The sequence below is a fragment of the Phalacrocorax aristotelis genome, chromosome 3, assembly GCF_949628215.1.
Source record: "Phalacrocorax aristotelis chromosome 3, bGulAri2.1, whole genome shotgun sequence".
Classification (NCBI taxonomy): Eukaryota; Metazoa; Chordata; class Aves; order Suliformes; family Phalacrocoracidae; genus Phalacrocorax; species Phalacrocorax aristotelis.
In genome coordinates this window covers 18,726,698-18,870,876 of record NC_134278.1, presented here as the reverse complement: position 1 = coordinate 18,870,876, position 144,179 = coordinate 18,726,698, and the positions used below count along the sequence as shown (strand labels likewise).

General features: G+C 41.9%; 3 protein-coding genes across 9 annotated transcripts; 2 read left to right on the top strand and 1 right to left on the bottom strand.

Annotated features, from left to right (window-relative positions):
* Positions 1 to 22,709: 22,709 nt before the first annotated feature.
* Positions 22,710 to 33,327, bottom strand: CMPK2 (cytidine/uridine monophosphate kinase 2). 2 transcript variants are annotated; one of them, XM_075086880.1, is made up of 7 exons: positions 33,160 to 33,327; positions 31,906 to 32,234; positions 31,030 to 31,299; positions 29,242 to 29,356; positions 28,003 to 28,204; positions 27,012 to 27,245; positions 22,710 to 23,950 (listed from the first exon to the last, which is right to left on the bottom strand). In XM_075086880.1, the coding sequence occupies exons 3-7, from the start codon at positions 31,123 to 31,125 to the stop codon at positions 23,830 to 23,832; spliced, it is 768 nt and encodes a 255-aa protein (XP_074942981.1). In that variant the 5' UTR covers positions 31,126 to 31,299; positions 31,906 to 32,234; positions 33,160 to 33,327; the 3' UTR covers positions 22,710 to 23,829. The 2 variants fall into 2 exon arrangements, with proteins under 2 accessions (XP_074942981.1, XP_074942982.1); XM_075086881.1 differs by lacking the exon at positions 31,906 to 32,234.
* A 5,444-nt stretch (positions 33,328 to 38,771) lies between these two features.
* On the top strand, positions 38,772 to 48,486 carry RSAD2 (radical S-adenosyl methionine domain containing 2). The gene is made up of 6 exons (XM_075086879.1): positions 38,772 to 39,306; positions 39,511 to 39,672; positions 40,083 to 40,312; positions 41,472 to 41,621; positions 44,513 to 44,545; positions 45,105 to 48,486. Exons 1-6 carry the CDS (start codon positions 38,964 to 38,966, stop codon positions 45,267 to 45,269), a joined length of 1,083 nt encoding a protein of 360 aa, XP_074942980.1. The 5' UTR covers positions 38,772 to 38,963; the 3' UTR covers positions 45,270 to 48,486.
* Positions 48,487 to 49,823: 1,337 nt separating this feature from the next.
* Positions 49,824 to 118,059, top strand: RNF144A (ring finger protein 144A). 6 transcript variants are annotated; one of them, XM_075086876.1, is made up of 10 exons: positions 49,824 to 50,018; positions 67,655 to 67,744; positions 90,743 to 90,888; positions 105,777 to 105,881; positions 106,101 to 106,161; positions 107,250 to 107,457; positions 110,165 to 110,312; positions 112,014 to 112,103; positions 115,043 to 115,073; positions 115,185 to 118,059. In XM_075086876.1, exons 3-10 carry the CDS (start codon positions 90,754 to 90,756, stop codon positions 115,283 to 115,285), a joined length of 879 nt encoding a protein of 292 aa, XP_074942977.1. In that variant the 5' UTR covers positions 49,824 to 50,018; positions 67,655 to 67,744; positions 90,743 to 90,753; the 3' UTR covers positions 115,286 to 118,059. The 6 variants fall into 6 exon arrangements, with proteins under 6 accessions (XP_074942977.1, XP_074942976.1, XP_074942978.1 ...); XM_075086875.1 differs by lacking the exon at positions 115,043 to 115,073 and adding an exon at positions 82,890 to 82,981 and having other exon boundaries at positions 49,826 to 50,018; XM_075086872.1 differs by lacking the exon at positions 115,043 to 115,073 and having other exon boundaries at positions 49,827 to 50,018.
* The last annotated feature ends 26,120 nt before the right edge of the window (positions 118,060 to 144,179 follow it).

Sequence of the window (144,179 nt, the reverse complement as noted above, 5' to 3'; positions counted from 1 at the left end):
TTTGTTTCATTTAAATAACGTAAAAATCTTCACTACTATTAAAATAAATTGATTTGGCTTTATTGTGTTCGTGCATTTTCCTCTGACCTAAGGATTAAATATTAATGTTACTCTCTACATAACATATCTACAGTATTTAATATTTTATACTGTGATTTGCTATGGTCTAAATGAAATCCTTTAACATTACTGAACTGAAACTTTCTGACATTTTTAAAATAAAATGCAATAAATTCTCTGATGTTTCCAAACTTAGGAACATAATTAAAAAAAAAAAGTTACAGTATGTCATAAAATTCAAAATTAAATTTTAGTTTGGCATAAGATGATTTTAAAAAAAATTCATGGGAAAACAGTTCTATCGTCTCAAGGCTAGTTGCAAGAGTTTTCCAGATGGGAAATGATGCAGCTTCTCATGGGAATATAATGCTTTCCATATATTTTGTTAAAAAAGTGCATATGATGACTTTGGAAAAGATATATTAATCTCAAGATTTATGCTTTGTTTGCAAGAACAAGATGCTGCCAGGGAAAAATAAAACCTAAAGGACAGCCTAGAAGAGGCCATCCTTGCGAATAAAGAATGTTTTTTATCTTTATGAGAGATACCATCCTTTTCAAGCTTTAATTTTCCTTTTCCTTGAATGGAACCTTTAAAAGAAATTCAACAGTCTCAGAGTCCAAGAACCCTCTCCCTCCTTTTGTCCATGCAGCCTCTCTATTTTACTGCAGGAGAGCACTGGAGATAAGGAATTTTATAAAAGAACATAAGTGATTTAGGCACAATTAGATATGTGCTCTTGAATCTGCCAGGTGCATTTAAAAGTCTCCCTAGACAGGTTATGACCATTTATATCCTCATTTATATGGCCTGCCAGGTCTACTTCTTTAAATTAGCTTGAAGCAGGCCAGATAAACCTAGAAGGAAGTCAGTTGTCTTTTCTTTTGGCATATAGATAGCCATTGCTTCTGCTTTCAAGGCTAACAACAAACAAGATGAGGGTAGAGATAAAGAGGACAGAGACTAAACCATCTTTTCCCTTAAGAGCTCACCATGCAAACAGCAAAATGTCAAGACAAAATAGTAGAGTAAACTCCAATAGGAACAATACATCTTTTGAAAAGAAAGGCTGCCAGATAGCCTGAAAATGTTCTTTGGCTAGATTACGTCTTCTTCAGCAAAGCTCATGAAATCATCACACTAAGCAATCACAGATAAAATGATGGGGTAGTTATGGAGGTTTGAGCCGTAATACTTGAACTTGGCAAAAAAGCAAGATAAAAGCTCTCTGTTCATTAGTGTTATTAGGTTTCAGTTTGTGCTGAAAATCTATGATATTTTAAGGAGCCTGGAAGCATAACCCAGCTTGAAGAGTAATTTCTGCAAGAGCATAAAATGAAAGCAGAGGAGAGTGTGTGTGATAGCATCTCTGCCAGTCTAACTGGAACTGGGTGCTAGGGCAGGGTGACAGGAGGCCAAAGGAGGTATTATAACACTCCTCAAAAGGTAACATTGCTAAGAAAGTTTTGGGAATGTATATTGAGGATCTGGAGGAAGAAGGCAGGATTTGTATGAAGGTGATCTTCAGAAACACATAAGCAGAATATTGTCACTGACCTCTGCCTACAGTAGGAAAAGAAACCCGTATGTTCCGCGGTGGGGGGAGCGGGGTCACAGCCACAGACCCAGGTGCCCCCCATATGACTTTGTATTCTGATTTTAATGAAACTATGTAACACCGATGCTTTTTTTAAACCCACTGTTTTGTTAGGGTTTGGTTTGGTTGTTTTTTTTGTCACAGGGTTTGCTGTTTCTTTGTTTCCTTATGTTTTTGGCAGGGCTTGCACAGGTGCATGTAGCTACAGCTGTCACACAGCCTATGTTCTGGTTTCATATGAAATAAGTTTTCCAGCCTCCAAGTAGAAAGAAGCAGGAGAAGGGTGCCAGTGACTTCATGCAGTAAAGCCTTCAGCCACCCTAAGAACAGTGCACAGAAAATTCATTTTGTGAGACGGGGAGAGAAAAAGCAAGTTCATTCACAGAGATCAAGAGGCTGAAACAGGCAAAAAGTGACCTCAGCTGCAAGAAGTCTTAACAAATATTGGCAGTATATGGACAATACAAATGTGGGCGCATACAGAGTTAAACCCAATGTACAAGGCAATACAATGAATTTAACCTCCCATTCCTAAAGCAAATTTCCTTTGAACATGACTGTCTCTGTTGTTGTTGGAAGGCAGTGCTTTGCAGCCAAACCACCCCTCGCCCAGGCTGCAGGCTGGTGGAGTGGAGATCCTCTAATTCGCTTGGGTTTACAAAACCCAAGGAGACAACTCCACTGGCACTGAGGGGGAAGAGGCGTATCCTCTCCCTAACCTCTCCACACTGCTCAGGACAGTTCAATAAGTCTGTGCTTTGGAAAATAGCAGAGAGGCGGCACAGTGACAGTACTCCTGCCCCGTACTGCAGCAAGTGAAATACTCCAGACCCTCACAATTGAGGCTGTAATTCCATTGAGGGTTTCTGGTGACATTAGCCAACCCCTCAAGTTTTTCTCTTGATGGAATTAGAGACCTGCTATGGTCTGTGGGATAGACATTGATGCTGATGTCATTAGCATCAGTGCTGGTTCTGCCTGAAAAGGCTGAAGCACTGCAAAGCAGCTTCTAAAAGTAAGAGCTATTTGAAATAATGTTTTAATGGGAAGCCAAAGAGCTCACATGGCATAGATCAGATGTAGCTTTCAAGACAAGTGAAAGTTACAAGGCAAGTAGCTGGAAGTCATAATAATATACAGAGAAATAAAATCTGCTGTTTACATTATTTGTTATAACATTGTACCTCCTTGCTTTTCTCCTTGCTTACACCAATATCAACTAAAATAGCATCACTGAAGGCAGTGGGATCACTTTGCATAAACACGTCTGATGTGAAGTCAGGATCAGGCTTTAAATATCACTAATTCTGGGACAGCTACCGGACGATGGTGGAAATCTTCATTACCTAAGGGGCAGTTTTGTGCCTGGAGCTCTGTTCGCACAGGGCTTCGCCTTTCATGGAAGGCTGCCTAACTGGTTTCTGCACTTTGTCATCTTAAGTGGCCTAAAAATATGCTGACAATAAAAGCTTTTTTTGACAGTTGTGTAGAGGCCTCTAGTGGGGAGATAAACAGAGGGTGGAGGTTATTCATTCTTATCCCTCCCCCACCCAGCATAACACTCCACCCAACTCAGCAGAGCCAAAAATGTGTCCACTACAGAAGCTTTCTCTTATTTTTGAAAGTTAATCTCCTCCGGAACTGGATTACCACTGGTTAATTCCTTTAACCACAGGCACATAATGTTGGAAATGGATAACTTGCTTAAAAACGTGCTCAGAGCACATGCATTTGAGACATACATGGCCTTTTGGCTGCTCAGCATCACACCTGTTAGAGCAAACACTGCCCGCTGCTATTTGCTGGCTCCTGCCTTGCCTAAGAGGCCTGTCATACCTTTCCTATATACAATATAGAGGGTTTTTTACTGAGCTGTTGTGCGCTACCCTCCACATTATGCTGGAGCTCTGTTATTCCACCTCCTGCCTTCTCAAAATGTGTTTTATATTTTAGTTGGAGAGCTGTAGTAAAGATTTTAAATGAGCGGTTTCTGCTCATTACACAGGGCTGTCGCCCTATTAAACAGATAGATGTTGTGCTTCTCATTGTGCTGGAGTCTTCTGCAGCAGTTTGTGTACTGTGCCCTACACTACACTGCTTTTTATTTACATTTCAAAACACCTGTCTATGGCTGTGCATGCTGCACAAAAATTAAAATTGCAGCCTAGTGCGGAAATATGCTAAATATTTCTGCCTCGTTGATGCTGCACTGGAATGTGTGAGAGGGGAGAGGGAAGAAAAAGCATTATTATTTAATTCAGAGAATATACGAAGAACCAGAGCTTTTTCATTAGTAGTGTGAAGCACAAAAATGAGTTATGGTACAGGAGTAATAATACATCTTGGTTGATGAGTCAGCACCGAGCAGGGAGGCAGCGACATGGTTTTTTACTCTGAGCATTGCTGGTATTTGTTCCACAATCAGACAGTATCTGGGATATTGATTAAGTACAGATAGAAATACTGGTTATAGTCTAATCATGTAACTGGAAAGCAGCTTCTGAACACATAATGACTTATTCAGAAAGTCACCGATGCTCTGTGCTGAATTATCATATTAAAAGGAATATTATTAATATTCTAGAATGGCGCAGAGGAGAAGGTACTGTTGATACATTATATTATGAGTCTCACATTAAAGACTAATCCAATGATACATTGTCATTCAGAGTATGAATTTAGAGATAGCCAAATGCAGTTCTGCCCACCTCATAACCTTGGATGTTGATACCTGCTTGATGTAAGATGGAAGGGGCATTTTACTCTTTCAGCATAGGTAAACCTCAAATTTACAGATTCTTCTTATAAAGAGGTCATTGCATTTGCCTGCAGGCTTCCTGCAGTACCAGTTTCTAATCAGATATGCATTTTCAGTACATATAATGCCTAGAAAGTCATTCTGAGTTATCTGTGACCAGAAAGTTTAAGCTAGTACAAAGAGAAACTGTCATAATATGAAATCAGGCCCTGTCTACAACTCACTGATAATGGAGAGCAAAGGCATTATTTCTTTTTGTCATTTTAATATTGACCCTCACTGGTGTAATCAGTTAAGAAGAATTGTTAAAAAAATGAAAAAGAATTTGAAAATTCTAAAAGAAAAATTGTTAAGAACAGATTTCTACTATGTTGGAAATGCAGAAGTGACAGCATGCCAGTATGCCATATGTGCATCACTTCTGTCTCCTAGGCATAACAGGGAAACAATTTATCACTATAGTGCACCCAACATGTCCCCATCTATCAGCCAGCCCCTTTATCATATGTTTGTGCCTCCATTTCAACAGCAGGTACCAAATGTCACACTTGTATTTACTACTGCACAGTTCTGCTGAGGCAGCTCCTCAAAAGCCTTTGTATGACAAAACCCAGTCTTTCACCAGAAAAGACTTTAAAAAAATGCACAAAGACTGTGCCAAGGTAGGTGTCTGTGTCGGATCAGCCACTGTCGGCAGAAATCCAATCTCTAGGTAAACTGTTTTGGAAATAGTTTAGGTGTTCAGGCAATATCTAGTCTACAACCTGCATGTGAGCTTCACCTGCTGCCACCAGATTTCCAAGGAGACAGCTGGCAAATGAGGAAGTCCATCAACCCATGGAGGCTCAGAGACGTTGGTGCTGCCCTTCTGCATGCATCAGCCAAAGCAGCCTGAGTTGGCCTTTGTATCCTGGGGGTAACTACCTGCAACGGTAAAGTTGTTTCAGTCCTGTCAAACCGAGGAGTGTTTTCTATATGCTGAAGGTTTGTTGTTTTATTTATGATGCTGTGATGGCTTACTGTAATGAAAAGGTATAATATGGGCTGTAGTCTCACTGGAGCAGAAAGCAGAAATTATCTTCATTTATTAAGATGAAAACTTTAAGTATTGCTAATTCCTTAAAATAATTCTTAAATTAGGTAACTGAACATACACAAGGCTTTTGCTTCCAGTCAGTGGAACAGGGCTGGCTCTCAATGCTGCAGTGACCAGGAAGTGGTCAAATATCTCTGATGACAGAGACTGTATAGATGCTTCAGTTTAATCATGTACAGGTTTTAATTCTAGTCCCCCTCCATTTCCTATAAAATTCAAGGGTGCTTTCATTAATTGAAAGACCTGACAGTAACATGAGATTTATAAATCTGGGTTTTAAATTAGGTAATTTGGATTACTTGGCATAATCCAAATCACATTCTTAGTCTCACTGGCAGAGGCTTTGTGACCCAAAATGCTGAATTCAGATCTTTCTCATGGGCCTCTAGGAAAGACACCTTGGGCAGAGGCTGCTATCCCAGAATAGGCTACAGGTCTCAGCTACATCTGCATGTTCAGCTGAGCACTGGTGCTGGCTCACCTATACTACTAAATAGATAGCACAGTCCTGAGAATGTTTAATGAACTAATACAGATGTGTCTGTTTCCAGGACGAGAGCAGATGACTCAAGAAGCTATAGGGACCCCACCTTTTGGCTGTTATCAGTCACTGTTTACCACTCCAGAAAACAATATTTGATACTCAAGCCACTCTCCATGATATTTAAAAAGTCATGGCAGTCAGGTGAAGCCCCTGGGGACTGGAAAAAGGGAAACATTGCACCCATTTTTAAAAAGGGTAGAAAGGAGAACCTGGGGAACTACTAACCTGTCAGCCTCACCTCTGTGCCTGGGAAGATCATGGAACAGATCCTCCTAGAACCTATGCTAAGGCATATGGAGGACAGGGAGGTGATCTGAGGCAGCCAGCATGGCTTCACCAAAGGCATGTCCTGCCTGACCAACCTAGTGGCCTTCTATGATGGAGTGACTACATCAGTGGACAAGGGAAGAGCTACGGATGTCATCTGCCTGGAATTCTGTAAGGCCTTTGACACAGTCCCCCACAGCATCCTTCTCTCTAAACTGGAGAGACACGGATTTAATGGGTGGACTGTTCTGTGGATAGGGAATTGGTAGGATGGTCACATCCAGAGGGTAGTGGTCAATGGCTCGATGTCCAGATGGAGACGGGTGAGGAGCGGTGTCCTTCAAGGGTCCCTACTGGGACCAGTACTGTTTAATATCTTCATCAATGACATAGACAGTGGGGTCGAGTGCACCCTCAGCAAGTTTGCAGATGACGCCAAGCTGAGTGATGCGGTTGCCATGACAGAAGGATGTGATATCATCCAGGGATACCGAGACAAGCTGGAGAGGTGGGCCAGTGAGAACCTCGTTAGTTTCAAAAAGGCCAAGTGCAAGGTCCTGCACCGGGGTTGGGGCAACCCCCAGTATAAATACAGGCTGGGGGATGAAGGGATTGAGAACAGCCCTGCAGAGAAGGACTTGGGGGTACTAGTGAACAAAAAGCTGGTCATGAGCCAACAAAGTGCACTTGCAGCCTAGAAGGCCAATTGTGTCCTGGGCTATAACAAAAGAATTGTGGCCAGCAGGTCAAGGGAGGTGATTCTGCCCCTCTACTCTGCTCTGGTAAGACCCCCACCTGGAGCCCTGCATCCAGCTCTGGAGCCCTCAACGCAAGGACATGGACCTGTTGGAGCAGGTCCAGAGATGGCCACAGAAATGATCCAAGGGCTGGAGCACCTCTCCTATGAGGACAGGCTGAGAGAGTTGGTGTTGTTCAGCCTGGAGAAGAGAAGGCTGTGGGGAGACCTTATTGCAGCCTTTCAGTACTTAAAGGGGGGTTATAGAAAGGATGGGGGCAATCTCCTTAGCAAGGCATGCTGTGACAGGACAAGGGGGAATGGTTTTAAATTAAAGGAGGTAGATTTAGACTGGATATAAGGAAAAAGATTTTACTATGAGGGTGGTGAAACACTGGAACAGGTTGCCCAGAGAGGTGGTAGATGCCCCATCCCTGGAAACATTCAAGGTGAGGTTGGATGGGGCTCTGAGCAGCCTGCTCTAGTTGAAGATGTCCCTGCTTACTGCAAAGGGTTTGGACTAGGTGACCTCTAAAGGTCCCTTCCAACCCAAACTGTTCTATGATTCGATGATTCTGTATTTTCAACCTGTAACTCAGGGGCTTTGCAAAGGTTCCTAAACTGTGACTGTTTGAAATAGTACAAGCTATAGACAGATCTTTCAACCACCTTGACACCTGGATACAATTTCTGCCTCAGTTCCTCCAACAGTTGTGCATGTTCTCTGTAAGGTGGGCTGAATCACCTGGGGTACCAGAAATCTTGTGCAAAGTTTCTCCTGGAGAAACACTGCTGAATCTCCTGCTTATCAAGGCACAAACAATTTTCCTAGCTTGATTACCAATCTTAGCACTATATTGCCCCTTAAGAGCTATTCAAATGTTGCTAGTTCATGCATCGAACCCAAGCATCATGGCACCTTGCACTTACCTTCATAAGACAGGAAAAAATGAAGCAAGAGATTCACTGCATATGTTTAGTACCAGGAGTTCATCTTTTTAAATTCATTAATTGCAAATAAACAGACCTGTAGTAGGTGAGGAACCGAACACAAGCCCCAGGGAGGTTTTATCTCCATTATATTCTCACCTTAACAAATTAAAATGATTTAAAATTACTTTGGTGGCACAATAAGAACTGGTTGACTGTAGAAGGGAAGATACCACTGCTTAAGAAACAGTATTTGCCTCACAGTAGTAGGTGAAATCTCATTCACTCATTTTGGCCATCAGTTGTTTTTGTGATGGAGCAGTGGAGAATATACAGTTGAGAAAAGACTTTTTTAAAGAAATTATTATTATTATTTAAATCTTCTACTTTGAACATCTGATAATGCAGCCCGAGAACACATGGAGGGGAGCATGCCAGTGAGGCACCTGGATGAGGTCAACCTGGCCAACATTTTTTTTTAAATGAGAAAGGTAAAATGTTGCTATAGAAGTAAGTGCAAGAGCAGAAGGATGACAAGGTGCCCTTTTTCGATCTCATGGCTTCCAGAATACACACACACCAGAGAGTACCAGGCTCTGTGTGATTAGTTGTGTACTGATACATCAAACCATTCGTTTCAGTGAATTTGTAACAAAAGAACAGGCCATTCCAGCAATCTGTTTCTCAAGATATGTAAACTTCCTTAGGGCCAAATTGTAGTGCAACTTCCAGTGCCACACAAGGGAATAACAGGACTTAGACACCCCATAAAAAATCATACTGTAAGTGGCTGCTAGAACAGGGCTCTTGGTGACTCAGCTTGCCTTGCAGTCTGCTGCTGGGGCAATGTAACATTATCCAACCCTTTGCAGGGGTCTCACAGCAAAGCCACAGTTTGGCCTTTAAAGAATGAATCTCCATCATTATACTATGCCTGAATTGTCAGCATTAACATGCCAATGGTTAGTTTTGGCAGTTACATGGTGTTGCTGGTTAATATAATGGCCAAGCACGTGTAAAGTGGGAATTCTGAATATTGCAGCAGGATATTTGTAACTTAACATAGTTTTTCAAGGCAAAATTCAGCGTTACTGTTGGTGGCAGAGTGGTGGCAGAGTCTGTGTTGGGGTTGGGGGGGGAGGAAGTGGAAAAGAGGACAGGAAAGTTGAAGGGGGAAAAAGTTTCAATAAAGGGAGCTTAGGTAGGAGGGTGTTAAAGGAAAAGTGTGGTAGAAAGGAAAAGCAGCAGAGAGTTATAGATGGAAATTCTTTCCTTTCCTGCTACTGCTGGGATGGGAATAGGGGCAGCAATTTTATCTGGGTGGGAGCAGTGAATGCCTTCAAGCAGTTAACATCCCGTATACTCCCATGAGGTGGCTGGAGCTGGGGAGTGCTTAAGGTGGAATACCCTGTCTCAGGGTAGCTGCCTGCTCTGACCCTGCCTTGAGCAATTTTGAGATGTCCTGCCTCAGATTTCAGCTGTCACAAATAGCTGGAGCTCCGCTGACCTTGGAGTGCCAGCAGCAAGAGGGGCAAAGGCACACTGCATGTGTAGCACGGTGCCAATGAGAATGGCCACTGTGAGTTTTTAAATCATACGTTCACTGAAAAATTCACAACTCATTTAGTGGCTGTGTGTACTGTGCTCACAGCATTTGCTGTGCATGTCAGCCTGAGAAGCTGTGCAGCTTTCATGCAGGAGTGTGAAAGGGTTAAGAGTCTGGCTGGAGCATATGCGCAGCTGCAAGTTCAGACGAACCCTCGCAGACATTGTGCTTCACTGTTTGTACAGGGTTCATTTTCTATTGCACTCCAGCACACTCGCGTATCCGCGGTCGCACAGGCACAAGCACACATATATAAACACACGAGTACCCCTCTGAGGAGATTACAGTAACCAGCAGTTATAATTTTACTTAAGCCTTTATGATGTTTTTAATTAAAAAGGCTTTAGTGCTTTTCTAGCATGACATTTGATTGCACTCTAGATAATGCACCCTGGCCAATTCTGGCAGCAGTAAAGCATTTAGGAAATATATGAAATATTTTTATAAGGAATTTTGCCTGATCTGTCTTCAGTGAAAGATACAGTGGTTTGAAATGGTGTGTATTCTTCTGATTAAAACAACAACATATGCCAGAGCCAGATAGCTGAAGAAAATCACCCTGTCCAAACTGCTGTCCATTCTAAACTGTGTTTTCATTCTTGCCACCTAGACTCACATGTATGTTTCGTATCACAATTTACTCAAATTTGTTGCACCGTTTTGAAGTACTGACTGAAATGAAACCTGCTACAAGCTGCTTCTTGCCGTCTGGAAAAACCTGGGTCTGCTGCCCTTGTCGTCCATACCATTTTAATTTATTTGACTTAATCCTGATTTTCATCTCAAGCAGAATCACAGATCCTTATTCCTCAGAAGCTGTCAGAATTATGCTTTATTATTATTTTTTTCACTATTAATATTTATATTCCTTTGATTTATTCGCATGTATTCCTTTATACACTTTGGTCAGCAATAATCACACTTTGCTTAAACATGGTACCTTGTTAATCTCTGACACTGACCTCTAATGCTATGCTCTTTCCTGGATTTATGCAAATATGAAAGCAGGAATTATGTTATTAAAGACCTCACACACTTCAATGCCATGGATGCATTTCCAAGATCAAAGAACAGAATTCTACCACCATTGAAGTCATCTGAAGGTAGCCATTGACAAAAAGAGCTCCTAGATCTTTCTCAAAATAATAGACCTCTTACAGAATTATTTGGTTGTTCATTTTGTTTTGTCTTTTCCAATTAGGCAAACTGTTTCCACCCAAATTGAAGCAAAAACATTTTTTTTAAATTCATATTGTGGAAGAAGTCCTGGGTAAAGCCAAGTTGCTGTTTTTGAACAAATTAAAACTTTTTTTTTCAGTTTGTAGCAAAAACTGTGCATATTTTATGCTGAAAAATAATGAGAAAGTTTTATTTTTATTGTCTTTTTGGAAAATAAAACTTCAGTGGAATATCCCTGCAGAAAGCTTCAGTTGCGGGGAACAAATTAGTCATTTCATGACAAATTTATCTATGGCTCCATCAGGGTAGTACACGAATGCTTCCCAAATGGATTTGTCCTGATAGCATACTTACGACATGAATAGTCCTCACCCTTCTCCTGCTACAGATGAGGAAAAAGGCACAAATATTCCCATCAAAACCTTCTCTTCATTTGTTAAATCCCGATTTGAAATGCCAGGCCCCAGACTTTTCAGCCAATGTTGGTTTACAGCACTTTATTTATTGTGGGGTGCTTTATTTACTCCATGCATAATTCCTGTGACTCTGGTTGTCACCCTGAAAGCTCAGCATTGCTGCAGACGAGACACCAGACATCCCCTGGTAGGCACTACAAGGAGGAACACACACACTTAGCTACCACCTGTGACAAAAAAGTGATTTCTGCTACTTGCCCAGGGATGTAAGGTGACCTGACCCCGCAAGAGCCCTGGGGCTCAGCTGGACCTGCCCCACTTTGGCCCATCTGCCTGTGCAAAGGGAAGGACAAGACGACCAGCAGGGGATGAGCCGTGCGTTGCAGGAAGGAGGTGGCTGCTCAGGGAACAGCTGTGGGGACCGAGCGTTGTCCAGGCAGATTGCTCTGAATTTGATGTCTACTTGAAAAAATTGGCCCCACATTGGATCTGCTGTCAGACTGTTTCTTTGGAGGGGCTGGGCAGAAAATTGTTATCCCCCACCAAGGACTGCATGGGGCTTCACAGTCAGAGGGCAGGATTGGGTGCAACTCTCTAATGACCCATCCAGCCTTCCTCTGGCTGCTTTCCAGCAGCCCTTCGCTGCTTTCCATTTTTATAGGTAGTCTGTGGTCCTTCGCTAAATCCCCATCTTGATCCATTTCCTGATTCTCATCTATCTCTTGTAGTGCGTGAGGCGGGGGAATAGAAGAAAACTTTTTGTCCCACTGAACCTGGTCAGTCCCATCTTGTTCACCAGCATCTTGAGCCTCAAATGACAACAAGCTCTGTCCGCTGGCTCCATATGGACAGTGGTCCTCCGTTGTGCACATTCAAGTATGTAGCTCCTTGCTTTTGGCTCATCCCAATTTTTTTGATCCTTAGGCTAATATTATGCAGCTCTTCTTGCAACTGCCCAGCAGTCCCAGTGGCAAGCTGGGAGAGCCAGCAGAGGCAGCTCTGTGCCATCATGCCCAATGCCTGGTGTTGGATGGGGGTGATGAGGCTGTGGGTAGAGCTCTGCTCAGCCCCATCAGACCATGTTCATCAATGGGAGCATTGGGTTTCTTTAACAAGCCTCCTCTGAGCTGCAGTGAACTGAAAGGCTGCAGAGGCTTATGACTTGGCCAGATGCTGATAGCTTTTTTTTGGTGAACACTACAAGCATGTTTCTGACACTTAGTCAGGAGTGGCCCACAACTCAGGTTTCAGATGCACTGCAAACCATGGAGATGCTATAGTCCTTCAAGAAAATGGTGGCTGAAACTTTCTAAAATGGGCGAAGCAGCTCGTCTTTTCCTGCATGCCATGCTGGGGAAGCAGCGCACCATTTTTACAATGTTTTTCCTGGATGTTTTACTAACAGTTCTCCAAAAGCATTCACCCTGGGGCAAGCACTCTGCAGGGGATATTTCAACTCAGAAAGACTGGCAAAGTTATGAGAAACTAAAAATGGAGTCTTAAAAGGACACGTTTCAGACAGCTTTCACCATAAATACCCCTACTTATAAGGCATGGACTTATACAGTACAAGTAATTTTTGAGGCACCACAACCAATTTTTCAACAATGAATTTTTCCCCTGCTTTAAAATCAAAACTCAATGCAACCTTAGCTCTGGAGCTAACACGTTACCTCCAGAATTAAATTTTGTAATATCTTTAACACCAGTAATTCATATGACTCCTGCCATTATTTATGGCCTGAAAGATATCAGGAGAAGGAGGGGGAGTAATTCCTACTGACTTGAAAGAGGTTTTTAGAACCAGCATATTATGGAGTGCAGTCCCCTTTTTCTTAATGGCCCAATTTGGTTCAAAGAATGCTTCAAGGCATTTAAAAATGCTTTAAAAGCAGCAGGTTCTCAACTACATATGTCAAGTTGCAGCCAAGAGTGAAATTTTATAGCTCATTGAAAAATAAGATTGTATTATGGAAAAATCTGACACACCCTTAATTACTGCAGCCTGAACGAACCCATTACAATAAAGCAAACTGATAAAACTCAGGATACACAAAAGACAGGTCTGCAATAGGAAGCCAGATCAATGCCATGCGTGTGTTGCTGCAGAGCTCTGGGGATCTTGACTTTTTAATCAGAATATCTGGCTTGTATTCTCAGCAGCACCCCTTCTGCATGGCTGCATGGAAAACCAGCCCAGGATGCACTTGAACAAAAAATAGCCTCGTTAAAAAGAATCCAGTTATTTTATGCCAGTCGTAACAATCAAAGCCCCTGAGGCCCAGGTACCTGCAACATGTAATTTTCTTACACTCTTTAGTGTATTGAACATGTTCAGTTTCTCTGTGAGGGGAAGAAGCTATAACACATTCATTTCACATATATAGAGCAAATGGGGCATAGGGGAAATAGGACTACAGTATTATTTACGTACTTCAGTTCTGCAATTTTTGAGTATTAGTTGCCTAATTATTCCTGAGGATCTGGGTTTGGGTTATTTGCTCACAGCCACACAAGAGAGCAGTGACAGAAAAGGCAAACCTTTCTTCAGCAGTGCTGTTGTAAAGATAAAAGTATTGTGCTTAACCGTTGTGCAACTGAGGGTCATATTAATCACATTATTTAATATTTCCCTTTTCCAATTCTCTTAGAGGTGTGGTATAAACGTACTTGTAAAAGCTACTTCTACATGCCATTTGGCCGCTTAGAGAGCTTAGACAGTGTTCTTCATAAAAAGAAATCAAGAATTGAAAAAAACCAATGCCTACCACATGTATCAAAACAGCTTTAAACTATCTTTTGGTTTTCCACCTTTTAATACAACCACATACCTTCTGAGTTAACCCCCCTTTTCTTTCAGCTATGTTTTATGTGTATATATCTCTCTAAAGCTGATTGCTTATCCAGAGTTATAACCCCCTCTTAAATCCCAAACTGCCATATTTAGCACTCTCACTCCCTCTCGTGGCTCTATGTTATCTATACACCAAGTCTAAAGGATGGTTTGCAAAACAATTGCAAAGAAATAACTTCAGAAAAGACAGAGTTAATCTAATGTGCTGCAGATTTCCCTGTATTCACGAGCATGCTGATTACACTGGGTTAACAGGAGGAGTAAAAGAAAATAAAGAAAAGGGAACTGGCATCCTGGATCCAAGAGATCAAGGTATGCAAATGGGGCGAGGTGGGTGGGTCAGAGCCTGCTGTCTGATCCAGAGCGCTTCCCCCTTTGATGGAATTTATGGTACGGTGCATTTTGAAATCAGAGTGCTCACGTTACCCAAACCAGATCCACTCCCTGTGTGGGGAAATCTAGGCAAGTGGCAGGAAAGTCTGCAAGGTTCCCTCAACGAGGCTTCCAGCAGATTGTTTTGTCAGATGTTGTCTACCCTGCACATAAAGCCCCAGGGTCTGTAGATCTCTGAGGGAGCCTGCCAAAAACCAGTCACCTCCCTTGGGGTGCTGGGGCTCTGCTCTCCCTCCCCACCTCCCTGCCTCCCCCAGCCCAGCTCCCCTTGGGCCCCTGTGGTCCTGCAAGGGGAGGATTTCACAATACAGGAGCCTGGCTCAGGCAAAATACACTCCCCAAATTCACACTAAAAGTCCTTTTTCCAGAGGTCAAGAGGATCTTAATGTCAAGAGGCACCACTCCTTTCTGCATGAGTCTCTGCACAGAGACATCAATAGGTCATGCACACCAGCAGACAGCCAGTGATGGAAGAAGCATGCAATCCAAAATCTCTGCTTCTGTCTGGGATGGGCAGAGAGCCCCTACAAAAGAAAACATTTTACAAAAGAAATAAGAGATATTTGTCTGAAAGAAGTGTTGTTCCTGCCATGCCCTTTTATGCTATAGAACAGATTTTGAGGGCAGGGAGGTCTTTTAAAAGTCCTTTAAATATTTCCTATGCAACTCCATTGCTTCAAATATTTGATTCTTCTTATTGAAGCACTTGAAAATGCGTACATCTGGAGGCTGTAAACCTCTTCCACTGCCTGAAACAGGGTGATATTCTTTCTCACTGCTGACCAACATGCAGAACCTGCTATGCTGAGCCTCAACATATGCATGGCTCCTGTTAGAGACCAGGGGCTTAGTGCCCAGGGCTCTCCACATCTGAATATTAGGTTCCAAATCCACCATGTGGATCCTGTTAATTCCGCAGTGAGAAAGAATATCAGAGCTCAGAGTGATAATCCGTAATGGGCCTAACCCAAAATCCCCAGCTGCAGCAACCATGACCTCTGAAGGAGTTCAGACCCAGATCCAGACCTCTGTCACTTACCCCAGCTCCACAGGCTGTGCATGCAACATCAACACAACACGAATCCCAGGAGACAAAAGCAAACCACAGGCTTATTGAAGCCCCAGCTGTGCTTGATTTACTGAAAATGGATTCAGGGCTTTCCCTATCACAACTGGCCATACCACTGGCATGGCTGGAAGCAAAGGAAATTATTTGCTTTTCTCCTGCAGTGTGCTAGTATGTTCCCATGTATTTTCTCCCCAATACTGTGAAACACCGTAAATCAAGGTTTGATATTTACTATAAAGCTGTTTCTCTGTAGGGCAAGAACTAAAACAAGAGCTTGATTACAGAAATCTTTGAACTCCTCCTTCACACTGGTCATCTCTTTGCCACCTCTTATATCAGTGCCTCCAATTCTGCTGCTATTTTCTGCACTCACCTCTACAATTATTCCTGCTGGTTATGAACCAACACCATCTACAATATATTCATTTCACTCTCAGTAAGTACAGCTGCTGAGGAAAAGAACAAAACAAAAACAAACCCTCAAACAGAGAGGTGAAACAATCGTGAGAACAAGCCTCCTGCAAAGCTTTCAGGCCTGCTGTGATTTTATTAATACAGACCCCTCTGAGAGCAGGATTTCTCATCGCTTCAGCATTTGTAGTGCTGGGTGAAGGCAGGGAGAGGGATATGTATGAGAGAAGTTAAGCTTCAGAAGCTTCTTGAGCTGTTTCCTAGTCTGCTAGGTTTGCTTTAAGAGTTTTAATCATATCCAAAACATTCTTCCCATCCCTACTGCTGATGTTTTCCAAAAATTGATCAACATATCACTTTTTTGCTGTCTGCCAAAGATGAAGCCAGAAGTCTGAATGAGGCATTTTACATGGAGAGTGTAGACTTTGATCAAGGAACTCATTACAGCGATTATATGCAGCTTACAGGTCTCAAAAAGTACCAAAGTGGAAAGACTGAGCAGAAGGTCCATATTAAATCCTCCTACCTACTAGATACATCACATTTGCCCATGAGTGCAACCTCACCTTGGCGGTACCCTTCCAGTGAAAAGATTGGCTAGGGCTCACCCACCAACCTTGCCAGCACAGGGACAGGGACAGAAATGCTCTTCCTTTGTACAACAGATTGCAAAATACATTCCAGGAAGACATAATCAGGGGTCAGATCCTTACTCTGCCTTCAGAAGTTCAATCCCATGTCTCTTTTCTCAGGTAAGAGCCAGGCTAAAACTGCTTTGGGAATAAAAGTGTTCTTACCCTTGTAGCCCTGTGGGGAAAGATTAGGAAATCACCACACTTGTCTTTCCTATTTCCAGAGGGCATTTGAAAAATATTTCCTGTCATATAACTAAGTGATGTATTCAGAGACAGATTTAATTCCCTATGCCTTCCCGCAGCACAGATGCGCACACATGCGCGCACACATGCACACATATACATAGGCACAGTTCAGGATGGTGTGCATCCAGTCCAGTATCCTTGCATGCTTGCAATCTTGAATCAGTGTGGTTCTATCACAGATGATCAGGTTTTGAAACAGCAATGCCTCTACTCTTTGCATTTTCTTCAATTTTTCTGTTGCTGATTTTGTACGGAATATTTACTGTACTTTTTGTGGTATGACCTTCCAGGAGGGAAAGGTGTATTCCTCTGAGCCTGCCTTTTGTTTGAATATCCCCCATTTTTCCTGTCTCATTCTTTACTACAGCATGGCTGAGCACAGCTCTCACTCATTCCCCTCTGGCTCAGGTCTCCCTTCTGCCTGGTGGGCTGCAAATGCAAAGCAGCTCCCAGGTTGTCTTGTATGTGTTGGAAGACATTCTTGTTTTCCTTTGCCCTCCCTGTGGGGATCTCTGCAGCCTCCTGCAATTCTGTTTGATCGGGTTTCTGAGCCATGTGCAGCATCCCAGGGCTCTGTGGTTGGGTTGGACATCAGGGACTGTTTTGGCCAGTGGATTTGCATGTACAAGTGGCTGCAGACCATTCTGCTCCCCTTCTCCAGGACAGTACTGCAGCTGCTCTTTTGTTCTGTCCTTAAAAGAACTGCCCAAAGAACTTTTGAAAAGAAGACGAGGGTAGCAAACTCTGTCCCTTCTGAATATTGTGAAATCATCTCAGAAAAGCACCCTGTAGATCCAGTGTCTCTGGCGACTTATACGAGCAACAGGCTTTGTCCCAACAGATTCAGAGTTATAGGAAAACCTTTGTGACATGCCAACCTATTTCTTCCTAAGATCAAACACTTTGAGAAAGAAATTCTATTTTTGGTGGCAATACTACATGTAGGTGCCTCCTTTAAATTGCAGCTGCAGATAAACAAGTTTTAATTTCCTATGCAGAGCCCACATTCAGATCATTTCCTAGCTGTCTGCTCAGTGAAACTCCCACACAGAAAAAGGAGAGTCTTTTTATGGTACCTTGAGAGCAGTTTGTTGCACAGATGATCCATCCTCCAGGGGAGGCAGCTGTAACCATAAGATAGATGAACTCTAGAGCTGAACTCTTTGCTGGGTTACGAGAGTCGTACGGGAATGCTGCTGGTAGCTGAGGAGCTGTGCTGCTGCAGGGAAGGAGAGCCAGACCCAGTTAAAGGCCGCTGATCACAAATACTACCGTTCGACTCAATGACAGTTCAGAAGCTGGGAATTGCTAAATAAAAGCTAACTGCAAGTGCTTTCCCTTCACTAAAATAACCTATATTCCATTTACTAAACAAAGCTCATGTGGAAACTACAAAAGCAGAGCAATACCCATGTTATTTGGGCAATAAACATATGTAGAACACAAAAATAACACATGAACTGCATTATTAAGGGGAATGTCTATATAGCTCTTATGAGGACAGACATACTTACGTAATCAGCTTCAGTAAAATATTGTTTTAGAGACAGCTCAAATAAAAATATTATCACAGAGACATTTTCACCAACCTGACACGGAAGCATTGCATCCCATTTTGGAGTCAAAACTAAAAATAGTCTTAAAATGTTTGAGGATTTATTTTCTGGAGGGGCAAGATGTGTATCAGGGGTGTCTGAAGCTTGTGTTGCCAGCACTTTGGAGTGCAGGAGGAAAAGGGAGGTTTATGGGAGCTGCAGTCATGGACTGGAGCATTCACCCCGAAGGCTTACAGGCTGGAAACGAGGAGTACATGCAGCTGGATACAGAGCAAACGTCGGAGACAGCAGCAGCACAGTATCTTCTGTGTGTCAATACACCAAAATCTGCTTGCATCAGCAGGTGAGACTCGTTAGCCTGGTGCATTGTTACTTACCACTCCAACCTCGTGCAAGCCTGACTGATTCCACTGGAGTCAAGGAAGACTTATTTGGAAATGGCCCTCTACAAGAGTATTCGTATCACCCACGAAAGCCGCAGAGACACTGGCCCAGGAGACTTACAGCTGTGGCAGGTGGACTAGATCCTCTGCAGAAGTTGTGTCTCTGTCCTGTCAAGAAAAGATATGCCTGCTTGATTACAGCATCTTTTGCTAAAGAAAACTGGAAGCCCAAGCAAATATGCAGACTGCACTAACCTTTCACCTGCACAGCTGGCCCCAGGGATGGGGAGAGCAGCAGAAAAAGTAAATTACCCTACTGGAGCTCATTCTGTACCTGCCATGTGCTTAAAATAAGCCATGAGTTTGTGGACATAGCATTATTCGTCATATTTCCCCTGCTTTGGAGTACATGACATGCACTGTCTCTGTGGCTGAATCAAAGGTCATGACTGACCAGCTGGTAACACAGAATGCATTTTTACACTAATGACAGGGTATTCTAGCTTTTCTTTCACATTACAATGACTGCATATTTACATAAACCCTACACCTGTTTAGTTAAATTAAGCCAGAGGGTGATGATCTTTGTCTTTACAGAAGAGCTGATTTAATTTTATTGAACATAGCTTTCCATTTAAAAGATCAAAGTCAGTGCAGCCCCCTGCAGCAACAATTCAGTCTTAGGTGTTTCTTCAAATATTCAAATTAAGAAAATAGGGGAACTGGGACTTAAAAAGCTAATGCATTTTAACAGACAACTAGCAATTATTCATTCCTTAAAAAAAGGAGAAAAAAAGAAAATAAAAATTAAAAATCCTTGGTGTCTTTGTTTATCCTGTTATTGAAGAGAGACATTTCTCCTTTCATCAAAGTCCCATGGAGTGTCCTGACCCTCCTGCCTCTGAAGCTGTCAGGAACTGATAGTGGAGGCAGCATGCACACTTTTAGGCAAACCTCTAGAAGCTAGTAATGCTGTGGGGAGATTGCACAGAATTTGGAACAGTTAAGAAAACCTGGTGGAGAACTGGCTTCTCTAGGTGTCATGTGTTAGTTCCAGGCACCAGCACAGTGAACTCATAATTGATAAAATATCAATTTGTGTATAAATTTGCTTGTTATCTCTACAGAATATAATGCTAAAATCATGACTATGAAACTGTACCTGCAATACAGACAGATATTTCCTGTCTTCTGAAAGAGCCTGCATGTCACCTTCTAGCTTCTGACTTAGGGGAATTAGTCTTTGTCTTGCAGATTATTTTTTTTTTCCCGGGGGGGTGGGGGGGTGGCAGGGTGTGTGGGGAGGTTGGCGAGAAATGGCTGAATACCAGCCTTACATTTCACTGCTGAAGTTTGGTATTTGCTTACAAGTGGTTTCCTCACCTTTCAAGCTGACAGCAGTACTTACTACTCCCAACACTGGATGAGCACCATGGCTATGCCCCATGCTATGGCAGGATGGGGCCAAGCACACAACAAAATTCACTCTTCCCTGCTCCCATCCTGTGGTGACGCCCTGCAGAAAACCTGGCAACATTGACCTAAAGGAGCTGTAGCATGTTCCAGGTGAGCCTCAGTCTGGACACTGAGGAAATCGGACCCAAAGCCTGTTTTGGCTCCAGGGAAACCTTTCCAAGAGATACCTGTTGCTTCCACATTACATCTACATAATACATCCACATTAGCATTTCAGCTTGGATCAGGAACCCACTTTTGAAGTGTTCCTCCTGACCACCCCTCCCCACCACGCTTTGCTTCATGTCGTGGAAAGCCCCGGCGCCTGTGAACTGGACTCCATCCAGACAAAGCTAAACCAAAAGGCCTGGTGTAGAAGCACACTTACTGCACGTCAGAGAGGCCAGCCCATGCAACCAGATTGGAGCTTGGGTGAAATAAATCTCTGAAATAGATGGAGGTCACACACTGTGTCCTCTGCGCTACAGATCTGCCCTACTTGTTCCAGGCCACCTGCTAATGCAGACACAGCCCAAAGAGGCTGCACTGCTTCTTTCTAACCCTCTCACTGCTTAAATGGGTGAATTGTGCCATTTTAGGCACCATATGGTATCCCTGCAGGCCTCCAGCTGCCGCTCTACAGATCAACAGCTCAACCAAATGTCTCGTGTCATATCTGGCAGCCCCACATAGACATCTCAAATACCTTCGGGAGATTAACTGGCTGTGGACATCCATGTTTAGGCAACAGAATACCATTTTATTTAAGTATCTATTCCCTTCTATGCTAAAAAAAAATAGAAGCAAATGAGATTAAAATGAGAAAAATGTGTTCGAAATACTATGGTGAGTTCTATAAAATAAAATAAAATAAAATAAAATAAAATTAATTACCTCATAAAATTCTGTCATATAAAACTCTTGGAGAATTTTTAAAAATAACTAAAAAGTGCAAGAAGTTTTGTTTGCACAAATGAAAGTATTCCTTTGTACTTCAGGAAACACCGAGACTTTACAAATAGTGTTTATTGTCCAGTAAGGGCTGGATTCACTGAATTTAACAGAACTATTGAGAGGTTTAATATTATGTCTCTCTGTGTGTGCTTTACTGGTCTAACACCCCAGATGCTCTGAGGACTGTAGTATCGGGATCTTTGCAGGATCACATCCTAAAGCTAGGTCTGCACTAGCAAATCAGTAAATTATCAAAGCACTAAATTTACTGGGGTAATAATAAAAGAAACACGCTTTGGCCTGTCCTTTGCCCTGAGGATGACTGACAGAAAGAAAACTTTGTGTTAGCAAATGATGGCCTCAAAAATGGGTTGGCCACAGGTAAACAGGGATACTCCAGGGGCTGACTATGCTTGGGACTGTGTGGCGGAGGCCAGTGGCCACAAGCCAGCTCTGTGTTATGGGCTGACCTCACAGTCTTACACAAGGGCCACGCTCCAAAGATGCAGAAAACCAGCTGTATCTACCAAGATATAGCCTAAATTTCTCGATCTACGTGGAATTATTTGGAGCTTCAGGTCTTTTAAGCAGTGAAACCAAAATCCTGACCTCTTGTGGCCATCAGACTACCCAGCAAAACAGTTTGTAATGAATGAAGCAGGTGATGCTCTTGCTGGGCGTGTGACGGCAGGTGTTCATGTATTCTGGCTGCTTGTCTCCCAGACCTGCCTGCATTTCAGCAGCCAGTGACAAACCTCTACATTTTTTATAAATGTAAATCAAACTAATAGTGCAGTCTTCTAAAAAGACACTGTGGGCAGAAATGTTGCAGAAATGCCACAGAAATGAGAAGTATGATTGTGCACATTAACATCCTGCACGTGGCACACAAACACTTGCAGTACTTCAATTCTAACAAAGACATGAGAAAAGGACATGTTGGTTTGGTCTGCCTTGCTTTGCTGTTCTGTTAGTCTGCCTAAGTAGCTTTGGGTTGAAGAAAAACATGGACCATGAATATGTACTGCAGTTATGTAATTAATAATTTCTGATGCTGCTCATTGCATATATATTACCAGCACTCTTTTAAATACAAACCTACACTTTCAAGAACTCGGCATCAAAAACCAGGCAGTCTGGCTTCATGTGCAAGTTTGCATAAGCAGAAAAGGCTTTTAGTGGCATTCCTCAGGCCAAGTGGTCTCTTGACCGGAAAAGCTAAGGTGGCAAAACATTTGTCACTATTTGTATCCTGATCATCCATGTGCAGTGATGCTCCCTATACGCGAATTTCCTTTATCCAGGACTGAATATCTGAATGCTTCGTAATTTCTAAAATAAGTGGAACAACCATATATTTCCAGTCTGCATGTATGGTAAATCCCAAGACTACTGTTATACAAATAATACACCAAATACAATAGTGTCTATTACTAGTATGTATAAATGCATTATATTACTAGCATATACTCACAGAGATTAAGCAGTGCATGAATAAAGCGTATTTTTAGAAGTTTTTCTCTCTATCACCTTGCATACACAGATTGGATACAGAAACTGCAGTACTGAGTACATTTTTATTTACAAGACAGATTAATTGATAATTCCACTTGCTTAACAAAGGAAAGTAAATAAAAAGAGTGTTTTAAATCAAATCTACATTTTAGTTATGTTCTTTCTGGATCTGCAGTTCATTTCTGACCCCACAAAGGCTTATCCACATGTTTAGTTTTACACTTACGCGTAACAATAGCGAAACTGAAGTATATAAAAATAAGACTTTGGAGAGCTGCTGTAGCCTGCTTTCACATTCAACATGTCCAAAAACCCACACGAGAAAGAAATGGTGAAGAGAAAAGGTATAATCATTCACATTGCTCAGATTCTCTGCGGTTTTCCACTTCACATTCTCTCAAAAGAACAGAAATTCACGTTAACTAAGCTATTAATAGGATATAGAAAAGGTCTGTAGAAATAAATTTTAGCAGTCATTTATCAAATGTTTTTAATTTCAGGTTTTCCTCAGGTGTGTGTTTCTAATATGTCAGCATCCTCCTGTTTCCCTCTGAAATGAATTGATATTTCAGTTGCATATGTTGACAGGCTTCGACTTTATTACTTAGAGGCCTAGATGCTTATTGGCCCTCAGTTATGACACTTTTTTTCACAGGATGCACATCACAGCAGCGGCTGCTCATCCTCTAGTCCAGTAAACAACACTGTGCCACTGGATTCTCTGTTCCTCAATGTTATGATCATTTAATTGTTTGCTGCTGGATGACGTTTCAGGCTCTCCTTGGGCACCTAACGCTTCTGCTGCAGTCCAGTAAATTCTGGCACACAACAGATGTGGGAACAGGGTCTCCTGGTGATGAAGATGCAACACGATACCGTCTTGAAATGTCACAGTGTCAGAGAGCACTCTGAGGTACTTTGTACCTGACTGTAGTGTGTCTGTGGCTTCACTAAGAAAGCTGAACAACGCGGGAATGGTATTTTGCCTTATACAGAAAAGTCCCAGTAGGCAATGGCAATGGTAAATCAGATAACCTGCCTGGACTGCTGTTGACAGAAGAAAGAAGATTCTTCTGTGGGATGAAAGACATCACAGTGGATTTTCAGGTAGCAAGAATAGAGGGACAATGAAAAGTATCTTTTAAGTGCTATTACACATAAATTGCTTTCACAAAGCACAGTGTTTTTTAATTAGTTGTAGCACTGTATTGAGAACCTCTTCCTTGGAGGGGCTGGCATCGACTTCTTGGCACGCAGGATTCACCATCCTTCTGTATGACTCTTCAACCCTATTTAAAAACCAAACAAGATAAATGAAAGTACAAATTGCAGGGACATGAAATGCCACTAGTCATGCATCTTGGAAGAAAGTCTTCACATCACAGAATGAAATCTACAGCAAAGAGCAATAAACCGTTAGTAACTATTACAATACGAACCTCAAAGTGAATAGTTTCCTTGACATGATTCCCAGAGCTCTATCTATATTCACATGGCATGGCTTTAAAGTATGTCTTTCTTTACAGCTTAGCACTGGATACTGTGCAGTACAGCAGCACAGTGGACAGCTGCTTCTAACACCTGATTTAATTTACTCAGAGCCTGCTAAGGTGTCTCTGAACTATAAGGCATGGCATTGTGTAGGTGTGCTCACTGACTGATCTCAGCTTTGAGTCACTGGAGAACTAGATTACAAAGTTCACGTGTTGTTTACCCTTTCCTCTGATCCACTTTGCTAACCAAATGAATACTGGAATGAAATACAGGATGAAAACCTCTTTGCTTAGACTATAAGCCTTCTCATAACGCAGAACTCTCCCACATTTAGTCTATGAGGATGTGAATGAGAAAGTGAGTATAATTTTCTGTGTTCCCACAAGAATTAATAATGCCAAACATTCAGGACACAAGTCATAACAGGAATCAAGCAAGATTCTGAATGTTCTCACATCCAGGCTGACATCTTCACTGAACTCCCCAGACAAGTGCAAAACAACCAGAGCATCAGGCCCAGCCAGCATGGCTTCAAGAAAGGCAGGTCCTGCCTGACTAACCTGATCTCCTTCTATGACCAGGTGACCCGCCTAGTGGATGAGGGAAAGGCTGTGGATGTTGTCTACCTGGACTTCAGTAAAGCCTCTGACACTGTCTCCCACAGTATCCTCCTAGAGAAGCTGGCGACTCATGGCTTGGATAGGTGTGCTCTTCACTGGGTAAAAAAATGGCTGGATGTCCAAGACCCAGAGAGTTGAGGTGAATGGAGCTAAATCCAGTTGGCAGACAGTCACGAGCGGGGTTCTCCAGGGCTCAATTTTGGGCCAGTCTTGTTTAATATCTTTATCAATGATCGTGATGAGGGGATCAAGTGACCCTCAGTAAGCCTGCAGACGACATCAAGTTGGGTGGGAGCGTTGATCTGCTCATGGGTATGAAAGATCTGCAGAGGGATCTGAACAGGCTGCACCAATGGGCTGAGGACAATTGTATGAGGTTTAACAAGGCTCAGTGCTGAGTCCTGCACTTTGGTCACAACAACCCCTTGCAACGCTACAGGCCTGGGGAAGAGTGGCTGGAGAGCTGCCTGGAGGAGAAGGACCTGTGGGTGCTGGCTGACAGCCAGCTGAACATGAGCCAGCTGTGTGCCCAGGTGGCCAAGAAGGCCAACAGCATCCAGGCTTGTATCAGGAAGAGTGCGGCCAGCAGGAGCAGGGAGGTGATTGTGCCCCTGTACTCAGCACTGGTGAGGCCACACCTCGAATCCTGTGTTCAGTTTTGGGCCCCTCAGTATAAAAAGGACATTGAGTTGCTGGAGCGTGTCCAGAGAAGGGCAACAAAGCTGGGAAGGGTCTGGAAAGCAGGTCTTATTGGAGAGGTTGAGGGAACTGGGGTTGTTTATTCTGGAGAAGAGGAGGCTGAGGGGAGACCTTATCGCGCTCTACAACTACCTGGAAGGAGGTTGTAGTGAGGTGGGTGTTGGTCTCTTCTCCCAAGTAACAAGTGATAGAACGAGAGCAAATGGCTTCAAGCTGCGTCAGGGGTTGTTTAGACTGGAGATTAGAAAAAATGTCATTACTGAAAGGCTTGTCAGGGATTGGAAGAGGCTGCCCTGAGGAGTGATGGTTTCACCATCCCTGGAGGTATTTAAAAGACATGTAGACGTGCCACTTCAGGGCATGGTTTAGGAGGCATGGTAGTTTTGGGTTGATGGTTGGACTTGATGATCCTAGAGGTCTTTTCCAACCTTATTCTATGATTCTATAATTCGATAATTAACAAGTAGAAAGAACCAAAGGCTTTCTGGCAGGAATAAGAAGCAACAAAATTGAAACATGAAAGATTCTTAAGTGGCAGCATGTTTCCTTGGCTCACTCTCATCCCTCTGCAGGTCCCCCTACATGTACTGCATGTCCACACACAGCTTCTGGCAGAATAAAGCAATGGATATTTTTAAGGTATATCATAATCAGAAATGCTAAAACCCTGGAGGTAGAATTTAGGTTTGCAATTTGTAGATAGGGACACCAAAATTCAGGTCTCTATACTAAGGTAACTACATGAGCACTAGATATTTAATTTTCCACTGTAGACAATGATGATCTAACCAATACATTTGGCGGAGCCTAGACAGCAATTCAGGGCACCCTGAAGGAGGATACTCAGGGTGCAATTCCATTGCCTGAGCAGATGTACCTAGTACTGCTTGAGATGCACTGGAGTATCTCATTTAGCTTCCAGTTGCTGGTCCAGAAAGGGTCTACAGGTTCTGCATCACATCTGCCAGCCTCACGCAGATGTCTCAGATCATATCAAATGGCTCTAGATACTTACACTTAGGTCACTGGGCTCCAAGCGGGTGGTGAGCTGAATAATTTCAAAGGTTCCATTGAGTATATTGACTATATTGGGACCTGAAACACTTAGCACAACTAAAGACATCTACAACAGGAGATCTAAATTTTGTTCTTCTAATCTGGAGCTCAATTCCAGACTTTTCTGGGGAAGAAGTGTTTCAACTTCTTGCTTCCCAGTTCTGGAAATTTTAAGTCTCTCTCCTTCATGACCTCAATAAGAAAGGTGCTACAATACAAGAAGCAAGTAGCAAAATACAAGTATTTTAACTCCAAGGTCCTTTGCAGGACAACAAAGTTCTTCACCTGCAGCTTTCAAACATTTTCAGTCAGAAGAGAGAGAATTTACCCTCCTCAGCCACAAACTCTTTCCAACAAAAACCCCAACCCAAAAGCTTAGACATAGGAAGTCCTTCTCCCAGTAATGTGAGTGGGACATTTTGCTGCTGATCCCATGGGAGCCAAGACTGCCTCCATCCTCTTATTCCTTGTTAGGGTGTACCTTTGGCGAAACAAGCTGTTAGCTTCCAACTCAGCTTCCTCCTTTGTTTTCTCCAGCCCCCGACACCGAAGCCTCTGAACTCGTTCCTCAGGGTCAACAGTCAGGAGGAGAACAAGATCAGGTTTAAGTAGATCCTCAGGCCACTGGTAGACCTCATCATGAACTGGTGGAAGATCCTGGACTTTCCCATTTATTTCAGTGGCAATTGTGTAAGCAGCTGTGCTGTGCCAGTATCTGTCAGGAAAATACAAAAAGGAGAGAGAAATTTTAAAGAGGATACTAACTCTTCAGTAATATAGGAGACAAGTGTCAATATAATGACAAGTGCAATAATGACTAGGTAGGTGACAATGTGGTTTTGAAGGGAACTGTAAAGAACAATTCTCTGCTATCCATTTTTTCTTAACAGTGATAATACTCAATGCAATATTCAGTATTACTGTGAATCATTAATTAAAACATATGGCAGAAGCTACACATTAAGCAAAGAGTGTTCCAGACAACAAAAGAAAGTATTCTCATATAATAAGAGAGGTCAAACGAAGAGTTGCATTATATATCCAAAGACAATACTCAAAGTCTCATTTTTGTGATTCCCATCCTACTTCATGTGATAGATTTGGTAGAGAACACACAAACTTCAGCTACATGTGAATGAAGATGGTCTTTATTAATGGTTATGCATTTCACTTGCATTTAATATACCCACCACTATGAGGCACTGTATTTTCTATATTTGTATTTTCGATATTTCAGTGGTTTTGAGGCTGGTTAAAAATGGCACTCACACATATGCAAACAACTTCTGTGTATGTGTGCTGTAGGGAGAGGTTAGAGTACATCTACTGAAACAAGCTAGGGGTTTCAAAGTACATCTAGACTTTCTTTATTAAGAGTAATACTGAAAGCTGCCTACGCTGTTAGTGAAAACAAGAAACGACAAAAACATACATATACATGACATATAAGAGGACTTCTTAAATATACAAACCTGTCTATGATCACAGGTGCCTGAGTGGATGCTTTTGCTATTTCTGAAGCAAGAATGTAGTTGCCTGCAGCATAAAATGCTCTTTTAATGGGTGCTGGCTCGTCATCAAATATTGTCCTCCACTGGCTGATGCAGGCTGGTGGAGACCTTAGAAGAATGCCATTCAGGGTATCCTTGACAGACTGGGTTACAGTGGTTTTGCCTGCATTTTGTTTACAGTAGGAAACATTTGTTACATTACATATCAGATTCAACTGAGTTTTAAAAACTGAAAAATGCTTCTATATGTTCACCCGGAGCACATGTTCTGACACCTGACTATGTAACCTGAGTATCTTGTGGTAAGGTTTTCAGTGGAAAATGATTATGATTCCTGGCTCCAGGAATTATTACTCCACTTCCTCCTCTCAGGGCCTTCCTCCGCTCCCTCTTCCCAGCTTTCTGTCTTCACTCCTTTAAATACATTAAACACATGGCAATTTCTCTATCCATTTACAGTACTTTCCTATGTCACAATTCATGTGGATATTGCAACACCGTCACCCAATAAATTCTTTTTAGAGGGCCTTTTCAGTTCTCTTTAACCAAAAATACAGAAAAAAAAAAAAAAGTTATTCAGAGGCAACTAATATTTCTCTCTGAGACAAACTGCTGCCAGTTCCCCAGACTATCACTGGTTTAGTTCATTTATGTGAAAACTCTCTGGTAAAAGTATGTTTCTGTTAAAAGGAAGTTCCATGTAAACATGAGAAGAAACTTCTTTCCTGTGAGGGTGACAGAGCAGGGGCACAGGCTGCCCAGAGAGGCTGTGGAGTCTCCTTCCCTGGAGACGTTCAAATCCCGCTTGGACGCGTTCCTGTGCCCCCTGCTCTGGGTGTCCCTGCTCAAGCAGGGGGGTTGGACAAGATGATCTCCAGAGGTCCCTTCCAACCCCTGCCGTTCTCTGATTCTGTGACTCATCATCTGCACAAGAAATTTAATTTCCAGTACTCCACTCTTGGTATTCTTTCATTTATACCAACAAGGAATTCACCCGCTAAATGAAAATCAGCATAGACTGTTTGATCTTTTACAAATAAGAGAAGACAGACTGGGATTTATATTACTAATTCTTTCAAATCTGTGACAGGTTTCCAGGATTTTTTCTGAATTTTTAAGCCTCACGCCTGGCTGAAAGCCATAGCGGTTGCTTTCCAACAATTTCTCATCTGCAGCTCTTCAACCACACATTGCTCTTACCTGTGGCATCCAGCCCCTCAAAAACCACGACGGGAAAACTTCCCTTCTTCTGGTGCTCAGGGCATTTCTCCAGCAGGTCGAGTACGGCCCCAGCCTCCGGGAGCCGCGCTGCGCACTGCAAGGAGAGCTGTCACCCTCTGCTCCCGCCGCCCGCACAGGCTGCCCTCGCATCACCCCGCGCAGCTGGAAGTCCCGAACACCGCGCCCCGCGGTCCCGCAGCCCCGGCGGCCCCGCAGCCCCGGCGGCCCCGCAGCCCCGCAGCCCCGCAGCCCCGGCGGCCCCGCAGCCCCGGCGGTCCCGCAGCCCCGCAGCCCCAGCGGCCCCGCAGCCCCGCAGCCCCGCAGCCCCGGCGGCCCCGCAGCCCCGGCGGTCCCGCAGCCCCGGCGGTCCCGCAGCCCCGCAGCCCCAGCGGCCCCGCAGCCCCGGCGGCCCCGCAGCCCCGGCGGTCCCGCAGCCCCAGCGGCCCCGCAGCCCCGCAGCCCCGCAGCCCCGGCGGCCCCGCAACCCCGCAGCCCCGGCGGCCCCGCAACCCCGCAGCCCCGGCGGCCCCGCAGCCCCGCAGCCCCGGCGGCCCCGCAACCCCGCAGCCTCGGCGGCCCCGCAGCCCCAGCGGCCCCGCAGCCTCGGCGGCCCCGGCGGTCCCGCAGCCCCGCAGCCCCAGCGGCCCCGCAGCCCCGCAGCCCCGCAGCCCCGGCGGCCCCGCAGCCCCGGCGGTCCCGCAGCCCCGGCGGTCCCGCAGCCCCGCAGCCCCAGCGGCCCCGCAGCCCCGGCGGCCCCGCAGCCCCGGCGGTCCCGCAGCCCCAGCGGCCCCGCAGCCCCGCAGCCCCGCAGCCCCGGCGGCCCCGCAACCCCGCAGCCCCGGCGGCCCCGCAACCCCGCAGCCCCGGCGGCCCCGCAGCCCCGCAGCCCCGGCGGCCCCGCAACCCCGCAGCCTCGGCGGCCCCGCAGCCCCAGCGGCCCCGCAGCCTCGGCGGCCCCGGCGGTCCCGCAGCCCCGCAGCCCCAGCGGCCCCGCAGCCCCGCAGCCCCGCAGCCCCGGCGGCCCCGCAGCCCCGGCGGTCCCGCAGCCCCGGCGGTCCCGCAGCCCCGCAGCCCCAGCGGCCCCGCAGCCCCGGCGGCCCCGCAGCCCCGGCGGTCCCGCAGCCCCAGCGGCCCCGCAGCCCCGCAGCCCCGCAGCCCCGGCGGCCCCGCAACCCCGCAGCCCCGGCGGCCCCGCAACCCCGCAGCCTCGGCGGCCCCGCAGCCCCAGCGGCCCCGCAGCCTCGGCGGCCCCGGCGGTCCCGCAGCCCCGCAGCCCCAGCGGCCCCGCAGCCCCGCAGCCCCGCAGCCCCGGCGGCCCCGCAGCCCCGGCGGTCCCGCAGCCCCGGCGGTCCCGCAGCCCCGCAGCCCCAGCGGCCCCGCAGCCCCGGCGGCCCCGCAGCCCCGGCGGTCCCGCAGCCCCAGCGGCCCCGCAGCCCCGCAGCCCCGCAGCCCCGGCGGCCCCGCAACCCCGCAGCCCCGGCGGCCCCGCAACCCCGCAGCCCCGGCGGCCCCGCAGCCCCGGCGGTCCCGCAGCCCCGCAGCCCCAGCGGCCCCGCAGCCCCGCAGCCCCAGCGGCCCCGCAGCCTCGGCGGCCCCGCAGCCCCGCAGCCCCGCAGCCCCGGCGGCCCCGCAGCCCCGGCGGTCCCGCAGCCCCGCAGCCCCGGCGGTCCCGCAGCCCCGCAGCCCCGGCGGCCCCGCAGCCCCGGCGGTCCCGCAGCCCCGCAGCCCCGGCGGCCCCGCAACCCCGCAGCCTCGGCGGCCCCTCACCTCCCTCAGGCGGTCGCGGACGGCGGAGGCGGCGGGCGGGAGGGCGCGGCGGAGGGGCCGGGGGCCCGGCGACCCCGGGGAGCAGCACCGCAGCATCGCCGCCCGGAGCCAGCGGGAAACGAAACTGACCCGCCGGCCGGGAAAGCGCCTGGCTGCGGGTCAAAGCCCGGCAGGGGAGCGCTGCGCCTCGCAGGGGAGGGTTTTCTGCCTCCCCGCCTCCCGCTGTCGCGGCACTGGAGTGGATGGGCTTGGGCCCCGCGGGAAATGGCTCTGTGCATGGATGGAGTGGAAATGAAAGTGAAAACTGTGGGCTTGGCCTCGCGATCTGGTCTGCCCGCTCCCCCCACTCCCCACCCTCCACCCCACCCCAGAAAAAAGGGTCACATTCCCACGGACTCCAGTGGCTGAATCCTGGCGGTCTCCAGAATAAAAAATAACCCAAAGCACAAATACACTCTGCTGCTCGGAGTGGGCCAAATTGATAAGCAAACCATAAAACGAGTTGAACTGGTTTGCTGTGTGGCAGTGCCCAAGCTCTGCAACGAGCTGCCAGGGCATACCTCTTAACTTAATTCTGTTACTCAGTGCCTTGATAACAAGACTAACGGGCTCAAATAATTTGGGAAGCAAAATGGACTTTTACAAGCCTGCAGTGTTTTCATGACTTTCTGATGGTCAATTTCAGCTTCATCAGCTCAGGGGCAGGAAGCAGCAGCCCTGCAAATATTTGTAAGTCAGTTTCATGCCAGCTGCTGTGAGCAATGTTGCCCAAAATGTGGATGTTGAGTTTTCAAAACAAGTAGCTTGAGATGTAAGAGAACCTGCGCCTCTGCAGAATCCTATTTCTCCCTTTCAATACAAGCCAGTACACTCTACCAGAAACTCCTCAGAAACTTGCTGTCTTCCTCTGGTCAGCTCAAACATGCTGTCCAAGTGTCTTCTGCTTAGCATATCTGCAGGGAGAGGGAAGCAGCTGGTAGGCTGTGTCGGTCAGCTAGAGATCAGCTATACTAGCTGGAAACGGCCCATGCTGAGGAAGCTGGTGGAAGGCTGGGCCAGAATGGGAACTGGGAATGCAGCCTTGGAGGCTCTTCAGTAGCCTCAGCAGCAGGTACTGAACTAGCTTTTTCAGGTGCAATCTGTCTTTTTTCATACCTGAGAACTCCTGTGTCATTCCACATCACTCAAACACATGGCTATGGTTCCTGGATATGGATGCCAGAAGATACAGGGCAAAACATGGTTCGTTATATAGTAAGCAAAGAGATGGCAATTTTAAGAACATAATAATATGCACTACTGAGTCAGACTAGTGGCTCTTCACATCCAATTATTTTGTCTCCAGCTCTGGAAGAATGACATGCCGTGCATGGCTTATCCGTGGTCCCTTCCCCTAGCCCTTGTGCTTCTCCAGCATCCACTGTCATTGGATAAGGAATGTTAGACAGCACATCCTCACCTCTTCGTTTCAGCACCTATTTATGGACCCTTGTTCCATAAATCTGTCTAAAACCCTTGTTCACTCTGTGATTGAGTCTACCTCCATGAACTCCTGGGGTATCAAATTCCAGCAATGCAAAACCTGTTGCATATAAACAATTTTATTTTATTTGTTTTAAACTCATATCCTATGTGTTTCAACAGTTGCCCCTTCTAATAATATTGCTGACTTTGGTGAATAACAGTTCAACATTTACCTGAAGGTGATAAATATCACCTTCATGGTTTTGTAAATCTCACTCAGATTTTCCCCTCAGCTTGTTCATGTGAGAAATGAGAGCTTCAATCTCTTGTAAGGCAACTGCTTCACCCCCTTGATCATTTAGGTGCAGGGATAACTTCTTTAACTCCATAAGGTCCTGCTGACATGTAGAGACCTGAACTGTACCACTAGTCAGGATATGGCTATACATACCAATGTTTCACAGAAAAGCAAAATAATGTCACCCCCCTTGTTCTCAGTACCTTTCTGGGTGGTACTGAGCTTTTTGTTGACAATGACAGCCACTGATTTCAGAGGGGTAGCAACAGTGACTCTGAGATCTCTTTCCTGAGATGTATGTGTCACTACTGAGCTCAGTATTAGGTATACAAGGTTTCGATTATTTTTTATGATGTTCATTGCCTTACCTTTATCTACACTGAAGCTTATCTGCTACTTTTCTTTTCATTCATTTTTTTTTGAAGTCCAGTTGGCCTGCAGCCTAGTTTCGTTTCCAAAGTGTTTGAAAAGCTGGCCATGTTTCTCACTGACATGTCTGGCTCCTTGCTCTTCTGTTCTTGTTTTCCTGATGCCACGGTTGCCTTTCTCCTCCCTGCTGACTAAATGGAAAAAGCTTACTTTCGTTTTCCATTTTCCCCTCCCACTGCATTGATATAAACTTTTTTACAAGCATTTCTGAGCCAAGTTGGTGGTGCTTCCTTCTTCATTTGTAATAGGCTTGTAAGGTCATTGGTAATAGGCATATATGCCTGCCCTCCTGGCTAATTACTTAAAAGTATCTTCTTGCAAGATTTTAGGTCTTTCCCATCAGATTATACACAAACAATTCAGGTTAAAATATAGGAAAAGAGAGTTGCCTTTTGTGTACAAAACAGACCTTTGTATTTAAAGTCACTGTAGAGAGTATGAATCTGTTTTGACATTAACTTATAGTAAGTATTTTTCTGTTTCTTCACAAGGACCTTAATCATTTTGTGTTCAGTATATATGAAATTATGTTGAAGAGCAAATGTGCTAAGTATGTGAAAAACACAGTTTTGGAGCCTCTGCACATCTTTGAGGGCCCACTGTAGTTATGAGGAAGAGATACAGACACAACAAGAATCCGTATAACCATTTTAAAACTTTTGGAAGTGGAAAAAGAGGAAAAAACCCTGAAAATTAATCAGCCTGGAACTTTAAAAATATATCTAACTGCACCACCCTGTAATGTAGATAAACAGCTGTCTGAGACACAAGGCAGGAATTACTTAAGTTGAAGGCCCATGAAATGTGTAGCTACATAACATACACACAAATAGAATATAGGGGTTTCATGCAGAATAAAGTTCAAAGGGCACCAGTAAAGGGCCCTCCAATAAAGTTAAAGGTCTGTGGATAAGATCATAAGAACAAAGAAGTTAGTATAGTGTCAGGCCAAGAGATCCTCCTCTTCTCCCCATGACAGTGGCCAGTGCCAGATGTTTGGAGAGTATGGAAAGGACACAGAAGGATCCTTTTCCCAACATCTTGTCCCAGATTCTAGGAGTCATCTGTTCAAATGCTTCCTGCGCTGGAGATCACACACACACCAGTAAGGAACCATAGCAGACTTCTTTCAAATGTGCCTAATCTGTGTCTGTATTTACATTCTGTGTTTTATATGTGTTTCATAACTCGATTGCATGTGGGTTTTAACTTTCTATTTGGTAACTTCAGTGGCACCCCTTGGTTTCATGCATCCTGAGGAGGAATGAGTCACTGCAAGTACAAGGTCCTTCACAGAATCCCATTTATGGTGCTGCAGATGCAATGGGGGAGATAATTTCCAGCTGGGAGTGGAGTAAGGAGTAATACATTTATCAAATGCTAGAAACTACATCTGCCATCGTGTCACTTGCCTGGTTGTCCTTGGGCCATTTCTGGTCCTCACAGTTGACGTAACAGCTCCTCCTTTAACCTTATTTATGTTACTGGTTCATGTTAGTAATTTGCTTTCTATACAAGATACTGTATGACTGGAACTGCAAACTAGCCACGCTGGAGAAAGCAACCTCTTCAGTTACATAAATAAAAATACATTATTTAGATTAATATCTCATTGTTCTAAATTTTTGCTTTTCCAGCAACTAGGAAGCACAACAGCATTATCCATGTTTATCCAGTTGGATTCTTCCATGCTAGTTCTGGACCTATGTACCACCCAGTACACCATTACTACTATTATTCAATAATTTTTGAAAAGTTTATGTTGAAAATGTTTTTTGGTGCAGATTTGCAGAACTGAAAAATTTTGAGTACTGGGACTCCATCATCCCACCGTAGGATGACTTCTATAGGAAAGTAAGGGAAGGAATCAGACATCGTACTGCTTTCAAAGAACATCATGACTTCCTGAGCCTCTTCTAGAAGGCCCCAGGACTGAAAATCTCACTACAGCTCTTGCTTGCAACTTTCCTTGTAGATTCAAAGCTAGTGCATAAATACGCACATTTGTTTTTTCTCTTAGGTCTCACCATAGAGCACGGTCATGTGCATGTCTGTCTTGTGGCTGCTAGGACTTGCACGCCTGTAAGGGGCATGCCCAGTCTGGGCTTACTTTGTGGGGCTTTTCTGTAATGCAAAGAGTGTTATCTGAAAACATACTTAGTTGAGGCAAAAAATAGAGAGCTTTTATAATTGCCATTTTCTAAGAAAGCATAGATAAAATTAGAGAAAACAGGAAGTCTTGCATAAGCTTCAGTGTTAGGTTCTCTGCATATTTTGTTTTTTGAAACACAGCTCTTCCCCTTCAAAGAAAAACAGTTCAATGGTAATGGTAATGTTTGATTTTATTGAGTCATTAAGCAACACGCTTCTCACATGCTTTTGGAGTGTTTGTGTATCAAATATAAGTCTTGTGTTGAGAGAAACTGGTAATCATCGAGGATTTTTTGCCGATTTTGGAAATGAAGTATTTTGAACCTAATTTTCCTATCCAGCTGAGGCACTAGGCAATGAGCTCAGGGCTGAAGGTACATGTGCTGGTTTTGGTTGGGATAGAGTTAATTTTCTTCATAGCAGTTAGTACGGGACTATGGTTTGGATTTGTGCTGGAAACAGTGATGATGATAGATGTTTTCATTACTGCTGAGCAGTGCTTACACAGAGTCAAGGCCTTTTCTGCCTCTCACCCCACCCCACCAGCGAGTGGGCTGGGGGTGCACAAGTAGCTGGGAGGGGGCACAGCTGGGACAGCTGACCCCAACTGACCAAAGGGATGTCTCACACCATATGGCGTCATGCTCAGCAATAGAAAGCTGGGGGAAGAAGAAGGAAGGGGGGACATTCAGGCTGATGGCATTTGTCTTCCCAAATAACCCTTATGCATGACAGAGCCCTGCTTCCCTGGGGATGGCTGAACACCTGCCTGCTCATGGGAAGTAGTGAATTAATTCCTTGTTTTATTTTGCTTGTGCACATGGCTTTTGCTTTACCTATTGAACTCTCTTCATCTCAACCCATGAGTTTTCCCACTTTTACCCTTCCGATTCTCTCCCCCGTTCCATTGTGTGGGGAGTGAGTGAGCCACTGTGTGGTGCTTAGTTGCCAGCTGGGTTTAAACCACGACAGTCCTTTTTGGCACTCAGCATGGTGATTGAAGGGTTTGAATTAAGGACAAGCTTGAGTGGAATGTGCTAGATCAAATTTATAGCTGTCATTACTGTTCAGCTATTAATTGGCAGGCTCCTGTGCTTTCCATGGGGCTTCCTTGCCTTACTATATATTAGAGTCTAGTGCTCCCTAGTAGCTGCCTTTTGCTTTTGCTGCTTGATGTACTGCTTGTCATCTTGCTCTGCTGTGCCTGGGAACATTTGATAACAGCCATGGCGATGCCCTAGGCTGATAGATGGCCAGAGCAGCACTGCTGTTTCCGTGCTGCTGTACTGGACACGCTGGAACTCTGGTGTGAACTCGAGTCGAAGGGACTGTGCTTAGTTGCTGGCTGGGGTTAAACCATGACACTGCAATAGGTCTAGGTCACTGTGCCAGCCTCAGTGGATCTTTTGTGATGCCCAAACATTCAGATCAGGGAAGTTTCTGAGACAAGGTGAGCTAAGTGATAATTTGTCACCTGCAATAAGATCTCTATGCAAAGCTAAATGCAGAGAATGTGAGCTTGGTGGCATACTCAGACACAAAACAGAGTATTTCTTCAGATGCACAATTTGAATTGTTGTGATTGCCTTTAAGATCTTGAGCTTACCACAAGTATTGTCAGTAAAAGTACTCCTTATATCTGCATTGGCTCAACTTGACATGAACAAAAAATAGAAGGTGAGAAAGGAATTTTATTTGGGGCCAGAGAAGAGATAAAATGGGATAGAGTTCCTAACATGAAGCAGAAAGGATGTATGGAGCAAGGGGGAAACAGAGCATACCAAACTTATCCAAATTCATTGAAACACTGAAACAGCCAAGGAGTAACTTCAATGTCAGGTTTCAGTCTAAACTTCATTGTCTTGTCATCCTCCTTTTGCAATTTCATTTTCAAGTTTTGATCAACAAACCCTTTAATAAAAAATCCTGCTTTCAACCTTAAGCTTGTGTCTTACATAAACCTCAAGGAACTGGAAGGGCACATGGATAATTCCTGCTATAGTAACTCACTGAAATAGTGTCTGCTGACAAGCTCAGAGAGACAATTTTGGAAAGCCTCAGGAACTGAGATGTTTCCCATCATGCTGCAGCAGTACCTTTGTGAGGTGGCATTACTGGGGCTAGACACAGCAAGAAGCCTCCCAACCTGCCCTACTGGCATGAATTTGTTCCTGCAAAAAATAGCTGGTAGAGATAACAATAAATACTGACTGAAGGGGAAAACCTAAAGCCCTGTTACTCACTGATCCAGACACTACGGAGCCAGTAGATCACCTCCAGGAAAGTGAAGGAAAGGTGATGGGAACTTAAGAATAGAAATGACAGTACTAATTAATATAAAGGAAACACTTTTTATTCACAAGCAGGTTCTGTTTCCCATTAAAATTTGCAAACAGGATGAAGCCGGTTCTCCTATCCCTTTTTCAATGGAAAAAAAAAAAAGAAGTCAACATGAGGGCAAGACTGTCCTGCTACATTAGCAGTTCTGGCAGGTCAGTGGAAGTGACCGAAGCTCTAATTTCAGCCTGCCATAGAAAACATGCAGTTGGGAGCTGTTGAGATTTAAGTATCGCTCCATACCTTGGCAGCAGTGTCCAAGAATGAGGACAGACTGACTGAAGGCAGTGGAGGCTGAAAAGCTGTGGAGGACATCCTGGTGTGTCTAGACACACTGGAGGACTGCAGAGAGTAACTGGTGCTATGATGGAGGTGCTCTGCTCTGGCAATAGCTGTTGTGCCACTGAGGAATTGAGGAACATGGGAACTGGCAGCTTGGTGCCAGTCTCTCCTGGTGCTGCTATGAGGGGGGCAGCCATCTGCCCCACCAATGTGTCATCTCAAGCAGCTGCCAACTTTTCCTGCTGTTAAGGCTAACCCTATATTCAACGTGGTGCAGGAGTTTTGCTTGAGGTGCTTTAGGTGGTATTGGACACCAAGAATTAAAGAACCTTCAAGTATTTTCATAAATCTGAAGTAATCAGGCTCCCTAACCTGGAGTCCTCTGCAATGCAAACCTGTGTAAACTTCCAGGAGCTCATGGCTGTCTCTGAGAAGGATGGAGCGCAGTTACACAAGCTCAGCTTTTCCTCTGCTTCACGGGTCACATCCTTTTTCACCAGAAGAATTGAAGCCCCCACATATCAAAAGGCGTCCTCAGATGCTCAACGTGCTCTAACGTAGAGGTGCTACCAACCCCGGGCAGCCGGCGGGGCTCGGGGTGGCCCACCAGGGCCCAGAAGTGGGTCTGGAGGGTGGGGGGTGGGGGCGGGGGCTCGGGGGGAGGGCTGGGGTGGGAGAAGCGAAACAGCAAGCTAGAGTAAGCTCGGTGCCAAGTTTCCCTTCTGCGAGAAAGGAAAACGAAACCCAGCGCCGCGGCGGGGAGGGACGGGACGGGATGGGACGGAGGGGGCAGTCGCGCTTTTAAATACCGAGCGCCGGGCGCCTCGCTGCAGCTTGCGAGCCGAGCCGAGCCGAGCCGAGCCGACCTGAATCGAACCGAACCGAGCTGACCTGAGCTGAGTCTAACCGAGCCGAGCCCAGCCCAGCCCAGCTGACCTGCGTCGAACCGAACCGACCCGAGCTGAGCCGAGCCATGACCCTGGGCGTGCTGGGCCGGCTGCCGCTGGCGGTGGCGCGGGCGGTGCTGGCGGCGCTGCGGGGGCGGCTGGGCGCCCTGTGCTGGAGCCTGGCTCCCTTCGCCCTGTCCCTGCCCCTGCCCGGCTGGCGGCGGGTCTCGGCCCCCAGCCCCGCCGCCCCGGCGGGCCCCCGGCGGGAGCAGGAGTGGGACGACGCGTCCCCGACGCCCACCAGCGTCAATTACCACTTCACCCGGCAGTGCAACTACAAGTGCGGCTTCTGCTTCCACACGGCCAAGACCTCCTTCGTGCTGCCCCTGGAGGAGGCCAAGCGGGGGCTGGCAATGCTCAAGGAGGCAGGTGAGTGCGGGGGGAGCCGGGGCCGCGGGGTGCGCGGCGGCCGCGTCCCAGCAAGACCGAGGGGCGTCGGAGAAGGTATCCCTGTAACCACGGCCGGGGTCCCCCTTCCTATCGCTGCAGTCAGTCGGTCACTGACAGCCTGTGGAAGGAGCGGGCAATAGGGCAGGCAGAAGTTCACAGCATCTTTCTTTGGTCCTTTTCTAGGAATGGAGAAAATAAATTTCTCAGGAGGGGAACCGTTTCTTCAGGACAGAGGCGAATTTGTAGGCAAACTGGTCCAGTTTTGCAAGCAGGAGCTGCAGCTACCAAGTGTCAGCATTGTTAGCAACGGCAGCTTGATTAGAGAGCGGTGGTTCAAGAAGTACGGTAAGGAAAACGCAGCGTGCCCAGAGGCGGGGGCGCACAGAGCCGCCGCGGGGCAGCCGCACCGCAAGACGGTTTTCGGTGCGAGTGGGAGGTTGTTTGTTAGTGGTTCGGCTACAGTAAACGCAAACCAAATGTAAATACCAGTGAAATATTTTTAATTATGTGTTGTGAACATAGGCGGCTTGTCCTGTTGTCTCCATATGCTGGACACACACATTCACACACACACAGAGAATATGTGTTTTGATGATGCCACTGCTGTGGCTTTTGTGGTTCATGTGATGACTTCACGGAACTGTATTTATATGGCACTTCGTGACAGACAACAAGGAAGCGAAAGAGGGCAGAGTCCTGGCAGCTTTTAACTGAAGGACTAAATATTAATCAATTTTTTTTAAACTTGTTTTCAGGTGAATATTTAGACATTCTGGCAATTTCATGTGACAGTTTTGATGAGAGTGTCAATGTTTTAATTGGCCGTGGTCAAGGAAAGAAGAACCATGTGGAAAATCTGCATAAACTGAGGCAGTGGTGCCGAGAGTATTCTGTTGCTTTCAAAATAAATTCAGTGATCAACAGATTTAACGTTGAGGAAGATATGACCGAGGAGATCAAGGCACTCAACCCTGTGCGCTGGAAGGTAAGAAAGTTGTGTATACCACAGGTTTCCTCAGGGGAAAGCAGTGGTGAAGTTCTGGAGTTGTCTGAACCTCTAATGACATCAGTTGGATCTCCAGCTCCAGCTCAGACCAGCATTAGCGGACTTCCTGTCAGCACTGTATGATATATGTTTCAGCATGCATAGATCTAGGTTTTTTACGATATTAAAAGTAAGATGGAAAGTCTTTAACTTTTGAAAATGTGTCATGGTGTCGAGAAAATGAGGAAAAGTTAGTGTACGGTGATACATCAGAGTCAATATATCAGCAATATGTAAATGTACATTAATGTTCTATTATAGAGTATTAGTGGTTAGTGTGCATATATTGTATTTTCTACTGGAAGTGTATAAAATACGTTTTGTTATCAGTTTGAAAATGGGTAGAGATAATGTGACTTATAAATATGGGAGAACTTGCGGAATAATTTCTCATTATTTGCTTCATGAAAATTGGTGTACATGCATGACTTCCCATTAAAAAAAATCACTGTGAAATCTTGGTCCTACTAAGGGAGTGTAAGGAAAATATGACATACATTTTAATATTTTATCAGGGTTCCTGGTCTACTTTCTTACTGGGGTTACAGAGCACATTGATGGCAAAGGCACCTTTGTTCCCCTCAAAGTCTGAATGTAATTGAGGACCTGGCCATTAGAAGGAGGCCTGTTAAATAGATAAGCTATTGCATTTTGTTTCTGGGGAGTCTTCTCTATCTTTTCTGTGACCATGTGAAGATAGTTAAACTTACGGTCACAAATCAGGTTAAAATCTTCAAAAATACAGATTGACTCAATAGTCTGCATTGTACATAGTTCTTACTGGCGTTTATAATACAGCCATACTATTTGAGGTTCAAACAAAAGTTAACTTGAGCTTTGACCAGAGCAGCTAAGATTTCTGTGGAAACATGGTCATGAACCACAACTTTATAATTACATTTAAAACTAGGTAATGTTAATTTGCCCATGCCCTTTGTATAGTATTCACTTATCACAATTTGTGTCAGTGTGGCTCCACTGACAGAAAAACTAAAGACATCGCTACTGAGACAACTGAAGGTTTTTGTCATGGTGACAGTCTCTTATACTCAAGGCAAGTGAAAACATCAAATCTTTACCAGGTGCCTTTTGTCTTCAGGTATTCCAGTGCCTGCTCATCGAAGGGGAGAACACTGGTGAGGATGCTTTGAGAGAAGCAGAGAAATTTGTTATCAGCGATGAAGACTTTGAACAGTTCCTGGATCGCCACAAAGATGTCTCCTGTTTGGTACCAGAATCTAATCAGAAGGTAAAGTTGAAACTCACCTTTTGTAACTCTATTTTGAAACCAAGTTGGAAAGATGGAAAAGAACTAGGAGCTTCCATGGCAATTAACACTTTCCCTCTTTGTATTGGTTTAGAAGAGATACAGTACAAATTTGTCAGGAACTGGTTTTGTTATAGTGGAAGCCAAGGTTTTAAATTTTCTTTAAGACATTTTATTGAGCACAACATTATTAACAGAAGAGTAGAAACTCATTGATCCCAGTCCTGTGGAAACCACCAGGAGTCTTCTCACAGCATCAAGTGGACCTGGCTGAATGACAGAGCTCAGAGAGTCATGATCAACAGGGCAGAATCTGGTTGGAGGCCTGTCACTAGTGGTGTTCCCCAGGGGTCTGTGCTGGGTCCAGCCCTGTTCAACATATTCATCAATGACCTGGACGAAGGGATAGAGTGTAACCTCAGAAAGTTCACTGATGATACCAAGCTGGGAGGAGTGGCTGATATGCCACAAGGCTGTGCTGCCATCCAGCAAGGACTGGACAGGCTGGAGAGCTGGGCCGGGGGGAACCTCATGAAATTCAACAGAAGGAAGTGCAAGGTCCTGCATCTGGGGAGGAACAACCCCCTGCACCACTACAATTGGGGGCTGACCTGCTAGAAAGCAGCTTTGCTGAGAAGGACCTGGGAGTGCTGGTGGACAACAAGCTGACCATGAGCCAGCGATGTGCCCTTGTGGCCAAGAAGGCCAACAATATTCTGGGCTGCATTAAAAGGAGTGTGGCCAGCAGATCAAGAGAGGTTATCCTCCCCCTCTACTCTGCCCTAGTGAGGCCACATCTGGAGTGCTGTGTCCAGTTCTGGGCCTCCCAGTTTAAGAAGGACAGGGAACTGCTTGAGCAAGTCCAGAGGAGAGCTACCAAGATGATCAGGGGACTGAAGCATATTCCTTATGAGGAAAGGCTGAGAAACTTGGGTTCGTTCAGCCTGGAGAAGAGAAGACTGAGGGGGGATCTCATCAATACTTATAAATATCTAAAGGGTGGGTGTCAAGAGGATGGGACCAGACTCTTTTCAATAGTGCCCAATGACAGGACAAGGGGCAATGGGCACAAGTTGGAACATGGGAAGTTCCACCTCAAGATGAGAAAAAACTTTTTTCCTGTGAGGGTGACAGAGCAGTGGAACAGGCTGCCCAGGGAGGTTGTGGAGTCTCCTTCCCTGGGGACATTCAAATCCCTCCTGGATGTGTTCCTGTTCCCCCTGCTCTAGGTGTCCCTGCTCAATGAGGGGGGTGGACAAGATAATCTCCAGAGGTCCCTTCCAACCCCTACCACTCTGTGATTCTGTGATCTGTGACCTCTGCTCAGAGAGGTGGATGTATGAAGTACCAGCACGGAAACTGGAGAAATTGAGTTTTAGACAGCTGAGTGGTGACCTCTAAACAATAATTAGGACCTTTGGAATTGAATAGCTCTTCCCCACCAGGGCACAAGATCCTGAAAAAGGTGAATGTTAATGTAAGCACACTTTATACTCTAAGCGTAGTTTCCTAATAGGGATTCACTATGATATGCTATGGCAGTGTCATTGATCTACATGAAGTAAGATATTATCCCAGTCAGCATTATATTGGGTATTGAGCAACAAGTACTAGTATTTTTGCCTGACACATATTACTAGGTACTCCCGTCTGCAATGAAGTCACATTTTTAACATTGTCTATATCTGAACTCCTTTGGACTGCGCTTTCAGGCTCTTTATTCACAACGAGACTCCTTGTGCTACTGCAGAGCTCAGCAGTTAACTTGATGAGCTGCCATCCAGCTTCTGTTAGCTGCAGTAAAGTGCCTATGGGTGGAGCTCAGGATCTTTTTGTAAGATGCCTACAGACCCTATACATGGCATGAGGAGAGTTAGAAGACCCACTGTTAAGCAAGTTTATGAATTGAGTGAGGAGATACCAAGTTGAACCATGTTTACAAATGCCTTAAATCTCCCATCTTGCCTTCCTTTTCCTCTCCACAGATTAATACTCTCCATTCACAGTTTTTTTTTTAATGTGTAGAGAGCTCAAGTAAGCGGACTGGGTTGCCTCTACTATGAAGAAATAGAAGTGCAGTCTATTGGTTAAGGCATTCAGTGGGAGAGAGCACTCATCAGAGATGAGAATCAAAACTGTTTCTACATTTTTTTTCCCATGTAAGAAGTCCTACGAAAAAAAGAGTAGACTTCCCTTAGTAGGTTTGGTTCTAGAAGACTCTTTCTGATTTCTATTGAACCTCTGTGAAAGATGGGCACCAAACTGATCAGATTCTTGTTCTACACAGCAGCAAGCTCCAGCTACCTAGAGAATTTTAGGGAGGGTCATGTAGGGGATGCCCAGTTAGCTGGGCAAACATGTCTTATTTCAGCTGTTGGCCTATTTCCTGGTGCAGACCTGAGAGCTTTTTGAGCTGGGAGAACACCTTTGAGCTGGGAGAACACCTTTGTCTCTTGGAGTGAAACACCCCAGCTTAAATGGTCATGTCATTTGTTTGGAAAATGACATGATCGTTCCAGTATGCAAAACAGTGTAAGTCCTGCTGATGTAGAAGTTAAGAGAAAACTTGGACATTATTTAAAACACCTTTATCCAGTTGGGCATCCACATTTCAGTTTGGCACTTGAGAGGTCGTATTTGAAGAATTACTTTGGTAATTCATGGTTTATTCATGCATTAAGTCATGCTAGTAATACTGTTGTTTATTTCTATAAATTTTATCGAAGCTCACTGAAATAGTGGGAAGACACTACCTGTTTCAAAGATTTGGATCAGGCTTTGAAGGAATAGTTGTTTGTTTTGTCCTTGGTTTTTCACTAGAATGGAATTTTGGTTTGTATATTAATTTAGTTTTTTCTTTTCATCTGTTGCAGATGAGGGATTCATATCTCATTCTGGATGAATACGTAAGTCTTTGTTTGATACTTGGTATTTGTATGCTAATACATGTATATATACAACAGTGATAACCAATTCTACTTACTGTGTATTCTATAAAATAATTTCACCATGTAGTACAAGGAATAGATGTATTTTTTTCCCATTAAACATATTGTGAACTTGAATATATGTATAGCCTAAGGAGGAGTTACCATCAAGTTGCATGCATGGTCGTTGTATCCGGGATCTTGAAGTGTAGTTGTGTATCTTTGCAGGATGTCTTTGCTGTTTTTATCTAATTGAAAGATACAGAAATCCTGAAAGTTAAGTTTCAAAGAGCCTACTTAGGTTACATGTAACTGAAGACCAAATATTTAATTTTCAGGAACTATGGAATGGCTTTGTTCCTGCTGAGATGTGTCAGTGTGTCTAACTGTGAGCTTCTGAGCCTTCTAAGGACTAGAGTGAAACTGTTCATGCGCTTACATAGGCTTTTGTGAGATTGCACTGCAACTTATTTCACTCTGTAGAAAAATTCAGCTTTTACAAATTGACTTTCTAACGTCTTATCTATTGATGTTCCAGATGCGGTTTCTAAACTGTAGAAATGGACGGAAAGAGCCTTCCAAGTCTATCCTAGATGTTGGTGTAGAAGCAGCGATAAAATTCAGCGGATTTGATGAGAAGATGTTCCTGAAAAGAGGAGGGAAGTATGTGTGGAGTAAAGCAGACATGAAACTGGACTGGTAACTCAATATACTGAGTTAGGGCAGGTGCATTATGTAAAAAGAAAAAGGATATGTATATATGGGTATGTATATATGTATGTAAGTACCTAATGTTTTTAACTACACTTGGTGTGTTGCACAGGTTGATGTGCAGTATAATACTATGTGTGAATGTGTTAAAAGCTTTTAGAATGTAGATTATGCTCTTATCTATGGTTTGGTTGAACATTACCAAATACCTACAGAGCCATCATATAAACAGATTTCTGAAATTGGCTTTCCGTTGCGTGAAGGACTTACAGGCGAACTGTTAAAGTAATGTTGCACAGGAAACAGCTTTAAGATAATACATACTGCACATGCCAGAAAATAAGCCAAAACCCACCCCAGTCTCTAATTCATTATAAACAGCTGTAATGGTGGATAAGTGGAAACTCTTCATAGGCAGCACCTTCCACCTCGTTCATACAGAAAGGTAGATAGCAGTTCCTCACTCGATCACAAGAGGGCCATCCGGCAGTCCTTTGGAAGGAGCCCTTGCCTTTTTCAGGGATAACAGTCAAAACCTAGGAATCATTATCTGTAGGAATATATTTAAAAGGAAATCAAGATGAAAAACTTGGCAGCTTTCGTTCTTTAATACTTAACTGTAAAAGCGTCCTTGTTCTCCCTCTCCTCCATATACACACAGTGTTTGCCAAAAAAAGTTGAGGGATGTAATTTTCTCTGAAAATATATTTTAAGTCATGAAAAAATATTATATTTGTCCTAAACCATAAAAGTGCATTTTACCCAATAGCGAGCAACTTCTTATTTCACGTTGGCAATGACCTTAGTCCTAACAAATATTTACAGTAAAAACAATATTTGCATTTTATTAATAACTTCCTCCATTTTCCTTTTATCTGCAAATAGTGACTTAATATTTTAAACATTTTTTCTGTCCCCTACATAGAGTTTTGATAAAGATTTATTCTGAAATTAATTAATACTATACAGCACACCTAACACACATCTTCTGTTGCATACTGTCTGCGTTATTTGCATGCTATTTATTTTGCTAAGCCATGGAATACAAACAACAAAGTTCATATAGCAAGTAGCCTTGTTTTAAATGTTGCTTGGCTCAGTAATTATTCTTACTTGCTGCTTACAAACAGGCAGGTATTAAGTGAAACTAATTGGGTTTTGTCATAGCTGTCTTTGATTTTAAGAGCTGGCAACATCAACATAAGATTGAGAAAAGTCTAAAACCTCTGCAAAAACAGTCGTCTAATATGCTGCCCTTGTTCTTGGTTTTCTGGCAATTTTTATGGCTTTATAATTACAGTTTTCCAAAATTAACTAGTCCCATCCTCCCCAAAGCTCTGCATGAAGGGCACGGGGATAAGCATTGCACAAAGCAGGAGTGAGCTGGCACTACTCATTCTTACTGTCCATTGAACTCAATGCCTGGACTGTCTCACACATTTAAATATTTGCAGCAGTTGGGAGCCAGCGTGCTTTAAATGTACTGTGTAGAGAAAATTACACCTTCTTTCCTTTTTCTGATAATGCTAGTCGATTTTTTTAAGGAGTTTTTCAAGACAAATGTTTTGCATTCATCTCCAAAGTTGAAGGGGAAAGTGCATAAGTAGGAGGTGCTACTTCTGAATAAAGGAAGGGGCATCTCTGAATATCCTGTGAAAATGTTTCCATTTATAATTAATTCAGTTTCTATTATTACTGTCCTATCTGTAATTGTACTGTCTCACTGGTGCTCTTTTGTCTCTTTGTATTTTGCATTTTGCAATCACAACACTTCCTAGACACTTACGTTTCAGTTTTTTTTTTTCTTGTATTAATACTAAGTGACATTTAAAATGTGGCCCACACACATTAACCCCACAGTCTTTTGGCAGCTGTTTCACTGACCTCAGTTGGAGTTCTGCCTGAGTAGCAACTACGGGCAGCGCAAATTTATGTAACTGTGGGGTTTGACTTCCTCTGCATTCCCATTGCTCAAATGTTAAATCGAGCATCTTCAGCATCTACGCTGCATGATAGAAAAGAAGCATTTTCCTTTGCTGCTGGCTCATTCCCAGCATGGGGAAAGATTCAGTGCATCAATGTACCACTAAACCTACCAGCTTGCCGCTTCTGCAGCAAATGCCAGCTGTATCACAGCACGCAGATGTGAAGGGTACAAACTCCCATTCAGATCCAGAAATCCTGCCATTCTTTGCTTTGCATTTTTCTCTGTAAATGGCTATTCTTTCCTTGCAAGAGATCCTCTGTGCCTACAGAGGAAGCTGCAGGATAAACTGGAGCTGAAAATGTGAAAATGAACTGAATAATATAAAGCCATTGAAGATGGATTTTATCAGAAGGTTTTAAGCTGTTATCTTCTTAAAATCTTAAGGATTTTGCATCGCCTCTTGCTACCATACATAATTAAGAAAAAGTTTCTGCTCTGTGTGATACCCTTTTCCAAAGGAAATGCCAGTCGTGTACATCGGAAATGAGGAATTTGACATAACACAGTTTGACAGACAATCATTGAAGTTAAAGAATAACTAGCTGTATTTTTATATGCAAAACTCATTTTTGTGTAAAATCTCGACATTTTTTTTTTTTTGGCCACAGCTTGATTAACCTAGTTTATTTTTTTTAAATCTATACACACAGTTCATGTTGGACTAAAAATGAACTTCAGGCTTTCATTCTGTAGATGGGCCTAACTTTCAGCACGGGACTAGAAAAATACTACTGAATTCAGCAGAACTACTCCCAAGCTTAGAGGTTACACGCACATTGTGAAGTGTGTACATGGTTACATGCGCACTCCTGAAGAGTCAGATTCAGTTTCAAGCCCTGTAAACACAGACATGCTTAATTGTGTTTTCACGTGCAATCTCAGTACGGCAGCTAAGCACTTGCTAGAGATGCTGAGTTGGGAAGGAACTTACGCTGTCGTTTACTAACATTGTGCAGCTGTTCATATTTGTAAAATTTGTAGAGAAGGAGCGTTTGGGAGAATGAGTTACTTCAGTTAAAGTCATCATGTAGTATACCCTGGGTAATGAATAGAACTGTCATTTAAGATGCATTTTAAGATGCCCTCTTTTTCAATGTGAAGGATGCTTGATATATTTGAATGTTACAAACGATTAAGTTTTAAATTATACTATCACATAGTTAGTGCTAAATATTTCACATGAGTATGTTGCACATTTCAATAAATGTTTCTATTTTCTTAAGTTTGCCTGTAATTTCTTTTTTTTTTGTTGTTTTTGTTTTTTTTTTTTTTGTTAAATATAACCCAGAACCATAATTGCAGAACGTGTGACTGCATTCACAAGAGGTCTGTAATTCTGGATGCAGTCTGTGTTTAGCACAGGGGGCTGCTTGCGCAGTGCCAAGGGCAGCACCTAGGCCGAAATGGAGAACAATAGGGGTGATTCTCCTTGTGATGAAAAGCATTTGTTACACCCTTGAGTGGCCTGGGCTGTGTTGGGAGAAGACCGTTAAAATACCTTGTGATGTTCAGGTGACAGCCATTATGAAAGACAGAACTATCCATAAATATCTGAGCAGAAAAAAAGATTATCTTCTGTTATGGTAAACAAGAGACAGAAGCTAGTCAGTTTAGAGGAGGAGGAAAGACAAGCGGCTTCTCAAGCTCGTCTCTCTCCAGGCTGCAGTGTAACTGCTGTACTAGGCAACCCGAAATGGAGCTTTTCACAGTATTTCGTTGCGTGTGGCGGGAGGCTTAGCTTTTTTCCCCGCTTTGCCTTTGCCGGGCTCTTTCCTGCATGTTGTAACGCAGCGAAGGTGCCCAGGAGCAGAGCTGCAGCGAGATGCTTTATGCCTCCTGCCTCCCCCGACCCCCGCGAGGAGCGCCCGGGGCTGCTGCCTTGGGTCACCCCTGAGACGGCTCAGCAAGGGCGTGAGCTGCGTGGTACCAAATCAGCCAGACATCTCCTGTTCTTCTCTCCAGCTCGGTGTGCTGTCTTTCCTGTCTCTGTGCGTTACAGAAGAAAGCCGGTCGTTGCTCCATACATAAACCAACGACAGGAAAGCAGCTGTTCTTGCTAAACGGCGCTTACAAAACAGCCATGACCGTCATGGTTTCCTTACGTTCCCCTTCTTTCCTTCCTTGCAAGCAAGGCAAACCCTTCTGCCCTCCTTTGTAAAACCAGTCCCCTGTTGTTCCTGTCCTGCCGCTGAACGACCTGCTGGGCCGGGGGGCGTCACCCTGGGACAGCCTGAGGTGCGATTCCCTAAAATCACCATAAATTATAAGGCGGGGAAACCGGCGGCACGGCACGGCACGGCACGGCACGGCACGGCACGGCACGGCACGGCACGGCACCGCCGCTGCTGGGACCGGCGCAGCGAGCGCGCCCGGCGCTGCCAAGCGGGAAATCCCGGGATCCCGACGCCCGCCGGGCCGGGAGGCGCCTCTCGCCGCCGCCGCCAGGGGGCGCCGCTGACCCCTGCGCGGGGGAGCGCGGCGGCCGCTTCAAAGCGGGCGGCGGCGGCCGTTAATGGCGCCCGCCTCGCTGCGGCTGCGACCGCCCCCGCCCCACCCTCCGCCTCCTCCGCCCCCGCCGGGGAAAAGCCCGGGAGCGGCGCCCGCCGCGCACGCTCCGGCCTCGCGGCTGACGGCGCCGCGGGGGTGGGGACCATGCCTGGGGCGGCGGCGCCCTGCCGCGGCTCCGCGGGATAGCGCGGGGCGCCGCGCACCTCCCGAGGGTCGCCCCGAGCCGGCAGAGGCTGGAGCGGCGGGGTAAGGCGGGCGGGGGCGTGGGCTGGCTGCGGCGGGCCCCGCGGGTGGGGGTGTCCCCGCTCCCCGCCGCGGCGGTGGGGCAGCGGGAGGCGGCGGGCCGCGCGGGCGCCCGCATCCCCTTACGTGAGGGTGTGCGGCCGGCTGCGGGCCGCCGCCGGGGGAGCGGCGAGGGCAGGGGCAGCGCCGTTTCTGCTGCCGGTGGCTCCGAGCGCCCGGGGCTGCCCCTGGCAGCCAGCGCCGCCCCGCCGGGCGCCCCGTCGTCGGCCCGGTGGGGTTTCGGTGCGAGGCGGGGGTCGCTCGGGCGCGGGGGCGGTACCGCTGCGAGGGGGTCGTGGCGGATGCCAGGCTGCCTCCGCGGCAAGCGGGCGCCGGCGGAGCGGCTTCCAGCCGCACGTAACGAAACCGGTTACTTAGACTCGCGTGTTTTCTCTTCTGTGACTTCCATCAATCAGCTAGAGCTTCTTGAAACAGTCCAGTGCCTCGGAGTGCAGCAGCCGCTCTTCGAGGAGGTAAAATAATAAATAAAGGGGTGTGTGGATCGACATCCATCGCCAGTGATCTCGGACACAAGTGAAGCGTGCGGTTTAGGGAGAAATTGCGTTGTCTGGGTTGCAGGGGTGGAAGAACGAGGAGTAAGGCTCGGTGCTTGTATTTTCATGCTTGTATTTGTTTCTTCTTTCCTTATTGCCCTTAAAAGATGCTACCGTTGACTTTTTTTAGATGTTGGAAGAAACCATATGCACGATAATGAGGGTCCGTGTCGTCGTCTTCCCCAAACACACCCTGGATCCCCAATGTCGTTTTAAATCAAGGGTACCTTATTCCTGAAAAATCAGGCCCTGTACCACTCTGTTTTTATTGCTGCTAAAGAATCAGAACAGGGAGTGTCAACGGGGCAGGCTGGTGGAAGAAGATACAAGCTGTTTGAATTTCCACTGGAAATTCTTGGAAATACTGTAATTTCTGCCCTGGAACATACTATTCTCTGTTCTACAGCAAGCTTGAACGATGATTTATAAATAGATACATTTGTTTATGTTCTAACTGTGTAGACAAACGACCATATACATTGTGAAATGGATTGCTTCGTTTCACATTAGCTTATCGGAGCCGCCCCAGGAGTGGCTACAGCCGAAGTTACCATGTTCTGGGCAGAGTGCTACTGCGGAGATTACATCGGCGGTTTAAACTCCGGGTTGCCGGCCTTCGTGTTCGCTGGTGTGTGCTCCTCTTACAGACGTGAGATGTAGTGAAGGGCTGGGGTGGGGGGGAGCAGGGTGTGCGGCGATGTGGTGTGCTGAGGGGCAGGCTTGTGCCTTTAAAGAGACTGCTCTGTTTATACTTAGATGGGACTTCACAGCGTGGGAGAAGTTGAGTGACTGCCTCCTGGTAATGTTAGGGCATCAGTCAAAGTGACTTGGCTTGAAGTTTATTAAATACGCGACAGAAGCAAGATCAAGTGAGAAAAGACTGGAAAAAAAAACATCTTTGCTTTTGCATAGGCACTAATTGAAAAATACAGGATTTCTTCTATGATGAAGTTTTATTCCTTTACCCCTTCTTTCCCTGGCCATCATGTCTCATTATCCTCTTGTGCAATCTGTGTATTGTTCACGAAGGGGAGAAACCATCTGTGATTGAAATGTGAGTATGATGACAGATGTTTCAATCTGATATAACTACTTTGAATGAGACATCCTTTAGGTGAAACAAAAGGTTGATTTCCGCCCCCTTCCCACTCCAGCCTTCTAAATCACCCTGATTTGTATTCTGGGAGCAGTTAAATAAAATCATGTGTTTATCATCTACAAATGTTTACTGTAGATTTTTGCCCTTGAAGCATAGTCTAGTATTATGAGTTATCTTTGGTAACAGTCTGGATTTTTCATATTCCAGTTTTTTAAGGCAAAAATTAAGGGTGAAAAAGACTATGTATTTACTTAACTGCTTTTGTTTCTAACATTTTTCCAGTACTACATTCCAAGTCTTTGTCACATTTTCTGTGGCTTTCTTTTATAACTTCTGACAACTTTCCTTTCAGTTGAGCCAAAGGACAAGGCTGCTGTCTTAACCATGAGTTTTGGCTGCAGTGCCATACCGGGGGTATGAATGGCTTCAGTGTATCTGCTGTATTTACAAGAATGCTGTCATAGGCTGGCAGAAAACTGTTGTTTGCACTCCCAGTGCCGATTCAGGGAAAAAGAACAACTCAGATCAACCCGCCGCATGATCTGGGCACATAGACCTTTTCTTTCCTAGAGACTTGATGCAGTAGAGGAATCGGAACCTGTTGTATTTCCCACAATGTTTCCTGTGGAGTAGTGTTAATAGTTAACAGTCTATGGTTTATCTAGGAGATTTGCTTTTAACTGTATTCCTTTTCGTATCTTGAGTTACAAAAAGGAAATGGAAAACAATTACAAACCAACCCACCACTCAGTGTGAATGGTTTAGCAATTCTGCTGTATCTAACTTAGGCTGTGGTCAGCTGTTCTTTTTATAAGACAGGATCCTTTTCTATTCTGCTTTGCAGAAGGGAGCTCATGATGATCATCTTTCCCTGACCTTTTGAAGGAGATCAGACAAAAAGATCGTAATGATAATTTCTATTTTCCACTTCTGATGGCTGTGTTGAAAATACACTTGCTCCTCTGGCTGCGTACTGCAAAGTAATGGGAATGATTTTTTCTATTTCATAATCAGATCAGAAATGCTTACAGTCTTCCTGCATATGCAGACAGTGAATACTGGAGCTGGCAGTGCTACTCCCAAATGGGTTTTTGAATAGCTTGATTGTTTGCTGATGGTGCCATTTATGGTGGTGACACCATAAGTGTCCTTTCTCAAAAAGGCTGAAGAAAATGAGGAACAGAGAAAGTGAACCCATGTGGCTGGTAGTTTTACTTACTGTGAGGAAAAAAATTCTCATCAGATGGTTCTAGTCTTGGCAAGACAATGTTATTTCCTTTTTATAGTATCATTTCCATCCTTTCATTCAAAGAATAGCAAGTGAGTGGTAGCTTGTTGTTGCGGTTTAACCCAGCAGGCAGCTAAACACCACACAGCCGTTCACTTGCTTTCTCCTGATGGGATGGGGGAGAGAATTGGAAAAAAAGGTAAAGCTTATGGTTGAGATAAAGACCATTTAATAGGACAGAAAAGGAAGGGAAAATAGTAATAATAATGGTAAAAATAATATACAACACAAGTGATACACAATGCAATTGCTCACCACCCGCTGATTGATGTCCAGCCAGTTCCCGAGCAGCGGCCATGCCCCCCCAGCCAACTCCCCGCAGTTTTCTGTTCAGCATGGCATCCCATGGTATGGAATACCCCTTTGGCCTGTTTGTGTCAGCTGTCCTGGTTGTGTCCCCTCCCGGCTTCTTGTGCACCTCCAGCCTCCTTGCTGGCAGGGCAGTGTGAGAAACTGAAATCCTTGACTTAGTGTAAGCACTGCTCAGCAACAACAAAACCATCACTGTGTTATCAATGTTATTCTCATCCTAAATCCAAACAACAGCACTATAGCAGCTACTAGGAAGAAAATTAACTCTACCTCAGCTGAAACCAGGACACTTCTTGGATTAAAATACTTTCCTGTTAAGATAACAGGTATCACTATGACAGTTTAATACAACTTGTTTTCATTGAATGGAAATGACGTATGATTGAAGAAATGGACTAAAGCTTACTTAATAGAACCTTTTTCTACCATATGATATCCAAATGATAATCTGAAATACTTGGGAGTGAAGGTGAGTCTTGCAGGTTGTCTGGGAAATAGATTCTGACTTAGCATGTTCAGGCATAATTTTTTTTCACTACTTACAAGTGCTCAACTTTGATCACTTTGTGGTGATTTGGAACTAAGTTCCAAATATTTGAAGTCCTTATAGTTACTCGATTTTCCCTTAGAAATTTTACTGACTGTTCTGTTTCTGGAGTATTGGGGTTATTTCCTGTCGTCTTAAAACTCCACAACAAACTACAGTCTGGGAAAGCTATCACTGTGACTCTTGCAGAAAGTTTCAGTGGACCTGCCTTTATCCCAGCTCCAGCCTCCAGTAAATAGGTCATCCTCAGCATAAGAATTGGATAATACCTGACAACTGTTACAAACATCCAGCCCTTGTGGAGGACTCTTATATTTAGCTAGTGAGGAATATGAAAATGAATTTAGGAAAACATATTAAGACAACAAACTGTTGTTAGCCCACCATAATCTATTATGTGATCAGCTTCTTCCTGTGCTTATTATTTCTGCTGTTGCTGTTTACCAGTCTGTTTATTTATCCTTGCAAGCAATAAGACATGAGAGAGGGAACCATGTGCTGATTTCTTCATCTCACAGCTATTAATAATCTCCTTATATACATGCACATATAAAAATGTATATAGTTATATATAATATAACATTATAGAACATAAAATATTATATAAAAATTATTTTTTTACCCTTGAACTTCTCTAAACAATGTCTAGTAGGGGGCGGATCTAGTAGAATTGTCAAAAGTGATTGTATACTGTCCCACCCACACTGGCTTTCCTGAAGCACTTGTTATTACGACTTATGGTGTCTTTCTTGTTCTCATCATATTGCCCTTGAGGTACATCCTCCCCAGACTTGGATATGCTGGTAATGAAGTTTTCATTTTGTTGAACAGTGCAGACTCAGAGAATCCTTCTCCTATTGCAGGTAGTTGGTATGCACAAACCGTGACAGACCCGTGCAGCCGGTTCCTGGTGGGGCAGCGAAGTGGCAAGGAAGCCAGGTTACTGAATCACAGAATGGTTTGGGTGGGAAGGGACCTTCAAATATCATCTAGTCCAAGCCCTCTGCAATGGGCAAGAGTGTCTTTCACTAGATAAGGTTGCTCAAAACCCCATCCAACCTGATCTTGAGCACTTCCAGTGATGAGGAACCTGGGGCTATTTCTCTTTTTCTGGTATTTAAAAGGATCTTTCTGGCAGATCAGTCTTTCTGTTATTACCATAGATGAACCTGCTAGATGACTTCTGAAGCTACACATGCAGTGCAATCCCCAGGGTAACTCAGGGTGGTGGATCTGCTGTTGCCCTGAGCCTGCAGTCCAGCCAGATGTGCTTGCTTGAAGGACTTCAGGGAAATGCCTACCTGTTGCCACGTGCTAAGGAGTATTACATGACATCAGGCTCTCAGGAGGAATTTGCACCCATTTGCAGGTAGGGCTGCGTGCCCATAGCAACCAGGCTGGGTATCTGTGGTGGTGTGGGTCTGCAGAGCCCACTCCTTGCCCAAATGCCTCCTCCCTGGGGCAACAGGAGGGGTCATGCCATATTGCTAAGGCAATTGTATTTTTCTGATGATGTAAACATTGTCTAAAGCCTCTTAGGAGGAAAATGAACGTTATTTAACTCTGGTTTTCCTTCTATTGCTACTTAAGGAAACAGCTTTCCCTTCCTCTCTCTGTACCTGCATTAAAAATATATATCCATCCTGATGGAATGAGAGTGATGCTCTGTGACTTGCGTGGTGAGGCTTATGTCTCCTGTGCAGTGTTGTAACAGCGACTTCAAATTCAAGACCAAACTATTTACAGTTAGTGTATATATATATATATATATTTTAGCCTGGTTTTCTGAGAAAATAGAGATTATGTGCAACTCTCTCTGTGAACCTCTGTCTTCGCTATTGCTCATAACTTCTAAACATTTTGATGAATTCTAATAGCATTTATGAGAGGGGCAGAAGCTTATCTCCAATAAATCTACCAGCTTTCTGGCAGTAAGCAGCCTAGGCAGATGGAAAGATGCCTGCTGAAGGAGACATTGCAGTCTGAACTTTTTCTACAACTTTGACACACATTCCTAGGAAACTGGATTTTACTGGCTAAGTTGCTTATGAATCAACTTATATTGTGTTCCTACTCTTGACCCTGTCTCAAATTAGACTCACTTCCTCTTTTGATATTTTTGTAACAAATTTGAATATGAAGGAAGAGCAAGTGCTTGGTCTTTAGCCCCAAATAGATTTATAATATTGCAGAAAGTGCATGATGAGAAAGAAAAGGCTGCTTTTAAACTTTACATTATAATACTGTTCATCATATATTATAGTAATGTGGTGCTTATGTTAATTCCCTCTTGCTAAGCTAATTATTTTAACTCTTGTCTTTTATTAATTTTGTCTTGTAATAGCAATTCTTTAGACACCCAGAAACTCTTAAGATTCATGTGGTTTTCTTGTATAAAGGTAGTTCCCTGAATGGAGCATGTTACTTGATAGGACAGAAACTGAAATGGTTCAGTCTTGTTCTGTGTTTCTCCTCTCTGTTTTGCATAAACATACCCTGTGTGATCCTTTCAATTAGCTGATCACTTTTGCACAGTGATATCTGTTGAATACATCTTACGGTCTTCTGTTTAATCAAGTTGGCATGAAGGAACAATGCTGTACCATCTTCTTCCTTTATGTATAATATATTTCTTGTCATGCATTTGGAGCCTAGAGGAGAAAACACCTATACCTACTTTAGATTAATTATATGCTACTTTTACCTTTGATGTGTACTGCTCTTTCTTACCTTTGTGGAAAAAGTACTGACCAAATATACATGTTGAGTATATTTGCAGAGAGGCAGTCCATATTTAAATTACAAAAAAAAAAACCCCAAACCAAAACAACAACATAAACCCCACCCCCACCCCCACAAAAAATCCAAACAAACAAAAAACCCACAATATAAATTTAAATCTTTCCAGTTTTGTTTTTCCTGATGCTATTTCTACTTCTGATATTTGTTGACATCTCAGATTCTGAAACGTTTGCAGGTGACTTTGCTCTACTTTAAATTACTAGGTCATGCTTGCATCAGTCATTGTTTCCTAGTATTGTGTGTATAGCTTTCTAGCAAAGATGTAGTGATGGCATCCACTAGCAGTAGCCAGAAAGCTGGGAGAGGTAGGATAACTATGGTCACTGCTGTGGAACGCTTGTGCCAGCTTGGACCAGTGCTCAGGTGATCCTCAGGACCAGACTGGCCAGGTGTGCCAGCAGTAGCATTACAAGTGAGCTGTGGAGGCTGCCTGGGAGGATGCGGGAGGGCTGCTGAAGGATCAAGGTGTCACTGGCAACTTTGCCACATGTGCATGGGGCAAACAGGTCAGGAGCCTACTGGGCTCTGGCTTGCTCTTAAGACCAAGCTGGGGCCGTAGCCCAGGTAAGCTGTACGTAAAAGGGACTAGGCAACTCTTCCTATTAATCACTGAAAGGTGGAATCTGTAAAGGCTGCTAAGCGCAACATCGTGTTGGACTTTGTAGTTGTGACACGTGTTGATACCAACTGCTTCCCAAGGGTGTGGTGTGTATTATCTAAGGCTCTGATGGTAAACAGTTAAAAGTCTATATGTTCATGGCCTTTCATCTGTTTGTAGTGACCTGCAGGGTACAAGTTTCTTTTGGGGCTCCAAGCTAGTTTGTTTTTCTTTATCTTGCAATGTGAGAGTCCCTGGCCTTGGGAAATGTTATGCTAGGGGCATTTGTGCTGTGCAAGGCTTGCATTAAACAGCACTGCTGACCCTGGCACCTGTCTGTGCTGTTGTTGCCTCCGGTATATCTGTTTGGCTGTGTCCTGTACTTTGAATCTGTGTGGCTCTGAGGGAGCAGTTCTCCACAGTGTGAGTTCATCCTTCTCTCTGCTGCAGTTTCTCACCTCTGCTGCTTGCCTAAGCAAATGCTGCCAGAGCTTGGCTTGCATTGAATTGCTGCCATTGATGGGCATCAGCTGTGGTGGTGTCAGAATATGTAACCTTGCATATTTTTCTTCCATAATGTGATGTCCCATTGGAGCAGCAGCGTTGGCTACGTACTTGGCATGGATTTGTGTCTGAAAATCCATTCTCAAATATTTTACCAGTAACTGTTACTGAGAGTAAAACCTATAGTTCTCGCTTGTTTTACTGTCCCCTTTGCAACTGTGAAGAGACATTAATAGGGTGATAACCCACTTCTCATCTTTTGTTCCAGGTTGACATTGCCTTTGAAAAATCTCACTTTAGAGGGAGTAGCAATGTAGTTCTAGCTTCAGTTCACATTAGATATTTAGCTTAAACCAAGTTATGACAAATCCTTAGACGACTCATAAATCCAAAGAATGTGATAGTCTTTTTAGCAAACTGTCAGTTAGCGTTAAATATTTTCACCAGTCACTTCACATTTCTATTAGCTCCTTAAACAGCTGAAGTTCACGGATCTGAATGAAATGTAATGTTTATGGCTGTGTTCACTGCCTTTCAATTTAGACTACTGCTATGAAGCTGTATTATAGTTACAGGTAAATGAGTTCTCAGGGGCTGCTTTTTCTTGGGAAGATCACTGTTTTGTTTTCTCTTGTCTGAAAGGTCTGCATGGATTTTTTGGGGGTTTCTTGGGTTTGGTTTTGTTTTATTCTCTTCCATGACTTTACCCATCTCCAGACCAACACAGGCCTGTATTTAATGAAAGTAACAATGGCAATCATTGCTTTTGGATGGGATGATTTAACATAGCTGCCAATATAAGGAAGAGTCAAATCATCGTGGCCCCTCTTTGTGCTAATAATAGCAATGTACCATTTTTCTGGCAGGCAAAGCTGCTGCCACTGGCAGCTTCAGGAGGAATCACTAGAAGGGCAGCAGGGTGATTCAGGTTCTCTGCTTTTTCCTCTCACCTTGGTATCTTTTCTCATACAGCTTAATTTTTCACCCTTTGAGACTGAACCATTCTTTTCACTGAAATAACTGCCTATTTCTCACTATGGTATCAACTAATTCTGATCTTGAACTGTGGAACAGGGCAAAGATGGCGCTGTTCTTTGGAAGAAGAAGAAAAAAAAAAAACAGGGAAAAATACCCAGCAAAACAGTTTTTGTGCTAACCTGGACAGAGTGTTATTAAAATTACAACTTGGAGAGTGCCAGGGTAAAATATGTAGATGTGCACATCAGGACATCCTATCAGTCACATCGACTGACAAGAAAATCCGCTTGTCCTCTCAATACCAAGGGAGCATTAAGGGGTATATGTGGCAGTATTATGATTCCCTTAATGTGGGTGACACGGGAAAAGTCAAGCCCTACTAGTTATGAAGATTTTGAAAAATTCACAGTATCTGGAGTTTAATATGAAAGAGAAGAATTCCTGTTCTCCAAAAAAAAAAAAACCAACCAACAAACCAAGTGTTTATATTCAAGGAAACTTAAGGGAAATCTGTCAGATTACTGCAAAGTCTGGATCTTTTCTAGTTCAAAGATTTCTGATAAATGTTTTATGGACTTTCATTTTTGTTCAATGTTTGCCAATTATGTTAAAAAGTTGTTAATGGGGGCAGGGTGGGGGGGGGAGGGTCTGAAGCAAACCAAGCAAATAACCTTTAAGTAAAACTTAATTGCTTCAGAAACTGCAGCCCTGTCTTTTCCCTGTGTAACTGCCTGCAATACTGCAAGGCCTGTGTAAAACTGTTACCAAATCAAAATGGTCCATTCCTTCATGTATCAGGCTGCTCACATACCCTTTGGGAAGGGGAAAACCAGCACATACAGAGTAAGGTTGTGGGTGAATGTTTATCTGATGGAAAAGAGCAGCTTAAAGGACATACTGAGAACTACCTGAAGCTAAAAGTGAACTGCCCACCTCTTAAACAGGTACTTGGGGTGGTGATTGGGAAGACAATGGGTACCTGTGCACTTGAAAGTTGCTGGAAGGATGCTCGAGGTTAGTATGCGAGCAAGTAGGTCTTCCAAGGAATGTGTGGGAAGTGTTCTTTATAGAAGCTATAGACCTGAGCTTAGGTGTTTCATGTTAGCCAAAGTCTTTGCCTCCTGTCCAAATGTTAGAGTGCTTGAGTGGGAGAAAATCAGAGGTTCCTCAACAAGATCCGTCCTAGGCATTTATCAGAGTTTTGATTATTTCCATTCGGTGAAGATAGGCAGAACTGTAGTACTTGAAAATGGTAAATGCTGTAACTTGACAGTAAAAAATAATTTAAGAGCTAGGTACCTATCTGATATGGACGTCTTACCTTCAATACAGATATCAGATATATGCTCACCACGTTTTGATGCATTTATAAAAGCTAAAGAGAACTTCATGATAAACATATCTTCCATGACTTCAGCATTATATGCTTACGCAGTCTAAGTGCCTAATTGACTTTCTCTTTAATTGAGGTGACTCCATCCACTTAGAACTAATATATACCTACAGTGACAGGAAGTCTGCATGGATCAGAAAAGATTCTTTGATTTGCCTGAGAAATTTTTTCTAAATATACTATTCTCATATTTCTCTAAAACAACAGTTACTTTTCATAATAATAACATAAAAAGCCTCTTCCAGTTTCATTTTTTTCTTCCTACTCAGCAGCCATTCGGTACACTGAAACAAGGAAATGAGGGTATTTTGAAACAGGGATACTTTGCCTAAATTATTTTCAAAAATACTTGCTGGTTTTGAATGTTGACATTTCCTATGGATGTTAACACTTAATATAATGGAACTGTCAAAGAGAACAAGATATGAGTTCCTCAGAAAAAAATAATGTAAATATAGTGGCTTTCCTCTCAATGCTGTATGCTTTGGCATCTATTTGGTCATCTATTCTGGGGAAGTACCACATATGCAAAGCATGCAAAAGCAAAGAGTGGCTTCAGGGCAATCTGTCTCAAAAGAACAAGAGCAGTGGGTATCTGATGGTACATCTTAAAAGTATGAACTCTTAATGTGTGAAGACTTGGTGCATCTGTGAATAAGTGAGCAGTACTGTATGACAGGGAAGATGTGAGTTATTTCAGAACCGTCCTGGAAGACTGTCTGGTGTTAACCATGGAGGCAGCCAGGCTGAATGGGGTCCTTTGACTACTGCGGTGTTACGAATTACAGCATTGCATGCCATGCTATAAATGAGTAACAGTGCACACAGAGAAGGGGCTGTGTACCCTGAATACAGAGCTGTATTTTCCTTCCTGGCAGTTCTTGTTCAGATCATTTCCATCTTCTTTTACGTTTTCTCCCTGTGTTCCCCTGTGTATGTAAGGGTGTGTAGCTTGCTTGGCTCAGTTTTGAGGCTACATGGGAAACTTGAGGCAGAAAACAGAAGATAAACCACGTATCCAACTCCCTTTTCCATCAAAGGACAATAGTCCTCTCTTAACTGATACAGCATGTTTGATAGATGTGCTGATACAACACAACGTTTGGGGGAAGAGGACTGGCAGTCACTGCACAGCTCTCATCCAACAAGTGTAGGGAGAGTGCCCCCACAAAATTCCAGGGAAATAGGGAGTGTATGCCTACAGTGATAGAGCTATAGTGATAATACTACTCCATCAATTTCTTCTTGCCTCCTTTTTTGCCTCTGTTTTGGCTGTGTAGCTCACTACTAGTCAGCAGTGATCAAACCATTGCCAAGTCTGTCCATTTTGCTGTAGACTCTACAAAATGCAGTTGTACCTCTGTTAACCTCTGCACCTCTGTTGCATGTTTTGTGGACAATTTGTAGTCTGGAAGGAGTAGTCCCCTGTATTTTGCTTCACCCAGTCAATCTCTTGCATGCTCAAGCTTCAAGGGGAACGTTAGGTACTTCAGGACTGTAAGAATGTGAATCTAAGGCACTTAAAATTAAAATTTCCTTCATTAAAAAAAAACCCACAACCCAAAACAAACAAAATAACATCTCCATTTTTTTCCGCCAGATTCTTCTTGTGTTTCAAAGTACCTAAGATGAGCAGCAACTTCTCTGGTGCCTCTGTGACTGACTGTCAAAATGAGGTCAGGTTAAATCTGTGTGGAATTCTAGGTCAGGCTGAACCTCCTTTTGGACTCATGTTTAATTTCTCTTTAGTGCTTTAAGTGAACAATAACTTTAGTAATACTTGTAAATCGGGGAACTAAAAATGTATTTACTTTCTTGTACATGTCTGAGGGATAGATAGAGATTTCCTAAAATTCAGCCCTTTTTATACCATCTAGCTCTTCCTTCCAGACAAATTATTTTAATACTTCTCTTTAAACTAGACTAGCAAGCCACATGGAAAAAGCATTTTTTTCTCTACACAGTATTAAGACTGTTCAAAGTGGTATGATATTCCTACATCTCCCTTTTGATAGGAATCCATACAACATTTCATCAACTTTACTGCATTTGAAGATCATCTGGAAGGATTACAAAATCTTCTCCTGTAAGATAAATATGAATTGCTGTTTTCATTATGTTAACAGTAGGTTTTGATTGTTTGTTCTTCAGTGGAGGGAAAAATAAATATAGGGAAGATATTTTCCTTTCAACTCTTTAATGAGCAGGTGTGTGTGAGGGGGGGAGTTGCCTTCTCATGAAGGATTAATTGTGTGTGCTTTTCTATTGCACACATTACAGTAAACCTGGTAGTTAAATCCAAGTTAAGACCACCTCTTCTTATAAATCTAAAATGACAAGGCTTCTTTTGCAAGTGCATCCAGGAGTTAGTGGAGTAGTACTAGCTGTCAGGTTCAAAGAAAAGCTAGTAATTAAATCTTGTGGCCTATCATGCTAGTAATGTAATATATTTCCCTGTTTTCAGCACACAGTATCTCATGTATCAATATGAATGGATTTATTAAAATACCTTTTATCACTCTCCTTGAAGCTTTTCTGTCTTCATGAAATCATGTAGCTGCTTTCTGCAAAAAGCCCTTAAAGAGCTTCCCACATCTGATCTGATAAAAAGCATCTTATTGTCATGAACCAGCCAGATGAATTACTGTTTAGCTGTGGTAACCTGAATAATGCTTGCCAAGAGAAAATGATGTGGGATATGTAAACCTGAGTGAAAGAGGGGAAGGATTGTGGTGGGTTGGTAGCTTCAGACTCTGCTCCAGGGAGTCCTTGGGAATTTCACCTCCTGGCTTGAACAACAGCAGAGCTAGGCTAACACTGCGAAGCAAGGAGCTTTTCCCAAAGCGCTCGTGTTTTTCTCTTCACTGAACTGCACACTTAAGTTCTGCTTAAATATTTCAATATGTAACTCTATGTAACCTTTCTGGCACAAGGATATTCACAGGCCTTCAGTTTGGTTGCAGCATGTAAATACCTTGCACAGCAGAACTTCCTTTTGACAAGTGCGCTGTGTCCCCAGCTCTTGCGGGAGCTGTCGCTGCTGAGGGATCTCATCTTTCACCCTGCGGTTCTTCCCTCTTTCTGTAGGGGTGACAGTGTGGGGCTGTATGAAATGCAGTCTCCTGGCAAGGCCAAGGAGGCTGGTGCGGGCATCATGTTTTGCATAATCACATGTTGTCACCACCATAAGTAAAGGTGAGAATCCAAAGCTGAAATTGCCTCTTGTGCATGTAACCCGCCAAACTTCATCCTTTTTCCTAGGTGTCCTTAAGCTTTCTTCCTTGGACCCTGTGGCTGGTCGGCCATGAGCTCCATCGTCGGCTCTGACAGGGTGGAGGGAGATGAGTTTCAAGGCCGTTCATGCCTCCCAGCTACTCTTGGCTGACACAAAAAACAGATGAGCCATAGGCTGTCACACAAATATAGAGCAGATTCTACAACCTTTCTTTCTGCATCTGTCACTAGTCCTGTGCTCAGCCTGACACAGGTTTTCTAATTCTGCCTGTCAGCTTGTGGCTCTGTACAATAGAGCTTTCTTGTTGGGAAAACCATTACAGCATGTCAGCAAAAGCACACTGGGTGAATGGAGCAGCAGCTGACTGCAAAATATAAACAAGTAGATGTCTGTGGGAGATAAACTGGAAATCAAGATGCTCCAGAAGGACTAGGCCTCAACCAGACACCATTTAACAGTTTTTGTGAGAAAGAAGCTGTTTACCAGTCTATCATTCCCAGATTTTAATGATAAGTAAGCGGTCACCAAAAAATATTTCTTTCTTTTTGATAGGTAAAGCCAAGGGTAGGTATGTAGGGTGTGGCTGAATGCAGTCAGATTTCTCAGTGAGAGGTTTTTCTGGACATCCGTACCATGAGAGACTGCATCCTGGAAAGCAGCAACTCTGCAAAGGTGTTAGGTATCATATTGGATACAGAACTTAAAGTTACGAGTGCACTGTTGCAAGGAGAGGAAAGAGGACTAATTTAATCCTTGGCTGAATGGGTTTACAAAAGAAACATTTCTTCTCTGCACAGCATTAATGACAGTAATACTCAAATTCTGTACCTGGTCCTAGTTTTCACATCTTTAAAAGGAAATTCCTGGTAGTGATTTAATGTGGAAAGGGTGGGGTGTGAGCAGCTTTATTTATTTTCCTGCATTTGTCTTATTTGTAATTATTGGATCCAGGTACAGATAATTTTAGGACAGACTTCATCTCATCCAAAGACAAATGTCTAAAATAGGTTGGATGGATTGATCCGTCAGGTCCATCTCTGAGATTGCTCTGTTGGTAATGGAGGACAATGTCACCAGCTGACCAGAAATAGGCAGATGGCTCTTAAACACTAGTAAAAAAAAATCAGTAGAAAACAGGCTGAGGAGGCTATTAAATTATGGAGAGGAGTTTGGGTTTTTAATATAAATTAAATAGCAAAAAAGGGTTAAAATGGTGAGGTGACCATTGCTTATGTCCCTTCAGAAATACTTCGCAAAGTCAAATTTTCTTGGTTGAAGCCCAAGAAAATGAGGAAGATATTGAGTGCCTGGATGATTATTTTTGTTGTCTGACAGCATTTTGTGTATTATGCATGTTATTTCTACAGGATTTAGACATACAGGTTCTTGGTGAATATCATGATCAGCCTGCAGGCTGGGGGACTGGCAGGATGCTGGTTAATCAAGGAAGAGCCTCTTGGGAAAGCCTTGTGTGGGAGGGGAGATAAGAGGCTTGTCTGGCTCTGTGTAGAGCTTAACCTAGTAGCTGGATATCTCCAAGGAAATGTCAGAAAGGAGGATTGAAATTCCCAGTTTGGATAAGGAGAGGGAGGCTTGGAATAGGAGGTAGATCTGTGAGGTCCCTCTGTAGAGAGCATAACTGAACTTTTGTGGGTGGAAGAGATTGCCCAGAAGCAAACAGGAGGAGAGACGAACACCACTGATAAAGAGGGTATTGTTTTCTCAGGATCCCTCATGCCTTTGAAAGATAGAAGTGGGAGAGAGGGCCCCAGGAAGGCAGTGCTGGTGGAGCAGTAAATGAAGTGCTGAGTGAGGTGCTGGCAAGGGCAAGATTTTAAGAGGAAGAAAGAGGTCAGGAGATGCCTGAGTCAGATGAAGCCAACGCGATGACTGAGAGTACTGGCCAGGACAAGTTTTGTGCTAAGGAAGAAGGGCTGGCAGAAGAGCTGGAAAACATCTGTAGAAGAGCTGTAGGAAAGGAGTTTGCAGGCAGCTTGAAAATTAACCATACCTTGACAGTATGAGAAGAGACCGAGCATCTTAGCTGCTGTCGTGGCTTAGCCGGCAGCTCAGCCTCACACAGCCGCTCGCTCACTCCCCCACCGGTGGACGGGGGAGAGAATCAGTAGGGGTAACGCTCGTGGGTTGGGATAAGAACAGTTTAATAATTAAAATTAAAAGAAACAACAACAGAAACGCGATGTAAAGGAGAACAACGAGAGGCGCAAAGCCCCGGGGGGAGGGGAACGAACCGCCGGAAGAAACCGCACGCGCCGCAGCCGCCCGCCGACCCGCTGCCGCGCTGCTCCTGAGCCGCGACCTGCCCCCCCTCAATATACTGGTCACGGTGTCACGTGGTATGGAATGAACCTGCCATTGGCCAGTCGGGGTCAGCCGCCCCCGCCATGGCCCCGCCCCTCCCAGCCCCCCCCCCCGCCACGCGGCAGAGCGCGGGAAGCTGGAAAGGTAGCCGACCCCCCGCGGTGAGGAGAATTAACCCCTTCTCAGCCAAAACCAGCACAGCTGCATTGAAAGGAAAGTATCTTGTACTAAATTTCTTTTACTTTCCTTTTTTTTATTTTTTCTCCTTCCATTTAAAGAGCAAGAGGCATAACTAGTACCACTGGCTGAAGTTCTAAATGGAAAGAAGGTGAATGGCTGCAGCTTTTCAAACCAGTAAATTGCACTTCCCACCATTAGAGAAAGCGGTAGATCTCTTGAGGTGCCTAGTCCAAGGCATGTTATGTGCCCAGGCAATATTTGTTAGCCATGTGCAAGTTACTTGTCTTGCTTTCAGGGTACTTGGGAAATGGGTAGTGTGTGGTGTTCAGGTTAACAAGCTAATGTATCCAGTGGTCCTGACCCTAAGCTTGAGGAAGCTGTTTTCTTACTTCACAAGCAGATATACTGTAAAGAAAATAGAATTTTTTGTCACTTTTTTCCTCCCAAAATGTCAAGAGAACGTGGGAAGAGGGCAATAACACAATTTTGTCAGATTTCCTAATTTTCAAGCAGGATTTGTGGCAAAGAAGCAAGAAGGAGGGGAAGGTTAAAGAGAGGAGGATGTGCAAGGAGGGAGGAGGGAATGTCTTTTTCGTGACATAAGTGTTGGTTGAATAACTGATGAGTAGCCTAAAATATTACAGTGCATATATATCTGAGCTTGTTCAAGTAAAGGTTGCCTGAGTTGTCAGGCCATTCCTTTATCTACTAGTTTGGTTTGCCTTTTTTTTTTTTCTAAAAGTATAGCAGATATTTTTTCCATATCACATCTCTCTAAATGGAAATCAAAGGCTGAAGGATGAGAATGTTGCAGAAATTAAATGCTCATATTTAGAAGTTCCAAAGGTTAATGCACACCTCAACAATCTCAAGTATTATTTTAAATAGCATGTTTTTTAAAACTTAAGATAAATAAGGAAGACCAGAATCTTGCATGGTTGACTATAAGCTAATTCCAAAGCTGTCTTTTTAAGATTTGAATAAAGGGCAGGTTTTATGCTAAAAATCTACATACTTATATCCTAAATCTAAGTTTTCTGAGTATTCACTGGAAAGGAGCTGAGCTCAGAAATTCTGTCTCAGAAATAATACTGTTGGATAAATCCGAAAATGGGAAATAGCTTGAAGTAAAAGTAGGACTCCTGCCAACTGCTGTGTTCTGAATTCCTCCTCTTCCCTGGCATCTCATCACATTTATTAAAATGCTCTGCCTACAGACGGATTTTGCTCAAACTGTTGGGCTTTTCATGTGGGTTCATAGGTATGTTCTCCTGGTACAGTTTCTAGAAATGCTTTGCGAAGTGTGTGGAAAGTTGTTGTTGGTTTTGTACAAAAGAAGTCCCTGAAACCAGTGCTGGATTTGTGATCCTTCAGAGTATGTTCTTCTGAAGTTCTGGATCATGGGGGCTGCAGCTATGTAAAACAAGAATAAAATGTGGGGTGTGAGGTGTTTTGTGTGTTTTTGTGTTTGTTCGCCCCCCTTCCCCCCGGCTTGGAAATCCATTGAATCATTGCATAAAAAATAAAATAAAAAATAATAACAATTAAAAAAACCAAAACCAACCAAACTCCTGTGTGATGGGATTAATCTTCCCAAGCTGATAAGTACAAACTGAGCCAGTAAGTGCAGAGAGCACTTACTCTTAACCTGGTGATTTTTGTCTTTGTGCACTAAGACCACTTGTCTCACCACACAATTTTGAAAGTTCATTTACAGAATGGAGCTGTTAGTTCCGCTTTTATACAGTCAATCTAAATAACTTCTGACCCTTATTTTTTGTTTTTCAGGCTTGTCTAACACTACCTTGAGCCAAATTCCTAGACTGGTTGGTGCTTTCTCATGGGATCCCTGTGACCGACAAAGGAGAGATTGTTGTGGTAGGCGTTTGCATTGACTGTCTTGACAACACTTGGCCGGGGCACAGACAGATGCAGTTTCCAATGCAGCCACTATTTCATAGGGCTTTCATGCCAAGAGGAGCTGGGGTGGAAAAGTGCCTGAGATGGGTTTTATAATCTTTGGAATTGCTGTTGTTTTCTCACATAAAAATCAAAACCACATAGCCCAAACTACTACAGAGAAGGGAATTTGTCAACGATTGCTTTAATTATGAAGTTCTAGAATGAAAAGAGCTGGTTCATTTACCAATTAAATGTAGGAAAACAACAAAATCTGCATTCTAGTTAACTTCCTAGCAAAGTCCACTGTGCAGAGAGAAAGACTTGTTTTGGTGCAGTTCGATAACTGTCTTCAAAGCACAGTTTTATGATACTACCTAAAATGGGTTCACTGTGCTTTTATTTTTATATCTTTATATAACATATATATGTATCTTTATATTTCTGTAAAGCCTATTTTGCTTTCATATATGGTCCTTGATTTAATAGTGTACTACAATACTACATTTTCAATTTTAAACAGCAGTAAATCCACACTCTAAAGAAAGTGAGATAACAAAAAAGTGATTTCCTCTTTGAGATGGCTATAGCTCTATATGTACTTCATAGCAAATTTTTGACGTATTTGATAAATGCATTTCCAGTAAATAAAAAAACAACATAGCACACTTACCTTCTTGTCTTCTGGAAGGCAGTAAAAATTCTGTTTAAATAATTTAAAATATGTCAATTTTCCCTGTTTGCAGTTTGGAAAAGATCATCCTGTAAATATCACTAGAGCTGACAGTGCTGCGTTATGCTTATTCTAATACATGGCTATATGCAAAAAATAATGACTTTTTTTAGATTGTTCATTTGCTTGAGCTCGTGACTTGCTGTTGGTAGCTTTCCATTTTTCCCAAGCAATGCCACTTTTGCATGCATGCATCTTCTGGAAATAGTATTGAAAAGTCATATACTTACAGACTGGCAGATTTTATATTTTTTTCTCCTTTTCCATTGAAACTCATGTTCTTAGCTTAAAGTGTAATGATGTTCTTGCTTCACTACTTCTGATCACAGGAAAAACCTCTTGTGAAGAAAACTGAATCATACTTTCATTGGCTTGAATTTAAATATTGAGGTTTTAATGTAACAAGCTGTATGCTCAGCTTGAGTAACACATCTTAGTGTAAAGAAGTACTGTTTAATTATAAAGCTTGATTACATATTTTTCATCTGGGATTTTTTCTACTAATTTTTTTTATACTCAGTGAAACAGTCTTTTTTTTGTCACATCTTGTTTACTAGCAGAAAAACAAATGGGAAGGAAAAGGGAGAGAGATTAGATTTAAATCTAAAACCACTATGTCTGATATTATTTTCAGCATCCCTTGCTTAAAAAGCAAGTTGAGGTTCAAGAAGCAGTTCTACAGTTTAATTGCTTTACATTTTATTTTAACTAGTTGATTTAATAACAAAAAAGTGGCAAGGATTTCTTGGGTCCCTCATATTTTGGGCTGTAGATAATATAATTCCTTTCATAAACTTTCACCTTACAAATAATCAGTATTTCTGCTCCCTTTATTTTTGGGAAACTATAATAGAAACATGTAATGCATCTCTGATACTTAAACTTAATTTTCTATAATAAATGAGCAATGGCTAGTTTACACATGTCTGTCCTTGTAGTCAATTATGTCTTTTTAGCTTAAATAATTCCTCTTCTGTTACGTGATGTACATTACCCTGCATCATGTGCCCATCACATCAATGAGCCAACACCAACTGTATGAGGTTCAGGAAGGCTCAGTGCTGGGTCCTGCACTTGAGTCACAACAACCCCATGCAACACTACAGGCTTGGGGAGGAGTGGCTGGAGAGCTGCCTGGAGGAAAAGGACCTGGGGGTGCTGGCTGACAGCCACCTGAACATGAGCCGGCAGTGTGCCCAGGTGGCCAAGAAGGCCAACAGTATCCTGGCTTGTATCAGGAATAGTGTGGCCAGCAGGAGCAGGGAGGTGATCGTGCCCCTGTACTCGGCACTGGTGAGGCTGCACCTTGAACACTGTGTTCAGTTTTGGGCCCCTCAGTACAAGAAAGACATCGAGGTGCTGGAGTGTGTCCAGAGAAGGGCAACAAAGCTGGGGAAGGGTCTGGAGCACAAGTGTTATTGGAGAGGTTGAGGGAACTGGGTTTTTTGGCCTAGAGAAAAGGAGGCTGAGGGGAGATGGTATTGCTTTCTATAACCACCTGAAAGGAGGTTGTAGCAAGGTGGGTGTTTGTCTCTTCTCCCAAGTAACAAGTGATAGAACGAGAGGAAATGGCCTCAGGTTGCATCAGGGGAGGTTTAGATTGAGTATTAGGAAATATGTCTTCACTGAAAGGCTTGTCAGGGATTGGAAGAGGCTGCCCAGGGAAGTGGTAGCGTCACCGTCCCTGGAAGTATTTAAAAGACATGTAGATATGGTGCTGAGGGACATGGTTTAGTGGTGGACTTGGCAGTGCTAGTGGTTAATGATTGTACTCAATGATCTTAAAGGTCTTTTCCAACTTAAATGATTCTGTGATTCTATGTGTATTCAGGAAGTGACCATATCTCTTCTTGATCTCCATGTGTGAAGGTAAATAAGCTAAGGTCCTGTTAGCCTAGCCTCCTCCCCTGAGATCAGCTCTCCATTGGCTCTCTGAGGGTCCCATGCCTTCAGGCATAGTGGTCTGCCTCTGCACCTATATTCCCCACCGTGTTCTTATCAGCAGTGGAGCTTGTTCTCAACTCCCTGTTCGTTTACTTTTCTGCTGAGGTGTTTCTAAAGGTTCCCAAAACCTCTCCAGGCACCATATCCTCTTTTCTGAAATACAAGGGGAAAAGTGTTCATAAAGAACTCTTGGGAACTTTGTCCAGTCTCTCAGAAAAGCATGCAGAGCTGGTCTTTCTTTTTTCTTTTTCTTAAGAAGCAGAAACCTCAGTTTAGGGTCATTGTTCTGGCAAACATGAAGCAACTGTGGACTTCTACAATCTTTTGTGGAATTCTGTGATCAATCTGTGAAAGCAGCTCTGATGTATTATGCACATACATAGCTGAAATGTGCCTTCAGGTTTTGAATCTTTCTACTGCCCACCAACCCTATTTCACTGAAATGGCTCAGAAGGATTACTGAAATGGAGCATATCCTGGCAGAGGTCTGTATTGGAAAATATTTGTGGCATACGGATGATCATGAGGTATTTGTGTAATGAACAAGAACATGCCATACATATTTTAGACTATTAATACAAAGCAGAGGAGTGTTGCCCTCTGATTTTCCTCATGTAGCAGGCACAAGCCCACCACCCCGGTCACTGTGATAGTGAGTTCTGCCACTATGTTCACTGATCTTTCCTAAGACTGTAGAGAAAAGCTTGTGTGTCTTGTCATCTTTAGAGATGTTTCATAGATGTAAGCTTGCTCCTGCTCGTTATGAGGGAGAGAAGGGAGCAGATGGGGAAAGTCAGAGTTTGCCAGTAAAAGGCAAAATTCTTCTCTAATGATCTAGTGTTTGCTTGAAATTGTTGTGCTTTCTTATGGAGTTGTTTATTTCCATCCCATTGTTTATAACCTTAAAATAGTTAAATGTTTCATTTTGCTGTGGAAGGAAGAAATAAAATTATTTTGGCTTTGCTTCAGATAATGTTTTCTAAGTAGCTGTCGGTAACCTTAAGAGCAGCTGAGACCTCTGAGTCAGTGTACCATAATTTAGTGACAAGTGTGCAGTGTGGATGATCTAGCTCCAGTGACACATTTATAATTTGCATTATTATTACTACTATTATTATGTTATGTCTTGTAGCAGTAGCCAAAGGCACAGCTTGACTCATCCCAACATAGCTAAAATGAGATTTAGTAAAGATGTAAGTAAGATCTGCCTACAAAAGTCAAGTAGTGCTTTCTTTAGCCTGTGACAAGAAGGAAGAACTGTACTGCAGAGGTGGCAAACTCATTCTGTGGCCACAACGTAAAGTTTGTTTTTAATTATAGTTCATGAAACAGGATGTAAAATTAAACCTATCTATTGGCTTTAGTCCACAAAAAATCTCCCCCAATAGCAAAGAAATATGTGAAGGTGGGAAATTACTTTCTTTTTAGTAAGCAAAATTTTTAAAGTAATTTATATCAGCTCATTCTAGAGCCATCTGCATTCCTTTGTTTGCCTAGTTGTTTATATGTGCAGGACTGTGGCTTGTGCAGAACAACATGGAGTGGTTTTAACCAGGCAAGGCCTTCTCAGACTTCAAAGTTCTAATTCTTAGTTCTGAATGTCTCACTATTACTGCAGAAGAACTTAGCATTCTATTGAAATAAATAGCTGTAGGCTGCATTTCTGGGATTTTATTTCAAATACTGGAGATTTTTTATCTTTGCTGTTTTGGTGGGGCTTCTCTTGTTTTGTTTTTAAACGTATTAGTTTTCTAGTAAGTTCAGATAGGATAAGAAGTTTGGAGGTTGTACAATATGCCAAAAACTAAATGGGAGTTATCTCCCCTCCTTTTGCAGTCTGTAGAACTGAAATCTGTTCAAAAAGTGCAGCCAGATTTCTTGTATATGTGAAACTGGCTTTCTGAGTAGATTTTTTCCAGGTTCTGTATAACTGGCTACTTTTCTGTAAAGAAGGGGTTGGTAGAGTCAGTGGAGTTGGGGGTAGTTAACTTTTTTCTCCTGTTCAGCAAGTGGGAAGGGAGTAGGGGACACTGACTACTGCAGATGCATGAAGCAACAGGGAAAAGCAGTAGGATTCCAGTACTTAAATGTGCTGGAATGTACTGGCAACCTACAAAGTAAGGAAAGAGGCACAAGTCAAGACACTTGTCTGCTGTTGTGTATTTTGACCTTCACAGAGAAAAATTAGGCAACCACTGCATACCAGTCCTTCTAGCAAACATCTGTCTCATGCAAAAGGGTCTCGCTGCTGTATAACAAAGTCAGTTCCTGAGCTTTCACAAGCAGAACTTCCACTTTTTCTACTTTTTTTAAACACAACTTACACAAATTAATTAAAGCACTACTTTAGAAAATTTATTGTCCCTTCCTAGATTCAGACATTACTATGGGACCTCTAACTTTACCTCTGATCAGTTTTTGATTCTCCTGTTAATATATTGATCCCAACAGGGATCAATATCTCCGTTTGCTGTCATCTCAGGATTACTGAATCTTCTTCCCATCCCCTACATCTAGAAATCGAGCTCTTCCTTCTTTCTTTAATTCTGTCTTGCTTTCTGCATGTCTCAATCCAGTTTCACTTTCCTATAAAATTTGCAGGTTGGCTTGAAATGATCCTGCAGGATAAGAACTGCCAGTGGGAATGAAGCTGCCAAAGAGCTCTGCATCTCAGAGGGGACCTGTGAGCTTTATCCCATTCCCTTGCCACCATGTTAGAAGGCTGATTTACAGCTTGCCGTGTAGTCCTTTTAATGTCTCCCTCATAATTTTGAGGTGCTGGTTCTCATTACTGTAAAGACTAGAGCCCAAGGCTGAAGAAGAAGCAGGTTGGTGGCTGTTCTGTCACAGGCATAAGCTGAGCTGCGCAAGCAAAATAGTTTTCTCAGAAGCTGTGGAAGGAACTTCTCCAGGAACTTGGAGCCCTCTCAAACCTCACTGCTTGCTGTTCCAAGCACTACACCCACTTTTCAACCACGCTTTCTTTAACCAAAACACAAAGCCAATCTCCCCAGAAGAAAACATTTCATTTTGAGTATTAGTAGAAAAGGCAGGCAAGTACAAACTGTCTGTGACACAGGATAATTATATTGCCTTATGCACTACATAACACTTTGCCTGCTTTTTTCCATCTGCTATGTCTCCGACTACTGCTGGCATTGCAGGAACCCGGGCCTCCTGGTTATTTATTGTTATCCTGGTTATTGTTAGTAGGTATTGGTGCATCCTCCTCAACCCAGGTCAGTTGACTTAAACCTATGGTTAGAAGTTAAGTCCAGTTCGTCACTCAGTATTAAAGTGCTGCACCCAAGTGCAAAAGCCTGTATTGCTGACCAGCACCTGGGGGAAGAGGTCTCTGCTCAGCAGCCTGGATTTTCACTCTAGTGCTATTTTTCTGTGAACATAATCTGTTCCTTTTACATTGATTTGATTTTTTACTGTTTTTTTTTTTTGTCATCTTTATCAAGCCATTTTTACAAATGGTTACTTTCATTCATTTGCTAACAACCATATATTTAGAAGCCCCATGTGGTCAGCTCATGCTTTTTGTTTTTAAATATTGTATTTGGATGTTTCTTGGTCTGCATCTCCTCATTTTCATTGTCCTCTGTAGACCTTCATTGGTGGGGTTTGGGTTTTTTGTTCTTTTGAAGTATGGATAGACTACAAATGTGCCGGTAGTTACCAATGTAGTTGCTTTGTCAGTCATATTCCCAAACTCCCTATTAACTCAACAGCATGACTTCAGCTATTAGTCTTCGGAGGCTTAATGCTTATGTAGCATTGCCTTGGCTTATAGCTGGTGTAAAAGCCTCCCTATTCTCCCTTCAGAACAGAGTTCGGTATGGATAAAAGAAACCCTGAATTTCCCATCTTCTGTTATGTTGTGGGGTCTTCCTACCTGCTCTGCCCTGGCCTCTGCCCCTGTAAATGAGACCTGCAGCCCACAGAGCACCTTTGTTCAAGTTGTGATGCTCTTGCTCCCATCTGTGCTAACTGTTGTAAAGGAGATGCACTGCCCTTGTGTCTCCAATTTTTAAAAAAATGTCTTGTTCAAACCCTTTTGGAGAAGCACCAGCCAGCTACTGTGTTCTTCCCTCTTATTTGTTTTTAAAGTAGCACTGCTTTGCTCTTCAATCTATTTAATTGGCTTCCTGCTGGAAAGAAACTGAAAGGCTGCCTTTGCCAATTAACTAGGACAAAATACTGTATTGCTAGACTATGTAAGTTAAGAAAGGATTTCAGAAAAAGAAATGTGGGATACCTTTGATGGTTAAACACTTGTTCTTTGGCAGGGGGTGGGATGAGTGGGTGGTGTGTCTTTTCAATAAATATGGAATAGGAATTCAAAGACATTCCAGGGTTCAGTTCCTTCCCTCTGAAAGTTTTCTTCCTGTCTAGTTTTAATATTGACAAACTATTTCATCCTAAAAGCACGTAGAATTCAACTCTTAGCCAAGCACTTATTGTCCTTTAATAAAAAGAAGGGAAAAATCTAGAGAATTACTTCAGGCCTGTGACAGAGCTTACTCACGTAATAGACTATCTTTGGGAGCATTAATAGCCATATTTTAAACGAAACTTCTATTATTGGCTGCCTAGATTGCTAGGTGCAAGAGAGAAATATCAGATTGAGTTTGTTACTAGGAATATCTAAAAACAAACCACAAAAGCTAATTTTAAGCAGTGGGTCGCAATCCCTGTTGTTTAATTTAAAACCTCTGGAGCAATTCCTTTCCAAACATCTCTATTTTAAACTGGTATGTCAGACCACTGTGGCTGCTTTTTCACGGTCTCCTTAACATAAAATGCAATAGCGACCATTAAAGTAAATAGGAGAAAGTAACAATTACAGAACTTACCAAAAATGATTCATTTCTTAGTACAGTGGATTCCCTTTAAATAGGGGAGTATGTCTCAAGGGTGTGTGTACCATGTTACTTGGCTGGGACCATAATGAATGACCTCATCTGTGATCTTCCCAGAAGCTGAAAAGAGGGCAGGCTTCTGTGGTTTACGACTTGTTTGGTTTGGGAAAGCATGAGTTGAACTTGGAAAGATTCCTACTAAGATGTTCAACACGTGGCCTGTGGAAAGTGTAGAATATCTTTAACTACTGTTTTTTAATTCAGCCTATTTAATAATAACTTTTTCCAGTAAAATTTTGTTTTACTAAGGCTTTTCTGCTTTATTTTTTTGAAATTGGTTGACATGATCTCTTCTGCTTTTTCAGGCTGCATACAAAAGGGAGGAAGTTACAGGAGTCAGAACTGCTCAGTCAAATACTGTTGCAAAGATACTTCCTGACACCCAAATGGGTCTAGGGTCTAGAGAAAATGGTTGTCCACTAAATTCAGCTACTCATCCATTCCTTGAGGCATAGAATTTAGTCCTAAGGGTATTAGTACTAGTTGAATTGTTTTATAACTTTGTTTGCATTGATGTTACCTTCTGGAACCTGTAGTCCACTGCAGCATGCACTATGGAAACATAAACAAAAAAGTAAAATATCTTTCCCACAGGGGAGTTCGTAGTCTGAGGGTGATACTGACCCTATTCTGGGTGTCTTACTATATGGAGCAAGACCTGTCCTAGTGTTTAAGGTAGCTTGTTTGATTCCTGTTAATAAACTGGCTGTGGCAGTGCAGAGCAACCATCTGAGCATCTGTCAAGATTATGGAAAGGTTTTTCAGACATAACTTATGTCCAAGGTGAGAGGCCTGCTGTAGATGTTTTACATAGGGAGAACCATGTCTTCAAAGAGCTATTACCTGTTTCCTGTATTATTTTTGTGGGATAAATTTCAGTCACCTTTTAGATAATGGACTGATCACTTGGACTTGTGCAAGGAGCTCATTTTATGAAGTGGCTTAGGGAATATATTGTGTATAGCAATGTTTTAAATATGTGTCATTGTTTTATTACCTTCTTTAGGAAGTAAAATGACTTAAATCTGTTGATAGTTTTTAAAGGAAGTTAACATTAATGCTCACTGAAAAAAGCTCTTAGTTTGACTGTGGTGTTCTTAAAGCCCTTTGTTATAAACACCTAGAATGGTGAGCACAAACTTAAGCTGCCCTAGAAATGTTTTTGTCCCTGCCAGAATAAGTTTATGCAAATTTCCCTCACTTTATGCTGCATGCCAGATCTCTCTGCTGGGAAACTGTGGAGAATATGTATGTGTTTTCTATCCCTATGCCCAGCATGCTCTCTGCTAGTAAGCAGGTCAGCACTGTGACCCATAAGGAGCATGCAGTGAGGGCTGTGTGTCAGTATCCTTTCTCACACTCATGAGCAGGTAGGAGTTAGAGATTGAGCAGAGTGCAGGTGGCTTGAACAGAGCCACAAACCAAATCTGTTCCTATGAACGTGCAGCCTAGGATATACACAAAACATAGCTGTTGCAATGTATGTGTTTTAATTTGGGGAAGGGGTTAATATGGTCTAGGAATGTAAAGAGGCAATGGGAAATATTAGCAGGCAATTCTTATCTTGAGTAGGCTGTCACTTTCACGACACATCAAATGTATAGTGAATTCAAGGACTCTGATCACCCTGGGTGTTTCTGCATTGCTTCATTATCACCTGATGTGTTCCCTCTTTAGAAGGATGAATTATGTGGGTATGTAGAATGTGTAAAGGACTGGCTTAAGTACCTTCAGTTTTCTCTTTCTAGCAATGCAGTGACATGTAAGGCAACATGATTTTTTTTCTTATACTTTTATTGCAATTCAAATCAACTATGTTGATATCATGTCAGAAAATCTTTATTTACATTTTTTGATAGTTTATTCTATACTGAGTTGCGTTCCTTTTAATAATTTTCAATGTATATTCTGTTTGGGTAATTAAAAAGTCAACTCTATTCCATAATATTAAAGGTTAAAACCCCAAGAAGTCCTAAACAGCTCCATACTGTCTTTACTAAATTAATTAATGGGCAGGAAAAGCCATTTACAGAGGTAGAACTGCCAGTAGTTTGTTCTTAAGGTTTTGTTATAAATGAGGAAAGAAAAATTATAGTTCAAGCTCCAAAAGCATCTTAATTTACTACAATTAATCAATAAGTAAGAGGAGAAAACTAAATGGAAACTAAAAGTAATAAACCAAGGCCCAACACCTATTGATTTTTAAGAGCTGTGCTCAAGTATACAAAGCAGGATGGAGAAAATACCAATAGCATTCCTCTGCATGTGTTCCCGAAATCAAAGGTCTAACTGATCAGTACTTGTTATCTGGACAACTGTAGCCCTGGGAGCTCTGAAGGGAGTGTTTCCACTGTGGTGAACCTGTGCTGTTTCCTTTCTTCCCCTTATGCTTTCTGCTGTCTCTCAATGCCGGAGCACTTCAACCTTCGGTTTCAGTCTTTCTGCTTTTGCTGTTGCAGAGGCGTTATGCACAGTCTTTCCCACGTGCACATGGGGTGCTACAGTGCTTCTGCTTTCTGCAGTAAACAGGTATGCATGTTTATACTGCAAACGTTGTTAAATGTGGGGAGGAGAAAAAAAAATGCAAACAAGACAAGGAAGCATTACTGTGCAACAGTAACTTTACTGTGAAGGATTAGAGCTGGGGCTGATGTTGAGATTATATCTCTGAAAATACTGTAAATGCTGATTCTAACTCTGCAGAGGGAGAAGGAAAACATGCACTCAGGCTGGTGGGTAGATGAGCAGTGCATTAGCTGCTGATGTGATGTGGTAGGTACCAGCTGAAGTGTCTGAGGCATGATTAAACTTTGTGAGCTGTTCAGTTATGCAGTAAGTTTGAGGCAGAAGAGGTTATCAGTGTTTTTTTTATATCTCATGTGATGTTCTAATCACTAGATCATCTTTTTTTGGTGTGTGAAATCTTAGTGGTTTACAATGATGTAAGAGCTTTCTCTTGATCATGCTTGAAGGTCTTCCAAGGCCTATGCTAAATGACTTGATCAGATCACCAACAAGAAGGTAGGAATAAACCAGACGGAAGTAAACATATGCCCCAGTCAAAGTGATATTACATAATAAGAATCTGTCTGTATGTTCCCTAGCCCATGCAAGTGACAGGTTTATGACCAAGCATGTCCTGGTTGAGTGTCACATTGGGACATGACTTGCAGAAATGTAGTTAGAACATGTAATCCTGTAATGTGTGAAAGGCAACTTGGGAACAAACAACACTTTATTCACCAAGCTAGCATGGCTGACATGTTAACACAGGCCATAAGATAATTAAATTTTGTAACACTCTGCTTAACAAAGGCAAACTTCCTCTCCCAGAGAGAAGAGGAAAACTTGTCCCAGACCAGTTTCCTAGTAGAACACCCTGACATCTCCTGTTTGGCTGACCTGGGCTACCTTGCCTTGGATAATGTGCAGTGGAGGTGAGAAAAGAACTGGATTGTAATGCAGATGTGCTGGGAAGAGGGCAGGCTGCTTCAGGCAGGAGGAGATTATTAGGAGAAACAGTATTATGTATAGGAAAAGAGATAAAAAGACAAAATGAAAACTTTTAGGAGGATACAGTAAAATGGTCAATCTCTTACTCTGTTACCCATTTTTAAATTTGGTACTACTATTAAGAGAAACAGTGAGTAGCTGGTGCTGTTGATCAGGCTAGATCATGTTTGCAAGATGTACCAAAGGGGCTGTATTAGTGTTTTCTCTCCCTCAGACACTGAGGGGGGAAAAAGAATACAATCTTACTGATGTATAATTCAGCCCATTGCACAGCCCAAGCCATTAGATCTATTATCAGGAGATGGAATTCTTCCAGAAAGATGTGGTGCGTTTTCCTGTTTGTATGTCAGGCACCTCAGCCAAAGGGAGGAGGGGAGAGGGGAACCCCAAAACAAAAAAACCACCCACAAAACAAAACCAAAAAACTCCTCCAATCTCCCTCTGAAGGCCTTCAAAATCTTTTTGCTTTCTCTCACTGAGTAGGTAATATTGGTGGTTATCTTAAAAAATCTGCTCCTTTAAGCACCAACAATAGAGTGACTATCTTAAGTAGCCTGGATCCCATCCGAGGTTTCTCCTTCTGCTTAGTCTGGTGTGTCACACCAACATGGTGAGTGAGTTTGTAAACCATGATATCTAATTCAAATACACTGTACTCTTCTGTCCTCTGAAGACTGGAGGAACAGTTCTGGGTCACAGCTGATGCACAGTGCGATATGGTATGATGGAAGCTGTTACTTCTGTAGTGAAGCTGTCCAACTTCTAGCTGAAGTTGCTGTTTTAGGCATGGTTTTAGACCAAGTAAAAGCATTTTTCCAGATGGTTGTAATTACTGCACAAAACATATCTATGAAGTTTTACTCTTTCTATGAAGTGTTTTTCTTTTCTTGTACTTGGCAATATTTTCCTCCTAAGTCTTACTGACTGGATGTGCTCTGTTGGTTCTCCCTCTCAATATTGTTAGCAGAAAATAACCCTTCAGCACAGGGGAGAACTTCATGCTAATCCCTGAGGGGCAGATCTGGGGCATGAGACTGGCAACTCTGTCCACACTGGGAGCTGTGAAAAATGTTGTCTCTTACAAATATCTGCCTGGAATTTTGTGCTGCTTATTGAGGGAAAAAGGAACAGGAACAGAGAGCTGTGGGTAGTTAAACTTCACTCCCCTCTGAATGCTGTTTTCAGCTACCAGCATTACTGCTTTGTGGTTCAAGTGTAGCATATGAAGGGCTGGTACTTGTGTATCTGTTGTTTTACAGCTAGGATAAGACCTGTTGTTAAAACCTGAGCTCCACTGTTAGGATACAAGTGTAAGACAGCAAGAGTTTGCAGTGGGCTTTTTCAACCCCAATGTACTGTGCTCTCTCATCTGAGACTTGTCAAGTGCTATGCAAGTACAGCACTGGGCAATGCACCCAGCATGCATTTTCTCATAGTTGCAAGGAAAAACACAGTTTTGACTGGTGGAAATGTGATAATTGCTCAACTGATCTCTAAGTGTCTCTGTCAGAGCTAAGGCTCCACTGCCCTTGCTCATATTTGCATTTTCTCAGCAATTTTGCACAGCTTTAAATGTGGTTTCTAGCTATAAGCTTCCAAGGCTTTTCTCTTCCCTTCCCCCCAGCAAAGAAAAAACCCACAGATCTTAAGCCTGGTGTTACTTGGGTTTTGTGTAAACATAGCTCTTGCTTTTCTGAGAGTCAGCTGTGGAGAAAGAAAAACCTTGTGGTATGTTAATGTTTCAAACCGCTCCTTACTGATTTATTGCTAGCGTGCCGACAGCTCAGAGTACACTAATTCATCAGTTCCTTGCAAGCAGGGAGGAGGGAAAGAATAGGAGGAAGCAAGGAAAGGGGTGGAGGGGGAAGGACTTGGGGAAGAGGAAAATAAAAACATGGGAAAAGGTTAGGGATGGGAGGAAAGGCATAGCAAATCAATTGCTTTTGACTGGGTGGCTTACAGGTTTCTGGAAAACAATAAAACGTTACCCTAGAGAGCAGTGGAATTGCCTTTGCCCTTGTTATTACTGTTGCCTTCACAAGCCAGAAAATAATTCAGTCATGAGTGACTTCTCACTGCTAGATAGTGTTTGGGGGTTGGAGCCATGAGTTGTATGCTTAGCTTACAACTGGCTTTGGTCACTTTTAGGTTGGCTTCATCTTACCTCACCTTAAGACCTCTTAGAGATGTTGTCTGATCAATTCACCCTGGGCTCCTTGCATTGTGGGAGAGCTAGGACCAGCAAGAGAGCAAGGCATATGGGTGGAAATTTAAGGTATTTTAAATGCAGGTGGCTACTAGTTACCTGCAGCTGGCAGTAGAGCTCTAGTTGGTATGGCCAGCAAAACTGCCGAAACAGTCAGCACAACCTAAAGTAGGCACCTACAGCCATGAGGTGCCACGATAACTATGATGGGAGCTCATAGCTGGAAAGCATGGAAGTACCTTCTTAGCCATGTTAATCTGAAGAAGGACTTAACTGCATTCTGAGCTGCCTGCCTTGACTGATAAACACTAGCTGCATAGCCCTTCCTGTACCCACGGTTCTGGGCATGAATTCTGTTAACAAAGGTAGTGGCTACAAGATGCAGAATACTCTGTAAATCTGAAAACTTAGTAACCATCATCTTTCTTTCAGTAGAAGCAAAATCTGAAAACATTCAGCCAGCAAAATGAGTTTGACTGTTTCTGATTTTTGCCTTCTGATACAAAAAAAGAAAACCAAGCCCTAAGTCAAGACGATGTTGCTCTTTCACTCTGAAAGTCTACCAGTTGTTGCCGGCATCTGCTGAGATGGTTATTCATATCACAACTCCTTTCAAGGAAGATTACACTACTTTTGTTGTATTCAGCTGTCACTGGAAAGGGAATGTTTGGGGTGTTTTCCTAAACTCTTGTTCCTCTAGTCATGATGCCAACAAATTGTTTTAATCTGCTTGATCTCAGCCTTACTACTATTTCAAATGTGTAGTCTTGGTTCCGGTTTGTTGAAGCCCGGGGAGAAGAGGAACAATGGAGTGCAGAGTGTCATTCTTCACATGGAGAAAAACCTTTATTTCCTAGATGCTCCATGCAGCTGATTTTCCTAAGATACTTATAGAGCTTAAACATTTCAACTGTTAATGATTTAACCCGTAGTCTTCCACACTTTTGCATGGGCTTAATGGTTGCCACAATAATTCACATATAGTACCTTGGTCTTGGCCCTAGTATTGAAGGCAGTGGTTCATTGCATTAAAGTTCATGGGAGTTTTTAATGAAGATCTAATGGGTTTGCGATTCTTGAAGCAAGCTGGGCAGGCTCATTCTCTCCAGACCAAAATGTGTTGCATTCATGCTAGTTTCAGATCCAGGTGATACGCCTGTGCTACAGTGTCTAGACTTCTCTCCAGTATCATGGGGATGGAGTTTTGCTGCATGGAGGAGGATGCTTTTAAAATGCATATCGTCTTTGCCTCGCTGTCTCAAACTATCTTGAGGCCTTGTCTCTCTGGCTGCTGAGAGTGCCCTGAGGTGTGCTAAGGGTTTGGGACTCCATTGCTGGGAAATGGGATGGTGCAAGGACTTCCCAGCTCTTGTCTCACATGCTGTGCTGCTCCAGGACTCATAATCTCTTGGATAGTATACATCGATTAGACTCATGAATTCTGAACAATGTTTCTTAATATTACCACATCTCTGTCCTTTTATTCGTGTCGTCTTTTGGGGATATTGAATGTTTGGGACATAATGCAGTAGAATTCCACTTCAGTTGTATGCTATACAACAAAATACACTTGTTCTGGGAACAGCCCGGGAGATCTCTCTTCCCCCATTTTCTCCTCATTTCCCCCATCTCTCCTGTGTTCTCTGTTTTCCTTCTCATGCCTCTTTCCTCTTTATTAAATTACAAGGGGTTTCATACCTTTAAATCTTACAGTTATTTCCCTTCTGCCTGACTGCAATTTCTTTTACATGGAGTAAAATAATTTTTTTTTCTTTGAAATGTTTTCACCCCTGCCTACAGGGCCTGAATAACAGCCACACCCAGTTTGTTTGGCAGTGCTTTGAGAAGCCACAGTGGCACCAGAGCTGGTGACAAACACAGGAAAATGTAAGGTCAGAAAAGTCTTAGGCTCTGTCATATTATTCAGCAGCTGTATTTTTTTGGGATACATGAAATGAGGATCTAATGGGTTCATGACTCTTAAAGCAAGCAAATCAGATGGGCAGGCTCATTCTTTCCAGACCAAAATGTGTTGAATTCATGCCAGTTTCAGGTCCAGGTGATAGACCTGTGCTACAGTGTCTAGGCTTTTCTAGGCCCTCTGAGGTACTTCTGCATGGACAGAAGATGAGCTGGTGTCATGTCTATTTGTAGTATTCTTTAGAAGTTGAAGCTTTAAAAATGTTTTCTGCATTTGCTTCCATATCTTTTCCTGTCTACCCACCCATGCATCTGATAAGGAACACTGTCATATGCATCCATAGATCTAGCAGCTGTCCATTACTTTTCTAAAAAAAATTCTTTCATGATCTGTAATGTACATGATCTGTGATGTAAGCAAATGGTGTTTTGTTTTTGTTTTGTTTTGTCTGTTTTTTGTTTTGCCTTATAGGATACTCTAATTTCTCAGGGAAAAAATAAAAATTGTTATCCAGATGTTTAGCAAAGAAACCTTTTTTTAATTCCCCTAACTCAGTGACTTGCCCCAGAAGCAGTCCAGTAAATTTTTTTTCCACTCTTGATGCTATTGTTCAGACACCTTTTACTAGTGAAAAATCAGCTGTTCTTTCTACCTTTTTTTTATTTTTTTTCCCTTGGGAATTGGAATGTTTGAATATAATCTTCATATGTATATATTTTTTGTACTATATATACATGTGCATGTATATTAAATACTTTTATATATATACCATTTTGTGTCAGGAGGGTAAAGCAATGAAACATAGTGGCTACTCATGGGGTAGACTGAAGTCCCTGGAATAATTCAGTTTCAACTCAAAAAAGAGCCTGTTTCCCACACACTGTATTGGCCAGGAGATTGAAGTTGCTGACAATGCTCAGCTTTTTATATAGTCTTTTATCTCTTCTGGCCTTAGGCCCTGGAATAGCTCGGAGATAAGAAGAGAGATGGTCAGCTTGGAGTTGATGGTTAGCTGGTGTAAGGACTTAAAGGCCAGGTCTGCAGAGTTCATGATAGACTATGTGTTGACATGACTTTCTGCAGTATTCTGTACAAGCTGAAGTTTCTTATGTGTTGAAAAGTTATGCCTGAAAACAGCAGCCTGTTATACTGCTGGAAGGCAGAACATGGCTTTACTGGTTGGTGTTGTCTGGAATTTAAAGGATGCCTGATATCTGCTGAATTAGCAGTTGATTGTGGATCAGATTTATGAGTTAGCCTTAAGAGTTAGGTTGGCAGGATTTAAGAACCTAAGGCAGGCACCAAACCTTTGTAAGCTAGTCATGTCTAAATATCTACGTAAATCCAATCTTCTATGTGTTAGTTTGCCTGATAGCTCACAGAGAGAATTATTCTACTTTACCTCCCAAGCAGTTCTGTGGGGATGAAGACTTGGAGGCAGACAGTTAATGTAGTGATAGATACCAGTTCCTAACTGGGATTGGTAAGTGAGAGAGACTAAGTCTGCCTGCCAACTTTTATAACCATGAAATCTACCTAGTGGGTGAGTTTATTAATTTTTTTTTTAATAGAGGGACTTTAAAATGGCCTTATCAGTCTATGGTACAGTTACATAGTAAAAACTGGCAACACCGACAAAAAAATACTTGTTAACTGTTCAGTTCTGTCATACAGGCTTCTTTATATTGCTAGAGAAATATGAATACTGCTGAAAAGTCCTACTGGAAAAGCCTAGGAACAGGGAAAATGGCATCAAGCTCAAACTCTGATCAAGGGGTAACAAATAATCCAAGCTGCAGGATTGTCACTGAAAACTTGCAGTCACTGATCTTGATCATGTAAGCTAGTCCCTGCTGACCTGGAGGTCTTGGAGATACTTATCAAATCACTGCAGCGAGCTATAGCTGTGGCTACAGAGGAAAGCTCAGAATTGCTTAGGTCACAGAGTCAAAATATTCACTTAATACATGTGGCAGGCAGTGCCAGTTCCAGAGTGTACTATAATAGCCTTTCTGCAGTTGATTCCTCTTCAGAAATGTGTATTTCTTTCTCCACATTATAAAAATTTCTCCAGATATTTTACCTGATTTATACTTGTATATATTTATAAATATTAAGTTTAAATTTAATATATAAATACACTTTATATATAAATACACTTTATGTATAAATACATGTATAAAACTGTACTATGACAGATGTGTGTGTCTTCATTTAGGAATTGTAGCCTGTATTATATAAACATATGTATTTATACATGTAAATATATAAAAATCTTGTACTATAGCAGATGATTTTGCTGAAATAACTGTAGTGAAAATAATCCAGGCTACTATATGAAATCAAAGAGGGACAATGGGAATGAGAATAAATTGTAAATCCCATTTAAATCCCTTCCTTTGGCTTCTAAAAGAGCTCTTTTCCGCCATGTTAGTAAACTCATATTAAGATAACTCCTGAAGACAGATGACTTTAAGTGTACATTATTAACTAGTTGTCTAGTAGGACAGGGGACTGACGCCCTTTATTTAGAAATTAAACCCATCCCTGATCTAAAGCTGAAATTTAGATTCTGTTGAAAGCTCTATTTTGGGTCTTGCTTGCTGAAAATAGACCCGCCAGTTAAAGCATGCTGTGTAGGACTATTGTATTCAACCATATTTTCTAGCCAGTTTTTTCTCATGTAGTTGGTCATATATGCATGAAGTGTTAACTTGATGCAATTGCAGTTTGACTGTACAGTGCCATGAAATAATTCACCACAGTGCATTGAGAAAAACCATACTATTTTATAATTTCTTGGATTACTTTCATGGAAGAAAGTTGCATTATTTCCTGCTTTCACAGCGTTTTTTTCACAGATGTTTTCAAGTTATTTCTGTTTAACTGTTTTCTGCAACTTCTTGAAGCATGGAAAGAAAGAATTGTTCTATTCTTGACTTATCAGAGATCAAGTCAGCCATTTGTTCTCACTTGAAAAATGTAGTCTGTGTAGGTGAGCCAAAAACTAAGGGATTACTGTTCAGAAATCCAGTTTGTATTCACTTAATTATTGTGCAGAAAAAATTATTCTTTTCCCCTCCATACTCATCTCCCAGAATGTGTAAGTCATGTTTTAAATATGTTAAGATGTTACAGCAACAAAATTTCAGTCACTTCTGTGTATTTAAGCTGTGGTTCTTTTTTTTTTTTGCGTGGACATGCACATGGTTGCGGATTTAAATAATCAACAATATGATTAATGACCATTTCGGAAAAGACTGGTCTGAACCACTATTACAATAGTTATTTCCTGTGCTTCCTACTCCCAGCTTGCTTTGGCATGCCGCCCTAGAAAATGATTGGCTGCATTACTATATTTCTTACAAATTCAATACCACCAGATATGGACCACAGACTGCAAAAATATGCAAATGAGTCTGACCTTGACTGAAGTAGACCTTGGAGTTTGAACGGACAACCATCTTCTCTGGTTTTCTGTGTCTCTAAGTCTGATTTGTCACACCTATTACCAGGACCTGTGAAATATTGATGTTTGTACTGAGTTTGGTAATCAACACTAAATCTCTAATGATCTGGATACTTATTGGGCTAAGATCTATTCAGTAAGCGGATTGGACTGTAGTTCTGTACCTCTCACTATTTCTTGGGGTTCCCTAGAAGATAGAAAAATTTTCTACTGGCTGTTGCTGTAACTGGTGATCTTCAGCATGAGGGCACACTGGGACGTATTTTTCAATACTTTGTTCCTCTAGAGGTCCTCTCAGTTGCCTTCTCTTTCTTGCTGTTACTTTACATTCTCCCTGAAGCGTTGCACATCACTAGAAAGCATAAGAATACAATCTGAAGCCATAAGAGACCACAGCTATGGAACAGTAGGAGACTTAATCTGATTTTGACAGATTATAGAATCACTAAGGTTGGAAAAGACCTTTAAGATCATCAGGGCCAACCATCAACCCAACAATAGCATGTCTCCTAAACCGTGCCCTGAAGTGCCGCGTCTACACGTTTTATTGAACACCTCCAGGGATGGTGACTCCACCACCTCTCTGGGCAGCCTTTTCCAATGTCTGACCACTCTTTCAGGGAAGACATTCTTCCAAATATCCAATCTAAACATCCCCTGAGGCAGCTTGAAGTTGTTTCCTCTTGTTCTATTGCTGCTAACTTGGGAGAAGAGACCAACACCCACCTCACTACAACCTCCTTTCAGGTAGTTGCAGAGAGCGATGAGGAGGCTGAAGGGAGACCTTTTCTCCAGCCTAAACAACCCCAGTTCCCTCAGCCGCTCCTCATAAGACTTATTCTCCAGGCCCTTCACCAGCTTCGTTGCCCTTCTCTGGACACGCTCCAGCAACTCAATGTCCTTTTTATACTGAGGGGCCCAAAACTGAACACAGTGTTCAAAGTGTGGCCTCACCAGTGCCAAGTACAGGGACACGATCACCTCCCTGATCCTGCTGGCCACACTCTTCCTGATACAAGCCAGGATGCTGTTGGCCTTCTTGGCCACCTGGGCACACTGCTGGCTCATGTTCAGCCGGCTGCCAACAAACACGATTTTTTTTCTTCTCTGCTCTTTTCTTGCGAGTTTGTTGTTTTTGGTTTGGTGTTCTTAAGCATCATGATGTGAACTCAGAAGCTTATTATTTAGTTGCAATGGTGTGCCAGATGATCAAGAAGCAAAATCTAGTCTGTGTTGGAAAACCTTCATTCCCTGTGTTCCTTTACAGGGATATTGAGCAGAAATGTTCCACTGGGATGTGGTAGCTTTCTGTATGTGTTTTCCAAGGTTAGGTGGCAGATGTCTTGATCCTTGCTTTAATGCCACCGGCAGCAACAGATATTTATTCCCATGTATGTGAATGTAATATCTCATTATCAAAATTAAAGATAATTTTAGCAGAGGTTTTGTGCGTAATTGAGGTTGTAAGGATTGTGTGTGCTATAATGCTGCAGTAGGCTAAAGTGAAAGGTGTAAAGTGATACAATGCTATCTTGTACTATTTCTACTCTGTTTGAAAAACTGACATACAGAAAAAAGTTCCAAGTCACCAAAATAGTATTTTACTTGTTTTCTTTAGCAGTGTGGGATAGAAGCCTTTTTGGGAGTCAACCAAGCATATTTTTAACATGCCTGTATGAATGGAGGGCAATCAGTCTCTGCTGCACATATTACTGTCTCAGCAGAAGGTGTTTGGCAAGGAATGGTGAGCAGAAATGGCTCTGCTGCCATTTGAAGCTGTGTTCAGGTTTTGCTTTCTGTTATCACCATGGCTGAGCTTGTCATGTATTACATGCCAATTGTACTGGGCAGCCATTTTCTGCTGGCCTGCGACATGCTAGCTTGAAAAGTTTCACTTTAACTGACTTTCACTTTGCAGGAGATGACAAAGATGGTAAATACTTTCTAGTAAGTTGTTACTGCAGTATAGTTGTGCTGCAAAAGAGAAATCACCACAGTGATACCAGTAAGTCTCTGAAAGTCCTGAGGATCAGGGAACAAGCATAAGCCTTGGAGCTGAAAGGTTAATATTATCCCCTTTACCATCATTTATTGACCCACACTAAATATATATATTTGAACTTCTTGTTTCTTTCTGGGTTGAATTGTATCAATATATTTTTTCTGGGTTGTGTCAAATTTTATGTCTTCATCATAAAACTTAATAGGATTTTGGTCTGCCTGATGTATGCACATGCATCCTTAACTTAAATTTATCCCTCTTCATTGTTCATCTGCTTGCTGCTATAAGCAACAGATGTGCAATAAACTGGGCAGCAGCAAAGGATACTTGAACTAATAGCAAACAGAGTTAGTTCAGGTGTGTTTGATCACTACTTCTCAATTACATCATGAGTCTATCTGCAAATGTCAGATAAACAAAAGTTTGGGAGAAGAAAATGGTTTTCATTGATATCTTGTGTTAAATGAAAAAGTAGTGGCAATAGACAGTAAAGCAGCAGTCTAATAGCCTTAAAACTCTTGGGTTTTCATTCATATTGCCATGTCAGACTTCCATGTTAGTCTCAGAAAAGACTGCCAAGCACAAGCCTTAGTTTGTGACGTGAGCCATTATTCATGTGCTGTTCTGCCGGACTACATCTCCTGTTTCCTTTGAAGCAGTGTGGAGTTGGTGTGTGGGCTTTTGGAGGAAGAGATCCAGAGCATTCCTGGAAATTAAGTTGTTTAACCTTTCTTCTCTCCCCCTCACCTCCTGATGGCTGCACTAGAAATAAGTATTATCAGGTTCTGCTCTTTTGGTATCCTTCATGTATCTTTTGAAGGGCATCTTCTAATGAGTTAGACTGAATGGAGGGCTAATGTAAAATCTTAACTTGGTTTCAGAGAACTTAGAGAACTTGGTGGAGTCATGTCTACAATGAATTTAATGTTAAAGACTCACAAACACTTCTGTGAACTCTCCATATGATTTGTTTTGGGGCAAAAAGCATATTCTTGAACATCTGCCTAAACCTACTCTAATAAGAATAAAAGTAACTTGTGCAGTTCTGGAGGTCTTAAGAAGTTCACAGATAATGATGTAGATATGAACAGTTGCTGCAAGTGCCTACAAGAGGGGAAAAAAAAGAAGCTGTAATTGTAGTTGGAGTAGTGTAACTGGCTGTGCGGGGAAGGTATGGATCCAGTTAATTTTGGGAAGGAGAGAGGCAAGGTAATGTGGACCTTCCAGCAGCCTCAGGATATGAATATTCCACATTTGGAAGGTCAATATCACAGTGACAAAACAATACTAGTAGATATGGTATTAAGATTGGATATACTATATAAATAACCCTAGATGTTTGGGGGAGTGTGGTTTTTTGTGTTTTCTTTTGTTTTTTTGGTGGTTCCCCCCCATGTGTATAACTTGTAAATTAGCTTTCCTTTTTGTGGGAATACATTTGTTATGTGTGAGATTTCCTTTGTAGTTAGTCATTTGACAACTCTCCATCTGGGCCCTGAAGTCTAGGATAAAGATGCTCTGCATGGTCCTATCCTATTGCTGCCTTGAGGGTGGTGATGTATAGGTATTACAGCCTCTTTTTATAGCTTTTATTTCATTTTCTTATTTGCCCCAGTTGGTTTTTGCTAAAACAAAGTTGTGCTCTTTGCATACGGCAATGGTTGGGAGAAAACTGCGGGCTAAAACTCTGAGTGTACTCAGAATATTCATTGTTATTTCTAAAATTAACTTAGAGAACTGATCGATCTGCCATGCTCTTAGGAACAAGAATATCTGGCTCTGAGTTAGAATATCATCAGGCTGGTTCATGAAAGACCTTGAGTCTTGCCTGGGTAGCTGGAGTTGTGGGGGTTAAGGAATGTATTTTAAGTGATGGGTAATCTGTGTTGGTGAAAGAAAGCTTGTAACTAGTGGTGAAAATGACAGGAATTGGGAATGAGATTTTTGCATATATAATGTCAGATAAAATTCTGTGGCCTAAGGATATTTCCTGATTGCTCTCATTTTGTGAGTGTATTACTTGTTTGGGTGTGGTTTTTTTTCCTCCCGCTTGCTATATGCATGTTCTATCAGGCAGGGGATGTATAGCCTACTGCAAATGCTGAGGCTGTCAAATTAGCCATTGCTGTTTATAGCGTTGGTTTTTTTCCCCACATAGCTAACAGGCAGCAGCTGACAATGAAATTTTCAGTGGCAGAGATGTACTGAGTATCAATATAAAGGAATGACAGATCATCTCTACTTCTGTGCTGTTTTTTCAGACTGTTCTGCAATGACTACAGCAAGATATAGGCCTACCTGGGACTTGGTACTTGACCCGTTAGTGTCCTGCAAGCTCTGCCTTGGTGAATATCCTGTTGAGCAGATGACAACAATAGCACAATGCCAATGCATCTTCTGTACCCTGGTGAGTTTGCTTTTTTTAATGGGTGTAAACAACCATGCACGATTTTAACAGCAGAAATCGTGTGTTTCTGCTGAGTGGGTTTTACCCAGAAGTGTTGATGCTGCAGTAGAAATATGGTTGCTGCATTCACATATTTACCTTTTATCTATCAGCGGCTTGGATTTGTGGGTGGTTTGGTGGTGGTGGGTGTTTCTTTGTGGTGGTTTTTTTTTTTTTTAACTTTAGCCCCAAGTCTTTCTGGAACAGAGCCATGCACACACTTGCAACTAGCAAAGTGTTTAATATATTAGATTCTAATTTCACTCTATCATAATTACAATCACATAACAGGTTTTCAATACCATATTGCACAAATGTGTGCCTAGAATAAGAAGGGTCTTGTCAGTTAATTATAAAACACTATTTGGTGAACGTAAGTGTAGTATGTAGCAAAGAATATTATAATAAATTGGTATTGCTAGTTTACAAGCAGAGAAACAAAAGTCATAATAGTAGTTTTCCATTCCTAATGATTTGGAATGAAAATGTTAGATCCTTTAATTTTGCAATGGGTGCAGGTAAACAATGGCCTTGTAATGATTGTTCAGCAGTGGAAAAATTACAGTAACATCAGTAAGAATGTAATTTCTGGGATACATGCTCAAAACTTTTAACACTGTCATAAACTCTTCAGAAATAATAGTTTCAGACATGGGATCAGGTGACTTTTAATTTGAAAGTCCTTTTCAAAAAAGCTAGTTTTGGGTTTGTTTGGGTTTTTTTTGTGGTGGGAGGGGTAATGTTGAAGAACAAGGATTTCCTTTTAAAGTCATTTTTTCTATCTTTTATTTTTCTTTATGGAAATATTACCTTTTCTAAATAGTAGATTTTTTCCTGATGGTTGTTGTGAAGTTATTGGGGGATGCCAACAGGACAGACAGCTCCTTTCTGTTGCTTACTGAAAACAGCAAAAAAAATAATGCAAACAGCTCAGTTTCTAGTATGCATAATATTCTATAAACTCCAACTTTGATGTTCCATGGGAAAAAAGAAAGTTAGTACACAAGAGGTAAACAGGTATAGTCTGTTGCAAATGCTATGCCTGTTCAATTAAAAAATAAGTATTGCTTCGTTACGCACTTTGAAAGGAGTGTTTGCTCAAGCATGCAAAAGTATATAAAATAATAGGCTTCATGAAAAACAGAATAATAGGCTTTGTGAAGACTCTTCTCTACTGCACAATGGATAGTTCTAGTATTTACAGCTCAGTTTTCTGTGTCTCCCTGTTGCCTAGATGAGGACAATATTTTAATTTCATTTTTCAGTAACATTTAAGTGGCAGCAGAAAGGCCAGGTTACCTGATACATCTTTTGCTCTCCATCTTGTTCCTTCTGACTTTTGCTGCCATCACTGATCTTCAATTGTTTTCTTGGTAGAATACAGTTGCTGACTCATACTGCTGTCTCGAAAGCCATAATCTGTTATAGTTATTAAGGGTAAAACTTTTGCCAATAAACTGTTGTTAGGACCTGGCATAAGTAAACTTACTGTGGTGATACTAGATTCCTGTATTGAACTCTATCCAGGTGGAATCATCAGTCCATTTTTATCACTTGTATTTGATTGTCTTGAATAGTTCTTTCAGCTTTATCCTGTTTAAGCAAACCAGCATTCCTTGTCTGCTGCTTGTCTGCCATTTGTATGAGCTTCACTACAGTGAGTTGGGTGCCCTGCAAAAATTATTTACCCTAAAGTTCCCATAAATGAATAGGAAATAATATTACCCTTGCTTTCATTGATGGTGGTGGGGGAAGAAATAAGAATCAAGCCCAATAATCGCAAGAGGCAATAGCTATAAACCTGTTACAGCCTAGTAATTCAGCATGACTGAAACCCAAGGGCTCCATCTCTACCTTGTGGACAGCATGCAGATTAATATATTGCATAAGAAAATACTCCCATAATGAGTCAGGCAAGACTGTTTAGCCCATTGGCAAATGTTAAGGAAGAGTGTCACAAGTACACACTAATTCTTCTACTGGTGTTCCTCCAGTGATTTCCAGAAACTTGGTGTTTCTGGAAATCATAGTTGCAGCCCTCAATATGAACTGTGTTTTGTAAACAGCCAAATTAAGGTTATTGAAAACCAACAGAGGGAAAAAAAATAATCTTTTTGACTCAAGACTTTGGATGGAGCCTACATACAGTAGTTCCAGTACATTATAGTAGGATAAGTAGAAATACAATTGAGAAATATTTGACTGTCTCTGTTTTGTTCTTGATGGACCAACATATAATTTTGTTCTGGCTTCTTGCTTTTATGTAAATGATCTGAGGTAACTGATGGTTTCTGCAGTGATATGAGCAAAAATGAAAAAGGGATGTCCATTAAAAGTGTGAAAAACTATTTTTGCAGCTCTTGCTCGCTCCTAGCTCTAGCCCTTCTGTTTAAATTGCAGCAAGCTGATACAGCATGAGTATGTATTACAAAGAGATCTTTCAAGTGCAATGCTACGGGTATGTAGGCAGAATTTAGATCAGCACACAGATTTCTCAATCCTATATTATTTCTGTCTGCACTATATATAAAGAGTCTTCACTCTTTATATCCATGGAAGTGCTGTGGTAAAGATCTCATGAAGAATTGTCTCTTCCTGACGCTTATACAATAACACAACATTGCTATTCAGAAGGATAGAATGGGGACACTGTTTCCTTTTGGTCTCTGGCAGAGCTGTGCATGGATTGAATAGAGCAGACTGCCACTCCTCTGCTGATAAGGCGTAGATGCTACCATTTCCCATCATATTATTTTGCCAGTGGTTGCCATTAGTACAATACTCCATTATGGGTTTTATCGTTAAGATCGTTAATGCGCCCACAATGCTGTGAGCTCTCTCAAGTTTTGTGTATCTCATCCATTAGGAATGTATCCATTGTTGGATTGCTTAGGGTACCAGAGGAACAAAAGTCTAGAGAGCAGAAAGGAAAACAAGCTATCTGCTGTTGGCTTTTTGTTTGGTTGTTTTTCCGAGTATTGTCAAGGGGCAAGCTAATATTTCTTCCCTTCTGGAATCATGTCAGCAACAGGATCAATCTTAAGTGTGCTTTTAAAATTTTGGACCAAGAAGCTTAAATGTCTTGCTTTTCATCAAATTACTTTTCCCTACTTAAATAGCACAGAGTAGATAGCTAGTAGACTTAAATTTCAAGATAGTCACTTAGCAGTTGTTTGTCCCCAGAGAAGTAATTGATTTTGCATGTTTTCATCGGAAAGCTTTCCTTATGACCCTTATCTCCTTACAGAAGGAAAGGGAGGTTAAAGCAAACAGAGCATCACTTTTTTGTGTTTTCTTTCTTTTGATTTTGTTTTGTATTAGTTACTGCACCAAAATTTTTCAGTTATTACTTAGCCTTTGCTTTTTTGGGGGTGAGGTGAAAAAGGGAGGGGGCAATTTTAGTCCAATTCCTGTCTGAAATTCTGGCAATTTCATAATCTATGATGAAATTCTCATGTGTCTTAAAGGACAGGATGTTTCATTGATGTGTTACCAATTGTATAGGTACTAAAGTTACAACTGGTTTTGTTCCAGTTTATATTCTTGCATGGAAGTCCATCAGTTACTTGCTGAAATGCGGTGTGATTCAGGATTACAGGTATATTGGGTGTACATATATAATTTTTATAGATACAGACATACACATAGAAGTGCCAAATAATGTATTGCAAGTACAGTGATGCCACTGCTCTTACAGAATCACAGAATGGTAGGGGTTGGAAGGGACATGTAGAGATCATCTCATCCAACCGTCCTCCTTGAGCAGGGACACCTAGAGCAGGCGACACAGGAATGCGTCCAGGCGGGTTTCAATGTCTCCATGGAAGGAGACTCCACAACCTCCCTAGGCAGCCTGTTCCACTGCTCTGTCACCCTCACAGGAAAGTTTTTTTTTTTCATGTTTAAGTGGAACTCAACACAAGCTAAGCTCCTTCTGGCTTCACATTAGGTTGTTCAGTCCCCTTCAAGATTTTATGCAGTGCTGATCATTCTGGTACCAGAGGACTTGTTGCTTACCTTTCTCAAATTTAAAAAAAAAAAAAATCAGTCAAGTAAGCAATCCAGACAAGCAAATGTCTAGAAGAAATATGAAGCCTGAGAGAGAACTTGTCTTTGGGAAAAAAAAATTTGATTACTCATCTGCAATTCACCTTGTTACTGGTGGAAGGAAAAAGTGCTCTTCAGATATGTGAGAGAGAGGTCCTACAATCAAATAGAAGGTAAGAAAACTAATGTTAAGACCTACCTTCTGCTGCTTGTTTGTGATTTCTTGTTGGCCAGCTGTGGACATGTAGATGAGCTTAGTGGTGTTTGAAATTAATAACTGCTATGCCAATTTTATGTCTGTTTAGTAGATAATGTACTTTGATTCTTACCCATAGGCTCTATCTTAAGCCCTTGAGATGGCTGGTTAACATTCCCTGGACCTATAGGTATCCCTCTGAGTTTACCAGAACTGTGATTTAAGTCTATTTCTAAGTGTATTCCATCTCAAGTGGCATGACAGTGGGATAGTGATAGATTCTCCTGCTATCACTAGCTCTCTTTAACCAGGTTTACTGCATTTACCTAATCATGACTGTACATGTCTACTTAATTCTAGTCATTCCCCTAACTGAGCTTATTCATAGGCTGAAGACCTGAAAGGAAGACAAGACCCTATGATCAGCAAGGCAAATATCATTAGCCTGCTTGTAACTGGCAGTAGGAATCCTTTTTTTTTCCCTCCCGCTCCTTGTTGTCATGCTTGACTGGAAGCACATAGAGCTCTGCTGGCCTCTGAGTTGAAAGACAGGAAAAAGCACAATTTCCTTAGTGTTCTCCCTCACTCAAATGAGGCAGCATCAGCTTCTGCTTCCCCTGGGGCAAGGCAGATAACAAGAGCAGCGTGTATGGGAGCAGGTGGACTTGGCTGCCTTGCTTCTCTGTCATTATTTGTCCCTGCTTGCCAAGGGAAACCTGCCTTAGCAGGGCAGTGCCTGGCTGGGTCCAGACAGTCTCCCACCTCTACCAAGAGGAGATGCCCTGATTATTTTGAAACAGGGAGGAGGGAGGAACCTAATGGCTTGTGAGGTTTTATAGAATCTGGGTACTTCTTAGCAGCTGTAATGTTTTCCTGTTTCCCGCCAGCTGCTGGTAAAGCTTAGAGCTTGCTGCTTGTGCTCACTTCCCCTAAACCTTAGCAGAGAACTGATACTAATCTTGACATGTGATGTGTTAGTAGAGGCTTCATGGTTAGAGGTCGTCATGTGTTTGCATAGCAATTCACATGGCTGCCTGGGTTCTGACTTGCCTTGTAGGTGCTGTGATGACAAAACCCCCTGCTTAAATAATAAACTTGCCTATTTACAGAGTATTGCACAGTTGAAAACTGCAGAACCCTGAGCGAAAACTAAACTTGATGCAGAGCCTTCAGCTGTCCCCTCTCCTGTGTGATGTTACCAAATAAGATTAACATTATGTCTTGATTTGGTTGTTGGGAAAACTAGTTCATTTTTGTTTGCATCAGGTTTTGCATGTAAAAGTGAAAGGTCCTTTGTTTGCAAGTGTATTGTCTTCCCACTCAGAAATATTCATTCTGTTCTGAAATAGAATGAACTCTTCTCAAACAACCATATAAGGGGAGACTGATTCTTTTTGTTGCTTTTGCCTCCTGAGTGTTTCATCCTGCATATGTTGGCATTTGAAATAAAATTATTTTAAAAGTTTACTCTGTGTTATTCTACTAATTGCAGCCCTGAATAAGTGAGAACAAGCAGCTGATGCAAGAAAACAGGGCTGAAAATCCAACATGAAAAAAATATTTACATGTACATCTACTTGCAATAGCTATTCTAAGATGAAGATATGCATAAGCTACAAGATATTATCCTTCTATCATTTGGCCATTTTCTGCTGACTGTCTACTGATGTGAAAGATTTCTCTGAAGAAAAATTGTTCATCTTCTATATATTTTACAGTACACACTCATATATAAATGTGGATATAAACTCTGTCTCAAAAAAAAAATCCACCAAAAAGATCCCAGTAACCCACCATAGGCAGCTGTAAGTCTTCATTGCTTTCCCTTTCCTTTATAAGACATTCAGCTGGAAACATGCACTTGCTTTTTGGGTTCATTTAGTTCTTCTTGCTTGGTCCTGCCTGTGACTTCCACAGCCATTGATTGCTGTGTCTCAGGTTATTTGCCGTAGTCTAATATTTCTCAAGCTGAAGAAGTCATCAGGGCTCCTCTTTCAGGGGTAGTTTTCACTGAAAATACCTGCATCTTTGACACATACATTACTACTTGCCTCACCTTTATCATTGACTGCTGGCCTGATGCTGACATTTCCCTGTACTCAAACTGGCACAGCTCCTCCAATGTGGAGGTTTTGGAGGCTGCACTCAAGTAGAGGGGTGCTGTACTTAATCCCTAATGTGAATAGCTCGCCTGTGAGTTGTTTGCATCTGTTAAGAAGTGTGTACCAGGGACTGCTGTGATATTTGGGTGTACTGTCAAAGTATTTTGGCAGATGTAGAGCCAAAGCAGCAAAAATCTGCTCTGCTGTCCACAGGCTAAATCAACAACTGTCTTTGCACTAAGCACAGTGGCATTTGCAATGGGTGAGCCCCTGCTCCTGGCAAGCTGCTGGCCATTTCCTATCCTGAGATTCTACCAGCTGAAAGGAGCATGAGGGCTTTTAGACAAGGCCAACTTTTACAGCTCAGGAAACAATGATTATATGGTTTGTCCTCAGATATAGAAGCACATGGGTTTCATTTATCTTCCCCAGCCAAGACACTGTTTGGCCATCATCCACAGGCAAGATGGTGTGACTAGATTTAGGCTGACAATATAGGTTCTAGAAGGGCTGCAGAACAGCTGGTGTAGTCTTTAAAAACTGGCAGCATTAGAGGCAGGAAAATGCATTTACCCTTACCAATTTTGAACAAAAAAGCCTCTTTAAAAAAGAGGCCAAGTGTTGCACAGGTAGTGGCTGGAAGACTGTTGAACAGCACTTTTCAAATTACTTGCCACTTGGGGGAAATGTTTTATCACCTGTGATGTTATCCATCTCTGGTGCTGGCTGAAGTCCCTTCCTCAGTGTGTACCTTCTTGTTCACAGCATAGAAGGCCAAATTTGGGCACTAGGTATTTCCCTGTTGCAGAGCTCTGGAGAGCCTTGCAGGTGCTTATCTTAGAGTCAAGGTTTTGTATGCTTGTGTAGCATGATTTGTCTCTGCAACAAAACAAAGGATATAAAGAGCAAACATGTAAGACTGTTCTCTGTTACTGCTTTCACATCTGTAAATTCAAAGTACTGAATGTCAAGATAAGTGACTGTTTCCTCCTGTTATTTATTCTTAAGGTTGAATGTGCTGCAGGGTTAATAAAATTTGGAATTTTGATAGTGAAGGTTTCTTTGAAAGCAGATTATTATCTCTGAGAAGATGTCTACAGAAGTGGAAATGATTTTTTAAAGTTCAAAGTAGTATCACTAACATTAAACATCTGTCTAATATACATCTGTCTCTGAGATCTGGGGGGGGTTGTGACGTTTGATATAGCTTCTATTCTTGGATTTGGTCAGTATAGCTGACAGTATATCTAATAAAGAAAAAAAAGTAATTCCCACAGTCTGTGTGATTAAGTGTGCATAGATATTTTCCAGTAAGTCATCTGTCAACCAAGTAGGGTTAGGGTGATACCAAAAAAAACATGTTGTAGATCTGCTGTAGACAATTGTGCACAATGGAGCAGCAGTGCAAGAGTATTTCAAAGTTAAGCCTGTGATTAAATAAGAATAGATTTGAGCAGGATTATAACGACTATTTTACACAAAAAGGCCATGGAGTAAGTTTGAAAAATGCTTAAAATCTCTTCAAGGAACCTACTGTTTTCTTTCTTTCCTCTCACATGTTTCCTTGCATGCTCCAAGTGTACCATGGAGATTGGGAGAAAGTAGTTTTCTTTCTTTACGAAACACTAAGATTAAGTGCATTTGTCTTATTACCAGATAAGCATTCCTGTTGTTTTTAGAAGTATCCACTGAAATATTAAAAAAAGGTAGGATATGATAGTTATATAGGGCTACAGGAATTCCTGCTGTAGAGGAGTCAAAAAGACTCAGGCTCAAACTGTACTTGGTTATTCTTCACGCCTCTTCAGAGAATAGCGCAGGTGTAGGCTGTTTATTTTAGGGAGTGTTTCTTCTTGGGACTGTTCAGCTTTGTCTAAATGGAAAGCTTTTCTAGAAAAAGCGATGTTTTCTTCAGGGAAGAGCTGTCTAGTCCAGAGAGAATTTGATGTTTGGACAAAAGGGAGGGGAGCTATTATTCCAAGAGTATTAGCTTCCACCTGAGCTCTGGACACGCAAATTAATATCTCTCTAATTTATTTGTAGTGAGAGACATTAATTCACTGACTCTCATGTACTCTGTCCCCCTGCCCTGGTAAGTATTGCACACTGCATGACTATTTGCTGTTCTAATCCGAAGCTAAAAATGAGCATTACATCCCATTACCTGAAAGACTTATGGACAGTGTGTCTACCAGTATAAATACCTATTCACCAGACTGCCTGCAGAATTAGCTTAGTGGAATTAGCACAGAGCAGTGGAGTAACCTTGCTATTACACTGTCTTCTGGCAAAAAAAAGATATGTTCCCAGTATTAATTTGTAAGTAACGTAAAAAAAAAATGCCTGGTATGCAGAACATATGAATATGGCAAAAGAGTATCAAAAGTAGTTGTTGCAGTAGTTTTGTTCACCTGTGTAGGGTCATCACATGAACTTTGAACTTTGGCTTGGTATCCCTTTAGCACAAAAACTACCTGTAGACCAAACTGTAGATGTGTAGCTACATAACACTGAATAAGTGCTTCTCACTCAATATCCTCTCATATTCTTCATATTCTTTCCTAGAATGTAAGCCCAAAACCAATCATTACATTTACCCAGCTTGATGTCACTTATAATGTGGATTATAAAATACCAACTAGGGTTTCCTGGCTCTTCATGTGGTTGAATGCAAGTTTATATAAATGTATGTGTGTATAAATGCATGTATATTTTTAGAAGTTCATCTAATCCTGTTTTGCAGATGATATAGAATTTGCAAGACTTCAGCAATTTAATCTACACGGTAATAATCATCTTGGAAACATTTTCTTGTTCAGCTTGAGCTTTCTTTCCAGTATTATTTTCCTTTTCCCCTATTTGCATATTCCCCTATTAGACTCACTAATTTTAGAATCAGACTTTTTGGTTAAAAAAACCAAACCAAAACAAAAAAAACCCAAACCACTCCTTTGTTGAAAAAGTATGTCAGCCCTTCTTTGTGTTCCTGAAGTGCAGTGCAAAAGTCTTAGTGATTGCCTGCCCAAGGTGAAGGGCTATTTACTTGGTTAATATTTGTGCACCATAGCAACTGCCTTTGTCTACCTTTAACAAGTGCATTGTGAGAAATTCATTCCCTTTCTTCTTTAGAACTTGGTAAATGCTAGATTTCTTTCCTTCTATTTCTTCTTTTTTTCCCCTTTCAATTTTATCAGTAGGTGTTCTGGGTTTTTTAAGTGTTTTACCAACACCAGCCTATGATGATTTTTTGTGTGGTGCACATTTTGTTTGGGATGGCTGTGGCCTAGTGCCAGCACTAAAATACATTTAAAGTTTTAAGAAATAAATCAAATGGTATGGTGATGCTATACTTGGCTCTGCAATCCTGTCATGCTTTTTGGCCTTTCCAAATCCATTGACTTATTTATAAAATTTCCCATATGACTTGGTACTTGCATCTGCAACATTAGTGTAGTCAGAAGTCTGCATTTTGACAAAATCCACCTAGCAGCTGTTAAGAAAATAATACAGGATAATCTTTTTGCCTACCTAATTCTCAAATAAAAGGTGACATCTTGAAAAGCCATTCATTGTCTCCATGATAGTAGCAATAACATATTCGTAAAAGTAAATTTGTTATAACTTTTCAAAAAGGTATGATCTTCTATTTTAAAAAATGAAGATATTCTCAAAAAAAATCTTCAAGTGTTTTTAATTACACGCATTTTGTATTATAAAATTACCTTTGGCACCAAGTGAACACATTTTTTCTGTCGAAGTAGATGGTAGATAAATGTTGCCCCATATGGAAAAAATGAAAATCAGATTCCCTTTTATGAATTTTGATGGTTTTACTTGTTTTTGGGTGTCAGGAGAAATGAGTCAAAGCACCACCATCAGAAATAAGTACAATTGTTGCTCAAATTCTCCTAAAAGAAAATTAAAAGCCAGACATTTTAATTCTTTATATTGAGATTTTGCTGTGGCCTGGGCAGGTTTGTTAGAGTTAAATGCAGCAGAGTAAAGTTTTGTGTTATGAATTGGAAATTAGGCAAAAAAATAACTATTTTGATTCTCATAGGGTATTTTGGTCTTTATAATGTTAGATACAATGATGTGCAGCTCTAAAGCAACAGCACATCAATGGTCACTGAATATATCTTCCTGTGTGGTGCCATCCTTGATGTACAAAGGTTAGTAATACAAATCACCTCGCAGAGTTTTAAATATTAGGCTATGCTTGGCAGCTTCAGAAAGGAAGTTGTTCCTTTATTAGCCATCTGTCTCTGAGGCTGAGGCAAAAACATAGGTATTCCTAATTTATATAGCAAGCTGATGGTAAAACCACTGCTGACTTGGGCTCCAGTTGATCCTTGTGAGAAAATGAAGCTGGGCCAAAACTCCTCAAAGTGGATGTGCTCCTGACCTTTGTCATGGGCACAGCAAACGACAGTAGGATTCTTGGATTACCAGGTGAAAGAAAGTCATCCAGACACCAGAAAGGACAATAGTGATGTGCAGAAAAAGGACAAAGCAGGGGTGCATGAGGAGTGTACACACAGAGGGAAAAATACGGGTGTAATGCTATGGGGAGCTAACCGGTTTCTTCTCACTGATCTTATGCTGTTTGGCAGCAATTGGGGCACACGATGCATCTTGACCTGCAGTTTAGATAACCTTATATACGGTTTTAAATATAGTTTTTATATATGTGATTTATACAGATAATTTATATAGCCTATATATAGTTTTTATATATAACACACTTGGCTTCTTTTTTGCAGTGCTTTGCTTTCCTTTGTCTATGGGAAATTACAAGTTATATGGTAGTTTTCATGGGCTTCCCTGTCTAACATTCATATATGGTAGTATATTGCAATCTCCTTTTAATTTACAAGTATAGGAAATTGTAAAATGAATGTTAAGGTATAGGTCTGTATAGCTAAGGAACCCAAACCACCTTAGTAGTGTCCTAGAGTGCCATCATATAATAATTGTTCTTTCCCTGCCCTGAGTCATTTGGCATACCGATAGTATGCATGCTGGACAGAAATCTAAGCTACTACAATTACCTGTTCACTAGTTGCAATGTAAACAGAGTAGCGTAAAAAACAGGGTAGCTTGCCTAATGATTGTTATGGTTCTGGACTGGGAAAGGAGTAGGAGCACACACATGGTTTGTTACTGTAGCTGGACTATTGACTAAAAATTTACACACTTGATCCCCTCTTCTTGCTGGCTAGGAAGGTCTTCATGATTCCAGGTGAAGATTATCAGAGTACAGAAATTAAATACAAAACTGAATGCAAAGGAAATGTTTCCTCTTATGACCTGCTTCATTCAGTAGAGTTATTTTTTGTGACATGCCAAGTCTTATATAGGTTTCATCATGTCAGACTATACACATAAACAGAAACGTACAGAACAACCACCATCAGTTTTGATAGGTTTAGAGTATCTCTAAGTGTGACTTATTTAAATAATATTTGGTTATTTAATTACTGAAATACAATGAGGTTTTTTTTAAAGAAAGAAACAGGTGGAAGTATTGCTTTGAATAAAAGTAACTTTCCATTGACATACATCCATTAAGAGAAGCATAAAGATGCTCCTCAGTGTATTGGTTTTGTAAGGGTCAATGTACAACAAGAAGGATATCTTGTGACATTAGGTACCTGATTTCAGCTCCTATATTCTCTGAGAAAAATTATGTACTACAGTTCATTTTGAAAGTTGTTTGGGGTGACTTACGCTCCCCCATTTTTCAGTCATCCTATACAGTGCTTTATTAACTTAATGAAAAGGCTATGAAGATACTTCCTTCCAGCATAGAATGAACATCAAGCTGCATAGAGAATGAGCAACAATTTATTTGTCATCATTTTGTATTTGTTTTGTAATGAATTTTTCATAGTATGTAACTGAGTAGCTAATTCTACTGTGTTGTTTTGCTTGCATGCTGGTGCATTTCTAGTCCTGTAGCCGATTTAAAATTTTCTGATACAAGTGGCACATTTTATGTCTGCTCTCAAGTGAATCCACTGCTACCCTCTCCTTCAAATTCTCTTTCAACCACTTTGTATAACTCCTCCACCCAGAAATCTCTGGAGTGAAGAAGTCTTGAGTGGACAGAGTGTTTTATCCTCTGCCTAATTTAAGTGATATTTCATGGCCTTGAGATAGCATCTGTGTTTCCAGAAAATGTAGCATAAGAAGTGCACTTTGGCTGGGCTGGTTTTGAGGAGGTAGGGACCAGTACCATATCAGGGGAAGGCCCTGGACACTGTTTGTGGCAAGGATGAACTGTGTCATTCCTTGGAAGATTTGAGGAAAGGGAAATAAATTAGATGGGCTTTGGCAATGGTCCCAAACAGGTTGAGGAAGAGAATTAACCACATTAATGATTAACGATGTCAAAGCTCATTCAGCTTGAAAAGTACTTTCAAGCTAGTGCTGGCACTAGCACTTGAAAAGTGCTAAGTGCTGGCATTAAAAATGTATGCATTTTATTTTAATCCACACTTGGTGTCTGCAAATGGAGGAGAAAAGGAAGAACCAACATTGCCATTATGGCAGCACTAATACCTCCCTACAGCTGAAATCAGAGTTTGCCAAGGCAGGTAACCTGGGGCCTGGTTCTTGCAGAGCTCTGCCTTCTGTGGTTGCTGCTAGTGGTTTTCTTGAATTGCTCCACCTGCAGAGCTCTAAGCAAAGGCTTGGAAACTGCCTGCAAGTCAAACCATCTAGTAAGTGAACAGTTGTCTTCATTAACTTCCTACTGATAAAGAGGAAGACAGAAACCATAATCTATCACATATGGATTTTTTTTTACACATGTAAAGCTTTTAAAGATATCGATTATCCAGTTTCTGGTTTTCTTTTCCAAAAAGAAAATAGTAGGAGACACAGGGAAGGGTAATCTGACAGAAATTATTTGTTGTGCTGTCAAGGTGGTGGCATGTTGCTGCCAGAAAAGCTGTCTACCCGAACAGGAGGTGAAGTTTTTGCTGTAATCAAGCTGCGAGAGGTAAAACCTACAATAAAATGTTAATATAGCTGATAAGGTCTCTGAAAGTAGCAGAATAGACATATAGAGAGGCAGAACAGAAAGAGAAGAGGTTGAGTGAGTAGACTCAAAGTCTGGACCTTAGCAGCTACAAGCCACATGCAAAGGGTTAGGCTGGAAATGTGCTTGTTGATGGGCCTGTTTGGTGGCATGGTTGCAGGGAAAGAAGTGGCTTTGTGCTCTGACCCACAGTTAGGCACACTGGACTCAGCGAGGGCGATGCAGCTCTCTCCCTTCCTAGGCTGATGGTGAATCGGAGGCTGCATACCTTTTGCAAGTTCTACCTCAAGTTAGTACTTGAAGCCCCTGTTTTGCCAGCTTGCTGCAGGGTATGTAATCCTTGCCTCCCACCCAGCTGTATGCTAGGCTTGTTTTGTGTCTTCACTTTGGTCTAGGCTCACTCTATATTCACAAATCTAGTAGCAGAGAGTTAAGGACCTACTTTCTGTAATTGTCTTCACTTAGCTACTGCCAGCTGACCTCACAAGCAGGGTGAGAACACCACAGGGTGACCCATCTGCTGGAAAACAGACACTTGTTTGCTCTTTCTGTGTAGTGTCAAGCTGGTAGAAGTTGTGCAGTATCCGCAGAGAGCAGGGTATCTCCCTCTCTGTCTCCATTGCTCCCCTTGCCTCCCCAGCAGACACCTATGCAGTAGCTCTCACCTTGATGTGGGAAGTGTGGGGGTGGAGGGGGGTGGTTGGTCTTCAAGAATAACTAGGTTTGGTCTTAATTTGTGCTTAGTCTAAAATATCCCCCTTTCTTCTCTGTTTTGTTGACAGTTGTGCTGTGCATGACTGTGTTAGATGCTACGTTTTCAATTATGACTTGGGTAAAATGCTGTGGTTGCTAGGGGAGAAAAGTATTAGTATTACCGACATTTATTATTCGGTCCCCATGGAAACTGTAGTTCTTCTGGGAGTCCTAATTCTCATATTTTTCCTTCCTATGGGAAAGATAAACCTTTAGCCATTAAGTTCAGATAGTTATTTTCTAGAAATAGAAGGCAAGATACACCAATCCCTTTTGCTCTCTAGGATGCTTGACAGATGTCTGTCTATGTGTAGTTACTGCTTACTAAGCTGTGTTGTGGTTTCCAGTCACATAAAGATTTTTGGAGTGTGGTTAATCTAATTTTAGCTTAGTGGTGTTTTTTTTTTTTTCCTCCCTTCCTAGCTGCCTGTTTAATTTGCCCTTTCCCCCCTTATTGTTATTTTTAATTTGTTGTGTATTTTAAATTGAGAAAGAGTTATTTGATGGGGAAATCAGCCTGCTGTTTTCTATTTAAAGGTATAACCATGGCAAAAGCTGTGAGCATGGCCAAGTTGTAAAAGGGACAGAGTAGTATCTGTTTTTTCAAAGAAGTTTCAGTTCTTCAGATTTTCAGAGGAAAGCTGTTAGCATACTGAGTGATTTATTCTGGGTGGGATAGTTAATTCAGTGTTTGGCTCTCTTACAGTGCCTAAAGCAGTATGTGGAACTGTTGATCAAAGAAGGTCTAGAAACAGCAATCAGCTGCCCTGATGCTGCCTGCCCAAAGCGAGGTCATCTGCAAGAAAATGAGGTACAATTTTACTGCAAATAGGTTTTGGTTTTTTTTTTCGTTTCTTCCCAGGATGTTTAAAAGTGTCTTGCTCTGTGTGTTACAGCTGCCATTGTTGCCAACATATGTTTTTAATAATTTTCTAAAGGTCAAATATTTTGTCTTCATTTGTTGAAGATGCCTTAGATTATTGCTGTTCCTAATTGGAAATATTTCTTTTCCTTTTCCTTCCTTCAACAGATTGAATGCATGGTTGCATCAGAAATCATGCAAAGGTATAAGAAGCTCCAGTTTGAAAGAGGTAATGCATGTAACACTACCCATTTCAAGGCTGTGAGACAGTATCACTCCAGAGCGATCCCGTTAATCAGAATCTGTCTCTGCACATGTTCATGCAGTAGCATTGTACATTAATTGTTTGGTCATCACAAAAAAAACCAAACCAAGCAAACAAAAAACGCCCCAAAATCCCCAGAAAATCAAAAAAGCAAAAAACATTGTTTCTGTTCTTCCCTGCGTGATTCCCAGAATTGCAACATTCTGGGAATAAACTAAGGAAAGAAAATTGCTATGTATTATATTGCTCTATAACTAAGGGAGGGAGTGACTTCAATTTCGAGCTTTGCTGTTTGAGTTGACTACCAGTACTCTAGGGGCTGGGGAGGCAGACTGACCCTTTTTATGGAGCCACCGTTGTCTCCTGTGTTGGCATCTGGTGCAGAATTACTAGATGGTTCTATGTGTAATGATAACATGAACCTTGTTAATTTTTATGAGGGTATAAGCTGACAGGGTGCCTGTGGGGATGTGGAACTGTGTGGCCATAGAGAACTTACAGTAAGGTATTGCTGAGGGCAGGACCCAGCCTAGAAACCACTGAAGTCATTGGTAGGTTTTTATTGACTTCAGGGGGCTTTGAAACATGGAATGACTTACCAGTAAGCAGCCTCCAAGAAAGGGATGAAACTCTATAACAGTTTATGTTATTGTTAATCATGTGGTTACATTAGGGTAGAGACCAACTTGAAATAGAGTCCTGCTGGGCAAGGCACTGTAAAAACATTTCTGATGGGTTATACCTCCATAGTATATGCTGTATTTAACTGCAAGTACAACTGAAGAAAAAATACATCATCTCATTCTCAGACCAAGTTTAGTTCAGTGAATGAAAGTGGGCAATTAATTCAAACTCGGAAACTCACTTTAGTTTGGTGCCTGTTTGCAAAGCAGGCCAGATTTATGTCTGAGTGGGTAACATAGATTAAAAGGCTTCTTTTGAAAATGTGTGTCTTCAAATGCCGTGCCAGTCAACCTCAGCTGGAATACATTGTTATGGAAGGCTGGTCTTGTAACTGCCTTTGAATTTTGTTCTTTTGTGCGCCTTTACAGAAGTGCTTTTGGATCCGTGTCGGACTTGGTGTCCATCCTCTACTTGCCAGGCAGTTTGCCAGCTCCAGGAACCAAGCCCACAGGACCCCCAGCTGGTCCAATGCAAAGCCTGTGACATTGAGTTCTGCTCTGCTTGCAAATCTAATTGGCATCCAGGTCAAGGCTGTCAAGAGAACATGCCAATCTCTTTTCTTCCAGGAGAAACAAGGTAAAGTATTGCAGAATATCAAGTATTTAGAAACAAATCACTCAATTTTGAACAAACCAGAATATGAATAGTAAAAAAGTGCTTTCCTGATATTATATTTTAAAGCTGTTCCTTTCACTTAGTAATTCCTGTTTCTTTAATGCTGTATTCCAAAACTGGATAGCTCTTGGCAGCCTCACTCCTTGCCACCATTCCTGGCAAAGCACAGAGGAGCTGCTTGAGCCTCTAGCAAGCCACTCTTTCGCCCCAGTGGGAAAAATATAATATCCAGGCAGCTCATGAGCATAAGGGTTGGTAACATCATGCCAGACAGTAATTTTTTAGGCTACCTTGTCAGTCATCCCAACTGCCACACATTTGGCCAATGATCTTAAGTTCTGCTTCAAGGTGTTTCCACCAGCATCCTGCAGCCAGTGAATAAGAAAGGCTGTTGTGCATGTGTCCTACTTAATGTTTGGGCTTTTTCAAAGATTGTATAGCAGTTCAAGGTATCATCAAAGCACTGGCCAGCCTTGGACTTAGCTATTCATAACTTGTCTTTTTTCAAGCTTTGCTGTAACAGATGACTAGCTAGGATGCTGTTATGAGTTCCTGGTCAAATACAGTAACTTTTGCACATGCTTTTTATGTGTGCTTGACCAGAACTGAAGCTCACTAAACTTCATAGCAAGATAAAAACCCTTACTTATTTTCCTTAGTGTTTTGGTTGCTTTTAGTTTTTATTTCATGCTTCATTTTTCACTCCGTTACGGTTTGTTTCTTAATGATTTTGGAGCATGATGTGCTGGTAGCAGTCTGTGCTACAATGCATTTGGAGTTTCACATACTGTTTATGGATTCAAATTTTTTTTCTGTATTATGATTGCCCCTAGTGTGACTGGTGAGTGTATGCCTTTTCATCCTGCTGTTGGGCAAATCAATCAATCAATCAGTCAATCAATCAATCAGTTAAGGGTCAGTCCTGTTTTCCAGCAAACTGTTGATTCGCCATCAGTCATTCTTTTATCTCCCACTGGCAGTGGCTACAGGAAGTGTAATTCATTAAGGTACATTTCAGTTGTTGGTGTGCATAAAACTTTCATATGGTTGGTAGAAAGCTACCTGAGGGAGATAAAGGTTCTTCTAGTGTTTCCACATTCCTCTGTTGTGCTTACTATATGAGGGGGCATCCTATGGTTTTGCACATTGATGCAAGACAAGAAGAGGCAATGCTGACCCTAACTCATGAACCATGACATGTTAGGACAGTGTTAGAGACAGAGATCAACTCTGAAAGAATGGCATGCCCCCAAAACCTCATGGTTCCTGATTGGGAAGGAAATTCCTAGGGAAGACCCTTAAGGAGGACAGAGACAAGCAATCTCTCCCTGGTGCCCCAGTCTGAAGAAATGTCGTCTAGGATTGTTGTGCCATCAAGCAATTGCTTCCTCTTCTTCTCTGAGAAAGAAGAAAGGAAGAAAAAGGATGATGGTCTAGATGTTTGTTGTGACTTATCCCCCACTGGCAACTAAGCCCCACACAGCAGCTCTCTCACTCCCCCACAGTGGGATGGGGGAGAGAATCAGAAGGGTAAAAGTGAGAAAACTCGTGGGCTGAGATAAAGACAGTTTAATAGGTAAAGCAAAAGCTGCACATGCAAGCAAAGCTAAACAAGGAATTAATTCACTACTTCCCATGGGCAGGCAGGTGCTCAGCCATCCCCAGGGAAGCAGGGCTCCATCACCCGTAATGGTGACTTGGGAAGATAAATGCATCACTCTGAACATCCCCCCCTTCCTTCAACTTACTCCAGCTTTATAGGCTGAGCATGATGCCGTATGGTGTGGGATATCCCTGTGGTCAGTTGGGGTCAGTTGTTCTGGCTGTGTCCCCTCCCATCCTCTTGTGCACCCCCAGCATCCTCGCTGGTGGGGTGGGGTGAGAGGCAGAAAAGGCCTTGGCTCTGTGTAAGCACTGCTCAGCAGGAACAAAAACATCCCTGTGTTATCAACACTGTTTCCAGCACAAATCCAAAGCACAGCCCCCTGCTAGCTACTAGGAAGAAAATTAACTTTATCCCAGCCAAAACCAGCACTCCATATGACGTCATGCTCAGCATATAAAGCTGGGGAAAGAAGAAGGAAAGGGCGGACGTTCAGAGTGATAGTGTTTATCTTCCCAAGTCACCATTACGGGTGATGGAGCCCTGCTTCCCTGGGGATGGCTGAACACCTGCCTGCCCATGGGAAGTGGTGAATGAATTCATTTTTTCGCTTTGCTTCCACGCGCAGCTTTTGCTTTACCTATTAAACTGTCTTTATCTCAGCCCATGAGTCTTCTCACTTTTACCCTTCTGATTCTCTCCCCCATCCTACTGTGGGGGAGTGAGTGAGTCGTCGTGTGGTGCTTAGCTGCCAGCTGGGGTGAAACCACAACAACATACAAAGCATTTAGGTGTGAATTAGCTGCTGCTTCTCTGATATATTCCAGGAGAAAACTGTATAATAACTATTAGTATCACTAGATAACACAAACAGTTAGTTAAATAGGTGGTAGAGAAAATGTCCTGACTCTTACATGGGCATCAGTTAAATATGTGGATCTCTACTAATTTATCTTTTTTTTTTTTTTTCTTAATAAAAATGTAGGCTTATCATCTTAGCATATTTTTTAGTTATTCTCTTCTTCATGGCCACACATCTTATTAATTTATCATTCTCTCCCACAGTTCAGTTTTTAAAATGGAAGATGATGATGCTCCAATCAAACGCTGTCCAAAGTGTAAAGTTTACATTGAACGAGATGAAGGCTGTGCCCAAATGATGTGTAAGAACTGCAAACATGCCTTTTGCTGGTACTGTCTGGAATCTCTTGATGTAAGTACATGCCATGCACTCTGATTTTAAGAAGCTTTGGAGTTCATTGCTTTGCCATTCAGCTGTCTCATTAGTGAATTAAATAGTAGCTCACTAGCTTCTGCCCAGGTTGGTGGACTGCTACCACCAGAGCTGACACTGGTAATTTGATAGGATTTGTATGCTCTGTTTTATGTTTTCTGACCTTTATGATCTTAGCATTTTGCCTATGCGAGTCAGGAAATAATCATTATAAAGTAAAATTTCATGGAAGTGTTGTCTGCAGTCTTTACATGATAACTAACATGGGTTTGGGGTTTTTCTTTGGTTTTTTTTTTAAATAATACTTCATTTAGTACTGACTTTTCAATGTTCCTCTTCTTGAAGGAATTACAGGATGAGTATAGCAATGTTCTCAGTCTGTGAAAGTTTATGAGATAAATTTTAGATTTGATGCATCACCATGCAGGATTCTAGCAGTCAGATTTGTTTATCATTCATTGTATTCTGTGGGACAAGAAATAGACCTGACATACGAAAAAGAAAACGATGTTCTAACACCAGGAATTTGTCAGTCTATAAGCTGCTGCTGTCATGTTTATGTTTTTTTAAAATCAGCCTGTTATCATGCCCAAGGATCACAGTGTGTACAACATCTGTTTCCATGTCATCTGTTTTATTTTATAGCATTGTTAACAATAGCAAAGGAAATGTTTTAAGCTCCCGAAAGCTACTCTGACTATTCAAATCCTGTGGTTGTCCCACTTGAATGCGTTACCAACAGTCCTTAAGTTACTGGCTTCTCACATGCTCAGTTAAAAAGCAGTCTTCCCTTGGTACTAGGCTTGATATCTTGGCTGGTTTGCCAAAGGATGGCAGACAGATAGGGGCATCATTTATGAAAAATCTGTATTGTCCTTTTATTCTTCAACTAATAAAAGGAACCAAGTTTGGGAAGTCTCTGGTACAAGTATTCATTTTCCTTTGCTCATTCTGTATGTGTGTAAAATATATGCAGTGGGCAGCTTATAGAATCATAGAATCATAGAATCGCTAAGGTTGGAAAAGACCCTTAAGATCATTGAGTCCAACCACTAACCTATCACTGCCAAGTCCATCACTAAACCATATCCTCAAGCACCACGTCTACCGTTCTTTTAAATACCTCCAGGGATGGAGACTCAACCACCTCCCTGGGCAGCCTCTTCCAATGCCTGACAGCCCTTTCCGTGAAGAAGTTTTTCCTAATATCCAACCTAAACTTCCCCTGGTGCAGCTTGAGGCCGTTTCCTCTCGTCCTATCTCTTGTTACTAGGGAGAAGAGTCCGACCCCCACCTTGCTACAACCTCCTTTCAGGTAGCTGTAGAGAGCGATAAGGTCTCCCCTCAGCCTCCTCTTCTCCAAACTAAACAACCCCAATTCCCTCAGCCGCTCCTTGGATCCTCTTGCTAAACTCCTACTAGCAATTAAATATATAGGTTGAGAGCCTTTGGAAGAAGAATTCATTACAGATGTATAACACTTGCTAAACAAACCTGTTTGTTTACAATTAAGTTTTTTCACTAAGCGTTTTGGAAAGGTTCGACCTTGCTGTACCCGCCTCACTAAGCTTTTATTTTCTAAAATATCTGCTTATAAGTTCTCAGAAGATAGTATTCTATAACTTGAAGAACAGTTTGTACTTCTGTTTATTACTTACCTTTTAATTTAATATTTTGTAGGATGATTTTCTCCTTATACATTATGACAAAGGACCTTGTCGAAATAAGCTGGGACACTCCAGGGCATCTGTTATCTGGCACAGAACACAGGTAAAGTTCAGATATTTAAAGGCTCTGTACAGGTCTACTACTGTCATAGTGCCTTCCTTGGCTGTACTTATTTTAACACCTTAGGGAAAAATTCCGTGCCAAATGGTAACAAATTTTCATATCAGATTTAATGAGGGCAGTAGCTTGGAGAGGAACAAGTAGCTCTCCCAGAGAGGACACTGCTTGGCAGAAAGCCACTGCAAACTAGGAAGGGTGTGTTTGCAGAGCCAGTTAAGTGACAAGGTATGCTCTCAGTAAACAGGGAGGACAAACTAGGTTGCCACCATCTAGACTATTAACAGGGAAGCTCATCCTGCAAGGGTTCTTCGGCTCCAGATCCAGAACTGGAAAAGAATTAGCCTGAGTATGCTCAGTATCTTGCTATGGACTTCAGTTAACCCATTCATGTAGGTTGGACAGAAGGCAACCCAGTGACCTTATCAGTAGTTCCAAACACAGCTTCAAACTGGCAATTACAAAGAGTGAGGGGATACCTCTTGTAGTCTAGATCCAGTCTTGCTGGACCCAGCATGGATGCTGGTAATGGAAGTGCTCTCTGCACTACTTTGATGCATCCAAAATAAATGCCAATGTGTGACTTAGTCCATTCTACTGCCTTTACAGTCACTTCAGAGACACAGAGGCATCTGGGTATCTGTCTCATCTCTTCCTAAATTAACTATGTGCCAGTAAATATCTACCTCAGCTTGAGATGAAGTGCTTTTCATGATGGGCAGATTTCTTTCCATTTGAACATAAGCCCCAAGTCTAGAGAATAAACCCCAAGTCTGGACAAACAGCTAAACTGAAATAAAAGGAGAAAGATCACACCCCTCCCCCTCCACATACACCCCTCGGTGCCTGAGCTGTAGACTGGGTTTTGCTTGGCTTAGCTAATGGTATCTTAGGAAGTGTGTGGGTACATAAGCTTTCTTGATATACCTGTAATATAAGGTCATTAATCTGGTATTTGGAATCTGTTCTGAGCCACAGCAGTTAGTGCAAATATCTTTGATAAACAGTATGTTTGGTGTTCTGATCATTGTTGAGAAAGTAAGTGATAATTCTCCACCAATCAGGATATAATTCTCCTAAACCTACTAAATCCAAATCAACATTGCAATTATTTCCTTATGTTAAGTTCCTTTCAATATTTATCCAAGGCAAATTGAGGTGAGCCTTTGGTTTGTTGTTTGTGGATTTAAAAAAAAACACTTGCTTTGGCCAGAGGGAATGGCTTGGTGCTGAGTAGGACATCAACTTCTTCGGAAGCAACAGAACCAAGTAGAAAATGAGTAAGTAACACTCAGTAGTTTTTTTTTTTTAAAGAATAAACAAGCAAAACCCCCACAAAACAAAAAACAAACCCAAAATAAACAAACAATAAAACCCTAAACAAAATGAAACTTAATGAATTCTTTGATGTCGTATTGAGGCTGAAAAGAAGGTGTAAATAGATATCTCTTAAAAAGTGCCAGTAATGAATCTGGTCCACTGAATTGCTAACTTCCAGCTTGTCTCTGGCCAGTGCACTCTTAGTCTGGGCTGCAGAATGCTGGGCAAGGGTGTGCTGTCTCCAAAGAGCCAGTATGGCAATAATTGCAGCTCATGGTTTTTAAAGGAGATGAGAATTTAGCTTTGGTTTACATCTGTAGTAAATGCAATGATTAGTAAATGGAAGTTGCATCAGATCGTCAGCATCTCCCAAAAAAAAGAGTAATGAAATGTGTACACCTGTGAAGCTGTAAAAGAAATTGCTCTTGCCAAGAAATAAAGTTCTTAGGGCAAGGAAATTTGAGTTCCTTATCCCTGGACAGCTGAAATCCAAGATTGAGGGAATTTGGCATAGTAGGAGGCAGTCTGAAGGTGGTGACTGCTGTCCCACAGCGCCATCTCCTGCCAGCAGCCTTTCCTCTCAGCCCCTCCGTTGAAAATCCCTGGATAGTGGAATTGCAAAAAGAAATGCATAGTAATCAGAACAACAAATTGTCCGTGGCCGACAAAAGTACCGGTAAATCATCCCATCCATACCATGCCTAATTAAATATTTGCCAGCTAATTGAAGCAGCTTATCTAGCCCTGGCTAGAAGAATTCTTAATGAGTACTGCATTCTAATTTCTTTTTGCCTTCTGTTGTGAGGCTTTTCTAGCAGATTAGCATTCCACTCCTGCCTTCATCATTCAAAATTATTCACAGATGCTCTCCTATGAATAAATCTAAATTATTTTTTCAAATAATTTGCGGGCATAGTGTTGCAGCATTACTCTTACAGTTGCTTATTGCAAATGGGAAACTTCCTCAGGCAATGAACCTCAACTAGAACGTTTTTTTAATAATTTCCCAAATTTAAACTCTGTAGAAACTAATATAGTTTGGCACACTGACCGGATGGGTAGGTCTGTGGTCCTCTGCCCGTGCTGGGCAGAGGGTGATCATAAATGTCAATGAAAAAAATGCTTTTAGGTAGAGTTTAGTCAAGTGTCCTGAAGCAGCAGGATGGGCTCAGGTCTGACTGCAAAAAGCCACTTGGCATATGCAAAGTCCTCCTATAGTCTCTACTGTTTGTAATCTGTGGCTGAGATTCCCAAGCTTGTGTTCCTGCTGGTGGGAAGTTTGTGGAAATCTTCCCAGATTCTCCATGAATAACACCAGAACTTTGATTCTTTTTGGAGTTTCCTCCAGCAAAAAGGGGAACATCTGAAAGTGGGAGTTTCTAACTCTCTTATAGTATTGAAACTGATACGTTTTTCATGATCAAACCTAAATATTAAATATCTAGCCAGTTGCTTCACCAGTTCTTTGAGATACAGCAAAACTCAAAAAGGCAAATAACCATCTGCATCACTTTGATGGAACTGAGTTGTGTGGCATGGTTCTGACCCAAGCAATGAAACATGAACATTCGCTCTCTGATTTCACTCATGTTTACTGATCGCAGGAGCTGACTGTAGGGGAAAGTCCTTGCTCTGGTAAGATCAATGACATTTGCTGAGATCCCTTTGAAGTACACTGATGCACTGGCATCAGTAGAATCTAGACAGTTTTTATCCTTACTGCAATGCTATTCCTTTCTTTTACAGGTGGTAGGAATTTTCGCAGGATTTGGTCTTCTACTTTTGGTGGCTTCCCCCTTCCTTCTACTTGCTACACCATTTGTTCTGTGCTGCAAGTGCAAATGTAATAAAGGAGATGACGACCCTCTACCTACCTAGACTGAGAGAAGATTGGACTCATCACAACATGTGTTATGATTTTATTGTTGCTGTTGATGTTTCCCTCTTGCACTTACATTGCTGTAGCCTTACTTGCCCCGTTCTGCTTTTCATTGACACACAGTCTTGGCTCCAGGAACTGTTGCATAGATAATTGATAATAGACAAGGAGTGTAATGGAAGGCAAGTTTGGTGCTAAAGGGAGAGCATGGACCCAGGTAGCTATCTGAAATGAAGAGGTGATACTTCTAAAAGTAATTCTGATGCCCTGCTGGTGGACTGGGAACTGTGCTGAATCACATCAGCAAAACAAGCTAGAAATGCATACACATCTAAACTTCCTGCATATCTGTTCACTTCAAAATTTGGTGTCTTATTCCTGTATATATTTAAGTTGCCTATCATTTAAATCAGATAGTCAACTTAGTGTGACTTTAACATGTTTATTACACATTTGTTTTTATTAAATCCATCACAACGTCCTTTTTAGTACCTTTTTTCCAGTATAAGAAAATCAATAAGGTGCATATAGGCCATCCTATGCCTTTCTTTAAATTTGCGGAGGGTTAGAAGGACAAAGTTGGTCCTGTTGCCTTCTGGGAATTTTTTGAAGTCTTATAAGAAATTTGTTTGATCGAAAGCTACATTTTAAAAATTAATCAATGAAGCTGTAAGGGTGAGTGTTGACATAAACCTGCCATCTAATCAAGGTTCTTTTAAAAATGCATTGATGGTATTGATTACCGCTGGACCACTAGTGTTTTTCTGAACTGTTATTTTTTGCTGTTGTTTAGGATTCTGCTACACTTACAGGGCTACGTAACTTCTAATCCAGGTATCTTAATCTTTTTATATAGATATATATATAAAATCCTATTTAAACCAAATGTGTAAATAGCTGTGCTCTTGAAATATTTTGGAAGTTCAAGATAGCTTGCTTCTGTCTTTAGGGCAATTATTAAAGAATACAGGACTAACTTTACTATTTAGCAGACTCTTCGGTTATCAATGAATCTTTCCTTTTAAGTATAAAAATACATCAGGATTATCCCTGTAGTTAATAATAAAAATGCCTGGGATATTTGTGGAAGTTGTACTTTACATTTAAACTACTTAGCCCATTTTCAGAGTTGATATCATATGATGTATGGTGTATGCTGTTAATAACAATGCTGTGATGAAACAAGTTTTTCTTTGAGAAGTAATCACTTGATTTGATAGTTTTACGGAATTCACAGTGCTGTTTCTCCAGGGTAGTAAAGCATGCTAGTCAACATGCTATTAATCATTGTAGTTTCTCTTTAAAAATATTTTATTGAAAACCATTTTGTTCTGATTTTAAAGCATACAAGAATTTGACTAATAACTCCTTGCCATGAAATATGGAGCATCTGAAACAACGTGTATGTCTGTGTGTAGTACTGAAGGAAAACATTCTGTTGAATGGCTTGTGGACTGACGTTTGACTGCGGTTTTTTCATCATCATTTATTTCTTTGTATTACCAATGTACAAGGGTGGATGAATATGTTGAAGCCAGAATAACTTTGCACTCAAAATATAAGACCCTTAAATACAACTGCTTCTGGCTGCTGTCACTGGCTGGGAATATGTTTTCATAACTCAAGCATAAGGAAATGACTCCTTTCTTTATTATCTTTCATTTTATACTGTCCATTTGTTAAATAAAAAGACTGTAGGGTACAATTTTGGAAAGGGCCACTGTCTTTTTATAAAAATACTCTTGAATTTCTTCTCCTCCCCCTTCTTCCAGGTTTAATAGTTTCCAAAATCAAACTGTATCTAACTACAGGTTTTAGCTCCAGGAACTGGAGGTTATCTGCAATTCAAGCCAAATTATTTGGCTTGATTTTAATGAGTTCAGCCATTATAACATTAAAAAAAAGGATAGCTGGTTTCCAGCCAGTCTGAACTCCTTGTGATATCTTCAGATTATTTATGGCAATGCACAATTCAGAACTTCACTCATAATATCTGTTTTTGTTATCACAGAATTTTTAGTATTTTAGGTATCTTTGTTATTAAAAATTCCTTACTTGTTCAAAAATGCCTGTAGGGGAGTCTGGATAGTGCATTCAATCACCATTTGCCGGTCCCTGGTGGGGTGTGAAGCGCTGCTGGGTTCAGTAGGCAGTGAAGTGATTGTCTCACTCCAGCTCTGGCAGCAACTCAGTCCGTCTCCCCAGAGGTACCCTAAGCCGAGCACCTGGCTCGCCCTGAGCCATAGCTTCAGTGTGCAGGAGTAATGGAAACCCTTCTGCGAAGGACAGCTTCCTCCAGGTAAGCTTAAACTATGACCTTATATCCTTGGCCCTTTAATTCTATTTAACTGGAGAAAACAATGGGACAAAAGGACATCAAGATTTCATGGGTTGTCCATTTTCTAATTGGGAGCACTACAGGATTTTGCTGTATGTGGCAGTGGTTCTAATGGCCAGTTCTACTACTGGGATGACAGTAAACAGCAGAGGTGCAGTGGCCTGTTAACAGTACCAGACTGTCCTGGTATGAGGTTTATTTTCTCTGTGCCTTTCTTAGAGATGGCTTTTATGTGGCAATATAGTGAAGCTTGAGTTTTCCACAGTTGTGTGACCAGTTATTAATCAATGTCAAAAGAAATGTATTTCCAGACTGAAGAAGAAAAAAAAAAAAAGTCCTTTACAAATACAGACATTTTAAAATGACAGTTTATAATTAATGCTCACAGGTAATATTATATACAATCAGAACTGTGTACTCTGTCAGTATATCTTATCTGTGTCTCCGATCTCAACATACTTGAATTGTTGCTAGAGATTTTTATGACATAGCTCTTCTTTCACATCCTGGCTGTTGGGATAGACTATATGCCTACATGTATTTACCAAATACCTAATCCTTTCAGGTTTACTAAATGTCATTCCATTCTTCTTGGGCACTTTTTTGGCACTGTTTTTTTCTATTTTTTTAAATGCTGTTTTGTTTCCAAAGTAGCAACTTCTGGTTGAAGATATATTGAGTCTGGAGTGGTTTTATGTTGCAGCTTATGTTGATAGTGTGACATTTAATACCCTGAAATTGAACTGTAAATAAATTATTTTAAACTCTGACATTTAAACCCCCTGCAATGGAAAAGCAAATGTTTGACTATGCTGCTTTTCAGATGAAATTCTGTTACAACAGCTTTGGCATTTTAGATTTACACCACAAAAATTAGATTCACTGCATGATTTCTGTTACATTTCTATGGTTATACTATTTTTAGGGTTTTTTTTGGTGTTGTCTTAAATGCTGTTTTTAATGGAGTCTGTAACAGTACATCATTTGCATGTTCTGTTGGGGTGAAGTGGTGTCCTGTCTAGCAAGCATGGGACTGAGTCCAGACTCCAGAGGCTTTGCATCTCCCTTGACTTGCCATTCATTAGCTGGGCTGAAGCCAGTCCTGAGAGAGAGACCAGTAGCATGGCATGCACCGACGTCAATGGCATTGAGATTTCCCCACATGACATTGGACAAGTTACTTCTCTTCTTATCTCAATTTAACCATCTTTTAAAAAGATGGAACAATGTTTATGTACCTCACAGGAGGGCTGTGAGGGCAAATTCATTGGTTTTGAAGCTCTTCAAGATTCTGTGATTAAAGATTACATATAAATGCTTACTGTACTTTTATGTTAATATTTCAATTTTATTCATGCTGGAATTCATCCTGAAACCTCCTACTACTGACTTTAGCATGCCAAGAACTTGGGATGCTTTCCCCTACATACCAAGGAGCATGATCTTTCCTCAAATACTCCAGTTTATGAATTAGGCAAAATCCAAAATATGAGCTGACTGGATCAGCTCTCGGCTTACAGTTAGTCACCTGACATGCAGGAAACACAATCAGAATTAGTGAAAAGCTCTCTTGTTTATAGAGCTGACAGCATAAAATATTCATAGATCAGAAAATGATGAGGTGCTTTTGATTTAAAATTGTTTTGGGCAGGAAAATAAAAATTAAGTTTTGTGTTTTTCATCTGTAGGCCTTTTACTGTATAAGAATAAATGTATTTAATACAGGCCGTTCTCATCCCTGTGAGGTGCAGCATGCATAAAGCTTTGTGCAGGTTTGCTTTTTTAAAACCAAAGTTTGTACGTTTCACATACATAATCTAAAATCCTGAGAAAAACAGCTAGAATACATTTTTTGATGACAGTGATATTAAGGACATCAAAAATGCCTGCATCAGTGCTTAATTGCTAATGCACTTATACTAAGTAAGGCATGCTGTTTGTGTTTAGAGCCCTGTGGTCTTCATTATTGCTTTGATTTGTGTATCTCTCTTACCAGAATTCCAGGAACATTAGGTACAGGTACATAACTGAACCTTTCTTGATCGTTTTATCATGGCTATATTTTAAACTTGTATAGGGATAAGCATGAAGAAGTCATGCATATGTATAAATAATGTATTTGACCAGTGTAAAAATAGTTCTGTTGATGTATTTGAAATGTAAGTACATTTTGTGCCACTAACACTGTGATGTATAAAAGAACTGTTGAATGCCTTTTAATGTTGTGTTTTGTACTTTGAATCATATTGAAGAGTTTAATTTGTAATTTCAATAGATATTTTAAATTAATGTGTCTCTTGTGATTCTTCATAGTGACTTTTCAGTGCTGTATGTTCACTAAAGGAAAGTGCTTTCGTTGTGGTAGGACTTCCTATGCTTATCTGCCTCTTCATCCTTCAGGGCAAGCAGAGCCTGTGGCCTGGAGACCTGCTGCCTCACTTCTGGGCATAACTGCAGCTTCTGACTCATCATCTTGCAGCTTACCCAATGAGTGAGTCTGGTTATCTCTAGAGCCCCTGTTGCAGTCGTTGGTGTACCCTTTGTTTGGGTGAATGTGCTGCTCCAAGGATCACTGAGATGTGTGTATATTCGTGCACCACAGATTTAGGTCTGGTAGAGGTGGCTGTAACAGATCCCTCCACAGTGGGAAGCTTGCATTTCCCTCAGTTTGTGTTGTGGAGGTAAAACTTTTAAAGGCAAAGCCCAATCTTCCATACAACAGAACATAACTCTCTTGACAGTGGGAATTGACTCTCATGTTCTTGACTCCATCAGCAGCCATTTTGCCTGAACTGCAGTTGAGGATGCAGTCTTTTCTTCAGTCCCCACAGTTTCCTTCTTGCTTGTTAGGATACAATTTTTCTACATGCTTGAAAGAAGTACAAGTGCAATTTCTTAAAAAAAAAATGGTATGCATAACCAATATGCATGTAGTTTAAGAAAAATCAAGGCCACAATAGCTGCTATGCAGTCACTCCTTTCTTTCCATTTCATGGAGCATAATGTTTTTTCTCCATATGGAAAGATCAGTTTAGATATTTTATTCAATTAATTGGGCAGAAAATATTCAATAAATGCCACAAAGGGTTTTGACCTATTCTAGGAACAGGTATTATTAACAAAGCAATATTTCTACTTTCTTCTTCTGCTCCCACAGCCAGTTGCTTCCAGTTAGGGTATGTTTTGCTTTGAAACTTTGTTTTATAAAGGAGGGTTATTTCTCAGTCATGTGCAGTTATCTTGTAGTTTAGTAACATGTAGTTCCTGAGCATTTCCTCAGTCTCCTTGCCATGTTCAGCTTACTTTGCTGTAGAAGGATTTTCTTACCCAGTGCCTTCAGCTATTACTGGATTTCTGCACAACAGGTCTGTAATTGGAGATTCAAGCACTGAAAAGACTCTTAAGTGGAGTAACAGACTTTGAGGACCTAACTTTGGGACATTTAAGTTGAATTCTTAAATGGCAAGCCTCTATCCTCTGTATGCTCTAGCAAATAGAGAGTGTCTAGGATCATTCAGTCATCAGAAGTGACCCATATCCACAGTAGTAAGTTCTGTTAGGAGTGGCCCCAGCCCCAGAGTTACTTCTGAAATGTACCTGGGCACCGAGTGACACAGTTTAAGTCAAAATCATGCCAGTCCTCTAAGAACTGAACGACTGGGGCAACTGAATACCACAGCACAAAATCACAGTGCTAGTTCTAGCAGCCTACTAGTTTTAATGGTACTAATAGACGTGATAGTAGACATTAAATTAGGTACACACACATATATGGAGGTGGTGCTAGACATTACCACTGCCAACCTGCAAGCACAGTGCATCCACAAACCTGCTTGTTTTTTGTTTTGTTGGGATTTTGTGCTGTGGGTACTTACCAATTAGCAGTGCATCTATACCAAGAGCCTTATTTTATGCAGAAATATATATAGAAACTGATGGAACTTTTGTCAGTTTTGAAAGTAAGGGAGAGAAGACTATTTTGTACAAGGAAGCCTTTGCTGCCCATAATCTGCGCTCTGGGAACCAAGATTCAATGTTCATTCACCTAAGTATGAGGTTTGTCTTAACATTCAGGTGTCTGGCCTTAACTGATGGTAGTCAGTGCAAAGGCATGTCTCCTGTGTCTTTGGGACCCTTCCCTTCCTGTACTGCTTACTAAGATAGCTATCTTGACAGCTTAGTTAGCTATCTCAAGGTGCTTCTCAGGTGTGGTTTTCTCGCCCACCCATCTTGATGACAGAAGTCTAGGCAACTGCCTTTGTAAGGCACATAACTTTTACATGGCTAAAGCTGGGTGAAATAGTCGTGTAGTGCCTTATCACAGTACTGCTTTCAGATACCAGAGCAGAACCTGGTGATGCAAATTAGAACCAGGTTATTCAGCTTCCATATGGTGTTTACAGATGAGTATGTGTGTGTGTGTGATGACTTTAACTTGACACATATGTGGCACATATACATAATGTTTAGATGCTGTAAATCATGCAAACCAACTCATACATGCAAGCAATGGAAATGCACTTGAAAGACTGAATAGTCCAGTTCTTTTGTGGTGTGTGCACAGGAGAGAACAACATCAAGCTGTATGTGCTAACTGGTAATTTATTCCTTGTGTTCCTTGGTCAGGATTTTTTTTAAGCCAAAAATGAAAGGAACACTATAATCTGTATATAAATACTAAATTTAAACCTAGGTCCCAAAGAAGAAAGCCCCTGGGAGTAAATTCTAGGTGTCCTAACTCAATGCCATTTTTTAAAATCTGAATGTAAATATGTGTCTAGTTGATGTGTGGTACTTTATTTCTATGCACAACATGTCCTTAAATGTCAAATATGGCTTCTAGTCAGTGTAGCTTGTATATGTCTACAGGAAGAAGAAATTCTACTGTGTAATGTAGTAGTGCAAGAAATCTGATCCTGGAGCAATGCAGATTGCCCATATGAAATAGATCAATAAAGGTTCTAGGATATTTTTTGTAGCTTTAGGTGGAAAAAAGCGTATTAGGAACAGAATTAAGTCACTTCTTCCTTCAAAACACTGCCTTTTTTTTTTTTCTCAAGTAGCTGGAAACAAATGCCTATAAGCTTGAGTAAGTAATACTTCATGTATGCTATGAATTGGATCCTCAGAGCCCATCAAAACAGATTAGTCTTTCCACTACTTTTTAAGGAGTCTGGATTTTCATTTTAGGTGAGCAATGAGCTCATCTTGCTGGGTAAGAGAGCACCTGTGACAAAGAACTGTTTTTCTGCAGAGCTTTCTCTGCCAGTGATTTGCTTCAGTTGTCATGATCTGTTTTGTGTGACAGAATCCAAAAGACTGATTTTGCTGTGGACTATAATAGAAAAAAGTTATATATCATTAAAAGAGAGTGAACATAACACACTAATTTAGCACGTTCTGTAGGCCTGACCTGCTCATGACAGTCTAAATTAAACTCTGTGGGACCAACCATTCCTGAGATCTACTCTGCTGTGGTTTATTCTTGAGAATGGTTACAAACAAGCACACATTTTAGTTTTTTCTCTTTGCTCTCTTAAGATGATGTTTTGGGTTTTGGTGGGTGGCAAAAATGCTTGAGCTGCCTCAAAATCCTGAGTTCTCATTATATTTTGAGAATGACACTGTCATTTTGTGGGATTACCCACAGGAGAAATGCATGAGATATTGTGCAAAATTTAATTTTAAAATTGGCAGATCAGCATAATGCAGCATTTCTTTATTTTCATTCCTCAGTAATTATTAGTGTACTCATTTTGTTGAAGCCACATCTAACTTCTATGATGGGTATAGGTCGAGTGAGGGACACCTGAGCTGCAATATAGATAAACTTCTTGATGCATTAGAAAAGTACATGGGAAAGGGTATTTTAAGCCCTTGTGGTAAGCGGTGCTGCTGTGAGCCAGCAGGGTGCAGTCTCTGAACACCATTGCAGGCAATAAGGACTGGCTTTCTTTGAGAGTATTGCACATAAATCCATATCAACAAGATTTATCTCTCAAGCTTTTAAAGTCTGCGTTTCAAAACCTCCACAGAGTTAATTGTGATGACATCATGGCTAAAAATAACAACGTTATGATGGGCCTGAACACTCTGCCGGGGCTGTTCTAGTCTCTGGATATTAACATATGTTATTGCTCCTGTTCTCTGAGTGTATATAAACCTTTTCTGAAAATGAAAAAGCCTAAGTATTTGAACTTTCAGAAAACTGATATAAGCATAGAGACATTTTAATCTGCAAATGTAAAATGAGAGGTGCAAACCAGAGGTCTCTCAAAAAAATGCTATGTTCAGAGAGCACTGATTAATCAGCACCGAGAGAAGCAGGGAGAACGCTAAAAGTCAGTTGGTTCAAAACAGATTAAGTATTGGCTAATAACATTGCATCTTCTCTATAGTTTATAATTGACGGATGTTGTAACTGAGCCAAATTATTCTATTCTCTCTTCCTACCCACGCCTGCTGTTGTATCTGTGTTCCTCAATACAGATGTTCAGCAGAAACAATGCAACTGTCCAAACAATACCTCTAACCATCCGTTTAGCAGTCAACATATTTGGCAGGGGAGGCAAGCTGCAACGGGGGGTTGATGTGAGTCCTTCTGCCTTTTCCTCACTCTATTTATATATGTTCCAGTGTTCATATGTCTTCCTTCCATCTACTCCCCCAGTGTATCTGAATAAAGCAAAGTTGAAAAGTTAGTTTCTTGTATTTTTTGTGGCCTAGAGGTATGTTCCAGGATTCTGCCAACACTAACACAAACTCTAACTTTTAAAGAAAATATAATGTGCTGTCCCGGCTGCCACCATCTCTCTGCCAAACTTCCAGAGACTCCTGGGAAACTTCTGGTTCACGCCAGTTACAGCCTGTTAGGAATGTATGGAGCCTGTTTGGAGCATGTTTTTCAGCTGGATCCATTTTTCCTTTTCAGGACCTTGCAATTATCTTATGCAATACGGTGCAATTAGGGGATTGGGGTAGTACAGTGTGTCTTACCAATCTGCTAGCACTTTGCTTCCACCATATCACTGCATTTTGCTCAGCAGATTTCCCCAGCCTTCAGCATTGATCAGGCTGTGAAACTTCTCAGTGCAGGATGCCTCCAGACCTTCAGTGCTGCTTGCAAATCCTCCTGGCTTCCCAGCAGCAGGTTATGGTTTCTAGGTGCAGAGCAGCATTGCATGTTGAAGAATGGCCCTTGGAAGATGCGGGTCTGTAGGAGCCATCCCACTGCTTCCACAGTAGGAAATAGAAAGCAGAGAGATCCAGAGGAGCAGAACCAAAAAGTCACTGAGAAAGAGCACCTTTCTCTCTGTCATCTCTGCCTATGTGGTGACAGATAGAAATTTATGTTTGGTGCCTAGTGACATCACCCTTACCAGCAATTTTCATGCTTTCACTTGTGATCTTAGGACACGCTGCATTGCAGGCTCTACAGGCAATTACTGGCATCTCCTTAAAAACTAAGACTTGGTAAGGGAGGCAGAGGGGAGGTTGTGACTGGGTTAATATCTGAGAGCCTTATGTGAGAGCTTATCTGAGTCAGCTCCTCTTCTGCACTAAAACTGAGGCAATTAATCAAGACATTTTCTCTGCCATTTGTCTGTGGGAAATGAACGTGGAAAGCTACAGACCCTGCAGGCAGTATCCTCGGTCCTTTTACATACAGCCCAAAGCTTCCTTTATATCCAAAGAGCTCTGTAGTGGGCAACCATCTCCTTTTGGTAGCTTTTACCATTGTGTCTGAGAAAACCCCTTCTGAGCCACAGGGTCTGGCCAGAGGCTGTAGCTGCAAGGTAAAGGAAACTGAGAAATGCCTTAGGTTTCAGCAACATCTGCTTTAAATCACAGGATACCTTAATGACCCTTCAGGACACTCAGTACTTAAGGTCTTTAAAGCTTTTGATGGCAACCTCAAGCGCGCAGCCTGTCAGCACAGCTCAATAAGGTTATAACACTTCTTTTGACTATATGGATTGTGACTTTCCTTACGGCAATGCAAATATGAAGCTCACAGAGGAACTCTAGTTGCTACCCAACACCAGCAAAGCAACAGGGAGCTGTCTGCTTGCCCCTTTGCTGTGGCTGGAGCACTCAGTAAGAAACGCTCATGATTGTTTCTGCTCACAGATGATCATCTCCAAATATGGGTGGGCAGCAGCCCCACAGAGATGACTGCGGTGTTCCTAATGCCTTGCTTCAAGCGGTGGTTATTGGTCTCAGTCCGGAGGCTATATCGGGTGGGATTTGCCAATAAAACAACTGACAATGTCCTAGCGGAAGGGTTTTATAGGTCTTTATGTTTCTGAGTATTCAACAACCACGTGTGAACCACCGCAGACTGTAAAATCTCCTGGATACAATGAGTGCTCAATCTGTTGGTAGGGGAAGGAAAATATCATAATCTCTTTAAAGGCCATAAAAGCAGTCAGAACATGAGGTCCAAAAAATATTCCATTACTCTCTAGAGTGTCCTGTATGTCCTTTGTATAAAACAGGTGTTTCACCCTCTCCTAGCACCGCTAAAGAGCTACTGAAGAGTCAACATAAGGTTTGTGTGGGGGTTGTGTGCTGTGCTCTGGCTAATCACTGCCTCTGAAAGAGCTGGGAGGGAGCTGCCACAGAGGAATATTAAACGAGGGTAGTCCACAAAGATTAGGAAAGGTGATAATCACTTGATTTGTCAGGAGTAGATTCAGGCAATTTAAGCAAACATCTCTGAATCATTATTTCCTCCAATAAGCAACATTCCAAAAGATATCTGGCATCCATCCCTCTCCCACACCACAGAAAGGAAAATCTCTCTGGTGTTACTGTTGACTTTTGTTTCACTTAAATGGATTTTTCTTGCTATTTGAAACATAGGAAACAAAACCCAAAATTCCAACAGGCTCTTGAGTGCTGCACAATGTGTGCCATTTCTTTCCATGTATGGTGTTATGGCAACATGAAGAATTCAAAATTAATTATAATCCAGGCAAGATGGCCTCTACTTATATTATATGATGGGCTTAATTCAAAGTTATCAGACAAAAGAAGATTCAAAGGGAGAAGCAAAAAAAAGTAGTAAGTGATTAAGAGAAACAGAGCTTGTTAAACTTTAGTAAACTTCATGAGTAAAACAAAGCACGTTCTTTTTAATAGCAACAGCTCAAGGCACATTGCTGTTAAGTCTTCTAAAAATGTTTGATTTATGGGCTTAGTAATCAGATATGAGAATGTGTTTAATCTGAGAAATTTTCAGTACCTGCCTTGACATCATGATGCTTTAACCTTTATGACACTTTGATGGTGCACAAAGTGAACTCAAAGAAAACTCAATTAGGCTTTCCAGCCTAACAGGTGTATCACTTGCTCGTTCAAATACAAAGTCCCAAATTCTTCACTTTTCTCTTCTGCTCTGCCTTCCTAAAAAGTCATATATTGCATAAATTTTCCAATATAAAGGGCTAAATTCAAGCCTTTAACCACTAGATAGCATTCTTACACCTGGAAAACCAGGTCAGCAAATCTGTACCAGCAAGGCTAGTTTGCAGTTCCACCTGCAGAAGCACGGTGCATCCTGTGAAGGGACCACACAGTTGGCAGGAGATCTTGTGAAGGCTGAGATTGCCCTGCAGCCTCTTTTCTCTGTAACACAAAGTAACCCCCATATGATGAATAATGACCCATTTATGAGGCAGCTTCCCGAAAATCATTAGAGGTGTAAAGGTCTAAATCATAAAGAAAAGGGGAGTTCTGGATTCTTTGTGTCCATCTCTTGGCTTTTGAACCATAAGCATCCATGTATGCAAGTTTTCATTCATTATGAAGACCAGAATCAATGTGTTTAAAAAACCCAAAACAAACAACAAAACCAAAACTGAGATTCAGCAAAACCTCCAAAAGTAGGATTTCTGAATAAATAATAAATCTAATAAGGTGTTGCTTTTTTATTCTTTTGTTTGTACGAAAGGTTCTGCATGCAGTTTATTTCCTTTGTGCCAAGTCAGTCCTGAATTACATGTTCCACGTATCAGGTAATCACAAACAATTTAGCACGGACTAAACAGGATATTCTCTTTCATTTTCAAATGGAAGGAGAAATGCTAATTTTTATTGGAATAGAAAGCTATATCCAATGGGGGGGGAGAGGGAGGGGGCAAAGACTATATTTAGCTATTAGTCTGCATTTAATTCTTGACTAAATGAAGTATGCAAGAGAAGACCTTGAACTAAACTGATAATCCCTCAGAAATTAAGCACTAGGCAGTCCTGAGGGCTTGTAAACCTCACCATCATTCATGTCTTTGCATACAGTCAGAGCTACCTGGAGGGCACTTTGACTGTAAGTCTCTCCACCCTTATTTGCCTCTGTGGCCTCAACACAATTTCTGGGAGTTATTGCGCAGATGTGCTGACAGTGGAATTTCCAGAAGATAATATCACCTGAGTTTGACATCAGGGATCAGTGGTATTGTATAACTAATCTCTGAATATTGTGACTAATTTCTGTGTCAGAACAACAGCTACTCATACAGCAACTGAGCAAGAACGTGTGGGGAAAGTAGCAACAAGCACCGAAAAAGACATTGACACGTCTTCTAGGCGGAGTGCTGGAGAATTGATCCACTTACCAGATGTATAAGAGAAGTCCAGGCACCTTTCCTGGTTCCTCTTGTCTCCAAATACGGAGCATCATAGAGATGAACAAAGACTCTGTTAGCTGCATTTCTGAAGAAGGAAAGTTACTCAGCTCTTCAACAGAAATATTTGAGGGTTGTAGACACTTCCCCAAGGTGGAGGATGGAGACATTCTGGTGTGTGATACCACTTTAGAATCAGCTTTCTGAAGAAACCTGGGACGCTAACAGACAATGAGTAAGAGACAAGGAAGCAAACAGATTTACTAGTCCTCAGTTACTGTGAGGAGTAGTGCTTTAGCTGAGGCTCTCTTTCTGTGTTTTGTATCTGTACTGCCTGTAGCCAGTCTTCTTCATAGCCACAGACAATACAGGAGGATTTATAGCATCTGAATTGCTCTAGCATGTTTTCAGATGATTCCACAAATGGCTACTGCCATTTATTATGGATATTGTTTTAAATGACTGTTTCTTTTATGCGGAGAGACACAGGTTTTTTCCATATGCACAGGCAAGCAAACAGTGATTAAGAGGACTGATGTGTACCAGTAACCCCTCTCTCCCAGAAGCATGCTCCTAAATTGCCGCTTCTGAAAAATGCAGTCCCAGTTAGCAAAACAGTGAGACCTCGCAGGCGGCTGAAGAGAGTCTGTATGTTTAATCTATAGTTAACCAGGAGTGGGAAAGCAGTTGGAGCCCAGTAACTTCCTGGATATGAGCAATATTATGTCAGCTGAAAACTTGGCAGAGCAGATTCATAGTGGGGGCAAGGACAAAAACTCAGACAAAGAGTCAGAGGAGAGGCATCCAGTAGAACACAAGAGAACACTGTATTTAATTAAAAAGGGAAACAAACAGCAGTGTATTTTAAAAAACCCAACACCATGCAAATATGAGTGAAAGGAAAAAAAAAAAACCACCAAATGTAAATTGAGCAGGCGTAAAATGTACTTAATTTAATAGACTACCTGGGTCAAAGACTATATTCCTAATGGTACGTCTGATAAACTGTCTGTGTAGAAAAGCACATATCAGGGTTACTTTGCACCCACTATGCAAATCTGCTCAAGCCAGGACTGCTGGGAGGATACTTTCCCTCAGTGTTAGCAGCTCTCCCACCTGGCTGAGCACAAATAGGCTTGCCTTCATTCAGCACTCCATCCAGGGTCACCAAAGAGGTGGCACTTTGCATCTTCATACAGGGCAAGTTCAAGAACCAAACCTTGTGATACTGCAATTTTAGCATCTTGTCACTCAACATTTATTAAGAATTTTATTGATATAAAGAATGATGAGCAGTTCCAAAGGTGTCCATGGGAAACTCTTCTCAACCACAGGGGATAAAACTGAATGAAATAAGTTTGGAAATTGAGAAGAATTTGACCTTGGCAGAAAGTGGTCTGAAATCAGGGACTGGCACCCTTTCAAGGGTGTTGTGCCAGTCAGTAATTTTCCTGCCCAAATTAGAGTTTAAGCATGCTGGTAGGAAATTGGCAGGAGCGAGGGGCACTGCTGCTCAGCCAGACAACGTGCCATTGATAAGAGGTTCAAACTCCTCAGAAGGCAGGGCTGGGAACTGCTGCCTCTCATAGAAAACTACGCCTATGCTGGCCCTGCTGATAGGGTCCTGATGTCTTTCTAATAAAGTATGGTTGCATACCACCTTTGCAAAGTTTCTGACCCTGATTTTCCCATCCTTGGTTTCTAAGAGCATTTCAGTGGCAGAAGCAAACACAAAGACCAGTTGAGAAATGGCTGGAAAAGCCAACCACAAATTCACTTGTTTTGTATTATCCAGCATCTTCTTTTTTTTACTTTCATTCTATCAAACAGGCAAATCCTTAAATATCTTGCAGAAACTTCTGACTTTTAAAAGCAACAAGGGAAGCTGCAGTCAGGTAACAAGCAACAAGACCTTGCAGCAACCCAGCAAGTTTCCATCCCACTTCAGTCTGGGACTGGGATGTAGGTAGCAAGAGTGAAAATGTGTTTAAAAGAAATAGATATGTGCAAGGCAGCCTTATTTCTTAAAAATCTTTTTCTCTCTCTCCCTCTTACATACATATAGATTCCCAGTATTTACATTTGGTGTGCTTAATTTCTGTTGCTCCACAGAGTTATTAATTCATTCCTTTCACAGAGCTGTGGTGAGGAGCCCAAAACTGAGTTTCTCACCCTGACTCTTGCAGTTTTTTATCTCACCCAAACGGGATGTCTACTAATTAGATAGCCAGACAGCAAAGTCTCCTATTACATTCAGTGGAAAGAAACTGTTACCTCCAGAGGGGGCTTATCTCACAAGTTATGTGAGATTTAGATTTGTCTTAGGTTTGGTGTCTAAGAGGGATGGGATGAGAAGAACTGCTCACTGTTTCAGTCCAGTGATGTTGAAGGAGCATGGGGCTGGTTTCCCGGTAGCCCAAGCCAGTCTGACTGAAGGCTGATGTGGGCCTTTCCTCTAAGAGTCATTGGTTCTTCCCTTCCCAAGGACCAACACAGGAGCTTGTGGGATCCTTTTCCACATGTTTATTTAGCAGGCCGTCAGAAGAATCACTGGAGTCACTGTAAAATTGCAGTCTGAGTTTAATAACTTTTAGCTGCTTAAACTTCCTGAGATAATTTTATTTCTGTTTTATTTTGTGTGTTTGTTTTTGTGGGACCAGCTAGAGGGTTATGTGTCTGACTGTTTACTACAGAGGTTGGTTCCCATTCTGGTTTCTGAGCTGACAGGATACACTTGCTGTTTTCAAGTGTTATTTCTGTGAAAAGAAAAAAAAAAGGCAAGAAACCTTTTTGGGAAATGGAAACAGAGTATTGCATACGCTCTGTATTTCAACAGTTGAATTCCTGAGGGAAGCACCCGATACTGGAGAAAGTGGAAACAGTGAACTGGATGTAGCCATACATGGAAACACTAACTGAATTTGACTAAGATTAAAAATGGCAAATGGTTAACTTTTGTGTTCTCTATTCTGAACTCTGATTCGAAACAGTCAGCTGAGTTGTCTGTGCAGCAGACTTGCCTAAACTCACCTAAAACACATGGGGCCATCTTTGCAACTCTTCTGTTTATTCTTGTTTATACCCACCAGATATGCAGGTGTGCTTTTTCCAGCTACCAGTTCACAGTTTCGTATATCCAGATGTAGCCTGTATATAAAAAGGTCCACATCAGGACATTCATAGCTTAAATCAATATAATTTTATATAATATTCCTTCTTGCTATTCTCTTCTAGTTCCTGTGTGTCTCTTCCAACATAACCATAGAACGTTGATGTCAGAAGCCATATGTTTTCACTTTGAATATTTATAAGTAGTCGGTAGTCCCCTTTGGTTTATTGTTTCTGACTGATCTTTGGTTTTGGAGCAATTCATCAGTTTAAAAATAGATGTGTATGTTACATTCAAAAAATCGCAATGAAGAATGATTGCTTTGAACTTTTCGTATTCAAAAATGTGCTAAATAATAATTCTTCACATGGTGTAACTCTCTAAGATTTGCTTAACACAAGTATTGACCTCTTTCTGAGCTGTTTGATATTCCAAAATTATATTTTATTAATGAAAATGAAGTTTAAAAAATATAGGTTGAACTAAATTCTCTTACTGTTGTCATTAACATACTTTTGGCAAGTCTTACCTCTCTAATGCATTTTGGCTTAATTCAGGGCTCACACTTACATCTTAGATTCACTTTTGTTTGAAAACATAATCTCCTAAATCTGAAGGCCATGAACAATAGTATTATTTCTGTAGTAGTAAGACCTAAGATGAAACACCTATTTCTTTATATTTTTTAATTATTTTTATTTTGTACTCTAAGTCCCTTTCTAACTCAAAGTGGCAAAGTTCTGGGGAACAGAATGAAAATAAAAATAATTTATTTTTTAGTCACTTGACTGTTTTGGGGATTCTGCAATTAGCAGCCTACAAGGCTGCTGAAGTATATGTGGCATTTGAGGAAGGTTATTGCAACCCTCCACACCAGAAGCTGAGTTTAACAAGTGAGAAGATGTCTCAAGAGGATGCCCCAGCTCCTGGCTGCTGGGTGGGCTGTAGCCTGCAATCCTAGCTGCACAGCGGGGCAGCGTTGGCTGTATGGCAAAAGCAAGGATTTCTTCAGCTCTCTTTGGGTTGGACAGCCCTTCTAATGGCTGGGTAAGGGGTGTTTCTGCCTGAAAACTGGTCACCCCCCAGCCACTTGCTTGCATCTGCAGGTATTCAGGCCTTGAAAAGCTAAGCTGTAATATTCTGAGTTATGAACCAGGAGTTATAGAGTCTTTTGAAAATATATACTTTATATGGCTAAATCAGATTATCTCAAAATTCACCTGGCAGGGCTTTATGGTTATTTGCTATCACCTTTTCTCACTGTAGCATGCTATCCTGCAATGCTTGAGCTGCTTTCTTTTCCTCAGAGCAAGATGTTGGATGATTGAGGCATGTTCTGTCTGTAGTGGATGGGTAAACAGTGGCTTTAGCCTCCAAAAAAGGAGAGTGAAGCTAGAAACAACGATTTACTAATGGCTAAGTTAATGAAGCCTCAGAACAGGCTAAGGATTTTGGGGTTTCCCAGTGTTAGAAGTTTTAATAAGAGATTGGACAAATATTTCATAGGAAGGGTGTTCTGGTGATGCACTGGGACCTCCTGAAACCTCTCTGAACTCTGCTGTTCAACAACTCTAAATCCACGGTGAGATCTTGTGTTATCAATAACCATTCAAGTAGCATCTACTCCAAACCTTCAGGAAAGTTCAGACATGTTCAGACACTTGGGTGAGTCATTATGGCCCCTAAGGTGTTTTAGAATACAGGGTGACCACCAAAACCTTGCTCCCTGGCAACAAGTACTCAAAATAGCGTATGAAGGAAAGAGTCTGGGTCTGTCCCAGTGGCTGCTTCATGATTACAGGGGTGTAGGTATTCATATCATTAGAAAGTGTCTGTTTGTGAACAAAAGAGGTAACACCTTGCTTAGTAAATGGAAGAGGCTTTTTATTGTTTTTATTGCCCCTCTACTGGCCCACAATAAAGGCAGAGAGAATGAAAGGAAAGACCACCCTGTGCAATGGGCTCAGTTTTACAGAGGCTTTGAGAAAAGTAAGAGGGCAAAATAACTGGCTTTGAAATAGTTTCAACAAAAGCTTGGGAGTGAAGAGAGCTGAGGAAACAAAAGAACACTGAGAAAAAAGGTATTTAGGCAAAAATTCTGGTAAGGGAAAGCCTTGTTTCAAATACTTAGGTCAAACTTGCAATAGAAGACAAGTTTACTTGGCCAGAAAGTAAGATCTGATGTAGACACATTCAATAACCTTATTCTCTTTTTGATAACCAACCTGTGGGGCAGTTTGGCACACCAGCTGTGCCAGGTTGACTAGATTTAAAACAGAACTAAATACTTCACTGGTTGGAGGCAAAACTTGTTGTCTTTGCAGATACTGGCTGCAGCACTTAAGGAAAGCTTTTTAGGAAGGGAAATAAAGAGCAGGCAGTGCTGTTTGCCAAGTCAGGCTTACTTGGGAAGTCAATAGGCTAAATCTCTACTCTCTTTGTCTTCTGATTGTTTTAGTGGAGTGAAATAATCTCTCAAAAGCCTGCCATGCCATGGTGTTTCCGGAATCTAGAGACCCTTTTTAAACCTACACATCCAACTGCACAAAACCAAATTGTTCCTCCTCTCACTTTGTGTAGATCAAAGTGCAGATAATATTCCCAGGAACATACTGGCAAGTTACTGTTTTCCAGGTGTGCACTATATTCTTCCTTAGTCCCTTTGGGCTAGCTATGAGCTGGACAATTATATTGCAGAACAATACACATACTGAGGACCAGTAGTCAGGCTTGGTAGTACTCATGCAAGCATTACACAGATTGATCTCACACAATATTGCACATTTGGTAGACCGCAGCTGGACATAAACTCTCCCCTACTCCCAAAGCAGTGGAACAAAATCCTATTAATGTGTTCTCCTATGAGGTAAAAAGCAAGGAGACAGCTGCACTTTCATTTTTCCTGCATATTTCTAATGTAAGATAGCAGCAGAATTTACATATGGAGGAGTGGCGGGAAAATATGTGACTCATCATTTAATCTCACATGGGAAAGGAGGGAAGGTGTTATTCTTCAGGTTGCCACAAATGCAATACTGTACTTCATTTCCACCCTTCTTACCTGTATTGTATCGTATAAAATGAAAAAAGCAATCTCAATAGTTGCAAAAGGAAAAAAAGACTACAGAATAAAACAGAGTATAAAGTCTGACTGGTCATATTCCAAAATAATGTTTTACATCTGATTGTATATGTTTTACATCTGATTGTATATGTTATTACTTTATCTTGTGAAAGAAAAAAAAGAGAGAAAGAAATCAAAGTAGGAAACAGAAAGGTGCCATGGGAAACAGATGAATGATGACATTCAAGGAATGTCATGAATAACTGAAGAAATGCTACACAAAGCCAGGAAATTGTCATTTTGCAGCAATGGCATCTATCTGTGATCATCTCCAGCACTGTTTCACCACATCCATCAATGAAGGACGCACAGATGTCACCATGAGAAATTCACAGTTTGAATCAAGTTCCACAGCAAGCAATGAAAAGACTTTGATTGACTCCAGAGGGCTTTGGATTGGGCTTTTTCCATATCCTGGCTCGCTTTGGCTAAGGACCTCACATCACTGTTGCTCTTTTTAATAACAACACTTTCCACTTCTATAGTAACTTCCATCCACAGAGTTCAGTGAAAGCTCAGAATATTTCCTCTTACAAGTTCTACTAAGATCAAGCAAGATAAAGGCCTTTTGACTTGAAATACAGGTCTTCCTTACCTTCTATTACTCTCACAGTTCAAAGCCAGCTGAAAATTGTAATTAATTTTGAATAAGAAATTGTAACATGTTGAAAAGTGTTCTCATTTTGATTTAGAACAATGCATTTCTTATGAAATGAATGTTATCGAATATAATAACCTAAGAAGTTATTGAGATTTTGAAACACCAAATCAGAGATCATCTTCAGTTTTATATTTTACTTATGAAATAGGATTTTCATCTTTTACACATATGACAGTCAACATCTATCATTAATTGCTCTCTGAAATGCAAACTATCACTGCCTGTAACACATCATAATCTGATAGAAATATGATTGAAAACTCCAGTTTGGCTTTTGGTAATTTTTTTAAATTGTGGGGGAGCTGTTCTGTAGTAACGTAGTAACAAATCAAATATCTCTTTTTTTCCCCTCTTTTTTCTTTCTTTAATCAGTATCTCCTGTTATGTTATAATAAAATTGTTTGGTCCTTTAAGGCAGGACAACACACTAGGAAAACTAAAGGCAATAAAGTCAAAAAGTCTCCCTTGAGCACAAAAACTAGTGTGAAAGTTGTTCTGCTGCACATTTAAGGAATGGAAAAAGTGCTTGTGCAGAGCAATATGATAGTGGCTTCTTCTGGGAAATCTCTCCTGGATTACAAGTAAGTAAAAAATTCATTTTGTACAGACAACTGGTGACTTGTAGACAACAAAGATAAAATACCTCTGCAGAAATACAGACAGCAATGAGCACACAAGACAGGTGTGTCTCTGTGTGTGTGTGCGTGAAGGTTGTCCTCTGCTCCCCTGGAAGGGATTTCCAAATCCCAAAAGATGAGACCAATAAAAGCAAACAATAGTGCTCCTATTTTAGAAACAAGAAAAAAGGCAGCTCCAGCAGAAGCAGCTTGATGCAAGAAAAGGGCTTTTATCTCTCCTTCCATCCTGATATCATAGCCAAGCATCATGATGAGACTTTCAGTTCCAGTACAACAGTACACTCCATTTTTAAAGGCCAAACGGATTCTGATGAGGCTGTCTTGATTCAATAAAAATAGCCTTGTGCTGAAGTGGAAGAGGGCTTGTTCCAAAGCCCGCAGAAGTCAATAGGAGTTGACTTCAATTGCCTTTGGATCTAGGCCACAATAAGGACAGAGGCACCGTGAGGTCACAGTTTAACAACTTTGTTCTGAAGGACAAAGCCTAAAATGTTCCAACCCTCGTGAGTTCCTTACTTAGCTGCAGGAGGCTTCAATCAACAGTTTGCATTATGAATTGAATCCACTATCCTTTTAGTCGAGAGGATGCTACTGAGTGCTCGAGTTAGAAAAGCTTGTGGTTGCAGTGGTTAGGGCTGCCTCTAGAACAGTGAGGGCTCTCAGGGGGCTCTGAAGATTTCTCCATAAATTACAACAGTGCAAGTCAACTCCCTTCTTCAGCTGCCACCACAGATGGCCTGGACAGGTCCATAACTGCATGTCACTGTAGCTGTGATTGCAGAGATCATCCTAAGTGCTTACATCAGTAGTTCAGCATTCAGCCCTCTGCAGCAGCTTCTTTGTAAAAGGTATTTTTTAGGTTTGCAATAAATGGGTAAACATCATCAATCTATTGAACACTTTTTTTTTCCCCTCTCTTTCACTTGTAGAAGTCTTCTTTTTTTAATCTTTTCTGGCTCCCAGCAGCAATACATTACTTTGTTCCAGCCAGGTATAGCTGATCACGTATTGCTGGTGTCCTTCCTATGCACATTGGCCTTTAGCCATGCAAGGGGAGCTCATGCTAGCTTGCTGGGTAATCCTGGGCCAGTAAGGTCTTACCTTTGCTTTCATCCCACAGCCGTTTTGTAGGTTGTGTGTACTTCAGGACTGCCTTCAAGGGAATGCTTTTCCAACCCCAAGGGTGGGATTTGTCATTATATTGTACAGTAATGCCACTGAGCTAGCATGGGGCAGTGCAGGATGCAAGGTGCTCTCTGGTGACTTTCCCAGAAAGGCAGCTAAGATGTATGGGAGGGTCATAACAGGTTCAGGATGCAGCAAGTGAAACATGTGTGAAAAGAAATTAAGTCTGATTTTTGACCCAATTTGGACCAACACAGAGTCTCACATACAAACCATGTAAAACCTATATCTTTCCCCTAAGCTTTTGCGAGAAGAGTTGATTCAAGTAAAAGCCTCAAAACGTACGTTCAAACATAAGAAAAATCTATGAAGAACCACTACAAATGAAACTGCCACCAGCAAATTAGTCCCAGCTGCCCTTCTGAAAGGAACTACTATGGAGGGTTTCTTTTTCTTTTGCAACAGTTGCAAAAATCTAAGAAATAAAATTAAAAGTATAAAATGTTGTGACATGGGGCTAGATTTGCCTGTGCAAGAGAGTCCCTTACAATTAACAGTCCATTCCTCTAGGACTGTGGCTTAGAAGACTTAGATGAAATATCATCACCATCATCAGAATTATCTTAAATAAAACTTTTTAAAGGCATCAGTTTTGGGGAAATATTTAGCATCTTATAAAAATGTGAAATCAAAACAGGTTTATTCCTGGGAAAGGTTATCATGAGCCCTAGGTATGGTCAGAAAATTATTAATTCAGTATCCCAACAACAAAAAAACCCCTCTATCTTCAGCTTATGCATTTCCCAGCAAAATTACTTGCTATCTATTAGACTTGCCAGATACAGTCCTCTGTCTGGTTCCAGTAGTCTGAGCTCTAGTATTTTTGATGCGTTCTGCTGCTAGGGATGCTTGCTGGCTCTTACCCTTGACCAAAGCTTTTGTCAGTAAGTATTTCACACCAGTACTATTAAAAAGGTAGCTTGAATTAATTAATATTAGCTAAATACATCACACAATTTTTATTTTCTGTACATGAAGTGATTCTTTCATGGACAGTAAAGTTTTTGTCCATTCTCACTGAATAAACAGTATTTTTAGTCTATTATCTCCCATCATTATTGTAATGTTACTCAATAAAACTAAATGCTTTATTTGTTCAGCAGGGTGACAGTGTGTTTCCTTAACTACACAACATCATTGTGTGCTTTAGGAAACAGCTGCACAAGCCAGTAAAGTGATGACACATACTTGGAATTTTCTCCATCTCTCAACCACATTTTGATGAATATCCCATGAAATGAATAAAAGCTATCTGCTGTAAATGTCAGGCAGGTGCTATGCAGCTGCACACCAAACACGGAAGGACTATTTCATGAGAATCTATCTGCTCTATCTATCTCTTCATCTCTCCATCTCTGCACTGTGTCTACCCATCTACATCTTTTCTGTTCCTTCTGCCTAAATCTCATCTCTAAATCTATTTCAGTCTAATCATCCGCTTGCTTCTACATAAACCCAGGTTTTACTTCCTGCTGTGGCTGTGTCGTTCAAACCCTTTTACTAAGGACATTAAATACAGCTTTGTTTTCTAGATTTGGTGTTGGTGGAATGACCTATTAAGGGATATTCAAGAATGTCAGCTCACCTTTAAGTACCATTTAATTAAAATGCTCATCAAAGTGGGACTGACTTCTGAATTTTGAATATCTGACCCTAGCACCTTGCACAGTTCTTGTAGTGGAGAGAATTTTTTAAAGGTGTTTTGCCTTCACATTGCACTGGGTAGAGGCAAGGAGACCTTTTAATACCATCTTCCCAATGGTTTACTGTAAAGGTAGGGGTATTTGGCTCAGCTGGCTGACAGACAGTATGCGTTTGCTTCAGTGAACCTTGATATTATGTAGAGCAATCTCCAGACTTTCTGAAAAACCAATCAGACTAGGAGCATGTTGGTGTGTGCTGTCCCTGTGGCTGTGCTTGGCACATGCTGGCAATCAGATCTGGTGTGGGGGGAGAGGGGACCTCACTGTCCATAAACTTGTTTATCTCCATTATCTGCAGAATATGGATGGGACTGACACTTTTTAAAATGTGCTAAAAATGAGATTCAGCTACCTAAAACCTATTCACACCCTATGAACTTGTCTACCTCACCAAATGTATACCTATGTGGATATCAATGTGTGTATTTATCTATATATATACACACCACCCCCCACATTTGTGTGTGTGTATATATATAGAACAGAACAGAATAGAACATTACAGATGGAAGGGACTTACAACAATCACCTAGTCCAACTGCCTGTTATATATATTCTAGTGCATAATATCCATGTTTGTGTGTATATATGTCTCTGTGTTAAGGAGAACCACCAATGCTGCACATAAATCCATGGCCTCAGCCTGTATCCGTAAGGTTGCAAAACTGGGAGGAGTAGCTAATACACCAAAGGCTTGTGCTGCAATTCAGAGGAACCTCAACAGGCTGGAGAAATGGCCCAAGAAGTATCTTATGAAGTTCAACAAAGGGAAATGCCAAGACCTGTAGCTGGGGAGGAATGACCCCATGCGCCAGTACACACTGGGGCCCAGCCAGCTGGAAAGCAGCTTTGCAGAGAAAGCCCTGGGGGTTCGTTCTGTTGGATACCAAGTCAATCATAAGCCAGCAATGTGCCCTCACGGCAAAGGTCAACAGCATCCTGGCCTGTGTTAGGGTTGCATTGACAGCAGGTCAGGGTAACAGATCTTTCCTCGCTATTCAGTCCTGAATATCACATCTGGAGTGCTGAGTCCAGTTCTGGGCTCTCCAGTACAAGAGAGACATGTACATACTGGAGCAGACCCAGTGAATGACCACAAATATGATGAAGGGAGTGGAGCATCTGACATACGAGGAGAGGCTGATTCAGCTTGGAGAAGAGAAGGCTCGGGGGCAATCTTGTCAATGCATATAAATACCTGATGAGAAGACGTAGTCAGACTCTTCTTAAGCCAAATAATAGACAGCCCTACCAGACGGGATGTGATACTGGACCTAATGGTCACCAATGCAAGTGAGCTAATTTGTCACATGCAAGATTGGAGGCAGCCTGGGCAGCAGTGATCATGCACTAGTGGAGTTCAAAGTCCTGAGGTATATGGGTCAGGCAAAGAATAAAGTCAGGACCCTGAATTTTAGAACTTTAGGAGAGCAAACTGCCAGTTGTTCAAGGAATTAGTCAATAGGACCCCCTGGAAAACTGCCCTCAGGGGCAAGGGAGCAGAACAGAGCTGGCAGACCTTTAAGGACGCTATCCATAAAGTGCAAGAGCTCTCAATCCCCAGGCATAAGAAATCAGTCAAGGAAGGCAAGAGATGGGCATGGCTGAGTCAAGACCTGCTGCTTAAACTAAAGGGAAAGAAGAAAATGAACTGGCAGTGGAAGCAGGGGCAGGTATCCTGGGAAGAGTGTAGGGATGCTACCCGGTTGTGCAGGGATGGGGTGAGGAAGGCCAAGGCGAGGCTGGAGCTGAACTTGGCAGGGGATGCAGAGAATAGTAAGGGCCTCTACAGGTAAGTCAGCCAGAAAAGGAAGGTCAAAGAAAGCATACTCACCCTGAAGAGCAAGACTGGCAAAGTGGTAGCAATGGAAGAGGAGAAGGCTGAGGCACTCAACAACATTTTTATCTGAGTCTTCACTGGCAACCTCTCTTCCCACACCTCTTGAGTGGATGGACCACAAGGCAGGGACTGGGGGAGCAAAGTGCCTCCCACTGTAAGAGATGATCAGGTTTGTGACCACCTGAGGAACCTGAACATACATAAGTCTATGGACCTGACGAGATGCATCCCAGAGTCCAGAGGAAATTGGCTGATGTAGTTGCCAAGTCACTCTCCATGATATTTGAAAAGTCATGGCAGTCAGGTAAAGTCCCTGGGGACTGGAAAAAGGGAAACATTGCACCCATTTTTAAAAAGGGTAGAAAGGAGAACCTGGGGAACTACCAACCTGTCAGCCTCACCTCTGTGCCTGGGAAGATCATGGAACAGATCCTCCTAGAACCTATGCTAAGGCATATGGACAGGGAGGTGATCCGAGGTAGCCAGCGTGGCTTCACCAAAGGCATGTCCTGCCTGACCAACCTAGTGGCCTTCTATGATGGAGTGACTACATCAGTGGACAAGGGAAGAGCTACGGATGTCATCTGCCTGGAATTCTGTAAGGCCTTTGACACAGTCCCCCACAGCATCCTTCTCTCTAAATTAGCAAGTCACGGATTTGATGGGTGGACTGTTCAGTGGAGGAGGAATTGATTGGGTGGTCGCATCCAGATGGTAGCATCAACAGCTCAATGTCCAGATGGAGATCAGTGATGAGTGGTATCTCTCAGGGGTCTGTAGTGGGACCAGTGCTGTTTAATATCTTCATCAATGACATAGACAGTGGGTTTGAATGCACCCTCAGCAAGTTTGCAGATGACACCAAGCTGAGTTGTACAGTTGACATACCCGAGGGATGGGATGTCATTTGAAGGGACCAGGAGAAGTGGCACTTGAGGAGTGGGCCCATGTGAACCTCATGAGGTTCAACAAGGACAAGCACAATGTCCTGCACCTGGGTTGGGGCAACCCCCAGTATCAGCACAGGCTGGGGGATGAAGGGATTCAGAGCAGCCCTGTGGCGAAGGAATTGGGGGTACTCGTGGATGAAAAGCTGGACATGAGCCAACAATGTGTGCTCGCAGCCCATAAGGCCAACCGTATCCTGGGCTGCATCAAAAGCAGCATGGCCAGCAGGTCGAGAGAGGTGATTCTGCCCCTCTACTCCGCTCTGGTGAGACCCCGCCTGGAGTCCTGTGTGCAGCTCTGGAGCCCTCAGCACAAGAAGGACATGGACCTGTTGGAGCGGGTCCAGAGGAGGCCACAAAAATGATCTGAGGGCTGGAGCACCTCTCCTATAAGGACAGGCTGAGAGTGTTGGGGTTGTTCAGCCTGGAGAAGAGAAGGCTGCAGGGAAAACTTATTGCAGCCTTTCAGTACATTAAGGGGGCTCATAAGAAAGATGAGGACAAGCTTTTTAGCAAGGCCTGTTGCTATAGGACAAGGGGTAATGATTTTAAACTAAAATTGGGTAGGTTTCAATTAGATACAAGGAAAACATTTTTTCTCATGAGGGTGGTGAAACACTGGAACAGGTTGCCCAGAGAGGTGGTGGATGCACCATCCCTGGAAACATTCCAGGTCAAGTTGGAGGGGGCTCTGGGCAGCCTGATCTAGTTGAAGATGCACCTGTTCATTGCAGGCGGTTTGGACTAGGTAACCTATGATTCTCAGTGGTACTTAGTTAGAGTACAAGAGGCAATGGGCACAAACTGAACTACTGAAAATTCTGTTTAAAGATCAGAAAAGAACTTTTTTGAGGTGAGGCTGCTTGAACATTGGAACAGGTTGCTCAGAGAGACTGTGGTGTCCCCATCTCAGGATGCAGTCCTGAGAAACCTGCTCTAACTGACCCTGCTTTGGAAAAGGGGTTGGACTAGACCAGAGGTGCCTTTCAGCTTCAACAGTTCTGTGATCATGTGAATGTGTGATTCTGTGGATGTATATGCCCATAATTTCTTATTTGCTCAGCATTTTGACTTAGTTTTGGATCAGTCACACTAGAAACCTGCAAGGAGAAATCTACCTTAAATACACTCAGCAGACTTCTAGAACTACTGACATTGTTCATTCAATGCCTGGGAGACACAGACACATGGACCACCTTCCCTGCTGCTCCACACTGTCTTTGAAGTGCCCCACTAGTATCTGTCTTTCACAGGTTTTGGTATAGAGAATTTTATCAAACAGTTATATTATGGAGATTTTATCATCCTCATGCTACCTTGCAATGTCATGAAGATAGTGCAAATATAATGTAAAATCACTATTACAAAATGTATTACAAAATTTATTTAGCCAAACTGATCCATAGCCTTTCCTATTGTGATGATTCTATGATGCAAATTCAAAGGCAACTTTAAGCTTAACTAGTTCTTCTACCTTGATTTCACTGGCATTGATTGATTATTTGCACTGAAAAACCTTACCAGGGAGAAGAGTATCTGAGGACTGTTTTTCCAACTTTTCAGAGGAAGAAACAACATTTAAGTGAACCATCGTTTAGTTCTAGTACATAGCACTCTCAAAAAGCAAGACATTCTCAGCTGAAAAGAACAGTAAAGGTATGGACCATTTTTCCTCTGATATAGTAAAAGCTTGTTGAATATAATCATTGCCTGACTTATCCTAGATGAAGCCTCATGTAATTTCATAGAATAGACATATGAAAATTTTTGTCCCCTGAAGATTCCTAAAATCAATTTATTTGAACTTCTAATGCACATTAAAAAACATGTATATAATAAAAAATTCCTGTCTTTAATCAATCAAGTTTTCTTCTTTTTATAATAATGCAAAATTAATTGATAATAAATGTTCATCAAAAAGGCCTATAAGGGCCTACAGTATATTTCCATGTTTCACATGAAATCAGAAGAAGACATTCAAATACTTACAGGGACTGCTGAAGACTTATTTTTTTTGAGTTTTCCCTCTTCAGCTAGTATATAAATGTAAAAGGACCAGGCCAGTTAGGTGTTAGAAGTAATTTTATAAAATGATAGATTCTCTTGGTACATAAAAATGTCTTTTTGGTGTTTTTTTTTCTGTTAACAGTTTTTTAAAATCTCTTTTTCTTGGAGTACACAAGCAAAATCAATTAAGCTGTCTTGAAATACAGATTCTTCCTATGCATGCATGAGAAAAATTAAAACTGCCCTTAGCAACAGTGAAACTGTAGGATTAAGATATGTATTAAAAAAGAGAGAGGTAAGATAGTTCCACAGTAATTAGAACTGAAATTTATTTTTTATTTATTTGTTATCATAAAGGAGCCTACTCATGTTTATGTGCTTTTCACATAAAACAAGAAACCAGCCTTTATTAAATGAAGAAAGCAGCATAATTTCTTTTTGTCTATAGCACACAATTTGTAGGTAAACATTATATTTTTAGTGGCTTGTCATATACATTTTTCATTAGAGTTTATGAGACAAAATCTACTAAACAAAGAGCTGAAAGGAAATGTTTTCCTGGTGGTGTTTGTATTTCCTTTTTAATTATTTTGTACATATTTAAAACTGAGTGTAGCCCTCTACTTTTAGGTGAAAAGGTGAAAAGGATTTTTGACTTATGTGCAAAGGTTTCAAGCAGAAGTGC

Excerpts from the sequence above, each read along its gene's own strand:
- CMPK2 (XM_075086880.1), bottom strand. The coding sequence starts at position 31,125 with ATGCTGCGGTGCTGCTCCCCGGGGTCGCCGGGCCCCCGGCCCCTCCGC. Across the intron at positions 28,205-29,241 it reads TGAGGGGCTGGATGCCACAG|GCAAAACCACTGTAACCCAG; the intron begins GTAAGAGCAATG and ends AACAAAATGCAG. Across the intron at positions 27,246-28,002 it reads GCACCTGTGATCATAGACAG|ATACTGGCACAGCACAGCTG; the intron begins GTTTGTATATTT and ends TTTTCCTGACAG.
- RSAD2 (XM_075086879.1), top strand. The coding sequence starts at position 38,964 with ATGACCCTGGGCGTGCTGGGCCGGCTGCCGCTGGCGGTGGCGCGGGCG. Across the intron at positions 40,313-41,471 it reads TCAACCCTGTGCGCTGGAAG|GTATTCCAGTGCCTGCTCAT; the intron begins GTAAGAAAGTTG and ends TTTTGTCTTCAG. Across the intron at positions 44,546-45,104 it reads ATCTCATTCTGGATGAATAC|ATGCGGTTTCTAAACTGTAG; the intron begins GTAAGTCTTTGT and ends TTGATGTTCCAG.
- RNF144A (XM_075086876.1), top strand. The coding sequence starts at position 90,754 with ATGACTACAGCAAGATATAGGCCTACCTGGGACTTGGTACTTGACCCG. Across the intron at positions 107,458-110,164 it reads TTTCTTCCAGGAGAAACAAG|TTCAGTTTTTAAAATGGAAG; the intron begins GTAAAGTATTGC and ends TCTCTCCCACAG. Across the intron at positions 115,074-115,184 it reads AGGGGAAAGTCCTTGCTCTG|GTGGTAGGAATTTTCGCAGG; the intron begins GTAAGATCAATG and ends TTTCTTTTACAG.